The 144,179-nt window shown below is 41.4% G+C and overlaps 2 protein-coding genes across 2 annotated transcripts; one reads left to right on the top strand and one right to left on the bottom strand.

Moving 5' to 3' along the window:
- The first annotated feature begins 42,225 nt into the window (after positions 1-42,225).
- On the top strand, positions 42,226-123,146 carry STAB2 (stabilin 2). Its single transcript, XM_054282014.1, has 67 exons — positions 42,226-42,342; positions 44,532-44,665; positions 45,807-45,922; positions 50,479-50,564; positions 51,401-51,470; positions 53,209-53,304; positions 54,260-54,385; positions 55,830-56,026; positions 56,769-56,902; positions 61,631-61,764; positions 63,298-63,380; positions 64,025-64,174; positions 65,086-65,229; positions 66,032-66,094; positions 66,212-66,331; positions 66,928-66,981; positions 67,677-67,757; positions 68,672-68,821; positions 73,500-73,586; positions 74,088-74,199; positions 75,443-75,623; positions 76,590-76,683; positions 76,856-77,014; positions 77,388-77,483; positions 77,995-78,090; positions 79,073-79,120; positions 81,344-81,480; positions 81,835-81,949; positions 82,788-82,865; positions 82,999-83,091; positions 83,212-83,319; positions 86,229-86,360; positions 87,406-87,531; positions 88,116-88,172; positions 88,977-89,072; positions 90,171-90,366; positions 91,070-91,165; positions 92,488-92,533; positions 93,575-93,651; positions 95,669-95,794; positions 97,099-97,172; positions 98,528-98,599; positions 100,510-100,629; positions 101,043-101,090; positions 102,795-102,878; positions 102,965-103,111; positions 103,920-104,045; positions 104,355-104,414; positions 104,814-104,990; positions 105,070-105,159; positions 106,318-106,464; positions 107,521-107,577; positions 108,572-108,695; positions 109,657-109,806; positions 111,564-111,668; positions 112,007-112,114; positions 113,066-113,259; positions 114,951-115,092; positions 116,267-116,400; positions 117,073-117,238; positions 117,471-117,577; positions 118,550-118,669; positions 119,426-119,584; positions 120,422-120,529; positions 121,205-121,333; positions 122,378-122,497; positions 123,096-123,146. The coding sequence occupies exons 1-67, from the start codon at positions 42,259-42,261 to the stop codon at positions 123,144-123,146; spliced, it is 7,497 nt and encodes a 2,498-aa protein (XP_054137989.1). The 5' UTR covers positions 42,226-42,258.
- A 1,515-nt stretch (positions 123,147-124,661) lies between these two features.
- Positions 124,662-143,919, bottom strand: NT5DC3 (5'-nucleotidase domain containing 3). The gene is made up of 14 exons (XM_054281861.1): positions 143,730-143,919; positions 140,733-140,917; positions 137,803-137,877; positions 137,275-137,330; positions 135,016-135,106; positions 133,808-133,945; positions 132,491-132,551; positions 132,156-132,258; positions 131,915-132,016; positions 130,856-130,937; positions 130,432-130,518; positions 129,111-129,251; positions 128,690-128,754; positions 124,662-127,615 (listed from the first exon to the last, which is right to left on the bottom strand). Exons 1-14 carry the CDS (start codon positions 143,917-143,919, stop codon positions 127,354-127,356), a joined length of 1,638 nt encoding a protein of 545 aa, XP_054137836.1. The 3' UTR covers positions 124,662-127,353.
- Between the last annotated feature and the right edge of the window lie 260 nt (positions 143,920-144,179).

Below are 144,179 nucleotides of genomic sequence, written 5' to 3'. Positions count from 1 at the left end.
ACTAAAATCCAACCAGCTCAAAACCAACATGAATGCTCAAGACATTTTTGTGAAAAGGGGAAAAAATCCCAAACCACAAAACCAATTGACTTCCCAACTGCAACTTTGTTTCCATTAAATTTCAGCCTGAATGAACTTCAATATCATGATTCGAAATTTTCTGTTAATAACAGTTGGGTGAGTTCCATGCAGAATCCCCAATTCAGTTCTCAATGCCCATGGCAGCAGTTTCCCTCTAACCACAGGGGTTTCTTCACTCCACTCCTTGCAGCTCAGAACTTTGCAGCAATGAGTGGCAGTAGATACCAAGCAGGTCCTCCAAAAAAAACCAGCTTGTCCTGCCTCTCAACTTAGGACATATTGCAAAAACTAAAATTCCTAAAAAAATATCTCCTGAACTGGCAACAGGAATAACCTATTGTCTTCAACAAATCTTGACTTTTTTCCAGGACTTGTACAAACTGCTGTGGCAGAAAACTATCAATAATGTTTGCTCTGCAGGAGCAGAGTGAGGTTAGTCACAGCCTTTTAAGAGGCTCCAGGAACAAGTGGTTTTGCTGTCAGCATTTGCCATCATATTGACAAAACGGGCAGGGTAATGACTCAAGGATTATTTATGTGAAAGCCAGAGGCAGCAGCACTGTAAGTCAAGGAGAGAGGGAAAGCTCACAGAGCCTGACTGAGAAGGGACACACCTTCTGTCAGCAGGCTCAGGGACTGGGCTGGAGATCCAGAACTCAGGCTCCCACCTGAGCTCAGACATTTCCCAACAGCTTGGAAGGGTGACAGCACTGCCAAATAGGTCATGTTGCAGTGAGACCAGTCCTCCTCTCTGCAAGGCTTTCTTATCTGACAGGTTTACTCAGGTTCCTTTGTACTTCTACAGCCACTCTGATGCTGGATTCTACATTTCGGCTTTTTCTTAATTGTAGTTTTAATTTTTTAATGGTGAACCATTTAATTGTTGAACATGGTGTAATCCATTTTATAGAGGTCTTTCTGTCATACATTGGAAGGGAACCCCAGATTCTAACCCCCCTTTCTATTGCATTTAATACAATGAAATAAGGACCACTGGCAGTAAAATTAGCAAACACACAGGACATAATCCTGGGGGGTTTAACCACTTACCTTCTTAATAGCATTTGGAAGATACCAGAATTGTTTTCAAATGTGATACACCTTTCCCAGTTCTGAAACTTGCAAGCCATGCTGGTAATCAGGGCTAATTCCTACAACAATTGGGCTCATACCTGTCCTGTGCCCTCTTTCTCACTGACAGGGTCAAAATTCAGCCCCTGTGCCACATAGTGACTCCTCTGATATGGGCTCAGGAGGGTGGTACTGAAATATGCTGTGGAATGCTCTACTCCTGCAAATGCTTTGAAAGGAAAGTAAATTAGCAACTTTACATTCCTCTTCTTCCTGGCAAGGAGCAGGCAAAAGCAGCAAATTAATAATAAATTAATTGAACTAACATTATTATTTTAGTCCTTTCATAACTAATCAATGTCTGCCTGGTTTCTTCCAGAGCTAGTGGGTTTCTATCAAGGTATTTTACTGACTTTAAATTGATAAACATACAACAGAAAGCAGATATTATGTATGCATGCTGCAGCATTTTGTACCCTTCATGCTGCCTGCACTGTTGCTGGCTGTGAGTTCATTAAAGAAGGTAAATTAGTCACAGCTTATTCCCTTTTTTATTGTACTACATGGCAATATACTTCTATCAGCCAGGAGACAACCTTCCTGCACCATTTTATTTGAGTTCTTTGGGGTCTGGGTGCCTAACTCTCAGTGACATCTTTGTCAATATTAGTTTATGTCGCCTGTTTCAGCAAACATAGCCACAGAATCACAGAATGGGTAAGGTTTGAAAGGACCACAGTGTGTCATCTGGTCCAACCTTCCTACTCAAGCAGGGTCACGGCACAGAACTGCATCCAACCTGTTTTTCAATATCTCCAGTGCCTCAAAAAATTTAAAATAACAAATGGAAATACTACAATCCATTAAAAGCAGTTAACTTTTCAGCAGGAACCCTGTAAAGAAAACCCAATTGTGGCAGTAAAATTTGATACAACTTTTGCTTCCTTTACTTTTTTATCAATGCTAAATGTACAGCTGTTGATGGATACTACCATGTATAATTCAGGTGAAGAGCCATCAATAATATGGTGGATACCAATGGAAAGCATCAGTTCCATCATGCTGTACTGATCCAACCAGCTAAAAGTCACACCAGGGAGGGAGGATATGATCTCTCTAAGAATCCCAATTTCCCTACTCTCAGACCTTCCATATATTTGTTCACATTCCAGTTACCACATGTATCTACTCACTCCTTCTACCCTCACAGCCAACTACTTTGCAAGAGGAAATTATTAGGGCTCTAAGGCTACAGGAGTAACTTTGCTCAAATTTAAGCCAGTGCTTTGACCAGAGCAGTTTCTGCATGGCATATTCATGCTGGAACAGATCCATTTGAAACACTAGAATATTTGGGATGAAAATAACATCCCTTTTGTGGTGGGCCAGCACCAAAGCCTCATAGCAAAATCTTCCAAGGGAACATAAAATTGCATCCTAAATTCACGGGAAACCTCTGTGAAGACTCCTCTGAATACTGATGCAAAAAGCGCTGTAGCAGAATTTTGTTAGGAAATTATTCCATCTCCATATTTGACACTAATGTTTCTTTTATATGCTTCTTCTCCTTTTGACTTTGGAGACTTCACAGTCTAGCACACATGGATAAAAGTAAAGATTCTTTATGTTGTAGTTGTATCAAGCCTTTAACATCACACAAATTGAAAATATCTGTGGCAAGCCCAGAAATCTTGAAAGATAAATTTCAGGGCAGTGATATATTTAATTTCTCTGTGACTGTACTGTCTGAAATTTTATATACCTGTAGTTTATATGTAAACTATACATATAAATAGTCCAAGAACATTTGAAGTTTTACTGAAACTCACTACAGCCAAAATCCAGAACTGTCTTCCATTGCATGGAGGCCTCACAGTGTCTCTGCATATGCTGAAAAGATGCAGTGACAGCTGGCAAGGTCATTGTAAATGAGGGAAAAAGAGAGTCCTGTCTCCATTACCAAACAGCAGTAACTAATCACTGTCACATCATGATGTGGTTCAAGACTGTCCACAGGTTTATTGTGGCCATTAACCTATTCAAATATTCGACTTGAGGAGAAAAAAAGTCTGGGGCCCAGTCTGGATCCTTAGATCTTCTGTAGTAATTTCAACAAAGCTACTGTAAAACATCATCACATCAGATTACCTCTGTACAAAACAAATACAGTGAGGCAAATTAGAGCTTAAATATGCAGTATATTACTGTATAGAGGCCCCACAAAGGATTTTTTTAAGCAGTGAGCAATGCAAAATAGCTTTTTCAGCTTGTGCTGAAACAGGGAAAGTCACCACACAGTGTCTGAGGCTCTGCAGCTCACATCCCACCCACAGCAATCTGCTCATGCCACCACCATCAGGGGGATAGTACTTTATGGCCACCTCCCTACAGTGCAAATAATTACCCCAGAACAGAGAAAGGGCAAAACACACTGCAGGAAGGAAGGAGAGGAATTGCTTGTTTCCTCCCTTTTTGGAGTTAAGGACCTTTGTCATGTGTTTACATTATCCTGACAATGGGGGGTTGATTCCCACACTGATTTCTTGCGGGCTGTCAACATTGTTGAGAGTTATACATAAGCAGTGAATAGATTCTCTATCCACCACTGTTTATTTTAAGTGAGTCTCATGAAATCAAAAATTATTTAAATTAAATCCATTCAGGTGTTTTATTGGTTTGGTTTTGGCTGAGTGTTTTTCCCTGAAGGAAATGAACTTCATGTATGTAAGACAAAACAATATTCCCATGGGCATATGCCTGCACTGCATGAGGCATACACTCTTCACACACTGCATGCAGCCACTCCCCTACCTAGAATAAAACCATACCTGGGAAATGGACAGCAGGACAACTCATGGGCAAACATCACACAAACCTTTAGATACAGAAAAGTTCCTAGCACTGTTTAATCAACACTCTGTAGGGGTCAGACAGTGGGAAGTCTCTGTACCTTTGCAGTATGTGGCAAAACAGAGTGCATCCTCAAGGGTAACTCAGGAAAAGAGGAAAGTCATGGCACAAGACTGATTTTCAGAAATTATGCCTTAACATTCCTGTGGGCAGAGCCTTCTGTGTGACCTTTGGAGATGGCACCTGGTTTGCCTGATAACCCAGCTGTACTGAGTGCAGATGCACCCCCAGTGTAGGGACGTGCACCCCCAACCACTGAGCTCAGGTACTCGGTGGGGCCAGGAGGGGCAGCCTGGGAATCAGCACACAGCATCCTCTCAGTGGGGCTTATTCCAGCAGTCTGTGCTCCCACAACATCACCAAACCACCTAACATGCATCCAGGTGATCCATGTTCGCATGTCCTTCACAAGGACTTTCAGCTCCTCAAGAGGCAACCAAGACAACCTACCCAAGGAGCCTGGGTGCCTCAGTTTGCCCTTCCAGAACCTCCACAGCTGAACAAGCCGTGATCCTGGCTCTGGACCTCAGACCTGTATGTCAACCTGCCAAAAACTGGCTTTGTGATGCACCTCACAGTGGAAACTAGAGGAAAAAAATACTTTAGATGCTTTATAAGTGTATGATCACTTTAAAAGCTCAGTCTCACTGCAAATTTTTATGGTATCTTCTGTAAAAAAGAGGTCTCAGATGGCCTTCCAAGGTGATGCTCTAGAAATTATTAAAATAATGATCTTTTGCAATAACCAAAGCAGCTATATCAGGGACAAATGAAGTCCTTGCGCTCTTTGTAAGATGACATCTTAGAAAAGTATTCAGCATAGAAGAAATTTTCAGGAAAATACTCATGAAAATCTGAGCAATATTCTCTTCTAAACTGAGCAAGGCAAAGAAATAGAGGCAAGTAATTTATCAGTGTATGAACCCAAACTCTCCTGCCTGATATGCAGGGTATTGCAGACACTTAACACATCTGCCACTCTATGGCTTCATTTTATTTAGCGCTCTGGAAGTACAAATGCTTGCCCACTAGTGGAACCACATAGTTTCCAAAAGCTGTCTTCCATTGAGAGGACAATTGTTTTCTATAGAGATGAGAAACAAATACCCATGACCCACGTCACCTTGCCCCAGCAGGCTTTTGCTGCGGCTTCCTCTGTGCAAATACAACAAAGTCTGGCAGCAGTCAATCCTGCCAGCCCACACTGAGCCACCACAGAGTGCAGAGCTATTTACCCTTCCTATTAATCTGTCAGTGTTCTAGTCAAACACGTAAAACAATATGGTGTGTGCATATCTCGACTGGTCATTGCTAAGTTACTGAGGAGCAACATGAATGAGTGGAAAACCATGCAACAAACTATAACACTAGATTTTTAAGGTATGGAATATTGGAATTTTCAATTGTCAGCACGGAGGAAGCAGCCATGGTGTTCGTAGCACGGGGACAATAATGCACAAGGCAGAAACTATAGCCAGTCTGCCTCTTTCAGCTTACAATAAATGGGACCTGTTTGTTTTGCTCAGATGCAGATTTAATCCCAACTCTTTCATAGGCTCCATGCTCTGTGCAGTCAGGAAACAATTAGGAAACTTGGGATCCTGTCCCTCAGTTTACTTCACACAATCAGACTGCTGCCACAGTGCAGAAACCAAAGACTGCAGTTACCAGGGATGTGGCAGGGCTAGATTTTGAAGCATTTTAAAGTCAAAATACTGTTAAAGCAGAAACCCTGTTAGAGTAATTGAATGGAAAAGCTGTGTAGTGGATAACACCGTGGCATCCACTCCAGCACTTCTCTCTCAGATATATTCAGCTCACTGGTACCAATTCTTGCCCAGGAGAGCACCTTTAAGAACAAGTCAATAAAAGCTGTCAGGCTGCTGAGCCAAACACCCTCCTTGCCCTTCTCAAATAATAATCTTATTTGATGATGCTTCAAGGCCCTGTTAGAGCTGAAAATTCAGACTGCCCTGCTATCTCTTTAATCTGTTTCCTAGCCACGAACAAAAGGAAGAGTGTGCATATGAGAAAGCAGAAATAGAGGATATAGGTCAAAGAGTATATTCTGAGTGTCAGGAAGACTTTATCTCAAAGAGAATAGTCTTTCCACAGTCAGCAAACTCCTAAGAGCCAAACAGAATGGCAAAAAAGCATGACTACAGACATTGCAAAACTAAATGACAGTACAAATAATAGTACTGAGCTATTTTCAAAAACCTTGACTCATTCCTTGCTTTATGGTCAAGAAAGTTCTACTTTGGCACTGCTGGAAGAGAAGATAAACTTTGCTTACAAGCATAAGCACATATATAAATATACATGTCAGAAGGTATTTGTAGAGATAACAAATTAAACCAAGCTATTTATAATGAACAAAGGCACATTTCAGATTCACTGCTGCAACCATTTCCATAGTTTTATACTTCTAGCTAGTCCCATCCACTTCAGTAATTATTTATATATGAAGGTATTCAGATGGATAATCCCAAAAGGTCTTGGCCTCATGGTTTCACTCTTCATTGGTAATAACAGAACTATACAAAGCTGTAAAGAATTCCTGGATAAGGCTGCAGACCACTGATTTACAAAGTGATAAATTGCAATAATTAATTATGCTGTAATTGTCCTAGCCAATACCCCTTTGAATATGAGTTTCATTGTCTGATCAGCTTCAAGTTGACCAAAATAGGCCATAGTATACATCTCTTTGGACTTCTGAAAGATGAACAATCCAGAGATGTCCAAAAAAGTGTCTGGAACAGATCCAAAGGCAAAGAAAATATCTTAATCTCAGTCCATGCTCAAGCAACAACTAACAAAGCATACAGAAAGCAGATCTAACCCCACACAATCAAGCTCTCAGTTCTTGCAGGCAAAATATGACCCTTCTAGTAAACCACTGCTAGTCACACTGAACTTATTTAACCCCATCATAACAAAGGGCAGGTAAGCACATCAGCATTTCCAGAGGAATTAGGGAACCACAGTTCTGCCATTAACACAATTAAGGTGCTAAAATCCCAGACTGCCCACAGCACTGGAATATCTTTCAACTTACAAGGAAAATACCAATTATTCACAACACTGTTGTGGCAAAGCCCACACAAACTGGGAGCAGCAATAGCTCCTGTGTCCCATCTGCTGCTGTGTGCTAAGGCTGATGATGTTATCACCAGCACACCAAGACAGAATCAAGTTTTCACAAAATATCCCAAACCTTGTCCTAAAGAAAAAATCATGGTTATGCTTTAGGCAAAGATAACAGATTGCTGTTTAACTCAGGGTAATTAATTCTAAGGTAAGCACACCTAACTCCCACCAGGGCAGGAACACATGGATGTACATTTGATTTGAAATTCCCAGATGCAATACACTTACTGCTCTGGTTAGACTCGTTGAAAGGGGTAAAAGCTCACAGAATCAGTGTAATATGACCCTACACAGCCATTTCATTGAAGTTTTAAATGAACCAAAGCTGCCCAAGGCCAACAGAAAAATTTATTGTCCTTTGATTCAACTCTACAGTTAAGGTCCATCTAAGGAGCAAAAAAAACCATTTATGCCTGTCATCTCAATACAATAGATAACTGCTAGAAAAGGAGTTTTGCACTAGGAAACAATATTTTGAACTATTTTAAACTGTAGACTTAATAGAACAAGCCAGACCTCTACGAGATTATATTGCAGATCTAAAATTTTCATACTACATTCTTCTTGTGCAAATATCTTCAAGGTGCTTAGATATTGCCAAAAATCTTCAGACCATCTTAAAAAAAAAAATTAAAAAAAAGAGGAAAAAAAAAGTTCTCCATTTTTACTAAAGCATATTTAATTTTTTTAGGGAACAGAGAAGATTATTTCATTTATTAAGATAAAGTAGATCATATTTTTCAATTCAGAGTTTAGTACAGTTGCTTCCATCTTACTCCAATTTTTAGAAAAGTTGCACAGAGGAGTTGCAGATATCAAGCTAGTGATCTAAAAATGCCAAACATTAGTTTACTTCTGAGGGTCACTCAGAAATGCAACTCTCTATAAAGCAATACCAAAACCAATACCAAAATATGTGTACCAGTTCAATAAGTTATCCTTGAATCCAGAGACTCCACTGTGAAACAAGAGGTGATAGTTCAAGGCACCAAGGAGTGTCATGAGATGGACTGGTGACCATGCTCTTATCTCCCCACCTTTGATTAATACCCTCTACAAAATATCAGATCAATTTCCAAATAAAACATGCAGCAGTCTTTTCTGCTTCAAACGTACCATATTTCAATCTACTAAGTTGCATGCAGTTACACTTATAATTGAAAAAAGGTAGGAAGAGGTAGGATGAAGTTTGGGGGCAATTGAGGAGTTTTTTCTTTCCTTTTTTGAACAAAGTTGTTAACAACAGAAACAATCAAGACGATGAATGTTGGGTTTTTATAACTTTGTCAAAATAAAAGGTTTTGGTAAATTTAAGACTGCAGGAATCATAATGAATTGAATCCCAAAAGAAAAAGTAGGGACAGAAAAGAACACTGTGAAGGACATAGAGAATCGTAATAAGTTCTTTTAGTTTTTTCTAATGAAGAAAATTCTGCTTCATATAAAATTTTAATTTTTTGAAACACTGAACCACTTTAGCTGTTCTGAAGTGATAAGAGGTTTCTCTCGAGGCAGAGCTCTCCTGGATGCTAATAAGGACCTCTGTTACAGGTTTTTAAAAAACATAGCTACCTATTCTGACATGAACTTTACTCGGGGTGTTCACTCAAGAAGTACTGGGGACTTGGCTCACAATACATCTACTGGAATGAGCAATCTTGGGGACAAGAGATGTTCCCTTTATCAACCTGAGAGTCAGTTAAGCCAGGGACCCTTTTTTATGTCCTCCTAATGATATTTTGTTAGTTTATCCCAACATTGAAGAGGAAGATAAATGTCTTTTTACAGTCTAAAGCAGTCATATTTAGCTAGTGCCTAGTACCTAGACAAAAAAGTCTGGAGTGTACTACTGAGCCTTTGGCTAAGTGGCACATGTAAGGATGTCCCTTGGACTTCAGGGCAGACCCTGGCTTCACAGGTCACAGGGGCTTGGTAGTTATTTCAAGGACATGCTTCAGAAAGAACAGCAGGCTCTTGGTTCCTGCCGGACCATCCCAGAGCAGTACTGAAAACCTGCCAGATCACTAGGCTGAACCTTCCATTTCTCTTTTCATCTCATTTCTCTGTTTCCCAAGCTCAGCACCTCTGAGTTCTGGCACTAGCAATCAATAATATTTCTGTGGCTTTTTTAAACTCCACAGTCTCACATGAGTTTAAAAAACCACCATTGTACCAATTGTGACATGCACTGCAACTTGTCTTGCCTTGCTATTTTTTTTTTTTGTTTGTGTCTTTTACAGCTCCCTCTTTGAAAACTACAGGTGTTTGCAGGCATAATGCTCCCAGTGCTGTAGAAAAGAGTTTATTGTGAGGAGCCTTTTCTTTGCCACTTGTCCTGAACCTGTTCGCAAAGTGCGACATGCGTTCTACCGATCACCATAAAAATCAAGGAACAAGAAGTCCTCTGTAAGCCTGCCCAGCAGCACCACTATGACATTGGTTGAGACAGCTTTGTGACCCTGCATTGTTTTTCATTCATTCACAAGCTTCTTTCTTTGCTTTTCTTTTTTTTCCCTTATAAAAAAAGAGAAGGGTGAAGCCTTTATAGGCATTTTTATCTACTGTAAAAAAAAGTGCATGTGTGCTGGCGTAATAGATTAAAAAAAACAACAACACAATGTGACAGCTACTTTAGAGAGCACTGTGTGGAGTTACAGTAGTTATAGTTTCCAAAAGCACCTGCAAACAAGTGCAGATACCATAGCAAAGTGCCCTTAGGATTTCTTTTTTCTTTTTCCTTACATGCTCCTTCTTTTTCTTTATTTTAAAGTTCCCTCTTGCTATTCTAAGCCTGCAGTCAGCAATGAATTTATGTGACAGCTATGAAGCAAGTATTAAAATTGTGAATAGTGGCTAACAGTGCTCGAGCCCTCGGTGTTTAGCATCTTCACACAGCAGTGAATGCGGGCTGGGGCTGCTGAAAGGGAGGGGAGCAAGGGGGGAGGCAGGTGGAGGGCCTGGCTTCTCTCTCTTGTTTATCTGTACACCAGTGTCTGAGGGGGGTCACACGATGGAAGAAGCAGGATGCGAGCTCCAGGGTACACGATGGAAGGAGCAGGATGCGAGCTCCAGGGCTCCTTCTCCTGCTGATGGCCCTGCATGCTGAAGGAGAAAGGGCAAGACATGGGCACCAAGAGAGACTGGGGATGTTTCTGGCTGTTTGTCTGTTGAAGAAGAGTGTGCAGTCAAGGAGAGGAAGTGACAGGGACAGGGATTGGAAGGCATCAGTTTTTGCTTCCATCTAAACACGCTTGAGCAGACTAAAGGAGTTGTGGCCACAGGTACAGTACAGGAGAGGACAGCAAATGGAGAGTGGGCCCTGGGCGCTCTCCACATGGGGAAGGTGGGAGCAAATGGGTCATCTCCAGCCTTTTTTATACACACACAAATATAAACAAGATTAAGGGGGCCAAAGAGGAAGACAGAGGTGTCCAGTGAGGCAGTGAGGGATGGTGGGCCTCAGTGGTCAGGCTGGGGCAGAGAGGTCTCATAGTCTCCTCACCCCTTTGCTAAATGGCAAAGGGCAGGAGGAAGAGGGCTACAAGGGAGATGAGGCTGAAGGGTCATGGAGAGTAGGGAAATGGTGGCCCTCCCTACTTCCAGCAGGATTTCAGCAGGAGAGGAAGCAGAGCTGGAGCTGGGTGGGTGTGATGAAGGCTCACTCTCTCCCCAGAAGCTGCGGAAGGCTGCCATGCAGCCGGGTCAGGGGCTGGGCCGGGGGGAGGCCGCGTCTTATTAGCGGGGAAACCTCAAGACCGAAGTTGAAGGCGAAGAAGATAAAAGGAGCAATATGATCAATATGGTTGCATTGTTGAGCCCCGCTTACCTCGGCGGGAGACCATCTGCTCCCTGTCAATGCATCACCTGCTTGTCTGGCCTGTTGGCCGGGCAACGCGGGCGGGGGGATTAAGGGGGCCGGGGGCCCAGCCAGGGGCTGCTCCCCCGTGCTGGGGCAGGCACCGGGGGAGGCTCGCCCACCGTAGCTGGGAGGCCTTGCGGGCTCTGCTATTTCCACGGGAGGACGTAAAACAAATGCAGTGTTTTGAGCTAGCGGCGGGGCGGTTTCAGGAAGGCCCTTGCTGCCCCTGGAAGTCAGCGTTTTGCTGCACACGCTGGGTTTAGGGATGCATGAATGAGCCCGCCACAATGGACAGCCAGGGAAGAAAGGGCAGCCGAGGGGTCCCCACAAAGCCAGGCACTTCACGGCCACAGCCACAGAACCAAAACAACGCACGGCGCTCTCCAATTCCCTCAACCCCCGAAGAAAATCTTCTGGAAGAAGATACTGAAATAGCAGGAATATTTTGTTATTTTAATACCACCACAAATTCATTGCATTTACATAGGGAGGAAAAGAACGAAAAACCCTCTGATGTGCAGCAACGAATGCAAATGAAGTGTTGAGTCTCTGCATCAGATCAAAAATTATTTGATTTTTTTTGATAATTTTGGACATGTTTGATGTTAAACGCCACTTAATAAGCAGATAAATTACAATTCCCTGGACCCCAGACTGAGCAGTACCAAAGCACTTAACCAATCCCTCAGAAACTCTTAGAGGAGATAACATCTTGCAGGTGTGGTACCCTTGGCTTTGGCAGGTGTGTGAGGGTGGGGCTTCCTCCTGCTCCTGCCTGCACTGGCCACTGGGGCATCTCTGCTCTTGCTGCCTGAGCACACTGTTCTGTGCTCTGTACAACTGCACTGACTGGGGGCAGGTTATGTATCCATACACAGAGATTCATGTACATATAGATGGCCATGCTTGCATCTACACACTCATCATCCTCTCACAAGACCTTGCATCTGCTTTTTTGTTGGCACCATTGCCAAAGCAGTGCCTGCTCTCCGTGTTTTACAGCTGCATCACAGCCAGCCCCAATGCTCACTGTGGTCAGGCATTTGGTTTCAAACCTCACCTGTGAAGCAGCTTCTCCCAAGAGCAGGCTGAGGTTCCTCCCCCATTGGAATCACTGAATATCCACGTGGAGTTACACTTCTAAGTCAACAACAGTGTTTTAGAACAATGTCACATTCTAATGCCTCATATACAAATGGGCAAAACCCTTGGCAAATCTTGGCAGTCTGCTGAGTTTCTCATTAGCCATTTTTTTAACATTTCTAGCCCCAGATAGAAGGTCCAGACAGTGATGAGGGGTTTACAAACAGGAGTGCAAGAGAAGCCAAGTTAAACTCTCAGCCCTGCAGAGTTTTCATCACTACAAATCACTCCTCAGGGAGCAGATTTCTCAGACGAAAACCTAGAAACAACATTCATTACAAAAAACTGTATTTGGATTATGTCAGGCTTTCCAAAGCTATAACCAAGCAGATATAAGCAACAATTAGACCTCACTGCTTGCATGAATCAATAAGAAGAAACCAGACTCCTAAAGATGGGATATTTTTTTCTCAGAATATTATTATTCTTTTAACTACCATATAGTTCAGAGCAATCCTCACAGGAGGAGTACAGAGTATTTGAATTCTGGATTTAACTTGCATTTGAAAGCGTATACTTCTAGGCCAACAAAATGTTGCTGCATTAATTATAAATAAATGTGGATGAAATTGAAAGAATCACTAACAGGAAAATTAAAATCAATATATGGATAACTAATACTGAGAAACAAAGGTCAAGCACACATCTCATGATGTTGTCTAAAGTAAAATTTTTTTGGGTCTCCTTAGCCAAACTATTGAGGAAGTTGTTTGTATCTCCAGTGCTAGCTCATTTTCCCATTTTTTTCCCAGAAAGAGTATTCCAATTAATTAATTGTTTACAATTCAAAATGCAAAGCATCAGAACAAGAAAACCAAAGAAACACTGTGGTTTATATGAATAAAGGGTTTCTGTTATTCCTTTGCTGTCTTATGACAGATTCAGTAAGGCATTTAGACTCCTTCATCTAGTAGGATATAATATCCTAAACATCTTTTCCAGTCTAAACCTTGGAATTCAGAACATCAAGACCTAGCCTACACAAGAGAAACAAAGTGAACGTTTCTGTGGAAGAGTTAATAGACCCTGGCACCTTCAGGAAAACCAGCATTTTGTGGAATGAAAGTGACATGCACTAGACAACATAAAGATTCACTGTTTAAACCATAAATCACAAAATTCCCAAATCAAAGCTGGAAGGGACCTTCTTAGATCACCTGGTTAAGCAGGTTGCTCAGCAATGTGTCCAGATGGGGCTGAGTATCTCTACAGACAGAAACTCCATATCCTCTCCCCAAAAACAACAACAACAACATGGTACCTCCTTGTGTTCAGATGCAATTTCATGTGCTTCAGTTTGTACACATTGTCTCTTGTCCTGTCACCAGCAGGACATCCTGCTGATAGCACCAGCTACAAAACAGGAATTATCCCACATTTCCTTCTGAAAATGTAGAAACTTATTCACCTTTATCAGGAGCTTCATTGTTTATACTGAATTAGAATTCAGGGGCCCATGTGATGCCAGTTCTTCTTTGGATACTATTATCAGCAAATCTCTGAAAAGATGGACAACTGATCCAAAAATTTTTGTATTACCTAAAGCAGTATACCTTAAAGAAAAGGAAAAGATACTGAAATGGCCAGCAGAAACAGATGCAGGTCACATCACTAAAATCTCCTAGTTTCTCCAGCCAGATGTGTACAGGTTGTCACCCATATGAATTAATGATAATTTGCTTTGAGCTAGTATTTTCAGCAAAGAAAAGATTGGGTACTGACCTAGAACAATGAGCAGCATCAGGAGTAGATAAATTGTAGCTGGGGATGGATAAATCATTTGTCTTCATTGAATAAAATGAAGGGAACAGAAGGTGTTTTTGAAAAGTAGTGAAAATACATGAAATAGGGATGTTGCAGAAAACAAAGTAAAACTAGGAAATAAAATCAGGATATTAAATATGAAGAAATTTGGAGAAATTACTCCAGCATGATGGTGCTGTTGTCTATGGGATGCAAAAGGAACACTTAAGCAAGTACACTGGATGCGGCAGACATTCAGGAAGTTACAGAAATTAATCTGCAAGTGAAGGCCTGGTGAAAGTTTCAGCAGTGTAGACTGGAAAGAGTGGCCTATCTCCCTGAAACACAGCAGAGAGCCACCTCAGACAGATTCAGATAACAGCACCAAGGGGAAGGACAAATGAAAAACACAGTAAAGCCTGAAGAGAGGTTTTGGCAGGGTATTTTGTCAAACCTCTCTAGCCACGGAGAGTAAGACTCCTCCACTTAAGAAATAGTGCTGAGCACTGGATCTGACCAGAAGCAACCTGTGCTATCACCATGGGCAGAAAGTTTATCTCTAAATTGGGGTTCCTTTTCATCAGAGGAAAAGAAAGCCTTTCTTGTGAAGGTCATGTAGTCATACAGGTTTGCAGGTTTCATTTGGGATTGCCTACAGATATCACCATTTTATGTAATATTTTTTTTCTGACTCCCATCATCCAAAAGCCATATTCTATGCATGCAATGCCAAGTAAAAAATTTTAGTGAGATCTCTAGAGATAATGAGGGACTAGCAACAGTATATCCTTCATTCCTCTATTAATTGGAGCCTGAATGAGCACAGATTTCAAAAAGTCCTTAAAATATGTGAGGATCATGGATGCTGTATACCATGTTGTAGTGGTCAGTATCTAGAGAGGAGAAATTTTTCTCCTATCCATATTCAATATGGATATTCAGTTTTTCTCCTATCCATATTCATACTCCATATCCAGTATTGGTTTCTGCCACCCATTAAGTCTATTTAGGGTTTCCAAGCAAACCCTCAGGGATATATTGGGCCATTTTACATCTTTAGTTGGTTTCCAGCAGAAATCAATGACACATAGGTTGGACTCTTGTTTGCTTTACTGTGGAATTTACCAGAATGGGTTCACTGTGTTCACATATAGATGAAAACTGAGCAACATCTAAAAGCCAAAATATGGTACAGGCAGTAGTTCTGAAACTACAGGTCACAATAATTTATTTTTTTTTTAATCCCACTGATCACAGCTACAGTCTTTGCAACTCTGTGTGGGATAGGCTATCCTTATTCTCAAAACTGATTCCATCCCCTCCGGTACCATGTCTTGGAAGTTTGTTGCTTAAAAGTTCCATACAATTATCTATAAGATCACTAATAACTCCATAAAATTCAGCTTTTTTTTTCCCCACCACCACAATACAAAACCACTGTGGTGTTTATTCTTATTTGCACTCAAAGGATCCACCTGTAAGTAATAGATAGAGCATGTAATAACAAAGGATTTTTTTAAAAGGTTCGTTTCTGAAAATTAAGCACTGGAAACATAACAGCTTGTTCATGTACAAGCCAACCTACTGTTCCTTGTGATACAACTGTGCTGTCACCTTCTTAATGCCTTTACTCTGTGGTCAAGGATTTGCTAGAATTAATTTTTGGTGGGGGGAAGGAAAAAGAGAACTAATTTTATGCAAGTGATGGTTCAAATTGTACTAGGATATGGAAAGGGGAGCCGGGAACTTATTCCCCTTTTTGCAAAATTACCTCTGGCTGACAAGCAGAAAGCAGAACAACCTTGTGTCCCCAAGTGACTTTAGTCTGATGCACCAGTGCTGCCTCTGCTCTGACCGAGCCATGAGCTCTGACTGAGGCAATGCAAACTGAGACCATGTGAAACTCCTTCACATGTGAAAATCTGCCAGCACAGGTAAATAAAAATATTTTGACCAAGTTAAGTCATGAGGAAAAATGACTTTGAAAGATGTTGAGGCAGATAATGAGGTGGTAATGAATGCAGAGCTGGAATTCCACTCCAGCACACCGGGGGTGGGTACGGGCGGGATGCGGAGCTGGGTCTCTGCTCTCCTGCCATGCATCACTGAGGCCATACACAGCACGGCCTCAAGCTGATTATTGCTGCTCTCCAAGAGGTTGTCAAAATATGTAAACTGTCAGCAGGAGACACACTTTTAATAAAACTGCCTATTCTCCAGTGATATTTTTCAGTTATGAAAAGAGCAGCCTTTCATATAACATGTGCATGTGAGCAAGAGAGCATGTAAAACAGTGCAGCAGCATTCCCAGAAATCAGCATTTTCATTACAAGCAGGCAAATTGGATGTTCATGTAGACTAACATGCTCCATGCTGTCTGTTACTTGACAATGAGATGATTTATTCTGAACTGACAAATACACTGTATTTGCTATGTGGGTCTGATGTTTCATGCTGTCAGCCAGTCCCTCAGTTTTCTCAACACACATGTCTTAACTCATTTTTTTGGGTGAGAACATACAAGCCAAATTTCTTGTGTGCATGTGTGAGAGAGAATGGATGAGACTGCAATATCAGTATTAATGTATCCAATCGTAACACTCAATGTTCCCCAGAACTCTGTAGATTCACTTCATCTCCTCTCTTTCTCTAGAAGAGGTGTAAATAGAGCCCTACTAGTCTGCAATGCCTGTGATGCCTGTGAAAATAATCTCTAGAGATGCAAGGATAGAGCTGATACAAGCATGTCTTGTATGGCCTATGTGCCATTTCAAAACCAACAAAAATATTTTTAACAAATGAAAATTTCAGATTATTTCTCTGAGAATTAGGACTTCTACATTTCTCAGTGGCTTTAAGGATGACAGTCACTGCTTGGGGTGGAGGAGCAGGATCTAAAGAGAGGTTATGGATGCCCAGTGAGAAAGGGGATGATGTCTGCCTCCTTTTAAGCAAAGATCAAGTTCCATTTGCAGAGAAGGGATATAAATGGAGGTGAGTGCATGGGAGAAATTGCAATCAGGAGTCTGACACACCAGTTCTGCATGGGTATGGTAAAGGAAGCTAGAAGCTCTTTTTGTAAGTCTCTTGAATTTCAGCACTTCAGTTCCAGAGCCTGGCATGGGTTGTAGTGACTTGTGTGTACAGTCATTTCGTCCAGGATAGCAAATATACAGTGACCTTTACAAATAAACAGATTTTCTCCCTTTATGGTATGTCTTGTTAAAAGCATCTTAGAGACAGGTAAATACAGAAGAGTTATTTTGTTACTGCAATCTGTTAACATGGCCTCTTTTTATGGTTTTCTCCTACCTCCCATGGTCACAGATTCAATAACAGTGTCCACACTTCCTTGACTAACCTCCATTTTTTTTATCCCCTGATAAAATGATCTTATTTGAAAACTGGCTTTCCCTTGCACTGATCATTGCTAGTGGGAAAAATAACAGTGGCCTTTCCAAGAAAGACAAAGTGAAAATGGAAAACATGACTGACTGCCCATTGCACCTTTCACAAATGTAAGATATTTGAACTTGCAGGTCTGGTTTCTTAGCATAGTTTATCTAGGGTTTAATTTTAGAGTCTTTGTTTCTACCATTAACTTGTTCTTCTTATTACTTTACTCTTCATTTGTGCATCATTCTGCTCTAAAGTATCCTCCACCTCTCCTGCATTTGCCCACTGCATGGGTTATTTTTCTTCCCTGCTTTGCTACCAATGCCATAGACCTAACAAAACCCCATCTACATTTTCTTTACTATAAGATTTAAAATCATGTAAAGAAATCAGCTGACAGCAAGGGAGATTTTTTATTTAAAGGGAAGAATTTTTCTGAAGTGGCACTGCCAAAAACAAATACCAAAAAAAAAAAAAAAGGAAAAAAAAAAAGAATGGCCATATTTTTCTATGCCTCTTCTCTTCTTATTACTATTACTACAAAAAATAAACTCTTGTAATCTCTGTTACCAAAGAGGGCAAGGAGCAAGGAGTGCATCTTAGCTCTTTGGCATCAATGATCAATACAAAACTGGTGATGGGCAAACCTACACTAATATTTGTCTTCCTAAATAATTTCTTTGTATTTAAATTCATCATTTGCTAAAATCTGTAGGTTGGATTTGTTTTTTTTACTGTCCATGACAATGCCTTGAGCAACCTTCTGTCAGAGTGCCCTGAGATTAGTAACTCCTCACAAGCAGCCATAGATGAGTATTGTGCTTGATTCCTCAGATAATGGAAAAGTTTGTAAACATGGCAAAGGAAAGACAAATCTCATTACATTGTCACAAGCAGGAAATTCGAACATGGAAACACCCAGGAGCCAGGCAGGCACCCATGGCAATGGTTTCCTCTCTTTGATGAGCCAGCAAACAGCAGGAAAAAAAGACTCAGCTATCTTTCAGTGCTTTTCTTCATGGAGAAATATGAATGTTAATCAGGAGGCTGAGAGACAAATCAATAGACAATGTCTATCAGAACCCTAATTAGCACACATAACCCAGTAATTCTCTCTTTATAAGAGACTCTGCTTACCACATTGTTTTGGGAATCATGCAGCAAGGAAGGAGATTCAATAAGTATTTCCAATATTCTTTCAATCAGAATATTGGAAAGAATATCTGCCTTTCCTAATGGCCTTAGTTTCAGCTCTTTCTTGATGTTCTGACTGCAAATCCAACACAATCATGTTTCAGGGAACTGTTGATCCTTTAATATAAATTTTACCCTGAAAAGGGCAGTTCTTGGATTGGCAAAGTCTAGCTATGCTGCTCGGCATTATTTCTGAATTGCTCAACTTTGTGAGGGGTTCAGCTCTGAGATACAGTCACAAAGTAACCCTCAAAAATTATTTGTCTCTCACAATGATGAAAGGTACAACCTCAGTTCACTCAAAAATGCTTAATCTTTCATTCTGGTTTCTGATACAGTTTTGGTGTTACATTCCTCAACAAATTTTCACATCAAGTCTGCCATGCCAGATTTAACTGAAACTACTAAAACATGCCAGAATATGGAGCTAACTAGCACCTACAGAAATAATGAGACTTTTTGTGCATCTCTCTTTTACAAGTCCACACTGCTCACAAACACCAAAAAAAAATAGTGCCCCATTTAAGGCTTCACATACTTTGGAGAATTTCACCACTGGCAGAGCATTTATTTGCTATTCTCTTCATTGCTTTTCTTTCTGGCACATTGTGGTGTTTGGGAACATACTAGGTCTGAAGAAGCTCTGCATTACTCAGTCTGAATCCTAACGCTAAAGCACACAATATTTATAACATCTACCTTTTTATTTTTTCCCATAAAACTGCATCCTCAAGGGACTCCAAAATACCAGAACACCCATCTATTTTCCTCCTACAGTAATGGGAGGTAGAGCTAGAGGCTATCCTTCTGTACATGCAATTCTTAAGCCAGAGAGGGAATCATCTCTAGGAAACTTCATTGTGAACATGCAGTTTAAGTTCAGTGACTGACAGTGGGGCTGCCTTCACCCTGCAGGCAGTGCTTGCAGGTCACCACGGAGTTTGATGCTAACGTGCCACTTCAGGCACTGAAACCACCCAGGTTTCAGCAGCACAAAGCACAATACAAGCTCCAAAGTTCACAAGGAATCTGGATAAATGATCATTTCTTCTGTCGTGCTGAGAGCACACTGCTACAGCTACATGGCAATAGTAACACTGCAGCAGGTTGAGAGGCAGCTCCACTGTGTGTCCAGATGAGCATTCACACTGCTGCATCACAGTTTAGCCACACTAAATATCATAGGAGCATGGTTTCTAGTTCACCTTTTTTTTTTAAAAAAAAAGCAAAACCAAACAAAATTACAAGTGTTTTTAAAAAGCTTTCCTAAAATGGTCTGTTCCCCTTTCAGTGGCACTCTTCTGCAAGCCTAAGTGTCATTCTTCAATTAAAAGCTGTATGATAACATATATCCCTGCAGGAGATTGCTGAAGGTGATTCAATTGCAGTGTTTCTTAACTCTTAAACATCTTTTTCACAATGTTTATGTTCTCAGCATAATTTGATGTGGCATTTTAAAACAGCTTACACAAAATTAGGAACAGAAGTATAAATCCCAGAGGCACAATTATCTGACAAGCTGCATCTTCAACACAGTATCATGTTCAATTTCTCCAATTATATTTTATGGGAAAGAGATAGCACAAAGCAGATAACTTCCTTTCATCACTGTCTCACATCATTCTGAGAGGAAGACTCCACAAAGCTTTGTTTACTGGGACCACATCACAAGTTGAAGGTCAAAAAATATAGCCTCAAGCCGATATATAGTCATATAATCATTGAGGTTGGAAAAGACCTTTAGGATCATCAACTCAAACCATAAACTTGCCAAGTATGCAAAGTCCAAAAATGCCAAGCACTGCCAATTTCATCAATAAATCATGTCCCTAAGCTCCACCATCTACATATTTTTAACATACTTCCAGGGATAGTGACTCCTCCACTTCCCTGGGCAGCCTGTTCCAAAGAAGACAAGCTTTTCAATGAAGAAATTTTTTCTGGTATCCAATCTAAACCTGATACTTATCCACCCACATCTGCCTTTTAAAGAGATCTTTTTCCATGGATTTCAGGCCTGTCTTCATGCTCCAACATATTCCTGACACGCTGCCATGCTCCATTTGGCTCTTCTTGGTATCCAGTGCCCCATACACCTGAGTGCTCTCCATTCCCTGCTCCTGGTTCACCAAGTTTCACCAGCCCAGCTTAATAATACATTATCTGTATTATTCTGATTGCTTTCTAACTTTAAGCCATATTAGACTTTTAAATCAGGGCCATATTCTGCACTCAGCAGGCTCTACATTGTCCCAGTGGCCATAGAGTGGAACACAAGTGAAGACATCTTTTCCCTAACTACATCAAAACTCAAAAGTCAGCCAAGTTAAGCCAGCCATATTATATGTTCAGTTCACAAGCAATTACTCTCTTTTCTGAAGAGCTGCTCATTATAAGAATGTGCATACTCAGGTGAATCTTAGTAACAGTGCAACGTTCTGGCAAGTGACGTGAAAAGGCAAACAGCACTTTTAAAATAATTTTTAAGTTAATTTGGTACATCTCACTGAAAGTATAATCTCAGCATCAGCAGATGATAAAATTTGTAGTTAATTTAAAAACTTCATCTTTTAATGTGTATTAATTACTGAAAAACAGGACAGAAATATGTTTAAGAGTGCTTTGCTAATGATCTAGGACTATGGGGTTTTTAATGCTTCAATATATAATTTTAATTTTGCACAAAATGAGCATATAGATGGGTTTAGACACATTTTTTTCTAAAAAAATAGATATATATTTTAAATTATTTAGTTCTAGTCAACTTCTCAGAATGCTGCTGTGAAAAACAAACATGTTTCATCTAAACAATGGGCTACCACATTTATATCTAATCCTGCTCTTGTCTGTGCTAACATAAATCAGGACAATAACTAAAGCCAATAGGATGACATGGGGTCAAACCAGTTTGAAATCTGAATGAAGACCACACACTTTTCATCCCTTGGAAACACTCATACCATTTTGCTGTTGCTTCTCTTAACTAGGCTTTGCTTTCTGGTTTTTACATACCAAGCATAAGACCAAGACACAGACATTCATGGATTTAAATTGAAATGAAACAAAAGTAAATTCGATTACATGCTTCTCCCCAAGGTTAAGTTGGACAAACTATAAACTTTCTGATGCTATTTCCTTTAAAGATATACAGGATTATTTAAAAAACACACTTTTTATGTAGTTTACAAATTGAAAATTGTTATTATATAAGCTCCTGATCTGGTTATTTTTCACTGCATGGTGAGCCTAGAAAGCTATCTCAGCCTGACCAAGGAATCAAGGAAACAGATCCATCAGCATCTGACAGCAAAATGAGGCATCCACTGACTCAACAGAAGGGGCACCACCCAAAAACTCACAGAATTCAGTGAATTGATGGTGATTTGGACCTGGGGCGGGTAAGAAAAGAAAAGGATGATTCCAGCAATAGTTCCTCATCCAGAAAGGTAACAGAATCACAAGACATGGAAAACAGCTCTTTATCCTGCACTCACTGACATCTAAGAAGCACTGGATAATATTGTAATTTGATGTCCAAGGCAATACGTTAATATTACACCATTAAATGTATTTCACATTTTAATGTACATTTTGCTGCAATGGCATTTTCTTCCTTTTTTTTTTCTGCATACTTTGTCCTTTGATATATAAACTCAGGTGAAAAATGTTAAAGGAAAAAAATCAGTTATGCTGAATTCAGTGTGCTTTCCCTGTATCATTCAAATTACCACAGATTTTTATTTTTTCTTGGTATTTTTTCTGAGGTTTTTCTAATTAGCTCTAGGCTTTGTTTCAAATTTTCTCCCCTTTTGTTTTAAATATCAGAGCTCATATCTTAGTCTGTTTGCAGCACACAGACTTGGATGGGAGTTTATCACGCCCTTCAACTGCTCATAGCTCCTTTTAAACACTACCTTTGTCCTCTTCATTTTGAGATAAAAATCCTTAAAATCAAAGGCTACTAGTTAGAAGAGCCTACATTTGAAGTGCCTTGAAGTCTTTGGTTCTCCCTTTCATTTCTGCGGGCCTTGGATCAGCCTGTACAGTCTCCTTTGTTCATTGATAAGCACAAAGAAGAGATTCTCTTTTATTTATCAGAACTGCAGCCACTCGGATAAAAAAAGACATTTTTTTTATGAGGGATGTTATGGAGTTATTTAATGATCCTATAAGCTAAAAGCTCATTACATGTCTCCTTTCAGATCCCTGCTAAGGATCTGAGTGAGACTGGGCTTTGCACAGAGACAGGGCTGGTTTAACTAAGCTGAACCCATGTCTGCTGAGGACTCAGACTCGTCTGAGCGTGCGGGCAGAGCGAAGCCAAGCACGAGCCTGAGGTGCCTTGCCAAAGCCAAGGGGTAAATCAGGAGCTGGGCTTGCCCTGTGCAGGAATCCGAGCTGTCACCGCCACATGGAGCCGGGATTGACTTATTAAGAGTTTGATGAGAAGCACTTGGTATTCCAGGGGGAAGGCGGCCTTCGCCTGCGCGTTGGGAATGGAGGAGTTATGGCGTTTCTATGGGTCCTGCGAGCCTTTCATTTCATTCAGCTCTCCGCTGCTGCACAGCGTGAACTGACTGAGCCCCACAAGAGGTTAACGAGCACAACAGCCATCATTTGTGAGGAGTGGGAAAGAGCCATGTGCTGCACCAGCTTCTTTTCAAGGCTCCTGATTTTTTTTTGTCTTCACACTGGCACAAGGGCAAGCACCCAGCATAGCTTGTCTTGGGGAGCTTGGCAGCATTCTCCTCTCCTGGCAAACCTGACGAAGCCAAATAAAGTAATCTGTGCATTGTCTATTCCTTCACTTGGGTGACTTTTAAGCTGAGGGAAAAAGGAACAGGGGGGTGATAAAACTTTTGGATTGGGAGCCCCGTTACTAATACCACAGGTATCTTCCTTGGGACAAATTAACTGAAATATTTTTTTTAAATGGCACTTATTAAGTAGAAATTATTTTTTGAGATTATTACATCTCTCCCTCCACCATCCTCCTCCCGTCTTTTCTGAAGCCATCGTTGCATAGATTAATTCTATTCAGCCCTCACATTAGCAGATGTGAATGAGGGAATCTGACTGAGACTGTCAAGGCAAAGAAAGCCATGAAAGAGGAGAGAGAAGAAACATTACACAACTATAATGGCAGCCACAATGGAAATATGCTGGCGTGAAAGCAATTAATGCAATTGGTGCTCTAAGTTCACGGCTTACTCCAAAACCAAGCAGCCTCTGGAAGCTCGGAGCTCATCGCAATGTAGGGGACAAACCCTGAGCAGCTGAGCAAAGCACAAGTAAAAAGCTTTGCTGTGCATGCAAAGCTGCTCTAAGAAAGGGCTTCAGCGTGGAGCTTCTCTGCCATGAGCTGCTGCTCCATGCTGGAGCCCCAGTTGGGACCAGAAGGCAGCCAGGGTATCACACTGCAAGGCTTTGCCTTGCTGATGTGCACGAATCCTTACAACCACACCATGGGCTGTGAGAGCCACGCTGGGCAGCCTTCCTCCCCACTGCCAACCCGAGGATCCAAACCCTACCTTTTCTCAATGGAACAAAAAGCCAAAATCCTGAAAAGGTTTGCAAGTCAATAGCCATATAGGGAGAAAGAAGGGGAAGTCCATCTGGAATGTTTTCTTTTGATAATTTTGAGTGTGCCAAAGCAGAAGAAGAAAAATTTCATCTAGAAAATGTTGAAATACATTTTTTCCTGAAAACAGTCTTTTCTGTAACTAGGTACCATCTCACAGGAAAAGAGAACATTTTCTGGAGGTGTCTAGCTAGCTAGCTGTTACATGTACATCCATCCCCAGCTGATTCCAGATGTCCCTCATGGCATGTTTGAGTCACTCAGGACCAGTGGTACAGGACCAGTGGTACAGCTTTGCCACTTTGGCAGAAGTGCCACTTTCCCACAGCTCACTCTCTCTAATGACTCATGACAGCAGAAGCAATCTTTGAACCTAAAAGTGAAGTGTTACAGAGCCTGCAACACCTTACTACTTTACATAACAACAGGTCTGAAACAGGATTAAAAGCCACAAACTAATTTGCATTTTTTTACCTTCCAGGATTAATACAAAAAGGATGAAGGAAGACAAGGGAGAGAAGTTTTCCTCTCTGAGGTGTTACAGTGTAAGGAGAGATAGGAAGAGAGACCTTCTGCTGGTCTCAGTGGTCAGACACATGATCATCTCAATCACTCCCCATCTCCTGGACCTTGAGGGCAAAGATTGGGCATGTGGGGAAGGAGTTGCTAAGGCTCCCTCTGAGCATTATCAAAGATTCCTCCCACACATCTCCTCCATTTCCATTAGCACCCAGAGAGGACAATGATTTTTGTCCTTTCAGACAATTTCATTTAGTGTATTCTGCACAGCCTCAAATTTTAGGGCATAGTAGCAGCAGCCTTCGATTGTCATTGGATCTCCCCTCCAGTAGGAACACATGTATAATTGCTCAAGAGGAACAAACATAACTTGTCCCTGCTCTCTTTCCTCAAATCAGGATTTACATTCAAAACAATTTAACAATCTTAATTACAGATTAACTACATTAAAAAATCTTCTGTTTTCTTTTTCTTTTACTTACAAAGGACTCTTTATTTCCTAACATTATATTTGCATGTCTTATCTGAGAGGTTTCTAGCTTTCTCCACAAGTTGTTCCATCTCATTTGCATCTTATTTCCCTTTAATGTAGCCATAAAAGAATGGTATATATTTGTTATTCTATTTATAACTTATCTCCTTGTAGAGATAGAAATGATCCCTCAAAATGCAAAGGAGATCCATCAGCACATTTTTCCTTCCTTCCTCCCTTTCTTTTTAGAATCATCTCTTTCCTTTGTAGTTTTAAATAAGGCTTCTTTTCTTCCCTTTTGTGAATTCTAGGGGAGCTATCAGTCACTGCTGTAGGTCACAAATATTTTACATATTATGGTGATAAATCACTGTCAGGAGGTAGTCACTGTAGAGTAAACCAGGGCCCTGCCCCACAATAATGCAACAATACATTCAAGTGGACCTGCAGTGTCTCACTTCACCTGAAAATCCTAAAATCCACAGTTATTTTCCAGAAGATTCCCCAGAAAGTTTTTCCTCCCTTTTATTTCCCAGGGCACATTTGCTTTGAATTCTGCGGGATCCCCAGTGCTCCAGGTCAGTCACTGTGAGAACATGGGGTAGGGACATCTTGGGGCACTTGGCTGTGTTGACATTCCAAGTCTGGCCCAAGAAACAATCAGTGAACCAGAGGGAAAGGGAGGGAGGGAGCAGGAGGCAGTAGGTGACATGGAAAGTCTGGCCATAAAGAAAAAGGGCTGAACAAAAGTTTTACTGTTACAGAAAAGAAATGAATTTAGAGTCAGTGCAAACATACAGCACTATCAACAAACTCAGCTTGTTAGGAGGTTTGCTGAAGGCCAAAAAAATAAATCAGGTATCAAGTGTCATACACCAACTTTCAAATCAGAATGTGATTGGAATTAGCTCACATCTCAAATTTTAATTTCAAAAGGACAAAATTCCACATACATTATCCAGTCACCTTATTGCTCCACATCATATGCTGTCCCTAAGGCAGTACTTGAGCTATACAAAAGAGCATATTTTCTTTGCTTCTTTCTGTTCAAAACAGAGTAGACAACATAAACAAGATGTTATAAGCCTACTATGCTAATTAGGTTATTATTAGAATGCACAACTTCTAACTATTTGACAAAAAAAAAAAAAAAAAGCAGGGAAAAGGAGGAGAGCAGCAGCAAGCAGCAGTGTTTGCCAGCTCCCCATTATGACAGGGTGTAAATAGAGGTTAGGCTCATGCCTCTGTCTGCAAGGGGGTCACATCAAACTGCTTTCACCCCACAGGCAAGGTGAAAACAAGACCACACAGACAAAGAGGAATTGAGCTTCAGCTGGCATGACTGGAACCAATGCCAGTCAAAGAGTTCATTGAACAGTTCAATCATTTATCTTGACAGGATATGATTCTTTTCAGGCTCCTTCTAGCACTCAGGCACAGCCAGCTCCTTAAAACCTGACACAGGATTTAATAGCTCTAATGATCCAAATGAATATTTAGTCTAGAAAATTAACTTTTGATAACAGTGGCTGATATACCCTCTTATGGCATATTGTGTTTATCAAATGTTACGGTAATTTATCACTGGGGAAAACAGAATGTTAGCTTTTGTGGACAGACTTTCTAAATGAAAGTTTAGAGAGGGATTTACAGAGGTCCATACCACACAGGATGCCAGAGGATGAATTTCATGTCCTTGAAACCAAAACACCTCTGTCACTTGAGAGGAAGCAAGAGTGCTGGTGGACCTCCCGTCCAGCAGGGTCTAAACCATTTTATGCATTCTTCCTGCTAAGTCTGACTTCCAAACCAGTCTCTGAAAGTTTTCACATTCTCATTAATTGTATTATTAACATGTTTTGCTATCTCCACACAGGAAAATCATTACTTTAATAAGGAAGGTTCAGCCAAGACTGAAATTAGACAGTAGCACTTCCCAGTTTTCCTGTAGCTTTGGTCTGGATGAGGAATTTCCCGGTTTCATGAGAGTCTTGCTGCAAGATGGACCATAAAGGGATAAAAGCATCTAAGTTTGCAACAAGACTTCTTCCCAGATCCATCCCAAGCTGCATCACACCGCTGTGCAGCTTGTGTGTATTTTCTGTATTTTTGTGGTTTTTTCTCTGTTGATTTTCAGAGAAATGGACACAATATTAATAATTGTTGGGGTCCTGCCTATGACACATTTAGGCCAACTGACTAGAGTGAACAACTTACTCTCCCTTTTTAAATTGCTCCTTTTCTTACAACTAGCTGTCTCTTTTCTAGCTGTTCTTGGGTCGATTTTGGAAATATCTCCTTAAGTCACAAATCAGCTTTTCTCTACTTGTTCTGAAAACATTTCAGTTGCAAGCAGAGATTATTTCTCTACTCTGCTGCCACATTTTGGGGCTGCAATGAATATCCAGACTACCTCATGAATTCAGCTTTGGCACCATTAGCATCTCTCTCATAACAACCCGAAACCAGGTGGTTTAAGTGAAAGGTGCTATCCTGTCCAGTCAGAATTCAAACACACACCTCAGCCGAAATTTACAAAAGGGCTAAAACTGCAAAGCACAACTAGGGAAGAAATTACAGACCAGTCCTCACAATCCAGCCTAAACCCTCTGGCACAGCACTAAGTCCCACTAATGACTACTCACAAAACTGTAGCATCTGCTTTTGAAAGATACCTAAAAATCTTCCTTCAGTGCTTGGAGAATGCAGCTCACTCCAGCAGATAGTTATCTGGACTAATTGCCTCAACTATAAAAAATATGCAATATTTTTCTCTTCTGAAAGTATTAAGCTTTGTTTTGCTCCTTTCCTCCACTACTACCTAGTGCTTTTGACACCAGTTACCTCCTGGGTTTATTTAATTAAACAGTCTTAACCTTTTTAATCTCTTACGTAAAGACAAATTTTCCAAGAGCTACATTTTGAAATTATGACATTTTCATTAATTGGTTGTGGTAATTATTTTCTTGTATCTATAAAAGTTAAACCTATGTTATTTTCTATGTGTTAGTTCCAGAATTCATAATTGCCAATGCTCATATTAGGAAGCGAAATATTTGGACTGATCATTTTAGACTAGCAACATCAATATGAATTTTTTCCTGAAAAAAACCTTAATTATGCTTTATATTACTAAAAGAAAAAGTATTTTAGTAAAATGATTCTGATTTCCATAAATGTTACATGGGATTTAGGTAAAGAAGTGTTTTACATACATCCAGGCACTTTCTAAACATTGACACAGCAAAGAGAAAAAAACCCCAAACCCCTTCTAAAGTCAGCAATAAGCAGAATGAAAGAGATTTCTTTTGTGAAGGGCTCTCCATGACCAGGAGCCTGAGACAAAATATCCTGGAGCACCTATCACATGCAAGGCAATTACAGAAAAGCAATCTAGAGTGCTTGCTGACAAATAATAATTTAGGAAATTGAAAATAAAATACACCCTACCTGGTATCATAAAACTGTAGCTTCACCAGGGGATTTTCATGATGTTATTAAGTTTGAGAGACAAGCTCAAGTGGTTTAAATAATTGAAAGAAGAAAATACAACTTCCACAACATCATGTCTCAAAGTACACTTCTTTCTATCCAATATATAGGGCAGCCTCACTCCAAATACATTTGAAATTTTCTATTTCATGTTCTGCAGATGATGTTTGCAGCTCTGTGCAAGTATCTAATTTCCAACCAAAGACAATACACTGAGTGCAGCATGAGGTTATAGCAACAAGCCAGTCAGAAAACAAGTTATTCAAAGACTGTTCAAAATAATCCTGTAATTCCATCTATTGCACCACCTTTGCTTTCAAAGGACAGAGCAATAAACTGTTCACTGGACAGTTCTCATGAAACCAACATTATATAGTTTAGATATTCTTACCCAATTTGAAACAAAAATAATAAATATTTCACTTTACAATATCACTGCCATACTTCTGCATGAGTCCCAAATAACCAAACTCTTCTCATTTCTCTGCCTCAAAGAGTAAAAGAAGGTGCATATATCTGCATATATATGCATATATCTGCAGCAACACCTGGCTTTTGGATAAAGAAACAATAGACAAAATGAAAAGTTTTTTATGGCAACTTGATAATACAGCTAAGCATCTTGGTCAAGAAACTGGAACAATAGATTTTCTTATGCAGTACTTGCAAGAATAAAAGTACATGGTTAAATATTTGTGAATTCTCTGTCAGATAACCTGCTCTTCCAAGGAGTGTAGATTCCCAGAACTCCACCAGAGCTACAGCCTTGTATATGACCCAGCCATTCAGACTTCCCCAGCAGAACAGCCCTTTACAAAAACCTCTGATAGGAACCAAGTGGTTATGGAGAGAAACTCCTCAAGTGATTTGGCAGCCAACTGAAATATAGGTAATGAGAGAAGAGTGATTTTCACACTAGAGAGAAAATACTGGCTGGGAAGTGAGATACATTCAGATGTTATGCTGAAATCATAGTTGAAAATTGAGCTGTTAATGAGGCAACAAAACATAGCATGCTATGAAAGTGCTCAGAGAGGTTGATTGTAAGGCTAACTGACTGGGGAGATGCAAGAGCATTTCACAAGAAGCCAGGGGGATGAGCAGCAAATGAAATCCTGCATTAATCCACACATGCATGGAAAAAATAACCATGACCCAAGAACTGTCCTTAAACCAGTATTCACACTCCATCAATAAAATATGGCACCCTTGTGCCTCCCTCTCTGTACTATCAGCTCCATTTTAAAGAGTAGACAGAAAAGCATACATAATGCTGAGATTTTTAAGGTGAATTGAGAATGAAGAAAAAAAAATACTGTTATGTAGCAAGAGAAATCTATGAGGCACAAACGTCTTGATTGCTGTAGGCAGCTTAGATCTTCCCATTTCCAAAGCTACAGAGATGAACCAGAAGAGGTTTTGTCTCAGAGAAACCTCATATCAGAGATCCAGGGAGATTCACATGTGAGAGGAAACTACATCAACTATAGCACTTGTAGCTGGAAAAAAAACTAATGGGGCAGAGTTTGGAGGGATGGTACAATTTCCAGAGTCATAGGGCATTAGCTATTTCTCACACCTCAGCAGCTGACAAAAGGTTTGAAATAAAAGAGATGAGTTTTTCACATAGAATGCAACTACACTGTGGAAGTCAGGGCCACAAGATGCCATGGAGGTAAAAGAAAGGATATAAATCAGATAAAAATAACTTTTTAGAGGCAGAATCCTGAAAAAGTACTTTAAGAGCATTATTCTGCATTGGCCTGTTTCTTATACTCTTTTGCTTGACCTCCAGTACTGAGCACTCTCAAGAAGAGAACATCAAATGAGTCTTTGATTTTACAAGGCATGTTGCTGTGTTCTTGCACTCCAGCATATCTCAAGGGTTAAATTCAGAATAACGTGCTCACTCAGGAGTTTTGCCAAGAACACCAATTTGGGCATTTTGCCTCTTAAGCACTGTGACAGGAATTAGTTAAATCCAACTTTGTAATGGACACAGTGTTTAAAAGCTTCACTGCTGTTCCCAGTGCTGCCATCCTTGGAGGCAAGACTGCCATCAGCACTGTCTCTTTTCACCCTAGACTTTGCTCTTGAGATATTAACACTGAATGAAGACTTCACCCTCACTCTTCTACCATATTCTCTCTTGCTAATTATCAGCAACTTAGGAAACTTTGCTCAATAATAGCATTCAAGTTTTAATGTGATCAACCCCTCAATAGGAAGGCTGCATTTCCTTGATCCTGAATTATTGCAACCCAGTACAATTTACGGCTGCTCTACAATTCTAATTTTGCAGAAATTCTGCATCTACAACAGCTCAAATGCTGAAAATATATAAAGGCAAATCATATACAGGGAAAATGAAAAATTGATAATATACTCCACTGAGTGGTTAGACTTTCCAGAAAGAATCAGCTTTTAGAACCAGAGTCAGATGCTATTTACTCACCTAAATAATTATTTAGGATATTTTCAAAGGAGCTCAGCACTCAGTCTGTTGAAATCTTTTGAAAACCTGGTCATAATAGCCACAATGAGAACTGAGTTCTTTTGGAAAACTGAGAGTGCCAAGCCAGTGAGAGCTGGATCTCAGACAGAAAACTTGCTTCATAACGCCTCTTGAAATACTCAGCAGTGGTTGACGGGAAGAGGTGAGTATCTACTCCACCCTCTGATTGCAGACTACATCAGACAAACAACAAGTTGTGACTTTTCTGTTATATTGATTTCCCAACAAAAATCCTGGATTGCAAAAAAACCTTTTATGAAGGAAGGCATTGATTCAAGGAATGAGCTTGACTTCCCCTCAGAACACTGGTTCCATGCACTGCAGTTCTTGGGACCTCCAGGCAGCCACTGCTGGGATTCACAAGTAAGAAAGAGGGAGATTTGCATCTTAAATATTGTGATTCTGTAGATGTTTTCCTGATGGGTACTTTAAAAGGAGATACCTGTGCTCGTCCTACACCCAGCCCTCAGTACCCACACTAACCCTGCAGCTCTTGATGCTTTCAGGTTTCTGGTTCCTTGGAGTCCTTATACCCACAGGATGTGTTTCAGTTTTCTAGGACTGTTTTAGAGGCCTCCTGGTATCCCATGCGGCTGCCAGATACTACTCCAGGAAGCTACAGTACCAAAGACAACTAAAGCAGCACTAGATGCCAGTGTTTAGGCACTTGAATTGCTCCTCAACAAAGTTTTACACAAGCCACTGCATCTTTGAGGAGTCCAGTGTGCCAGGCAGATGCTTTATCCAGCAACTGAGGCAAAACCATGAACATTCATAGTTTTCATTCAGTAAAATTCTTTCAACCAATACTTTCTACAAGGAAAAGAGTTTACTTCTTATGCATGCTAGCTAAACACTGCATAGGAAGTCTGTGAAACAATTTACTGACTTGTACTTCTCAACCACAAACTTCTAAAAAAGTGAAGATGCACCTACCTGCAATTACACAATAATAAAGAGAGAAGTTGCATTAGCAGAAATGGCTGAAAGCTCTTTCAACTCTTATTTACAAAGAAACAACTTTATTTTTGTCGTTTTTTTAAAGGTAATTCTTTTAAAAATATCTTACTGTAGAATAAGGAAAACCAAGAAAATCCTATTTATGATTTCTGCACACATCATAATACCTCTATTCATTTTATCCCTTTTTAGTTTTCTACCTACTCCACACAGACATTTATCACTTCCTAATGTTCTAATATCTGCCATTTTCATTCTTCAGATCTTCCCAGATCTTTCTATATTTTTCATGGAAACTGGAGTCAGAAGAAGAATGAAGAGAATATCTGTCATTAAAATATTCAGACTATATTTTTAATGATTTGCTTGGTTTTCTGCTAGGAAGTAGAGGTTGTTTCTCCCCAAGAGATCAATAAAGTAATTTTCCTGATTCCTGAAGTTTTTTATATAACTTCACAGCTCTGGGTCAAAATTGAAAAAAAAAAAAAAACCAAACAAACAATAACTTGAAGTTTAAATTGCACTGTCCTACAATGCCATTCCTTATCCATAAAAACCTGTGGGCAGCCAGCCAGCATTTGTCATGCATGGACATTTACAGGGACTTTTGGGGTTCTGGTAGGTTCAGTGTCATTGATGATGATGGGCAAAAAGAGGATGCTACAAAGTTGTGAATGTGAAATGATATTAAATTATGGTAAAGCCTTTTCACTGCTTTAACATTGCTCATATTAAATGATATTAAAATACACTCTGCAATCACAGAAAGACAGAGATACTGCTGGATGAGAGTCTTAGAAGAATATCTGGCAGGACCAGGAAGAGATGCATTTGAAAATACCAGTGTTGGTACTGGGCCCAAAGATGTAAATTATCCCTCCTTAGAGCTTCACATCATAAGTCTTGTTTCTGTAGCTAATAACCTGGGTGGATTTGAAATAACTGCATTGAAACTTTAGTTACAGACGTGTTTGGTTTCTTCTTTTTTTTTTTTTTTAATATTTCAGTCGATAACATTTCCAAAACTTTTTAAAAAACCCAACCAACAAAACAAGAACCACATAAAAGCCACAGAAATTATAAAAAAAAAATTTTAAAAATTTGAAAATAATGCAAGCACTCAAAAATAAAGTAGAAAGTTTCTATTTTATAACCCCTACATAACCTTTTTGTTTTTTACTTTATTCTTCTCTTCAGAGGACTATTTAATGATATTGTCTAACTACTAAAGTGAATAACAGCCTTGGGGAGGACATTTAGCTCTGGACTCTAGTTCTTAGCTCTAAATACTTGACTTTTTCATCAAAGCTTTTAAAATTTTGGCTTTTTTTTTTTATTGGATATATCTTATCTGTTTTGTAGGTGAGGACTTTGCACAGTCCTTTCAAAGAGCCTCCTGTAAAGAGCCTTGCCACACATAGGTGACCCTTTGAAGAGGTCTTCTGTATGTTTTCAGCCTAATCTCATTGCCACTAACACTGCCTTTACATTTTTCTGTTTATTTAGACTTTCCATTGTGTTTACCACAAAATATAGTCCTTTTACCATAGCTTTTGTACAGCTGGAAAAAATCCTTGTGTGTTTACTTTGTCACCATAAAAAGCCAACCAACCAACCAACAAACCATACCAAACAGCAAACTTTGTAACAAAGTTTACTCTTTGACAGTGCAGAATCTTTTGGATGAATCTTCAGCAGATGCTCCCATGTATTTGAAATCATTCAAACTTCTTACTCATGGTGTATATATAACTTTGTGTGAGTCAGGGGAATGTGAACAGTTCCCTGGCTGCTCATTTTCTGAGATGCAGCATTTGTTTGTGCAGGTATCTGATTACATCCTCTCTCCTCTGCCGCGTGTACTTTGTACTCTTTGCAACAGATGACTGTTTCCAAATATTTATATAAAAACATGCATCATTTTGATATTGACATAATTATATTCCTATATCTTTATTCTATATGATTTCTATTTATTTTGCAGATGTATTATATATTTTTATATTTTTTTAATATTTATATTTTATTTATTTGTGGTAATTTTATACCTTTAAATATTTATTTAATATATATTTATGTATTTGTATTTTATGTTTTAATATATTTTTATGACAATAACTGTATTTTAAATATTTCTTTTTATGTTCTATATTTTTCTTTCTCTGATTTATTTTCTATATGCTTACTACACATCATATATCTTATATATCTTAATCCCTGTTTCTTTTCTATGTTTCTTTATCCCCACATGCTCTCAGACCAATTTTAGGAAACCACCCCAATCTTACAAGCGTATTCCTGTCACCCTGACTTTTTAAGATTTTCTAAGCCTTCTGATGTTTACATTCTTATAACAAACTTCCTCACGCACTTTCTGTAAATAACTTATTGCTTTGCATTATTTTATGAAAAAAGAGAAACTTGACGAACTGTTCGTTTGTCCGGTGTCATTGGAGAGGTGGCACCGTCACCCTCCAATCCACTGTCACTTTTGAAAATCTACAAATATTAGAGTCAAATAATAAACTTCCCTTTTCACGTTAAGGACAGCAGTGTATGTTATTCACGTCCTGCATTCCCGCTCTGTTCCCTTGGCTGGGCTCGGGGGAATCCTTGGAGCCGCTTCCCGGCTCCGGAGCGGTGCCTTGGGCTCTGCTGCCCTCCGGTGGCCCCACGGAGGGTCCCGCACACGGTCATGATGCTCCTGGTCCCCTCCAACCCAGAGCATTCCATGGCCCTGTGCACAGAGAGGATGCTGGTGGAGGGAATTTTGAGTTTTGCCCGCCAGGAGCCTCGGGGGTCACCTTTGGAGGCACTGACGCACAAACTATTGAGAGGCAGAAAGGAGAGAAGACGCAGCCAAGGCAGAAGGGAGAGTGGCTTGTCCACATCTTTAAATAACAGGGCCGAAACCAGAGTCTGAGCTTCCTTCTCCCCATTCTAGCTCTGCTTCCTATGGCAGCAGTTCAGAACCTCTGCTGGCCTGCAGCCCCCTACCCCACCACACTTGGCTCTTGCCAGCAAGGCCAGATGTTCCTGTGGCTCCTCCCAGCAATGCCAGATGTTCCTGTGGCTCTTCCCAGCAATGCCAGATGTCCCTGTCCCAGGAACACCACTCTTGGCTCTTCCCAGCAATGCCAGATGTCCCAGCCTTGGCTTAGGGATTCCCATTCTGCATCCCCACATTGAGCTACCCACATCCCATCACAGAGCCCTGTAACTTCATGTAAGCCATGGCAACTTTACACATCATGAGGAGGAAGACGACGAAAAATAACATTGTGTTGTTATTCTATTTGTGGGAATCGTGTCGCATTGTTTTCTGCACAATTTTCTATCTCAGTCAGATTTGGGGATGGCTTTTCCTAGACAAGATAATTGGCTGAAGTCAATCCACTATAGCCGCAAACAAGCAAATTTGGATAATGCTATAAAGGCTGCATTTAAAAGGAAGAAAAAAAAAAAAGCTGAGTAAGGGATGATTGCTCCATATCAGTATCTGCAATTCAGTTCTATTTGTAGTGAATTATTAACTATATTAATCCAGCTTTAAGTCTGACTAGACAAAACAGAAATTTTACTGTGAGAGCATACAAGTTCTACACAGGCCAAAATTACAGCAAGCTCTCTGCATTATCTAGTGTGAGGAAGGAAATCATCAGGTTTACATTACAGTAAACATTTATTACATTGCAGTAAAAACAGTCTCTGCTCCCTCCTCAGCTCCACAGAATCCCTTAACTTAGGGAGCCCTGGGTTTCCCAAACATCCCCAGTCCTACCACAGCTACCTGCTAAGATCTGAAATGTATGTGCCACTCTCTTTTTCACTTCTCTACCATAGGGTTAGAAAAATCAATGTAACATTTACAGCACCAGAAATCCATGCTGTACATCTCTCTACCCATCCCAAATCCTGGAATCTCAGGGTTTTCCTGATATGTTTCCTTTACATACTGCAACCTTAGCAGAACTGCGGTAAAAGACGTACAAAAAAAACCCACACCATTCTTCCTGCAGGTTTATAAACTGCAAAATAGGTTTGCTTGAGAAATGCCATAAAGATCCATTTGAGCCAACTTTGAAAGGAAATTATTGGTTCCTAGCTTCCAATATTCTTTGATCACATCTTAAAGCAGAATCTCCTTACATGCTGGCATTACACAGTTGAGTTAATTCAAACTACAAATTTATTTTCGTGTATTTACCCAGCAGTTCAGAATTGCAATTAATTTTATTTCAAATCTCTGAAAGGAATACATGCTATATTTAAACTCCATTAAACATGAAATTTAATGATTCTGAAGTGTGTAATACCACCAAGAAAAGCCACAGTATTCAAAGAAAATCAAGATTTTTGTACCTTCTTCTCCATTGATCACACATTGGCTGGCAGCAACATGGGATCAGTCTATGCATGGTCTACCAAGAATGACAAGGCAGTAGACGGAAAATAGAGACAGGGACACAAAAATGATTTTAATATTCCTGTAAGCCACCAGCACTTCCAGATCCAGGTTACCAAGTCCTTTCTCCTGCCCCATGGCATTGCTGCCCAAGAACCCTGCAGATTCATTCCCTTGTACATCTGTCTCACAGCTGTACGTGGAGAATGCTCCCAAGAAATTTGGGATTTATCAATAACTCCTGTATCCTATGGAACCTACACAACCTGGGACTTTAGCCATTCCTTGAGAATGACTTCCACTTTTTTACGCAGCATGCACTTACAAATACCATGAAACGGTAGCAGAGGTACCTGTGAGCAGCCCCTGATTTTGTGGTATTTCAATTTCTCCCTCTACATCTGTCTCACAGCTGTACATGGAGAACACTTCCAAGAAATTGGGTTCTTATCCATAACTCCTGTATCCTAGAGAGTCTACACGACCTGGGATTTTAGCCATTCCTTGAAAATGATTTCCACTTTTTAAGGCAACTTGCAATCACAAATAACATGAAAGGGTAGCAGAGGTACCCAAGAGCAGCCCCTGATTTTGTGGTAGTTCAATTTCTCCTTGTACATTTGTCTCACAGCTCTACACGGAGAAAGTTTCCAAGAAACTGGGGATTTATCAATAATTCCTGTATCCTACAGAACCTACACAATCTGGGACTTCAGCCATTCCTTGAGAATGTCTTCCACTTTTATAAGCAACTCAATTTTAGTTCAATTTCTCCTTGTACATCTGTCTCATAGGTGTATGTGGAGAATGCTTCCAAGAAATTGGGGATTTATCAATAACTCTTGTATCCTACAGATACAGGAGTTATTGATAAAGTTATTGACAGGAGTTATTGACAGGTCCCTACACTACCTGGGACTTCAGCCATTCCTTGAGAATGACTTCCACTTTTTTAAGCAACCTGTAATCACAAACAACACGAAAGGGTAGCAGAGGTATCTGTGAGCAGCCCTTTATTTTGTGGCTGTTCAATTTCAGAGCATGACACTGATTCTAAGCTCAGCATTACATCTCCCCAGCCCAAGCCAGCCCTGAAAATTTGTGGTAAATATCAAAGTCCAAGTTAGCACTGCACACACCACTCTCCTCATGGCTCCCTAGCAAAGCCCACTCGCCACAGCTTCAGCTAGAATGCCTTTTGTTTACAATTTCACCAGCTGAAAGACTCTTTTGAAAACACAAAAAAAAAAAAAAAAAAAAAAAAAAAAAAACAAAACAACAGAAGGGAAAGAAAGAAAGCTGAAGAGGCCACGATGAGGATCTAATCTATGGCTAAGACCACCCCTTGCCTGGCAGTCTGCATTGCCATCAGCTGTATGCATGGTGAGCACATTGGGGTTTAGATCAGCTGTCGGTGCCTTCTCCCTCATTAGCATGGATAAAGGGCAGCCTGGGCCGGGTGTGCAGCATTCCTCAGCATGCCAGCTGCAGCTCCATCCCAGGGCATCCTCTGGGCCTGGAGAATTAATTAGTTCTGATAGTCACCCTGCTTCAAAATGATGGCTGTCATAACCCTGCAGATAAAATTACACACCCCTGGCATTTTCCACATTGCCCATTCAGGCTCTCCGTGGGCCACCGTGGGCTTCCTCAGATGGATGGCACTGGAAAGATTTAACTTGCCAAACCCTTTATTTTTTTTATATCTCTTTGTTATGTTCCAATTAAGTCTGTGTTAATCAAAGGCAGTATTTCCCAAATATTCCCCCCTCCTTTCCCCAAGCCTCCTCCTAGGCAACTTGATGGTTTGTACCCCCCTTCCTCCCACCTACAATTAGCATTCAGACGTTTCTCTTGGCAGAGCCAAAGCCTCCCTCCCCCTAGGAAGCTTTCTTCTTATGAACACATTTTATATTTCCCTACCCCTCTGCAAGGTGCTTTAGCCAGTTTCCAAACAAAGAGCAAAGTGACTTCCCTCAGACATGTGGAGCCTCCAACTGTATTCAAACACCCCTGTGACAGTTTTCCTGCTGTGACTGGCTCTAAAACAGAAGCCACATACAGTAAAACAACAATAATTCATTGATTTTCTTCTGCTTACTTCCAAATTACCAAGTAAGGGTATCAAATTTAGCTCAATACTGCCCTCACCCTTGACAGTCTGTAAGATCTCACTAAATAGGCTGTTCTACCCCTGGGAGAGGAGCTGAGCTGCTGGTGGGGTATAACATACCAGGAAAGCAATACCAGCTTTTATCATGTGGAGTTCACAAATGTTCAGGCTGCAATAAGTGCTTTCTTTCAAAGTAGTTTTGTCTCTTTCTTATTTCTTCATCTGAAACGATGCTTTGGCAACATGATTGTGAAATGGCTGAGCTATGTATGAGTCCCTGAGACCTCATCATGTGAAGCTCAGTCACCTCTGGTTGAGTGAGCTTCATGTTCTGAAAGTTAAGGAGAACAAAATATAATGCAAGCTATGCGGTCAATATTCAATTAAAATTTTTTAAAATGCAGGAAGTTGAGTAGCCATTAAAACTGTGTAGAACAAAGCGAGCACTGCAACTATCATGTCTGCATCTCTGCTGATTTTGATTTACTTTTGAACTGACCTCACAAACCTAGTTCTGAGAAAGAGCAACTACCTCATGGTGATGCTGAAAATAAGCACAAATATTATTTTCAAAAACATCTACATAAATGAGCCATCACGTTTTGTCTGGGTGGTTGATATTTACAGCACAGAAACAGAAGCAGTAACTTGGGAAGAGGCAGTAGGTGGATGAAGAAAGTAAAAGGACAACTAGCTCATAATTATCTAAAGTAGGAGCATCCAGTCCATGAATGCAATAGCAAAGCAGAGCAAAACTATGACACACAAAAGGAAATACCCCAGCACATGGTATTTGCAGTATTGAAGTACACACAATGACTCTTAATAATCTGTTTCACCAGGCTGCTTGCAACCTGAAAGTTTCCAGAGGTACAAGGGTGACTAGAATCTGAGACACAGGGCAATCTGAGGAGGGAGGCTTGGCTGGGCTCCCCATGCCAAACTGATCCTGGATTTCAGGAAGCCACTCCCTGGCAGAACCCCTGCCACCCTGCACAGGCTGCTGCAAGCACTGAGGTGACCCCTTCCTGCTGGGGAAGGTGAAACAGCAAAGCTTTATAAATATGATTGTCTGGCAAAAGATTTTGAGAATATGGAAACTAGAAGTGAGATTGAAATTAAAGCAAGCTTTGAGATCCCTTAGTTACTAAACAACTGGAAAACAATGGTGTGGCTGCTGAAGGTAATCCCCTTTTGATGAAACAACACCCTCTGCTTGCAGACAGGTCCAAGGGTCAGAGCAGACCCTACTAGCTTGGCAGACGGGGTTCAAAGAGTACTTTTTAGGGTTTAAAATGTAACACAGTATGGTGGTGTAATGATTCTTATAGGCTGTATGTAAATGCTATAGGATTTGCATTTTGTATTCAATTGGCTAGTGAGAATTAGAACATTCAACACAGAAGATTTATTATGTTGTAACGGGAACCTCACTCTCTGATCCTCTTTTACTCTTTACCTCTTTTACTCTCTCATCCTCTTTACCATGCTCTTGCCTTCTCTCTCTCTTTACTTCTCTTGGGTCTGCTCTGAGCTGAGGCTGGCAGCTCCCAGCAGGGCCCTGCCCCCAGGCCCTTTGCAATAAACCCCAAATTCTACAACCTGGCTCCAGAGATCTCTCATCTCCATCCATCCCAACCATCCTACCCCAACGCTCCTACACCTTCCCACCCCCAGGGCCCCGCCCTGTGTGCCAGGTGGCCTTTTAGTCTGAATTTCTGCCCAAAATGGGGCAGGAGCCAGCCAGGCAGGGTTGTAGAGTTGTTCAGAGCCTGGCAGGATCTCCATGAAGGAGAAAAATGCCCAAATGCCCATCAGCAACAGGAGGAAAGGGTGGCTGGTCCCTCTGGAACCAGGACAGCAGCCACCATAGCAGTTAGTGAGGAGGCCATGGCCTAATGAGAGGGGAGAGGAAGGAAAGGGAAAAAGAGTTTACTTCACACAAATGCCTATACAAGAGGCAAGAGCAGATAACAAGAGAGCTGATGCTGTTAGTTTTTATCTCAGCCTACAGGGCAGGAAAGGGACGTGCTTGATTTACAGCTCCTTTCACCACTGTGGCAACAGGCGAGAGACACAGCTGACCCCAGGCTGCTGAAGGAGCTGTCAGCTCCTGCCATTATCCCCACAGGGACACAAAAACCAGGCTGAGTGCTTTGCCCAGGTGGTGCTGACCCTGCCCAGACAGCCACTCTGCACAAGTGGGAGGGTGAATTGCACTCCCAAACTCCCCACAAAGAATGGAACCTGGCCATGGCCTACCACCACCGCCCTGAAGAGGAGATCCTCCAGGATTCTGCTTTTGGAATAAAACCTGAGCCATCCCTTCCACCAGGGGAGGGACCTGAAAGATTTAACTTGCCAAACCTTTTTTTTTGTTATATCTCTAGATTGTACATTGTGTGCAAAGCCAAAGTAAGGTGAAACCTTGACCTCAGAAAGAAGAAACAGCCCTTCTAAGGAACCTGCCTACTCTCAGCATGTCCATCACAACCCTGGCTGCTATCATGGCTGCATAAACAAGGAATGATTTACTTTGCTCATCATACAGAGAAAGGAACAGGATTTGATGAGTGTACAGGAAACACCTTGCCCTGCCATCCCAGCAATTTTTCAGAGTTCTTTTAGAGCATGTAATAAAAGTAGATGGGTTTGTACATTATGTTGTATGTTTATCACCACTCAGTTCTTCAGGAAAACCACAGATTTAAAGATAGGGTGTTACACAGCTTTGTATTAAGGCACCTTCTAATGACAGAAAAAAATTCTAAGGTTGGGACCAGGACCAGGCAAAGCTGACAAACTGGAGGGAGCCACATTATTGGGTATTTCAGACATGAGAGAACCTGCACAAGGCTGACCAGAGCAGTGGCAAAGAGCAGCACTGGAAATGAGCTGAAAAACTCTAAGAAGAAAGAATAAGTCTTGCTTTTGGCAAATCAAAATACTCAAAATATCTGAATATTCATCTCTCCCAACCACACTCAAGTAATACAGCTGAATCATTTTTCTTCTGCTTAGCTCCAGAAAATCAGTCAAAATGATTTAACAAAAATACCAAAAAGGGAGAAGAATATGCCCATTTTATGTAGCTAACCAAATCTGGAAGAGGTTCTTTTGGCCTCCTGAGATAAAATCTGTAGTACTTCTCCCAGAACCACATTGGGGTGACCTATCCTTATGTTATTAGGGCTGATAAGCCAACTTCCAGAGATCCTTTGCTCTCCCTTAGATCAGTTAAATAACTGTAATAATGAGAAGCTCAGTAGCTATTCCTGCCCCTTATCCTTGCTCACCTAAAATCATCCTCTGTCATAACAGTTCAGTGTCCTTGGGTTTGTACTGTCAGCAGCTCCAGAGAGAGGAATAAATGATGGGAGCCCTGTCAGGATATCCTGTCATTCAGTGAGGGAGGCTTTATTCAGCTTTCCAGTGAAAGCTTTCAGCAAATTCCCTGAATTCTGGAATCTCTCCTGCCTAGGCAAGCTCTGCATGCCTTATCCTTCACTCATTTACCTTGGGGAAGACAGAAGCCCTGTTAAAAGTATTTGCCTGAGAATGCAGAAAAAACAGCACCTCTAACAATCATTTCATGTCAAAATTTGAATTTTCATCCTTGGACGGCTCTGAAAGAAAAAAGTCCAATTCACAATGGAAAAAAATCCAGGGTTTTTATTCTTTTTTGCTTTTTTGGTTGCAATGAAACTCTGTTTGACATCACAAGTCCACGACGAGGTAAGAAGCAGCTTTTTACATAATGGATTATTATTTGTCTGTATTACTCTGTGTTATAGAGAGAACAGTTATCAGATACTGTATCTTATGGCAGAAAAACCCACTTTAACAGTCACTGGTGGATATGACAATGAATTATAACCTGAGAGATCTGTAATTCAGTAATTCCTCTGAAATAACAGAAATGCATCTGTTTTTTCTGTATGAGAATTTGGCTAAAATGATATAGCATGAATACACTGAAAAAGTCTCTAAAACTGGCACATGTGGTAAAAGTCTGTAAATGATGCATTTATCAAAAGAAATTGATTTGGATTCCTGGTAAGTCAGAAGATGAAAGCAGAAATTTTTCTATAGCAAAAATTATAAATTTTTATAATTCTAGCTAAAAGGAGGAAAAGCTATTTTAAACAGGTAAGGGATAAAAATCAAATTAATTGAGCTATGTAAAGTAAAAACACAAAGTTATAAACATAATTAAAGGGTTTGTAGACGTTTGGGGAAGTGGTGCATTTGTCATGTACAAATACTGTGAATCTGTGAAATTTCACAACATCTGTTTTCATCACCCTTGAAGAGAGGCAGAACAGATTTAGAAAAGGAAATAAAAAGATAGAGAGGAATTGGAAGGGAGAAGACACTCAGGTGTTTTGTTGCTATTGTTGTTGCTTGGTTGCAGTTTTTAAATGGAAACATACTGAAATGTACAAAAAGTACTGGGAAATATGTTTTTCTTAAAAAAAACAAACAAAAAACCAAAAATTCCCAAAACCTAAACAGTCACTAAAAGAAGAGACACTAAAAAGTCAACTTGCTTCCATTTTCTCTAAAAACAAAAATGGAAAATGAGGAATTGGGAGAAAGTAGAAATAATGTTCCCATTCCAAAACAAATAGTGTTTTACAGCTGGTGATAGAGAAAGGGCAGAAGTTATTTTTATTTAAATTTTTCCTTTTCAAAACACCCAATTAATTTTATTGTTCCAATAATGAAATTTTGTGGAGTGCCTTTTTGATGACAACCAAATTTCTTTTCAAGCTGTATTCACTTTATACCCGCATCTGGGAAAAGGTCACATGCTTACTTCAAAGACACCTGAAAAGCATCTACACAACAAAAAGATTTCAAACATTTCAATGTTACCCAGGTCAGGTTTCAACAGTGCACTTCTGAAAACTAAAATTTGACAACTAAATAGATGCTGAAATGTGGTTTTATGTGGGAGGTGGCAATCACATATAGTGGCTCTGAGGTTATGGAGTTAAATCTCCTTATCAGTGTCTGTGATACATCCTCACACACTTTGCTGCTGAAATGCCCAGCTGTAAAACTGAGCGAGAGCTTCATCCAGAACCACCATGGGACTTGTGGAATTCCTGCCCAAGATGCCTGGGTACCCTCCCAGAGCTGCTGTGAGGTTCTGCAGAGGCTGCAGCATCCCATGAGTGCCCAGAAGGTCTGGGCTGCACAGGGTTATGCTGTTGGTTTTTAAAAATCATACTCTGAATTAGGTCATTTTTCACCATTTGTGAATGGGGAACTTACTTCTACAAATACCAACAAGAAAGAAGATAAAGGCAACATTAGATGCAGTTCAGCAAAGACTTACTGCTTTAAAATATACACATAAAAACAGGTTAAAACAAAACAAAACAAAAAATATGGGGCTGCTCTTCTCTGAGTGCTGTAGTGGGATCAGGCCCAAAATCTCCACCAGATCTGAATGCAAAGCAAGGTATCAGTCTTTGACACCAGTCTGAAAATACCAGCCACAGCACTTTAGATCAGTAAGGTGGTGCTGATTTAATTTTGCATCCTCCACACCTTGTTTAATTTTGCCTTTGAGTGGGGAAGGCACTTGTCAGCAGCTTTGGAACTAACACTCCCTAGGTTGATGCTGTCTCTGTAATTTGGCTTTTAAGTCTGACAAACTTAGCATTTGTTGATAAAGCACTGCTAGGAAAAATATTACACTTAGAAGGGTTTATCCTGCAGTGGTTGTACATACTTTGTGCAGACAAAGCTCGAATATGTGGTCTATTTCCTAGTTTAGCTCCAAAACAAGGAGCTCCTGCTGAACAGAAAAGAGCTTTGAGTGAGCACAAAGCTGAGTTAAACTTGTCATTTTTCAGCAATGTCACTTGGGGTAGTGTTTTCCCTTCTTGTTAATTATTCTGCTCCTATTGCAGGTGAAGAAGCAATGTGACCAAAAGCTGCTGATTAGAATGAGAACCAAATGTGTGCCTTGCTCTTTAAACCTTGACACCCAGTGCCCTGCTGGTTACACCAAAATTACCAATGGGACAGGGACACCAGACTGCAGGTATCTCCTCTGCCAGAGCTTTTCTCATGAATACTGTTTTTAATATTAATTAATATTAATATTTCTAATATTGCATTTATTTTTATTGATATTTTTCTTTATTTTTATTTATTTATATTGATATTTTAATTCTTCTAATATTGTATTTATTTTATCATATTACTATTCATTAATATAATACTTATTAATAGTAGTAATAATAATTAATAAGAATTTTTCTAATAGTGTATCTATATTGTTATAAATATTAATATTATACTTTATGTTAGTTTTCTAATATGAATATTAATGTTTTTCTAATATTATAAGATAATATTAATATTGTATAGTATTGTAAAACAATATTAATATTGTTTCTAATATTACAGAATATTAATACACATCAAAACTTGTCTAGTCCATGCAATTTTCTTATGAACATTTACCATTGGCTTCACCAACACCAGAACTCACGCTGCATTCAGGGTGTTTGATGCTTGAAGTTAAACAGCAAGTGATTTAAGACGAAAAATAAACATTGCTATTGATGGTCTAATAGATTTTCTCTTGAATAGAATCATAGTCTCTGCTATATTTATTCTGCATACTTGATATGAATGATACAAAAATATATTATAAATTTATATACTATATTCAGATAGTAATCTTATATATCATATAAATAAAGTATTGTTCACACTTCTAGATCAAGGAGTTGTGGGGATGAAGGGTAAGAAGAGATATGTCAAAACCAATTTGATATCTTGCCATTCCAATTGGGGAAAAGAAGCAGTATTTTGGAGAAAATATAGCTACTTTAGAGAAAATATAACAATTTTGAGCTTACTTAGAATTTAAAGAACCTTGATATTAAACAATTTTTAAAATACAGTTTCAAATAAAAAATTAGAGAAATGGGCTGTATTTAGGCTGGGGGTGGGAAGATAAATACACTGTTCAAAAGAAACAGCTCCAAGGATCTTTTTAGACCTTGACATCCACTGCATGTTTTAATGAAGAAGAAAAAAGGTAGATCAATGCAACCAAGCTTAAAGTTCTCTTGTCTGCCACTGAAAGGAGAAGAACTTCAAATTTTCATTTCCCCCTCCACAGGAGGCTTTCAAGTATTTTAAAACAGCTCTAACTTTTTTTTCCCCCACAGGTATTACCTGGAAACTAAAACACATACACTTTCTTTTTCGGGCTGTCGGCACCGTTGTGTGAAGGAATTTGAGCAACCTGAGTGCTGCCAGGGACACTGGGGCCCAGACTGCATGGGTGAGTTGTTTTGGGCTTTGGGGTTTTATTTTCGTACAGAATTTGAACAGAAATAAAGCAGCAACTTTTCTTCTTTTCACAAACTATTGCTGCGAAAAGTTTGTTCCTCTGAGCTCGTTATAAAATAAATAAATAGCAGTTTTCAGCTAAAATTTCAGCTAAAATTCAGATTTTCATTTACAAAGAAAACTTCAGAGAAAAATGAAAAAGAGCCTCAGAAAAAAGAGCCTAGAAAAAAAGAGCCTCAGAGCACCTCCTAGATTTTGAGATTTTCAAAACAAATCATTGCAGTCAATACCTGCAAAATTATTGCGTTCAGGAGGGCCACCACAAAGGATTTTAAAACTTAAGATTTTACAACCACAAATTAAATGTTTCATTTTAGGTCAAAACCACCTTCATCTGCATCTGAAATATTTCCAAATCAGTTTAATTCTTGATTTTGTGATGCAGGGAGGATCTTTCCTTTTAGCTCAACCCGAAACTATTTCATTAACTGCATGTGAATACTGAACCAAGGGAATCAAGAGTGCCTCCCCTCCTTCTGCCCCTTTTCTCAGGAAAAGCTTTTCAGCATCTCCACAAATACATCAAATCTCAGGCTACCAAGATGGGCATCCAGACCCACAGGGGAAGTTTCCCTGCCCAGTTTCCTCCTTTAGTTAATGGCCTCAAGGTCTGTTTCAATGGCTGTGAAGTCCTTTGTCCACAAAACAGATTTAAAAAAAAAAAAATTATAATTTTAGCCCATGCTGTTATTTAAACACCAGAGATTTATGTACTAAAGGCAAATACCAGATAAATGGATAAGTCACAACATTGATTTATCTACTAGAGGAAAGCAGCTTCAAGGGAAAAGCCAGGCAAAGAGCTGAGTGCACAGTGTGTGGTTATGTCTCCTGAAGAGAGTCACTTGTGGGGTGGTTTAACCTCCCCACCTCCAAATGCAGCCCAGGAGCTCATCCTGCCATGATCAGGGTGCTCTGGGCAGCCACACAGAATTTCTGGAGGGACATCAGTATTTCTGGAGGGATATCAGAGCCCCTGCCCCCGAGCCAGAGCCCTGCCTGCACCACTGTGTGGAGGAGGCTGCCAAGGCAAGGAAGCCCTCTCTTCCTCTGGACAAACTTCCTGACCCCAAAAAGCAAAGAATCAAGGTCTCAGCATTGTTTCTGCCTTCATTGGGAGGGGAAAAAATAGTTATCTCTACGTTATCACAACCTCTGTAATAGAATATGGCACAAGTTGAAATATTTGGAGGAAAGACGGTCTTTCCTGAGGCTGGGCAAAAATCCCTGACTAGGGGTTTGCTTTACATTTATCATCTGATGGCAAGGACAAAATTAGGTCTTAGACAGCACTCTGACTTCCTTAAATGATAGCACATGCTGAAACACACAGTGTGAATGAAAGATCTTTTGTCCCCTTCCCTCCCCATGAAGCACACCAAGCCATCCAACTTCCCACCAATCCCTCTGCAAAAGGCCATAAAATCTAAAAGAGAAAAGCAGTGGATCAGAAAAGATCCAGGGGGAAAGAGCACAGCCTTTCAACACTATCATCCAGCCACAGGTACTACAGCTGGAGGAGTTCAGGTGCACCAGGAGCTGCTCCCTACCCCTGCACAGATTCCCATTCTGGGCAAATATTTCCATGGCTCCTAATAAAAGCCTGAAAGATGTATGATATGACCAACTGAGCAGAAAAGATTATAAGAAAAAAGGGGAAGGAAATGTTCAATGAAAAAATAAAGGCCAAGAGGAAATATACTAAATTTAATGCTATCAAATTATATGGTAAAAATACTTATTTTCAAGCACTACTCAGTGCTTCGGCCTCACAGGGAGTCAGGTGAAGAGTAGTTTTTAAGAGGCTCTATTTGATAACACTTGGAAAATGCTGAATTTAAGTCCATGAAGGGGAAATTGCTGACAGATTTAGGTTCTTTTGGGCTAGATTCACAGATTTGGCCTTCACTGACAGCTGTTAAGAGATCAGCAAGAGCATCTCTTCCTTACTGCTTTTCAGAAAGCATCCTCAATAAAAGCAAAGGTATGGCCTCTCCCCAGGGTGGCAGCCCTGCTCCAGTGTCCCAGCACTGCCTCCTGTGGCCCTGCTGGCTGCATTAAACTCTTTATCTGCCTGGCCAAACTTGTTCAACAATCTGGTAATTTACCCCACTGCTGATAAAGCTGTCCCTTGGTGCTGGTATCAAAACAAGAGATAAGATGCAGTGAAGACAAGGAGTGAATGAATGCCAAGGGTAGAAATAAACCTGCTTTGTCAACAACTTTAAAGTAACTTTTCATAGGAATTATACCATGAACTCTGAGTTTTCTCTATCCTTGCACATTCAATAAAAGCATCAATGCAAATATATTTTTTTTCTATTCTGTGCAACTATTAAACAGCTGGCATGAATCTTTAAGATTTAGCTGTCATATGGTAGCCAGAAAACAACATTCACTAAAAGCCACTTTAAAAACTAAATGATATGTATTTATTACTTTCCTTAATTTGTAATTATTTAATCTAAATTCTTAAAACATGTTATTATTTCAGCATGTATGAAATAAACAGCACTTTAATTTTCATCTTTAAATTTATTGTTTTTTCAAAAGAAGCTTAGGCAGATGCAGTAGACCTCAGACTACATTAAGGAATAAATGAAGAAATATTAACAACTGGTGTAAAGCCAAAGCTTTCAGTGGAATTAAGTGTACACATATACACATCCACTTATTTGCTCATCACTCTGTCCAAATAAATTCATTCTTACTGAAACTTCCACATTACCTAAATACTCTAAATCAGGATTAATTTAGGCAGGGGGAGCATAAATCCAGTGTTGTCCATCCCCACCCACACAGAACAAACTCTGAGACTCTTTATAAGTAATAAATCCTCGAGTAAGGTACAGCAGAGTACCTGTGATGCCAGTAGGAGTTTGATACATTTAGACATCACCTGCAACAAAATTATGGTACTTGATGGGATATCTAAACACAGGAAGGAAAGGCTTATGGAAGAGTGTTAATACATCATTTCCAAGGAGGTGCAGGACAATTGTGAAAAATAAGGGTATCCCTATAGGAGAGAAAACCTGACAGAAAGATGTGACTAAAAACCACTGTAATAGACATTTCCTGTAGGCAATCTTTCAGTAAAGATTTGAATCTCGAAACCTTTCAGACAAAATAATTACACTCTTTTAATTATAAGTATAGTATTTTTTTTTCTTATTCATCCTGCTGGCTGGGGTTTTTGTTCAGACTCTCTCACTTTCTGTACTGCTGCCTGTAACCATAGTTTTAGCACCAGAGGCACTGAAGAGCATAAAACACCTTTGGCACACAAGTCTGATTAGTGACCACAGCCCCTTGGACAGGATTTGGTTGTGAGATACCTAGATATTTCAATTTCCAAGATCATTTGAATCAATTATCACAGTCTTATGAAGGTAGCAGGGAAAAGGAAAAATTTCCAATGCAAAGAAAAAAATTTCCCACCAAAAAAAAATTTTTGGTGAGGGGAAAAAAAGGCTTATTAAACCCTACTTTAGCAACAGATAAAATCCTGAGAGCAAATTATCAATCCATCAGAGTTACATCAACACACAGGAGTGTTCAGGCAAGCTCCACTTGCGCCAGAAAAAACAACAGCTTAGCCACAAACAGGTGTGGCAGAGGTGGACCAGCAGGAACAAAACCATGTGCTACTTTAGAATAAAAGATTTTTTTTTCTTCAATCCTTTGACCACAGTTGTGGGGATCCCAGTTGTTGGTTTCTCTGGGTCGGGATTGAAGGCACTTGAGATGGCATTTAATGTCCAGACTCAGCTGTTTATCATTTCTTATCAGTAAAACAGTCTCACAACCATGAGTTCTGCAGCAAGGCACAAAATGGCCCACAATCTCTTGTTACAAGGTCTTTTAAGACTAAACTATCCAATTAAGAACTGACACCTGGATTATTTTCCCTTTTAACCCAGTAACTGATCCCAAAGAGCTCCCAATGTGGACTTTCCTGCCCAATTACAAAATGCCACCCAAACCCATGAAGGAGAAGGAAGAAGAAGCATGAAGAAGAATCCCAGGATGACCCCCTGTGCCCTCCATCTTGCTTCCATCCACAGCATACTAAAAATCCCAAATCCTAAATTTCTCACCAAGTGATGCACCTACACTACTCTCTATAATCTATTTCACACTTTTGTGGATTCCAGTCTATCTTGAAGTGTAGGAAACGTTTTCCATGAATGAGGGTCAGAGTCAGTGCTCCCTTGGGAGTCAGGGCACCCCAGAGCAGACAGAGAAATATTTCCTGTGGGTTTCCACACACAGTCACCAGCCTTAGTTCCCAGACAAGAGACAGTGGTGGTCTCTGCTGATGCTAAGATTCCAGTGAGGAGATGCAGGCAGCTGCAAAACAGCAGCTGTGCTCCAGAGTCCCTGTTTAGCCCAAAACCCTGCAGCTGCCAAGGCTGTCACCTGTGTGCAAGGGGAGCACAAGGGTCACAGCAAGGTGGCTGATGGCTCAAACATTGTCATTTCCAGCATGTCCAGGGGGAGCTGCATCACCCTGCAATGGGAGAGGACACTGCTCGCAGGGCATGGCTGGGAATGGAACGTGCACTTGTCAGGTGAGTCCTCTCTTTTGAATGAAAACCAAATCAACAATAGCATGTAAGCTGTCCTAAGGAGTAATGTATGCCCTACTCTATACAAACGTTAAGGGAAAATGTTCCAGAAACAGCAGTGATGATCAGCTTGGAGTTCATTTTTTGCTTGGATTGCATTAATTTTCACATTATTATTTCTCCAGACTTAAACATATTCAGGTGGAATTATTAAGAAATTCTTTAACCTTGCCTTCCTGAGACAGATGTTCTGAGTTCCTCTGTTTTTTAAATTGTGCTCTGTTCCTGTTTTTTAAATTTTAAACTTGCGACTTTTTTTCCCTAAATAGAAAGTACTTGTACATGGGCCTATACTGCCCGTACATTGCTCCTTTGCTGACAGTGCAAGGTGTAATAGTGCTTAACCTCAGGCAAATAGATTTTTAATAAAAAAATCAAATTAATCTTTTTTACCTCCCCCTCTACTGGTTAATCCTTACTTCACATGAAAAATGCTCTTCTGGGGACATATGAAAAAGAGACAGAGGTAGAAGCAGCCAGAAAATACAACCCAACAATTGTAAGCCTGATTTGTACGTTAGGCTTGATTATTGTACTTTATTGTTACCTTGATATTTAGAACACCTGATTTGAAGATCTACAAATTATTTTTTTTAAATATGCGAGGGCAAGATTGTTCAAAAGACAATGTTTTCCAGATTGTGGTCGCTACTGATTGAAACTGTCATGGGGGTTTTTTTGGCAGCAAAAGATGCTGTTTTCAACCTGCTAAGCATATATCTGTCTGTACAGAGACAGAAGAGAAACTTAAGTTTTGATTTCCGTTGTGTAATTCACAGAAAGGATTTGGTGGGACAGCCTGTGAAAAATGTGCTGAAGACAATTTATTTGGTCCTGACTGCACATCAGGTAAATTTGAACTCGCTTTATTTGATTAGGGAAAAGAAGGGGGTGAAAGCTGTATTCAGCCTCTAAGAAATCACAGTGAAATTGGTGGAGGGCCCAAAGAGTTCCCAGTAAGAGCTGCTGTCTGCCTCAGAGAACACAATGGGGAAAGGAAAGAGAGCTCTTTGCTCTATTTTGTGCCAGGGAGATCCACAGTTCTGTCAAAAGTGTGATAAAGGATGTGTTTACTTTAGTTTTGGGGTTTGGGTGGTTGATGAATTCACTGATTAGCCACACATCTATCAGAAGTGGAAGTCTGAAGGAGCCATTAAGGCCATGTACACTTTCTAAAATGCTTATGTATCACAAGTGCATATATGCACATAACATTTTCCACTTTTGCTTGCTTCTTAATGGTCTCTGCTATTTCACCTTCCTGACCCCTGCTGAAAATCATGCTGAAAAACCAGAAAACTGCCTGAAAAAATTTAAATAGTCTTATTCTTAAGTTGTAATAGTTGCTTATCTCAAAGTAAAAACTCCTTTTCTTCCCTGAAGATCTACATAATGTTATTTTTGAGGAGTCTCAAAGGGTCTCAATTAAAATAATCCGTGTCGGTCTTTCTACACTAATCCTACACCACTGATGGCTCAAAGGCTCTTTTTCTACCAGCTGTCCACTGGATGCCAGTGTTGATACACTGTAATGTAACTGAGCCAGCATTTTCATGAAAATAAGGTACTTGAATGCATTTAATATCATAAATGCAATTATTTTTCAAGAAGTTACTGGAGGATTCAATTACATATTAATTTAAGCAATATTTTAAACTTCAGCTGTCAGAAATTTGAGCTCCTCCAGGTGTTCTAAAATTAATAAAACATAAACAATGTTCATTTGTGGCTGCTTTTCAGTAATACTTTAGACATTCCTGGTTTTCATATTATGACTATTAACATAGGTAGAAAGTTGTTAATTAATTAGTGCAGGTGATTTCCATGAACACAAGCTTTGTTTTTAAGGGGAAGAGGATGTGCTACATCACTGCAGCTTAAACCTGAAGTCAGCAATACAATTCTGTTCCTCTTTTGGACTTTCCCAAGTGTAACTCTAAATGTCCTTTTTAAAAAGCATCATTGCCATAATTCAAGCAGTTATAAAGCTTTTTCAGAATACTCAAGGCTTCAAAAATTATTTTTCAAGGGTCTCTTAGTTGCCTGCACTGTGAATGCATCATCTTGTGTGCATATTGTCAGTGTGTTTATAACCAGAATATAACCAGAAATGAGATACTACAGGAAGCAAGAAGTCTGAGACTTCTACAGTGATAAATTATGCTTTTAACTAAATAAATTCTGTTTAGGGAGGAGAAAAAAAAGTCTTAAATCTCATCTCTTCTTGGGGTTTGTGAGAGATACAGAGTTGAACAAAACCAAGCAATAGGTTACTGATACCAAAGAGGTCTATGCTACACATTATATCCAATTTTGGCTTCAGATTGTTTGCCAAATTTTTACAAGTTTTATGGCAATAGCAACAAGTCAGTTTGGTGTTTACAGTGTGTGTTCTGCACATTTTCAGACTTGGGGCTGAAAAAAATTCATGTGCTATTTATGATGTATGCAACTGCAAGCACTGATCACCTCAACTATAAATTCAGGCCCTCAGGTCAGAGCTGCTAGCCAGGACACCTTGCTATGAGCAACGATGGCTTTCCAAGCACCATCCTTGTTCAAAAAGCAATTCCATTTCTCCCTGTAGTTTGTGACTGCGTTCATGGAGTGTGCAACAGTGGGATTGCAGGGGACGGGAGCTGCACTTGCTTGTCTGGATACAAAGGGCTCCTCTGTGACCAGCGTAAGTACATTTCTACAGGAGATGTGTTCAACAGCTGTGATACAGGTGGGACTGGTGAGCATGAATTGGTCTCAGGTTAGTCATGCAAGAGCAACCAAACATGGGCTGAACCTTATCAGTTTCTCTGGGTCTGGATTGAAGGCACTTGAGATGTTTATTATTCGGACTCAGATGTTTATTATTTCTTATCAGTAAAACTGCCTCACTACCATGAGTTTGGCAGCAAGGCACAAAATGGCCAACAATATTTTGTTACAAGGTCTTTTAAGACTAAACTAAGCAATTAAGAACTGACACCTAGATTATTTTCCCTTTTAACCCAATAACTGATCCCAAAGAGCCCCAATGCAGACTTTTCTGCAATGCGGACTTTTCCGTCCGATTAAAAAATGCCACCCAAACCCATGGAGAAGAAGGAAGAAGAAGCATGAAGAAGAAACCCAGGTTCTTGTTCTAGGTGGTCTTGGGTTGCCATGATAATGAGGGGCAGGAGTCAGCATGAGAGGACTAGCACAGGGGACGAGATTGGTCAATGGATGTTCAAGGCCTTAGGCCTTTGTTTGGGTCGTATGTTGGTCTAAGTCATTGGAGGCTGATGGTGGTGATTAATATGCTGTATAATATAATGTTAGTTCATAGGTGCTTCTGTGAGAAGAGGAGCCCTGTGCCCTCCATCTTGCTTCCATCCACAACATACTAAAAATCCCAAAACCTAAATTTCTCACCAGTTGATACAGCTACACTACTCTCTATAATCTATTTCACACTTTTGTGGATTCTGGTCTATCTTGAAGTCTAGGAAACTTTCTCCATGAATGAGGGTCAAAGTCAGTGCTCCCCGGGGACTCAGGGCACCCCAGAGCAGAGAAGTACTCCTGGTGCCCCGGGTTTCCACAGAACCCCAAATCCTGAGAGCATGCAGGCACAGCTTAACCTGTCCCCCTGTGTCCCCCAGCCGTGGCAGAGTGTGAGGCGCTGCAGTGCCCTGCCCACTCCAGGTGTGCTGCCTCAGGGGAGGATGGAAAACAGCTGGAATGCACCTGCCTGCCCGGCTTCCATGGGGACGGTACCCAATGTCAACGTGAGTAATGCCCATGTCTGCCCCAGTTCTTTAAATACACCACCAGTAGTGTTATAGCTCAGATATGGAGTGTGCTTTTGAGCCACATCTCACCATCTAATTTTTCTTTTGGGTTCATATCCCAAAGCACAAACTAGATTCCTTCAGGAAGAAGCAAAATCCTAAAATGTGCTTCAGAAGCCCATCCATCCAATTGCTAACTAGTTACAGTCCATGCAGACGAAATGCAATCAGACTAAACTAGTCAATCCCCTTGAAACACATAAGGTGGGTACTGGGTCATCAGTGCTTACAAATCCACTGCTGTCACATCCCTCTGCTTGGTACAGCTCAGCCTCAGAGTTTTTTTCCCTAACAGCAACCAAGGCTTATATTTATTCTGCATCCATCATGTGACAGCTCAGCTCCATCAGCAAGCACAAGCCCTACAGGCAAGTAAAGTTCATTTTGGCCTTCCTGTTTTTCATGAAACAAAGCTGATAGCATCCCAGCTACAGGTAAATTCTTACCTGTGTCTTTATAGACTCAACTTGCCATTCACTGCCCAAATTAACTGTATAAGAGTCCAGATTTTCTTTTCCCTACTCACTTTATGTCTTAATGGTACCAGTCCTTCTTTCTAGACTAATTGCAACAAAGAATATTGTTTAATCTGATGCTGGCAGCACAATTTAGAAGAGGTTGGCTCAGATCAGTCTCAGCTGAAGGGAAATCAAGGGAGAAAAGAGGAGAAAACAGTGAGAAGCAGCACTTTTTAGGTGTCTCCAGGGCATGCCATCTTCTAGATACAACATTTGCTTAACTGTAACCTAATGTAGACACAAAGGTGTGAGAAGATGCTCTCCAAGCACTGCTTGATCTGGAAAAAGAACAAGCAATGCTATTGCCTCAAAAAAAAATGGTTCATGAAAATAACTAGTGAGGTTCTAGTGCCATCCTGAAAGCAGAAGAGCTTGGAAGACTAAAGTACCTGCTGGACAGCTTTCCATAGAGCTGAACCGATGATATTATATCATTTAACTACCGGAAAGAAAACAGTGAAGGCCTATTGTACTAAGAAATATTTTCCAACTGATCTAACATGTGCTTGAAGCTTGCACAGACCTCATACCTCCCACCTGACCTTCTCTAGTTAAAACCCACCAGAGAACAAGGAAATAGTTGTGATATTTTAATGAGCACGTTACATGCTTTAATCTGTTTATAACTCGATCTGCCAAGTTAAGAGATCATTTCTGCTCAAAAGCAAACAGTTGGTTGCTATGTTAGCATAAACAAATTCCTCCCTCCCATCTCCACGTGGCCACAGCACTTCAGACTTGGCTGTTGTGAAAAGTTTAGTCTGCCCAGGCTTTGTTTGGCATGGAGGTGCTCTGGTAAACCCTTGTCTTCACATTTAGAACTGTGGGCAATGACTCATTTACTTTTCTCCTTTTTTCACAAGCTATCAACCCATGCTCCAGCAAGGTCTGTGATCCTAATGCCGACTGCCTTTACCTGGGGCCAAACCAGCATAAATGCACCTGTGGAGAAGGTTACACAGGGGATGGTGAAATCTGCCTGCCCATAGACCCCTGCCAGGCAGCACATGGGGGCTGCCCTCCACAGTCCAGCACCTGCATCTACGATGGGCCAGGAAAGGTCAGTGTGACTGTCCAAGAAGGAATAATGCTTCCTCTCCAAAAAGAAGCCATGGGGGTATGGAAACAGCTCCCAAGGAATTAAAATGCTGCTCTTAACTTTACCCTAAACCCTGCTGTTGACCAGGAGGGAGTCCTTTTAGGTCCTCTCTGAAAATAGAGATGGCAATAGTGTTGTTTTTTCTGGGACTATTTTGACCCTGATTTGCCCCCCCAAAATGGAGGCAACTGAAATAAATCTTCTCCCAGTTAAATTTTGTCTTTCTGACACACGGGACTCATAAAACCAGCAGGGTCCTTATACTGGTAATACATAAACATGTCTAAATTTGGGTTGTTTAGGAAAGAAGCAATCTGAGTCTTTGAAAACAATCAATGAACAGCACTTTACAAAGACTACTTATTATTCATGGTGTTGGGAACTGCCTCCAACTTTTGTGTGTAAAACTTCCACCATCAAAAAAGCAAGGCTTCAAAAGGCCTGGTTTGCTTGGACACCCTGAAGAGCCAAAAAGGGACTTGATCATTCAGGGGTCTTTAGCAGTTCATGGCCATGTCTCAGTGAAGTGCACATGGCTGAAACACAGGCTGGTGTGTACAAATATAAGCTTTATATTTGTCTCAGAACACACCAGGTAATTAGCTAAGACACTGTGTTCAAGCTCTAGTTTCAGAAATTATGCTGAAATCCACAATTTGTGCACTGCTAATTTTCTCTCCCCTCTCTCATCCTTCTGATTCAGTCCCACTGTGAATGCAAGGAGCATTATACCAACTTTGTACCTGGGAAAGGCTGCAGCATGATGGACAGCTGTGAAACAAACAACACCTGCCACAAAAAAGCCAAATGCTTAACACTTGCACCAGGACAGATCACGTGAGCCTTTTTGCTTTTGAAACTTTCCCATAGTTTCTCCCTCCTTCCCCAGTAAATAGGCTGCTAAAACAAATCCTGTAGATGGACACCTCCTGAAGTTATCTTTAATGGCTTCTTTATCAAGGACAGATCACAAGATTTAATGGGGTTAGGGCCATTAACACAGTGATAGATTTCAGCAGGCCATTTGCTGATACCTATTAAGTTTTATTTTTAAAGCACTCAGAGGTCATTTCTACACTAGTAAATAAAAGGGGCCAAAACCTCTTTTCTCCTCCTCAGGGCAAGCAGCATTGTCTGTCTCACAGCTAAAGTCTCTTCCAAAACAGAGTAACTTTCTCTTGGCAGCAGTCCCTGGCACATGCTTTCCCTGGGCACTGCCAGGGAGAATGCTCCTTGGTGTGGGCCAGAAACACACCAGGCAGCATGCTGAAAATTAATCAGCATTAATTATGGGCTAGCACTGGAGCCCTGCCCCTTGTGAGTGCACTAATTCAGACACAACCAGGGAATCTGCCCCCCCCCGGGCTGTGAAAGCAACACCAACCCCAGCAGATTCCTAAAAACCTCGAGTCCAGCAAGGGGGAAACTGCAAAAGCTCTGGCAGACTTGGCTTTTGCTGTGCATGGATGTTAGGAAAAAGGCACAGGTGGCACTAAACTCTACAAAGCTCTCTTAAAACACAGAATTTGGTTTATATGTTTCTATAGCCTGATGGCAGGCACTGGGTCAAAGTGCCTGAAATAACAGGTTTTGGGAGCTGAGAGCTTGAACATGAAGGACAATAAAGGCTATTTATTGTAAGTTAGGAACAAATTATCACCTAGATCCATGTACAGACAGCATTCTCTCAGGAGAATATTCTCATTGCCAGCCCTTGTCTCATCATGCAGCTTTCCCTGGCAGGGTAAAACCAGCATCACTTCTGCATCAGATATTGTGCATTTCAAAGAAATTTATCTACAATATCCCCTCTCTCTCTTCTACAGCAAAACATGCTACTCAAACTGCTCATTACAGACTCACACAACACTTAGTATAGAGTACTACCATACTGCACAACAGCAGCTGATATTTTGAAATAAAATTCCAAATCAGGAGGGTTTTTTTTCCCCTAATTAGTCACTGTTTCACCATTGTAAAACAATTTTTGAAAGCTGAGAAAGTTTTGAGAATCTTAGAATGGGAAAATTAAAAATTTATTACTGAATAGAACAATAAAAATTCTCTGCACATCATCTATTTAAAGATGTTTAATGGCAAAAAAAGGAACAGAAGAATAGAGTGGGATTGAAATAGAACTTGAGCTAAGGAAAATGCTTTTATGAAAGAGGAACTTTAAAAAGAAAAACATTAATTTGTAACTGTGGGCACAAAAAATATGATCTGATAAGTGACAGACTGCATTTTGGCTGCATCTCAGATTTTAAGTGTATTTTGGGAGGGCTTTTTTGGTTGTTTTTGTTTGTTTGTTTTCTAAAACACAGAGCTATAACAGAGGCCACAAAACTGCATTGTTTCCTTTCTATTTCTGTTTTGGTTTGCTTTTTTGAAGCATACAGTTGTGCTATTATTATTCCTCACACAGACAGTTCTACTTTCTCCAGAACTAAATTATTAGTACAGGAATAAATCTCTCATACAGGCAAAGATTTAAAAACCCCAAACATTTGATTTGTGACTATAACACAGCAAACTCCTCAAAAATCACAATTGCCTTTGTCTTATGTTCCCATGCAGATTTTTCCTGAATGAGTGCTGACCCTTTCTCTGTTGTAGCTTCAGCACAGTGATCACATTCAGCCTTGCCCAGGAGCTATGAAGCTCCAACCAGTGCAGAATTACACTGCATATTAGATCAAAGCCTCTCTGGTTCCCAAGGAGAGCTGCTCTACTGCCAGTTAAACTCCATTATTTTCTCTTAATGCCACTCTTATTTTTCCTCTAGGTCTTCAATGTGAAATTAGTAGCTTCATAAACCAAAACTCTATCATATTATAGAGGGTTTTGGTAAAATGGAGACAGAAAGCTGAGCTTTCCTCTTCCAGAGAAATAGAGTTTTTTCTTCCCTGAATAAGCTGAAGTGGTGACAGTTCCCATCTTTTCCAGTCCTGCTGGCCCTTCCCCATGCCCAGCCACAGAGCCACAGAAAGTCAATTTCTCCATCAGAAAGAGGGAGGAAGCACACAGGCTGAAGTTTTCAATCCCATGCAATAGTTGCTAATCTGTAATTGCTCAATGCTTTCCTTTGGCACACAAATCCAAACAATATCACTTGGATACCCACTCAGTTATGAGCAGTATTGTCCTCGGGAGAGAAGTTTCAAACCATGCAGGCATTTCTGCAATGCACTGTGCCCCCAGAAATGATAGCCAAAAAGTCATTATTTTTAAACACCTGCTTCTTTATGAACATTGGATGAAAAAGAGAGGAGAGCTTTATTTTGAAACCTGGATCTGATTTGTGCCATATTTCAAGGGTAGTTCCTTTTTTCTACTTTGCTATTTCTCAGCTCCTTTGAAGCCTCAGTTGTTTTCCTCTCTGTTCAGAAGGGGAAGGGAGCTACCTACAGCAATTCAGCAATATTTGCCCCACCAGAAACAATGGATCAGCTCCCAAGGAGCAGCTGCTCCTCTCTCCCAGCTGTAAACCCTTCATCCAGGCTCCACAGTCATGCTCTCTCTGCTCAAGAGATCCCCTTAAAAAGAAGTGGATTCACCCTCAGAATAGCATCCTAAAAATTTAGGTTGCTTTCAGATTGCCATTTTTACCCAGGAACAAAGTCAAAGCTTGACACTCTTGGCCAAAATCTCAATGCTCCTCTGAGCCTGTATGCAGCTCCCCAGATTGCAGGGACTTGGGACTTCCCAATAACATTGCTCTCACTGGAGAAACAGCTGCAGCAGAGACCATGCATGGGGAAAAGGAGAGGGTCTGGCATCTGGCTGGTGCTGCTGTGGGGTGTTAGGGGCAGGGGTGAGGTTTTAACAACCAGCACATGCAAATGAGCAATTATAGAAAGGGCATCATAGTAATGTTCCTTCTCCAGTGATGCCGGTAGGAAAAAACATCCAGAGAGATTAACCATTGTGGTTAGAGCTGATATGAATATTGAACATGCTGCAGACTTAATTGGGAAGGGCACTGTTAATCCAGTGTCTGTCTGTCCATCTCATGGGCACTGTGACCAGAGTCTGCTTTAGACACCCAGAGTACTGGGCCAGGCACAGCCCACTGGCACCCCCACAGGCTGGAGTCCCCAGAAAACACACAGGGTGTTACATATAAAATGCTATTTCCAGAAGAGATAGCAACACAACATCTAAAAAATGTGTTTTTTAAGATGGTGTGTTGGAGCAGCAGCAACACATACATCAGCAGCAGCAACACATACATCTAAAAAAACACAAGATTTTGTGCTGCAGCAGAAGAAAAAAAAAACCAAAAAACTAAAAAACATTAAAAGTACAAGTGTTACTGCCCAAAATGGTGGCATTTTAAAGGACAGAGTAAAAAAAACACCACTTTATTGTGTTAAAAGCAAAAAAACTTTTTCTACAAAACCAATTGCAAGGATTGATGAGCTGCTATTTTACAGTGGATATTTTTGCCCCCAACAAGGAGGAGAGAATGATGCATCTGACTCCATCTCATCAGAAGGCTAATTAATTAATTTATTATACTATATTATTGTATACTATATTACATTACATCTAAACAGAATCTGCCAGGCACTCAACTCTGCACACAACTGCACAAAATCTTGTGACTGTCAGCCCACAGTCCCTACACATATACATATTTGGCCCTAACAGGCCAAGGAAACAAAACACTATCACTTTGGGTAAACAATCTCCACGTTGCATTCTACTTTTGCACAAACACGGGCACAGCAAATGAGATATGAATTGTTTTTTCCTCTCTCTGAGGCTCAGAGAATGTGAATCTCAGAAATATTCTTGGGAAGAATTGCACCTTGCTTTTCTCTGTGAAGAGAAATGTGGCTACACTATCACCTCCCTTAACTGCCATTAATCTTACCAAATCCCATGAGTGAGCTCTTCACAAAACAGACTCTCTGCTGCAAGAGCCACACCTGACACATTTATTCCCTGCTCTCTCATCCACAAACAGAACAGGTGTTCATATCTTATTGCAAAAGTTCCATACCTTCCTGGTGATTTCTCATGGGCATGTCCTCGCAGCACTGACTCCTCCTTCTTTATAGCACAGCCAACAAAACTCCAGCTCTCTTAACCCACTCTTTTATTCCACTCATCATTATTGGGCACAGCTGTGGCCTGTTCCTAATCTTTGGTGATTAGCACAGCTGCAACTCCTCAGGGGTAGTTAGTGCAACTGCAACTCCTCGGGGTGTGAGCTACAACTCCTCTGTACCATCTTTATTTTCTTATATTCTATCCCCCTACGGGTAGGTTCAGTAGATTTCTGGGCTCCAGCAGCCACAATACTTTTGGAAACAGAGGCTGCACATTGCCTCTATTCAAATGTCCTGCAGGACAGACACTGCTGCCTCTATTCCAAGGTCCTGCAAGGCAGACACTGCTGTCTCCTGCCCACTAACACACTTCACAGCTTGCAAAAGCAGAGAATTAACCCCAGTGCACCAGTGTTTCCTGGAAATGCCTTCAGAGGAGGAGCAGGTGACACCTGGTGCCAGTTTATTGAGAGGCACAGCTAAAATCCCAATCCCAATCCCTCCCCAGGTGCACGTGCCAGGAGGGCTCTGTGGGGAATGGGTTCGTGTGCCACGGGAACATCGTGGAGCGCCTCCAGGAGCTGAATGCACAAGTGGGAGGACAGTGGCAGGGCAAGCTGACATCCAGCCTCCTGCTCATGGGTGAGTGCCCTGGTTTGGTAAAAAGTGAGTTTTTTGGGAGGCTGTGGAGGTTCAGAGAATAAGTGAACAACAAGCAGAGCGCAGGGGGCTGATCCTGCCTGTCTGACCCCCACAGCATGCCAGCACACATGCTGCCCCACTGCAAAGCCCCTCAGACCACCTGAAGCTGCTCTGCTCCTCACACCATGAATGCAGAGTGCAAGAATATTGCAGAAGTGCTAAACCTGTTCCACAACCACTCACACATCATTTAACATCACCAGTGGATTTCACCCCACAGTAACAAGTGGGATTACCCCACTTCTGCCTCCACTGTTTTGGACAAATGAGATTTGGCCTATAATGACACACACTAGTCTGCCAAAAACACTGGCATTCCCAGTTACCTGGTGGACTGAACAACCTAACAGCCTTCATCATCTTCTCTATGGCCAAAATTTTGAGGTATGGACAAACACTGCTAGAATTGAGCTGGATCTTGGACTTTAACTTGTAAATGTGGGGGGGGGGAAATCCTTCTCTTTAATATAATTTGCTCAGTCCCACAGAGCCCAGCAATCAAACTAAAGATCATTAATTCCTGAACCGAAGGAATAAGGATCCCCCATAGCTGGCCAAGATCAAAACCTGGTAGAGCTTTTCATGCTCAGTGCTGATGATCAATATCCATTGGCTCAGCACTGAGAGTTCAGGTGCAGTTTCTCTGTGCATTTCTCCTCACAAGTCTGAAAAGTGCCCAGCCTGATGAATTAACAACAACCCAGATGTCATGCGCTTTGGTTAAGTTTTGGACATAAATGTGCCATGACCCACTTGCCAGAAGCTACAAAGACACACTGACCATTAACCAAATTAACTTAAAATATAATAACTTCACACTGGTGTCTTTCAAAAGCTAAGAATTTATAGATGTTTTGTAGGACAGCATATTAATTTTGAGATACATTCTCTGTACAATACACCTGTAGCAACTGTAAAGATTTTTTCAGTTCTGATTTTATACCTCTAGAAAAAAATATTTCTGATATTCTAGAATATCAGAAATATTTAATGCTTCAGCTGCAGAACCAGTGGTCTCTCTTGCTGCTGCCCTGGATACAGAAATAGCCTCTGAGTAGTAAATGAATCCTAATTAACTTTCAGTGCATCTAGTTTTGATTATCTGATATTTGCAGTACCAGCAGGTTATCAGCTGCATATTTCTCACCCCATAGAGAGTGAATTGATTTAAATGTTCCCCAAAGAAGCTGCTGGTTCTGTGTCCTTGCTCTGGCCTGCATGCCACAGAATCCAGGCTGCCAGAAGCATCCTGAATGTTTTGCCTCATTTTGTGTCAAATGTGCAGCAGCACCTGTATTTCACATCCCCGTCTGTTTCTCACCTTTTAATGGCTTGTACTTTAGAACCTTAAATTAATATTTAATAATCAGATACTATTATTGCTTATTCTCCCTTCACAGCTTTGCACAGTCCCTTTGGCAAATGAGGTTTTCAATAGGCATTTAAACTTTTTTTATTCCCTCTTCTCATAAGAAAATACCTATGAATGGCAGCTGAGCACTCTGGGACCATTTACTGTGCTTGTACCAACAAACAAGGGACTCAGAGGCACAAATGTAAGTAAACAAGAGGAAAGGTTTCACATTTGGGGGATTTGGTTTCTGCAGAAATCTCATCTGTGTTGTGTTTTGATTCAGCAGATACAAATGATTTCCTCTAGGACACTTCCAGTCACATTTAAATCTAGGGCCTCAGGCTGCATTTTTCCCACTTTAAAGAAAAACAAAATAATTTGGTGAGTTAGGGTGGAACACTGTCACAGCCCAAGCTAAGTTTTGGATTTTCTTACATGACCATGCTCAAAGTCTTTTCACTCAGCTGAGCCAGGGGTTGGATTAAGATCTGAATTGTCAGCAGCAAGGCCTGCAGGCCACCTTTTACATAAGGGGGATAAAAAACATAATGGTTTTAGTGAAAAACCAAAAAAGAGACTGACATTTAAGTAGCACCCTCCACTGACATCAGGACAGTTCTGGAGGCAGCTGCTACTCATGAAGGGACATAAGGGTAAAATGTGAGCTGAACCAAAACCAAGAGAGCCTCCACTTTTTTCAGACCCCATCACCTCACTTTATGATAAAATATGTAATTTCAGAATGTAACAACTGAAGAGAGCAAAAAAGCATTCACCGTGATTTTTTTTTTTTTTTTTTAGATAAAGCCTGCATTGAAATAAATTTCTGTTCCTCTGCTTTTCTAGGTAAAGGATCTTCTGAAAAATAAACAGAAAGCCCAGTACTTCCTTAAACTCCATATTATTGCAGGTCAACTGAACATCACTAGCTTCACTAATGCTAATGTAATATATACCTTGACTGGCAAGTCAGGAGAGATGTCAAAGGGAGAAAAGGTAAGTGGCTTTTCAGCCTCCCACAGCAGGGATACTGCTCTCTGTTCCCTTCACAAGGAGCAGGAAAGATCTTTCTGCAGGGAGACATCAGGGTGAAGATAAATGGAATTAGGAAAAACCACAGCCATGGCCACATAATACAAGGAGTTCAAATCAAACTTGAAACCTCCCTGGCATCAAAGCTCCCACTAAAACCAGCAAAAAAAAAAGTTACCTTTAGTCATGCATCAGTGCTGAGTGACTTGGCAGTACTTCTTATCAATCTTATCAATTCTTATCAATAATTCTCATATTAATAAATAAGTACTTAATTACTTAATTACTTAATAAATAGGTAATTCTTATCAATCAAGTACTTCTCATGTTTTGCAGTAGATCAGTGGCATCTGAGCAGAAATATCTATTTTGTATGTTCAATGAGTACACTCAGTTTATAACAGGAAAATATCCTTGCTGTCTGAGCCCTGTTTGTTTCCTGAAGGCTTCAGTACAGTGCAGAATCAGCAACATTTTGTTGTTTTGAATATACATTGAACATAAGGAAATGGGTTCGAGCCCCACAAGATAATAGGAGCAGACCTTTCCAGTGCAACAATATTTTAAATCATTTCCTGACAGATTTTTATTACAAGCAGTCACCACAACACTTTCAGGTACACTGAATTCTCCTCAGGGCCTGCCTCTGTTTCTGTTCTGAATTTTGCTGTCCTGAAGCAAAATAATATGATCCTTATCCAAAGGATTTTTTTCCATTTCCTTGATAAGCATTGGAAGAAATCTTAACCTCCCCAGATTTAAATTTTTTAGGTGTTGGCAACAAGAAGGGGTCTTAGAGTACATTCAACCTGTGTACACACTCTGCTGTCATTTCCTAATAAAGAATTCACCATCCATTGCCTGGTTTCTTTCAGGATAATCAATTAAGGATTAGAATCCAAGGAGGAAGGGGGAAAGGAAAAATTTTGCAGGGGGATATTATTGCTTCCAATGGAATTTTGCACATTATTGACAAAGCCATGGACAACGTGGAGCCAACATTTGAGAGCAGCAAAGAGGTGAGCCATAAGTTACAGACATGCAATGTCAAAATTTCTCTTTAAATAGCTTCACGTGCTGTGGAGATGAAGGAGGGTGACTGACAAATATTAAACAAACTCTACTGAGCCCTTGCACATCAGCCACAGAAGCAATATTCAAAGTGAAAGGTAAGGACACAGTTTCCACAGAAAACAGACCCAATTCACCCTTCTGCCAAGCTGGACCACGGAGGGTTTGGATGTTCTCACCGCATCTGGTTGGTTCCTTGGAAAATTTGCAGTCGTGATCAGTGAATTTCACTGAATGCCAGAATCACACACTAAAAGGAGGAACATCTGTACAGATAACAGATTTCTCCCCCCAAAGGCTAATATTAAAAAAAAAAATAAATTGTGATTTTAAATGCTTTGGGGTTTTGGTGCCCAGCTTATCATGCTTCCTTAAAAGTTCCCTTCCTTATGTTGTATTTTTCAAATATTTTACTCCTCTACCTTTTTTGTGCTGAGGATGAAGAGATAAAAACTCTTGCCCCATACACATAGAGCTGTGTTTTCTGTGACCACCCAGTATTTCAGGAAAATGACAAAATCTAACTATAAAATGACAAAAAATGACAAAATCTAACTATATGCTATAGCATAGAACCAGGAAAAAAGTGCTTCCATCTCAATCATTTCCAAGCACTACCAGGCCCCCAAATGAGATGTATTCAACCTGTAACAACTGAGATTCACACAGTAATTCAAGAAATGTCTCATAAGAGCTGGCACTTATTTCATATTCCCAACTAAAACAAATCTTACTTTTATCCTATTTCAGAAAACTATTATGTCATTACTTCAGGCTAATGGAAGATGCAGCCAATTTACATATTTGATAGAGGTAAGGATCCATTAAAGCAATTACATAAGGCTACTTTCAGATGTTCTTGATATGTAATTTCCCTTTTATTTTTAAATATTGATATGTAATTTCCCTTTTATTTTTAAACCAAAACAGAAAACTGGCCTAGGAGTGGATTTGCAGCAGGACAACCAGGCTTACACAGTCTTTGTTCCAAGCAACAAGGCTCTGAGTAACATGAAAGCTGAGGTTCTGGATTACCTGCTTTCTGCAGAGGTACAGTGTTTCCATAAGCCAAATCTTTCTCAGATAGCAGAGATAAGAGATTCATAAATGCATTGCCCAGTGTTGATCTGAATTAGCTCCTATCAAGTTTGAAAGCCGTCTCTAACAGTTAAAGATCAAAACACCTAGAGAGGAAGAGGATCTGGAGTCTCTCATCACATATAGGGATGATGTTCCTCTACACCAGGCCTCCAGTCCTCTGATTTTGCCCAGACATCACAGGCTGGACAGACCCTTGGCACAGCCCCAAAACCTCTCCTGAAATGCATCACCCTTGGTGGGAACAGACAATGGATGGGAGGCACTGCTGGTGGGGTCCCAGAGGTGGATATTGGTATCCCATCCCCTGGACACCTCCTGCCTGTGCCAAAACAGATCCATGCCATGGAAGGCCCATGGCAAAATAAAATGTGGTGTAGGGATGAGGGTGTGGAATGCCAGGGTGCCTGCCACAAGCTGAACACTGACCCAGAGGTTTCTGGTGCACCAGCCAGTGATGCTGTTCTGACCCCCATGTCCACTCCACAAGCCAGACTGGGTTTCTGAGGCTCATTTTGGGTTAAACAGTCTCTTCTGTGCCCTGGCAGGGTTCCTGGAAGCTGCTGGAGCTGGTCAGATATCACATTGTCTCCAACACTGAGGTGAGCACAGCTGCTCTGCCAGCCCAGGGTGCAGGGACAGGAGCCACTGGCAGGGGCATTGTCAGGATTCCTGCATGAGTAGCAGGGGAAAAACTTTCTGCCATTAAAATTGAGCTACCTCTGAGCCTATTCTGCTAAAATCAGTCCTCTGTTTTTCAGAAAGAGCTGGTTTTTGCATTTTCTAAGCAAGCCCCTTGGTTTTCTTGGGGGGAAGTTCATCCCCACCCCAATCTCTGTTGTGGAGAAGGAAGGAAAGAAGTGTCTGTATCCTTAAAGAAAGGCTCAATTTCTATAATCTGAGGTGGTCACTCCCAGCACAGAGAGTGGGAACATGAGAACCACGTGTGCCTTCATGGCACCAGCACCACCACAATGATCTGTGGATGCAAACAGCCCTCTATACAAAAATAGCCCTCTATTTTTAGAGAAAAGTATAAAATTTGATTAGACTGGTTGTTATAATTGGAAGGAAAATTAATATTCTTTTGAGCAATAAGGTCCTCACCTGCAGGAACCAGGAAGCTCAGCCATGATTTAATGGCACTCACTTTCTTACACAAGCTGGTTTGTCAATTGATAATAATTGTCACATTGATAATAATTTCCTCTCCCCAAAGAAAGTCTTTCTTGTGAAATCTGGGTTTGAAAAGAGTAATGCTATTACACTTGTCTCAACCAATTTACATTTATTTCAGCTAGAGGTTGCCAGCCTTGTCTCCATAGAGCACATCAGGACCATGGCAGAGCAGCTCATTCACTTTAACAGAACCAGCACTGTAAGTCACAGCCCTGCCCTGGGAGCAGCTCACTCTGATTGAGGCAACTTTGCATGCAGGGGCAATGAAAAGGGACAGGGGAGGCATTAGCAGAGGAATTTTCAACTTCTCATTCCCACCTACCATTAATATTAATTTTATAAAGGATGCAGAGCAAATGATTGGTATACAAGGACAGCCTACAGGGGTTTTGGTCCTTATCCACAGTCCAGGAATGATTCTCATTCATGCTCTGCCTTATTTAAAAAAAAAATCTATTTAAAATCATTCTGTTACATATTTTAGTAATTTTAAACATTTATCAGTGCACAGAAAAATATTCTTTTTCTCTCTGTAATATTATAGTCTCTGATCCCGATATTCCTAGTGAACACATTTTTAATTGTATTAATTCATCAGTACTTGTGCAAAACCAAGCTGATCTGTTAGGTTAGCTCCCTCCTCTTCTGGAGTAGAGATGCACTATAAAAATTCTTGTAAGGGCAGAGCAGCTGCAGGAGTAAATGCAGAAAAATATTTTTTATACTTCTCTCCTGTGAATTTGGACAGATCCCAGACTCCCTCTCACTTTCCCCCTCCTCTGTCAGAGAGAACACCAAGGCATGCTTAAACCCACTGAAATCAGTGCCTGAAGTCATCAGCAATTTTCCCATTTTGGCCAGTCTCTTATTGCCCAGTTACACAGGCTGACAGGGCAGATTCATAGAAAAACTTTGGATACCTCTGTTGAAAACCAGTATTCAAGAAAACACACAATGTATGTGAACTTCTTGCATAAACAAGCATAATAATAAATAGATAGCAAATTCAGAAGAAGCATGACTAGAAAGTAATTTCAAACATTTAAAATTAAATCATCAGAAACTGAGGAGCTAAAAACACATTATTATCAATAATAATTTATTGTTTCATAGGGACAAATCTTGGCGAGTGGAGAAAAAGTGGAAGAAACAGATATTGTTGCAAAAAATGGTCGCATTTATATCCTTGAGGGCATTCTCATCCCACCCACAATTGTTCCAATCCTACCGCACTGGTGTGAGGAGACAAGTCAGCTCACAAAGGTAAGAGAATCACAATGAATCTGTGTCTCCAACTCCCCCAAAGAAAGCATTCCAGCTTCCTCTTCACTTTGCTAACTTTCTCTGATATCATCCATTTGAAAGAGGTATTTTTTGGAAATAAATAAATCAATGGCCACCAGCCTAGCAGTACTGCAAACAGGGAGCTCATATGAACACATCCTATACCAAATTTAAAAAATCTAGTTGTTTCATTAACCCTTTGAAATACCCTGTGTTTCTTTCCTCCAGTTCCTGAATCCCATCTGTGCACACAAGTACATGGGAATTTACAAAGTGTCATGTTCTCAGGGAAAACTACTCCTTGTTTCTCGGGGAAACTACTCCAGACCAATATTTTAATTTATAATAAATTGCAAGGAAAGGAAACAGCAAGTTAAAATATTAGCATAATAATTTTATATTTATATATTAGAAACATGTCATTTTCAGCAGCCACCATTTCTCCTAGCCCTGCTTTCCTCCAGAAACAAAACTTCTCCCATTTAAAAGGGCGGGTTCTGACAAACTTTGCTCACTTGGGTAACACAGTGCAGGCCTTTACTTGGTAACACTGAGATGCTGTTTCTGGTAAGAGGGCTGAATGTCAGACCAAACTTTGCCTTGGAGTAAGCACAGCCCCTTGAGCTGCCTCTGGACCAGGTTCAAGCCCACATCTGGGCCAGTGACAAAAGGAAAACATTTAATGTCCTAAGCTTGCAACAGTCCAGAGCCACAGCCTGCAAAGGGGTTCCCAGCAGAGCTGGACAGCATCAAAATGTAATGGAGAAAACACTGGCAGTAAAATCTGTTACCTCTGGCAGAAACTACGAAGTGCTGTATGTGCAATATAATCATAAGCCAGGCAGAGCTCCAAGCAGCAATCTCTGATGCAAAAAGCAATCCATACCCAGAACACTCCAGTAATCTGAATTCCTTACCAAAAAACCTACCTAAAAATTATGTCCAACCTCAATCTATCCTAAAGTAATTGACAAAAATTTATTTAAAGACAAAACGAATGCTGTCGGTCACAAAAATTATTCCCCAAACATTATATATTATATATTCCCAAAAATTATAAATTAAATAATATATAATTATTTAATAATTATATTTTATTAAATTTAGGTTAGGAACTTTTGTCAGCCTTGAAAGCTTCCTGCATAGTTTAAAATACGGTTATAAATTCCAAGATTTAAGCAGAGCACTGCTGGCTAGGAAAACACAAAGGAGCAATGGCTTTTGCAATTTTCACTCTGACCAAGCATTCCCATCACTCTCAAAAACGGAGTAACAGCACCTAATAAACACTGATAGTTTTAAAGAGTTAAAAGACACAAACCCTGTAGGAACTGGTAGATCTACACATTTAGAAGAACTTTGCATCCCTAAAGATGAAACCTTTGGGCTGATGCATACCTATCCATGTAACCATTCCAGGGGGAGGAAGGGACTGAGTAGGTGACACCAAGTGGCACTGAGCATCAAGGAGAGCAACATCAACAGAGGGAAACATTGCCCACAACAATCAGCCTGATTTTTAGGTTCTAGAGGGGTAAAGGCTCACTTACAGGAATTTTCAGAAGCACAAAGGCAAGACCCTATTATGTCAGCTTCAGACATGACTGTGCAGCTTGTAAAAGAGCTTTTATAATACCTTGAAAGCATAGTAGTGGTATTGGTACCTCAGCTAATTCCTGCACAAATGCTTTTGTAATTCTGATCCTTTATTCCTTCAAGTCCTGTACAATATGAGGGACTACTAAATCCAAACCAGTACCTGATTCTTTCCCCACAGCCTCAGTGATAAATCTATGGGAAAAGTGACATAATTCAGGTTTCTGGTCTCCTGTTCAATGGCTACAAAACAGTCATGTAACACAATGGATGCTGCTCTAGGATTTGTGCTAACTTGATTGAAAAACAAAATATTGACAGTCACAAGGACAACAGCTTTGACAAACTCCATATCCACACTCGGAAAGGTTCAGCCTCTCTGAGGTTATTGCTTGTAGAGAATTCCCCTTTAAATCTGCCAATGGAGTTTATATCTCCTCAGTAATGCAATTGCCAGACTCTGTCACCACCCCATGGTGATAAATTAGTTAGTCAGGAAAAGCAACCAAAGGGTGAAGACAAAAAAAATAAATCTATGTACCGCTGGATCATAATGGAGTACAAGATCTACCACGGGGAAGCAACAAATATTTTTCTCTTTGCCACCTATACACAGGACAAATTTCTGTTCACAGTGCCTGCATTCTAGACTCAATTAATCTGTGTTTTTCCAGGAAAAAATAATATATTTTCATATAAGTTAAATGTGTAGACTTCACTAGACTCTCAGACAATATTATTTAACTGATTATACTGAGTCTAGGACACCAGTGCATTCACGTCCTTGTTTTCTTCTGCTGAGGAAGCTTCCTTTCATTAAAAGAGGGGAGTGGGGGAAGGAAAAATGGGGAAAGGAAGGAGAAGGTAGAAGTGAACAACAATTCTTCAAAAATCAGAGCCAGCAGATACAGCCAGGGTGCTGTGCTTTGGTTCGAGATCCATGCTGGAACACTTAGAAACGTAAAACCTCATAAAACAGAGGTACTTAAAGTTTACAGGGCATGGCATCCATAAGGATGCATGTCAGCAGTTGGGATAGCACCTTTTTATCCCAAGAGCATCCTGAGATATTTCCCCAGCAGACTCACCAGCTGTACAAAAGGCACAGGGGGAAGGCATGCCCATATTTTGGTTATTGTTCTGCCAATATAGAGAGCAAAAGAACCACATATGAAAACAGGAGACTGCATAAAAAATACAAATGTAGATGGTACTTTCATCTCTTTTTGGTAATGACTGAATCATTTGACAATTCCAGCATTATTTTTTTTTTGCTGTTGCAAAATTCCCTGTATCCTTCATAGGAGCTCTTGTTTCTCAGGTGAAGCAAGTCTTATTTCAGCAGAGGGGGATGTTAGGAATGAGAATCACTATGACAATGCTTTGGGAGTTAATAAACTGGGTATGTTTAAAATAGACCTCACATCTGTTAAAAGTTTCCTTTTGATTAAGCATCCTCCCTGAAGTAACAGTCTGCAGACACAGGTTCAGGAAGGAGTGAAGATCTCCCATCTGCTTTGTATCTAAGAGATGCAAATTTAGCTGCGTATTTCTCCACAAAAAATATTTCGCTACAAAATTCAAGTCTGTCTTCCACAGGAATGTTATTCCCCATTTTATAAAAATCCACTAATAGTAGTCCTGTAAATCAGTAGTCAGAAATAACGAAAAGGAAATTCATATAGTGAAAAACACATAACTTAATAACATTTTTAAATGCAATACCAGCAAGGTGCTTTCTGTAAATTATCCAGGTAAATTATGCTGTGATATTAAGACTGTATCACAGAACTCTAAATAGCTTAGAAATACTAATGCTTCCCTTTTGTGCATGTTCCAGCCTTTCTCAAAAAAGAGGTGCATTATTGAATGCCCAACCTTTCAGAAAATGGGCTGTGCTAGGGCCTGCAAATAACAGCAAAGCTATAGAATTACAGCTCCTTAAGGTGAAATGCATGTAAAAGTTTTCCAAAGTATTCTCTTATACATGGAGAACTTTCCTTTGGAGTTGAGAGGTGTTTGGACATGTCCATGTAGCTTCCATGCACTTCAACACCACGCTGAGAGGAGCTGGTGTACATCTCAGAGGTAAACAGCAGGGAAAATCCAGAATAGCTGTCAGATGTTATTGACAACAGCTCACTCATACTTTGCCATGCAGGAGTTTTCAAATAAAGCTCCAAGCCCAGGTGTATTAATTTTCCCATACAGCCTTCACCCATGAAGAACAGGACAACTCATCCTCTCCTGCTCCCAGGATTTCCCATGATATTGGATAACAATGAGTGGGGAACAGTCAGGAGAGTCACACCCCAACTACTGCTTGGGAAGCCCAGTTCTGGAGAAATCATCAGCCCTAAGAGACCCTCACACCCTTCTGGGGCTCCTAAAAAGGCTTCTGCACTTTTGGGAAGCACTACTAAGCACCACTTAGTGACAGGCAGAGAGGTCTAAAAGCTGCAAGTTTTGTAAGCCTTTTGCCGATTCCTAGTTCTCTTGAATCACACAGGCAAATCAGTCCTTTAAAATACACTTTATAAATAAACAGACAAAGAAGACACTGCACAAATAAAACAACATAAAACTGAAAAGGCCGTGGTGGCTAAATCCCACCCTGGTACAGAGGGGAGGGAGGAAGATCAAGGCAGCATGTCTGGCTGTCACAGCACCTCCCTGGGGTGAAACATCCTGAGGTTCCTGATCCCAGATTCCAAGGAAACTGCCTGCATCCAAATTCCACTGCACCCCCACTGGCAAATATGAGACTGCACACACTATGGGCAGATACCCACTGTTCATAAGTGGGGACAGGATGGGGATTGCTAACACTGAGTCTGAAAAGAACAAGGACTATATCTGGTGGTCTGTGTATCCCCTTGGTGAACTGTCAACACCACTCCTGGTTTTTAACAGAGCTGGTTGTGGTTCAACACAAGGCTTTTCAGTGACTGTTATCCATGCAGGCATTTCTCAGAGGGTTGAAACACAACAAAGATTTGGTCTTTGTGCACTGCCTCTGCCCTAAAGCACTGGAAAATAGGATATTTTCTTTGTTTTGCAGGAACCAAAGTGTTGCAAAGGCTTCTTTGGCCCTAACTGCAGACCATGCCCAGGAGGTTTCTCCAAGCCCTGCTCAGGGAATGGGCAGGTAAGCAGAGCATCCAGCAGCACCCTGAACTCCAGGGTGGGGGAAGGATGAGCTGTGTCCCAAAAGCCCCATGAGCATTTCTGCACAACAGGAATGTTGGACTCCACATGGGCTGCCCCCTTCCTCTGTGTCCAGTGCTGGAAAGGGAATCTGTCACCTCTCAGATGCCCAAATTGCAGATTTCTGGGGTTCCAACACACAGCACACAGGCAAGGCTGAGTAGCCCATTCTCATAACTTTAATTTGCACACCACAGTGTAATGACCCCCCCCCCCCCCCCCCAGCTCATTATTCTCACAGAAAAACTGCAAAGAAAGGTAGAATACATAGCAGCAAGGAGAAAGCATAGAGAAAGTTTTTCTTTGAAACACCTGTCTCAGCAAAGCTGGAGTTCTTCCTGAGAGTCTGTCAGAGGCACAAAATATGGACAGGCATGTAGTCTCTTTTCTAGGGTAAAGAATTGTTTGAATAAATAATCATCACCTCCCTTCCACGTCACAGTGCATGGATGGCTTGGATGGAAATGGCACTTGTGTTTGCTCTGAGGCATTTCAAGGCTTGAGCTGCCAGTTCTGCTCAGACCCTGGCAAATTTGGACCTCAGTGTGACAAAGGTAAGTGCAGCTCCACAGCCTCAGCACAAGAGTGTGAGCAACAGCCCCAGTAGAGACTTTTGGACCCTCCTGGTGTTTAGGCAGGAGTTACCTGGCTGCTAAACAGTCCCTGTGGAAAATGAGCAAGATGTTCCTGGGGTATTTTCATTTCTATTTCAAAGGGATGAATTGTAAGGCCAGGGTCTGTGTAGATACTCTAAATTTTTTAGATACTCTAAATTTTTTAGATACTCTTATTTTTTAATACTCTAATTTTTTTTTGCAGGGGGTATAGCTTATTTTATACTAATTCATTGGTTTTTTTAAATTGTCTCCCTCACACAAGTAATTAAAAAGAAAATTTTTGCTATTTGTTCCCATCTGCTATTGCCCACGACAGAACAGATTCTGCCTGCAATGCCAAACATATGTAATCTCAGAACAACTAGATCTATAAACAGGCTGTGTTTAGACCACTTAACTACCCTTACTGAATAATTTCTGATCTATTTTATAGCTTACAGTTCTGCACTGACAGATTTAATCCTACTGATCTAAACCATAATACATTTGAGAGTCTACAGCATATACAACATCAAACATTCATACACTCCTCACTTACAAAACCATTTTTAGTCTTTTTTGTTATGAAACAGCCTGCCATTCATGAAGCAAAGCTCCCTTGAAAGTTCAGAGGTACATGGGCAAAAGCTGAGACACAAATTCCATGAGGAATTGTGGTAGTGCCTCAACTCCAGTCCCTCAAAGCAACAAGTGTTTGCTTGACTAGTGACTGACATTCATTGGAATGCACAAAGCTTTCCTGCTGTGTCCCTTGGGCACATTGCTGTGCCTCCAGCAGCACTAATCCACTCAGTCCTAGCAATGTGCTGGGGAGGGTCCTGGAGGATCTGTGGGCTCAATGTTTAAAGGCTTACCCTGTCACTGAAAGCACGGCAAAAGTCATGCAATGAGTAACTTTAATAGTCTAGGACATGGCATTTTGCACCTACTTCTCTGAAGCACTTTGAAGTTCATTGATAAAAGCAGTGTAAAGATACAACAGGTTTTAAAACATAAAACACACCTGAAAGGACGTGGCTATGATTAACAAAAGTCCCCCATCAGAGTGAGATAAAATGCAAAAGCTGAGAGTCTTGAAAAAAATAGGAAAAGCTGATTCATAATAAGTGGGAGTGCAAAAATGGGAGTGCAAATGCCTTTTTCCACTGTGGAATTGCACACTGTGGTTTATCTCTGGCAGAGTGCCCCTGCATCAATGGGAAGTGTGATAACCGAGCAGACAGCGACGGGAGCTGCCTGCCTGGATCCTGCATAGCTGGATACACAGGGAAGCTCTGTGAGCAGCAGATTGCTCCCTGTGAGCCCTCCCTGCAGCTCTGCCATGCACATGCAGAGTGCCAGCTCAGTGATGGCTCAGTGAGGTAAGCCAGCAGCCTGCATCCATTAATATTCACTGTGATGCAGCTCTTTCCTGTTTGCCTGGGCAAAAGCAGTCCCTGGCAGCAGGGCACAGACAGCTGCCACTGCAACAGCAAACAAGCAAAACCATGCACCACATCAGCCTTGAATTGCAGGAAAATAATTACAACTTCTTAATACCCTGTACCTTGTATATTTAACACAGAGTTGCATACAGATCTGATCCTTGATTAAAAGCCTCCCTTCCTACTAACATACACAGAGGTTTTAGGAAGCTCTTATTTCTAACCACCCCTTAGGGATTTAGGAGTTTAAGCCTTGAAATTCCCAACAGTTTGAGGAGGGATATCTCACTCTGGTCAGACCAGGTAAGTTTTGCACAGCACCACAGACTTCAGCACAGGCTCCCCAGTCCTGCCCACAAAACTCTGTTACTGCTTCAGCTGCCCTGCACTTCCTCAAGCTCACCCTCACACGCAGCAGGTTTGCCTCTTGCTGCAGTGTATCCATAATGAGTACAACAAGCACAAGGGGGGATGCTGCAGATCCTGAGTGCTTAAATAATTCCCTCCAATTTAGATTAATACTGGGGAGGGACCCAGGGAAACAGGAGGGCTCATTGTCTCACACACAGCCATCTTCTGTGTAACTGAGAGAGTAAAAGCAAAGCCAGCCCATAAATATTTCAGAGCTGTTAGCTCAACTTTGCAATGATAACATCAGCTCAGAATTAATCCCACTCCCTGTCTCATACGCAGAGAATAGATCCCTGATTTGATTCAATTAACCCAGTCAATATTTTGGAAAAAAAACCCCCATAATGTACACACTTGAGCTACTTGCATCACGAATCCAAGGTTACCAATTTTTAGCTGCCTATAAATAGCATGTTGCAGTGGAAAACAATTACTTTGCTTTGGAGCTGCCCTGTCACGTGTAACGCCTCCTTCCTCCTCTTGTCTCTGTAGCTGTGTTTGCAAACCTGGCTACGAGGGAGATGGCTTCAGCTGCACCAAAGCTGACCCCTGTGCTGTTTTAAACCCTGGTGGCTGCAATATCAATGTAAGTACATTATTTTCCCACAATAAGGCAAGCAAAGAGAAAGGTTTGGCCAGAAACTTATACATGAGAGTCACGGTTTTCATTGGAGCTCCAGGCTCTTTCTCCAGAGCTCGGACAAGCCTGATGGCTACAGGCAGCTGTCCTGAACGGCTGCCTCCGCATCTCCCCCTAGGCTGAGTGTGTTCAGACAGGCCCACAGGAGCACAGATGTGTTTGCCAGGCAGGATGGACAGGAGATGGGAGGGACTGCTCAGCCATCAACCTCTGCCTGCTGCCCAGCACGGCACGGTGCCACCAGAATGCCACCTGCATCTACATTGGGCCGGGGCAGGTAGGTGCTCACAGTCAATGCCACCTGCATTGCATGTCCTCAACCATGGGCTTCCTACCCTGCTTTCTTCCCCAAATCCTGCTCTCCCTCACAGGCATGATGTTATTTCCACATGGTGCTCTCTATCCAAAACAGTCTCCTAAAATTCCAGTCCCGGTGTTCCCTCCTTTCCCTTGCTCTTTCAGCAACCACATTTTTAGAAAGTGCATTAGTGGATGTCAGGTATGAAGGTCTTCTGCAGATATTAGTCAGTGTCATTCCACTGGAGTCAATGCCAAGCTATGGAAACACAGAGGAACTAATTCACCATGTCTAGAATATAAACTCTATTTTAATCATTTTAATGAATTGCTGTGTTTTATTGAAATGACAGAATGACTGTAAGTGTAAGGATGGATTTCAGGGGAATGGAATTGAATGCACACCCATAAACCCGTGCCTGGAACAAAATGGAAAATGCCATCATCTGGTGAGTAATTAATCATTCCCTGAACAAAGTGTTCAGATTCATATCACACCTCGCCTCCTGTGAGCACACCATAGAATTTATTTGCCATTTCAAGCCTGCAATTCCCTTTGGAGAAAGCACTTTCCAAGCAGTTCTACAAGCACCAAAAACTGTGTGAACCACATCAGTATAGTACATGAGCTGAGGATAAACTGCAAGGGCTGCTCCCATATCTGCCAGTACAGAAGGATTATCTTGAGCCTGGAATAAATAAATGCTGGTTTTCTACCAGCAATTGCAACTTGGATCCACTATCCTGTTGGGATATTTACCCAAGTCAGTCTCTACCCAGGCATCTATCAGCTTTATCAGTAGCTGCATGTGTTCTGCTGTGTCCTGTAGTTCCATCCTCAGAGCTAAAGTGAGGAGCTCTGGGGAGCAGAGGATGGATCTACCATAGTCAGGTTAAAGAACAGGGCTTCAAACATGTTGGGAGTGATTGTTTGACAAATTCTCTCTTTCTGGTTCAAAGGCAACCTGTCAGTTTGAGTCCTCCCGTGGCTGGCAGTGCGTGTGCCCAAAGGGCTACGAGGGGGACGGCAGGAGCTGCTATGGAAACGCTGCAGATGTAAGTGCTGGGGTCAGCACTGGGCACAGCACCTGCTGCACAGGGCCCACCCTGCATCTTAACCAGGGAGAACAGCAAAAACCTTTACAAACAGTCAGAAAAATATGATGCCCACCACTGATCTCTGCAAAGGATGGTCCAGCGGGAACACTCACCTGATTCATAAATTATTTGTTGTGTTTAAAAATGTGGTTTGGGGCCTAAGGGAGCAGAGTCTATTTCTGTGTTCAAACAAATTGAAAATTTGAAATTGAAAACAAATTAGAAAACACCAATCCCAGAGTCCAGTGCTAAGCACCAACCTCCCAGCTGGGAGCACCAAGCCGTCAATTCTCCCAAAGTTTTGCCCTGCAGTCTCTCTCAGTGGAAATGATCAGTTTATCATGTTGAAACAAACTGTGCTGACCCACAGGCAGATAAAACCAAAGCAAGTCAATTGGTGAAATAAATATGCATTTAACAGCACAGGAAAAATGAAAGTGTCCTCAGTCTCAGCTCCTGGCAATAATCTCACATGGCTCTCAGCACTACCTGCCACCACTGCTTATACAATCATCTATCTCTGTTCTAAGTACCCTGGCAGAATAAGGGCTGGGTGATGTACAAATATAAGATGCTGTACAAATATCAGCTAAAACAACATATATTTCAATCAATTTTGCATGGATTTAAGGGAAGAATTAAGTTTAAAGTTACAGGAAATTAATGCTTAGCCTGGGGTCAGTACACAATACCTACCAAGGTCAGGTACACACCTAAGCAACCCATGGCCTGATTTTCAAGAATTGATAATTCACCTTTTCCATTACCAGAAAGTATTAAAAAAACCCAAAAAACCATTAATTCCATCCCTTTTCACACATCCTCCTCCTACATGTCACATCAGCCAGGCCAGACATGGTGGGTTGCCCCACAGTCAAGAGCACTTTAGTACAGCTAATTATAACTAACAAACTCATTTATCTCTCCTCTCTCTCATCAGGAGCTATCCACTCTATCAGAAGCAGCTGCTTTTAACCAGTGGGTTAATGTAAGTACACTTCATGGTTAATTTCTGCAGTACGTTCAAGTTTGCAGAAATACATGAATCTTGTGGAGTTTAGAAATGGGAGCCTCACAGCAATATTTCCATCACGGAGAGAAAGCTGAAAATCTGCAGAGACATCAGGGTGCCTTTCCCTGAATGTCTCCAGGGATGAGTCATCCACCATACTCCTAAGCAACCTCTTCAGTGCTTCATCACCCTCATTGTTAAAAAAAAAATTATTTCTAAGATCAAACCTAAATCAACCCTTTTTCAGTTTGTAACCATTGTACCTTATTCTTTTGCAAAAGGTCCTACTAAAAAGTCTGCCCCACCTTTCTTACAAGATCCCTGTAAGTGCTGAAAGGCCACAAAATGTCTCCCTGGAGTCTTCTTTTCTCCAGGCTGAACAACCTCAGTGAGGAAAGATTAACTTGATCGGCTCCAGATTATGGAGGAAGCACCAAAGTAGGTTTCAAACGCCAAAGTTCCGGATACACTAAAAATCTACTCTCTATTATCACATGCTATCATTTATTACTGGAGCAGCAGTAACATTAAGGTCCTACCCCACTGTGATTGGAACTGTATGAATAAAGAGCAAAACTGGCTGCCCCCACAAGAACTTAAACCCTAAATGTAAGAAGTGTTCAGCAAATACCTGGTGAACAAGAAAGGACAGTGATGTGCAAATGAATATCCTCACAAGTCACAGCACATCAGCTGCTTTAAGGCTTTTCACAGGTAGATGGCTTGGGGATCATTAAAGTACATAACTGCAAGGAACACCTCAGGGGGCTTCTTAAGAGAGCTCCACATGGTTAATTCAGGTTAGTTTTCTGCCTGGCCCTGAGCTCAGATTGTGGCACTGGACACTGAATAGAGAAACTAAAGAATTTAAAAAATGGGCACAATAAGAAATGCTGTTCTCCTGCTAATATGCTCTTTAGATAATGGGGGAACAAAACAGAGGGAAGATTGTGTATAATCTGTTTCAACAATTGATGTGGAAATTTCTGCTACACTTCAGAGAAATGCTATCACTTCAAATAAACACTGGTAACTACAAACATGAGCAAAATAGGGAGGCATATCCATTTGGGGGTTTTTTAACTTGGTACTTGAGCAGGAATGTGATGTTTGCCACTTTTCATAACCAAATTCTTTTCTTGCTGCTCAGGAAGTATGAGAAGGGGAGGTTTGTTACTCTTTCTATATTTAAATATTTTGAAGGTGATAGGATGATGGCTAGGAAGAAAGATGATCTTAACAGGGACAAAATTCCCAGCTATTTAAGGGAGCTGATTTCCCTTGATTCAAAACCCAATATGGGTAATGTAGGACTATCCAAAACAGCTTCCATACCAGCTGCAAAGAGGTAGATCCCAAGCTCATATTGCTCCTTCAAATTTTGCAGTATCAAAAATGGCAAGCTGTGGAGCCTGTGAAAAGCTTGGAGAACCCCATCTTCAGCAAGATCACACATAAATATTTAGCTTTCCGTATTTCACTCCAAAAAAAAATTCCACACAACTGAAAAAATCCTCTCCAGTTGAAACTCTTTCCATCTTTAAGGCAGATAAAAACATGGAAGATAAATTAATTCATGCATGCTACAGATCTCACAATCACCATCTAAAATTAGAGCTGTCAGCAGCAAGCTCCACTGCAGTGCTAGTGGACACAGATAACTTGGATATCTGGGAAAAAATCCAGCCATGTGAAATAGTCTTATTCTAAAAGGCAGCACTGTGTCATGAGAGTTTCTTATATCATGGTTCATAGTCCTTCCATCTATTGAACAGCATGGAGTGCTCTGGAAGAGCAAATTACTTGAATTTATTAGTAACCACTAGCTCTATCACCTCCATTTATCACCACTATTAAAAAAAAAAAAACAAACTCAAGTGCATCATTCAAAACCTATGAGACAGGCTAACTTTTGTGGAGATCAAGTTATGGATGTCATCATAAAAACCAATTCTGACCTGGACGTTATTTCTGCCCTTTCAATGCTGGCAATCTATTCTGCAAGAAGTAGACACTCGTTTTCCATTTTTGTGCAGCTGCAAGTGCTATTGTTCAAGTCATTGCTCAGTATAATAGCTTTTCCTTTTCCAGGCTGGTCACAAAGCACGTCACACACTCCACCTTGCTTCAAATGTCACCAGCTACTATTTATAGCCCATCCTTGGAATGAATTATTTCACCCTCTTTACTTCCATGCAGGAAGCCAAGATAAACTCGGTGTTGTCCACCAGCTCAAACCTGACTGTCCTTGTGCCTTCTCTGCAAGCCATTGAGAACATGGATGAGGATGAGAAAGCCTTCTGGATGTCAAAAAGTAACATTCCAACTCTCCTTAAGTACGTTCGTGGTTTGGGGGTTTGGCTTTTTAAATTAACTGTTTTTATGCTAAACAAGCCTTTGGTAAGCCACTAGAGCAAGACAAGTATTTTGATTTTAAAGGAAGGGCGTAGGACTCTCCTTCTAGTTCCAGTGGCATATAAATCTCTGTAGCAAGGTCACTGGAAAAAAAGGCATTACTTATATTATGTTTAAAGGTTGAACTAAGATAAAAACATGGCTGAACAAGGTATTGTAGAAGGAATTTCTGCTTAAAACTACCATTTGAGACACACTAAGCATGTTTATCTGAAATAAGACAAAGACAAAAGAGAGAAAATACAAAACCTTCAAATCCAGTTAATTTCCTTTAGGTATCATGTACTGACAGGAGCTTACAGCTTTGCTGATTTCCAGAATTTATCGTCCTCTGACATGCTGCCAACATCCCTGCAGAGCAAATTCCTACACTTGTCTAAAGAAAATGGGGTGAGATGACCTGCAAACCACTGTGCTATCATACACCAAACCCTGGCCATCACTGCCACTGACTTTCTTGTACTACAAAAACCACACATTATGTATTTTTTTTAAATACATTACATCCAGTTTAGAGCCACTGTCCCTTATTATTTTGCAAAAGGTCCTGCTAAAAAGTCTGCCCCACTTTTCTTACAACTCCCTAAGTTGTAAGTGCTGAAAGGCCATTAAAGACATTAAAGGCGTAGTTAAATTATATGGGGCCCTCTGGGAGAAACATTACCTTGTTTTTCTCCACCACTTTACATCACTGAAATTTGTCCACAATATTAATTATTCCTAATGCCCCAGTGGCTGCTGCAAACACTGGACAGCTGTAACCAAGCAGAATGGCAGTCCTTGCCTGGAGCAGCCTGTGTGAGCCAAATTATCACAAAGAGCATCAAGGAAACCAAATAACTTAATTTAAGGAACAGGGGAGGTAGGAGGAAGCAGTGATCACACACACCTCCACATATGCAACTTGATAGTCCTCAACCACCTGAGGGTATTTTTAATGGGGGTATTTAAATAAGTTACAGCCCTTCTCCCTTAGCCTGTTATCAGGTAAATTCCATGTTCTGAGGAGGATTTCCTGGAAATACACAAGTCACACTTAAGCACTTCCAAGTCCCCTCCCCTGTGCGTAGTTCCCTGAGAGTAACCCAGCCTCTGGTGTGGGTTATTGGTGCCATGGCACATCCCCATGGCAAGCATTTGGGGAGGTGTGGAAATGCACAGGATGGGCTGCTGGGAAGCACCACCCCAACAAGGCCAAGGCAAAGCCTCTCTCCTGTCCCTTGTGCAGAACCTGACCCTCGAGGGCGCTCACTTTGTGGCCAGCGACATCGCATCCACCAACGGGGTCATTCACGTCATCGATAAGGTATCCAATATATTGATCAGGGTTTTTCTGCACCACAAAACTGTTAACCCCTGTGGAGAGCACTGTGCACAGAGCAGCACTGTGCCCTGCATGCGATGCTTGCAGGTGATGTGGGGTGTGTGCTCCCCTGCAGGTGCTGACCCCGTTGCGCAGCGCCATCCTGCCAAGGCTGCTGGCCCGCCTGGAGCAAATGCCCGACTACTCCCTCTTCAGGGGCTACATTATTGTAAGCTTTCACACCATGCTCACAGTGTTTCAGAGCAGAGGAAGCTCTCTGCTTGGTTTGCATTTCAGACTACCAGTGGTCATTCTGATTTATTTATTTTTTTGATGTGTTTCACAACAGCAATACAACCTGGCTAACGAAATAGAAGCAGCAAACGCATACACAATCTTTGCCCCAAGTAATGATGCCATAGAAAGTTACCTGAAGGATAAGAAATCTGCTACTCTGGTATGTATTATTAACAAGGCTTGTCCTAACAGCTCACTATTTCATCTTTGTTTCAAGTGGATGGGTTATGAGGACACAGATATAGGGACATTTGTTTCCCAGGAATCCAGCAAGTTAGGCTTTGTCTGTAACACTAAAGAAGTTGAAATAGGATGGATTTACCTATATTTTCCTGAGTAGCTGGAAGAGCCTAGCTATTTGTTCTGTGTTTTGGCCTTCTCTAGGTTAAAAACAAGGTGACAATTTCCAAGACTCCCCAAACACCCCAGTTTCTCTCACCAACACATCCTACTTCTGCTTCCCCCTCCTAGTTAGGGAGAGCTCTGCGAGTCTCCCTCTTCAGAACAAGATGTAGAAGCCTTGGAAAACCCACACTAAATTTTGATGTATAGAGAGTAACTTCATCATTTTACAGTGAAATATGAATCTACTCTACCAATCAGGCATAGAAAACTTTTCCATTAAAGACAATTAAAAGTAGTCTTTATTGACTGAGGATGCCCTTAAAGATTATAGATATAGATATATAAAAATATAGATAGATAGATAGATAGATAGATAGAAAGAAACAAACAAAAATTACTCTGAACACTCACCACAGTTTATTCCTCTACAGGTTATTCAGGGATTCCCAAAGGAATATGTATGGAAAGACCATAAAACACTCATGAATATGCAACACTTCATGTCCAATGAACCCGTGAAGTTCAGAGTCCTAAAAATCATCTGGCTTTTACCTGAAAAAAAGCCTTGTCAGTAGACTTTTTTTTGGGTGGGGGGATTTTGAAAGAGGTTTTTTTTCATGTAAAGAAAGTCAGTACAGGAGTGACCAGAAAAAATGGTGAAATGAGTTTTTAGGTGAACAAACTCCAGTCCCCTGACACCACTAATACCCCATCATTAATAATGCCATGAAATACTGCGAGTCTTTCTTAGAACTATCCAGATGCTGGCCTTGTCACTCCTGCAGGAATGCTGCAGCAACACTCTCTGTACAAATATGTACCCTGACATATTTACAAGTTCAAACCCTCTTCTTGGCCTTGTTGGTTTCCTCCCAACATAAGCTATCCTTTTTCTGCCTTATCCCAGCAGCTTTCTTCATACTGTCTCCAATTTGAAACAGCTTTATAGACTGCACATATCAAGAGCCACACACCTTGCAGAGGAACCTTCACCCATGATTTACCCAGTGGCTTTAATTCATCCTTTTCCAAAAACATTTATCCACACTCTGTCCCTACTTGCATGGTCTCCATTTTACAGTCAGGAAGCTGAGGAGCACAGGGCTCAAATGACTCATCCCAAACCATTTACCAACAACAGCAAAGCCACGGCAAATGTCCCACATTCACAAGTGATCAAGCTCCATCTGCTAAAACGCCTTTTGGACACTCTTTTAGTTGTTTCTTGTCACATCATCATTTCCACATCACTACAAGAAGAACTTCTAGTAAACTTTGAGAGGCACATTCCTTTGAGACATCAATCCCAGTAAATATGCATTACACACACATGAAGAAAAATAATTTTCATTTCCACTACTCACCAATGTTTCTTCAGTCTTTCTTCCATCCTCCCAACCTTGCCTGATGTGGCAATCTGAGAAATTTCTCTGATGAGAAAAGATAAAAATCAAAAAACATCCATAAGGTTAAGTCTGCCTGAGGCTTAATCTCTTTGTGAAACACTTGGGAGAACTGTGCTGCAGAGTGAAGAGTTTGGCACAGGGAGAAGATCCCATTTTTTTTGGACCTGATGGGGCAGGATGTCCTAATTTTGCTGGTGATTAAAGACACAAATCAAGATGGATCAGTGTTAGCTTTTCCTCCAAGTCATCAAAGTCAGGAGTTTAAATAGGGCTGGACACTGATGGAGATTAGCTCCATCTTAATTCCCACTTTCTCATCTGCAGATATTTTTTGCCAAATCAGTGGAACAAGGCCAGCCCTAAGAGATGTCAAGGCCACTCTTTTACTCTGTGGGCACAGCCAGGCAACATCACAAGTCTCACATCCTGAAGATGCTTCATGCTTTCCTACACTTTTGAAGGAGCAGGAGCAGCATGGACATTCAGAATAAGGGGACAGTGAGAAACAGGATTTCCCAAAATCACATTTTTATTACAAAGACAAAGTTGCAGCAGCACTGTCTGTTGACTAGGCAGCTCCTAAACTCCCCAAACACCCCAGTTTCTCTCACATTGGTCAATCTCTCACCAACCCATCTTGCTTCTGCTTCCCCCTCCTAATCAGGGAGAGCTCTGGGATTCCCCTGCTTCAGAACAAGATGTAGAAGCCTTGGGAAACCCACACTAAATTTTGATGTATAGAGAGTAACTTCATAATTTTACAAAATATGGATATATTCTACCTGCCAGGCATAGAAAACTTTTAAATTAAAGACAATTAAAAGTAGTCTTTAATGACTGAAGATGCCCTTAAAGATTATATCTGTAGATATAAAAATACATAGATAACTCTAAACACTCTCCACAGTTTATTCCCCTATAGGTTATTCAGGGATCCCCAAAGGAATAAGGAACAGGTATAGAAAGACCATAAAAACACTCATGAATATGCAACACTTCACATCAAATGATCCCATGAAGCTGAGAGTCCTAAAAATCACCTGACTTTTCCCTGAATTCATCAGCCAGCCCTATGCTCAGAAACTCACTACAGGCTCAAGCAAACCTTGCTCCTCCCAGTTCTGTATCATTTCATCCTCCAGGGTCAACATCTTCATTGTGGCAAGAATGCAGGCTGACCACAGGAGGAAATATGAAATAACCTACTCGCTGGAGAAGTTTATCTTTAAATTCAGGCATTAAGCTCTTTGGAAAATGCTATCCCTAGGAGGTTTTCCATCTTTATTAGCTAACTCTGAATGCAATTGTGCGTTGGCAGGATGAAGGCCAAATCCGCTACCACGTTGTGCTGGATGAGAAGCTCCTGAAGAACGACCTGCACAATGGCATGCACAGGGAGACCATGCTGGGCTTCTCCTACCAGGTTGGGTTCTTCCTCCACAACAGCCAGGTACTGCTGTCTGCATTTGCTGGGAGAAACAGCTTTCCTGCTTTTTTACAAATCCATCTTCAGCTTTAAACTGACATGGAGTCAAAAGGAGCTCTGCATCCCTCATTAGCTTCTGTGACTCAGCAGCACAAAAGTTGTCCCCTAAATGCAAGGCCTGTCCCAGACCTGCTTAATTCAAAGTCAGCCTTGAAGGTGTCTTTGATTGAATTTGATTTCTTTTGTGCGGTTCACATTTAAAATTGAATTTTAGGATCTGTCTCTAGCAACTTCAAGCCTGAATTCCAGAGCAGTCATTAATCTGACTTCCAAGGGCTATTAGAAACCTGCCCTCAATTATAAAACTTCAAATAAAACTTTTTTTATAAAATTAGTTTTATTATTTCTATTTTCTGTGGATTCACTCCACTTTCAATCCTAAGAACTCAAAGTTCTGTGCAACAAATATGAATTGACTTTCAATACCACTCATGGAAAAATCAGGCACAGCAAGATTAAGAGAAAAGGCCAGGAAGGGAGCTTGGTCCTTCTTCTCTGTCCCAGAAGTCCCTGTGGGCATAGGCAAAGGAAGACAAAGCTTCCACAGATATTTCAGCCCTGCTCTTTGCTCTGCCCACAGCTGAGCCTTGAAAAAGCATCTACAGTGGGATTTGCTGGTGAGGGCACAATGGGAGTGTGGGGTAGCACTGAGATGATGGAAGCCCTCCTTGAAAGAGCAGCCTCTGGCAGGGTTTCCTTGAAGCCCCACATGCCCCAGAAACAGCAAACCCATCTTTTGGCACACCTTAGGCTCCTTCTCCATAGCCTTTGCTCCCCTTGGGAAAAGCTGCTCTGCCAAATCCTGTTGCTCAGAAGTTTCAACAGGCTGCAAGTCATCCCTTGCCCTCCAGCTGGAATACTGAGTGAGCGCCCGAGGCTAACTCCCTTTGTTGGTTTTCCTTAGGTGATCCCTGTGCATTTCTCTTTCTTCCATCTCCTAAATGCTCAGGTTGCCACAGAGCCATGGGACACGTCTGCTGCTCTCTAACTGGTTGCATGTCTCTTGCAGCTGTACATAAATGATGCTCCTATAAGCTATGCAAATGTTGCCACAGACAGAGGAATTATTCATGGACTGGGAAAGGTGCTGGAAATCCAGAAGAACAGATGTGATATCAATAATACTGTGATCATTGTAAGTGATAGAAGTTCATAGAGAACCTTAAATTCCTCAGGGAGACCTACAGCCAAACAAAGCTCAAAAGTATAGGATATGTGATACTACTTCCCAGCAAGGAAGTAGTACCACATTTTCCACAAAGGATATTCCTACCAGAGTTCTTAGCATCTCTTAAGACAACTTTGGTCCTGAAATCAGTGTTCTGACAGCCTGGATAAACGTAGTCAGAGTAGCTCAATAATAAGAAATTCCTGAGCTGTAATACTCAGATAATATTAGTAATTCTAATACATCTTCATAGCCAGACCACTTATTTATAAAGTGGGAAGCATCACTTTAGAAGAGCAAATAAAAAATAACCAAATGTTCTTTCCTTCTCCCCCCGTGGGGGTGGATGTCCCCACAGAGCCACTCACAGGGATATTCCTCCTGGCTGAGCAGAACAGCTTCCCTCACCCTCTTTACCAAAGGGGTTACCCTGATAATGTACCTCAAGCACTAGATTTAGAAATGTGGCTAGAAATCATTATTTTTCTATGAAACAGCCTGGCTGCAGCTCTGTACAGTCTGTTAACCACCTCTCATTTGTGTTCCATAAGGAGAAGTGCAGAATTTGTTCACACCCATCAAGCTGTCCCCCAGGAACAAAAGAAATTGTAAGTATTTTTTCATTAATGCTAGGGTCATATCAAAACTGACTATATATGCATTCAATACTATTTTTAATGTAATTGTCTCAGTTTCACCAAAATACACAGTAGTTATCTCAGCCTGCTACATACATTGCTTATAGTCAAGACACTCAATCCACCCTGACCTCAGGTATTCTCCATTGGGATTACATGAGTACATTTTCCTTTATTATTTATTTTTTTAAATTAATTATGCCACTAATGATATTCCAAAGCAGCTTTAGTCCCATCCACCTCAAAGTACTTGACTGGCAAAACCAAATTTAACTCCTCATGGGTAAAAAAAATAATCAAGCTCATTAACATTTCCTTTACAATGAACAGCTAGATGGATTCTTGTCTCAATCTCCTCACAAGTGTATATTGAGATCAAAGTATTCCTTCAGCAAACAATCTTTCCCCAGTTGTGTTCAGACCTAGAAGATAATTTTACAACAGCTGTTTTTGAACAACTTCATAACTTGGTTTTCTAAGAAGAATTAGATCAGAAAATGTGAAAAATGAAAAAAAAAAATTATAAAACTTTTGAATAGAATCTGTTCAGTTCTGAGCAAAGGCAATTTTAGCAATCTTTAAAACTCCACAGGACACTGAGTTAAACTGATCATATGTTCATTTCTATTTCTAAAAGTATTTCCTTCATTTTAGTTGTGAATGTGTGAGTCAGTGCACAGCATGCATAAAGTTAATGTCCCATTGATTAACACATTTGAAAGTAGCTGATCAATATTACTCAGAAGTGCATCTGTTTCTCCAATCTTTGCTCAGGCAGGGGTGAAGAAGTACTGCATCCTCACAGAAAACCGCATGAGACAGTACACCATCCAGATTGGCTGCAAGCCCAAGTGTGCCAAAACCATCATTGTGAGTTCACTGCTTCTGTCGTGGTAAAAACCAGGAACCCCCTTCCCTAACCTTCATCCTCCTCATCATCCCCACTGAGCACACACAGCGTGCCAAGGCAGCTCCTGACTGGATATCTACTGACCTTTATTCTGGACACAGCAGAGATTGGAAGGTTAAAGACTGATGAGAGCTGCAGCACACAAATTTCTGCATGTCCAGTGGTGCAGAGGAAGCACAGGCTTGGGAAGGGTGAACCTCTGCTTGCCACTAGCAATTCTCCACCTCTCCCTGAAGAGATGAAGGGCACCTGGGTCCCACCAAGGACTGGCAGTGTCAGCCTGTGTCCTGGCACATTGAGGAATGTGCTCACAGACCAGCAGAGCTGATGTGCTGCTAAAAATCACAGAACCAAAGACTAGTTTGGGTTGGAAGGGACCTTAAAGTCCATCTAGTCCCAACATCCTCTCCTCGACCAGGTTTCTCACAGCCCCCCACAAATTTGCCTTGAACTTCCAGGCACGGGACCACCCACAACTTCTCTGGGAAACCTGTTCCAGTGCCTCACCACCGTAAATAACTTCTTCCTAATACCCAATATAAACCCACCCTTCTTGTAGTGCACTAAATAGTTATTTAGTTATTTGCACTGGGTGTTTGGTAATTTGCACTTTCCACATGTTTGTACCCTATCACCACATGGTTTTCCCCTTTCCCCCCCACCAAGTGTCATTGTTGGGGATCTCTCCTGGGTTGCCCCTTCCCTCACCCCTCCTCACTTGTATCCCCTTGGCTGTGTCCTATTCCTCTGTCCCACATTCCCTCAGGTTTAAAAGTCTCCTGCAAAAAGGGGATGGCTGCTTTTCCACCTGGGCCCCTTTTCCATCTGGTGGGTCTCCTGGAAATAAATTAGGACTTTTATCCCCACATGGAGAAGAGCACTTCTCACCTTTTGCCTTTCATCCATGTAAGATCATGTGGGCCAGCCAGATTGGACCCAAACAGCCCATCCAGGCACGGAATCTTACACACCCACCCTCTTTCCCTATCCCTAAAAGCCCCTGTAAGAATCCAGCTCTCCCTGCTTGCCCCCTCAGCCCAGCGTTTGTGCCTTTGCAGAGCAGGGAGTGCTGCGCGGGTTTCTTTGGCGCGCAGTGCCAGCCGTGCCCGGGGAAAGCCGGGAGCGCCTGCTTTGGGAACGGCGTGTGCCTGGACGGCATCAACGGCACAGGCACCTGCCAGTGCCAGGAGGGCTTCGAGGGCACGGCCTGCGAGAGCTGCAGCCAGGGCAGATACGGCCGAGGCTGTGACCAAGGTACTCAGCACCCCAAACACACCCCAAACCTTCCCCTTCTGTCCTCTAACCACGTTCGGTCCAGGTTCCAGGAAGGGACAGCACTTCCCAATAGGCCAGACTGAAAAACATCTTTTCTTTTCCCATTATGGGGTTTTCTTCCTAATCTCTAGGCTGGAGACAGGGCTTTCTAATCTGTCACATCACAGAATTAGGAAAGAATCCAGCAAGAACCATCCACAGGTCCAAGTCTTCCCCTCTTATCTTCTAACCATGTTCAAGTCCAGTTTCCAGAAAGGTACTGCACTTCCTAATAAGCTAAGCTTAAAAACATCATTAACCCCTTTTCTTTCCCCATTACGGAGTTTTCTTTCTAATCCCTAGGCTGGAGACAGGGCTTTCTACTCTGTCACACCACCGAAAAAAATCCAGCAAGAACCATTCTCTGTAGCACTGCTATTTTTCACCAATTCTTTCCCATTAAAATACAGTTTCAGACCCTCTATTTGGGAATAGAGGCAACCTAAGCACAGATTGAATTTAGAGTTATTGTTAAATAATTAGAAACCAAAGGGCACAAGACAGTGCCTTTCTCCAAAGAGCCTAGAGCAGAAGGTGCCATCAGCAGGTGATGTCTGGGCCACCCCTGCTGTCCTTCCTGCCCCTTGCTGCCCACATTGCCACACTTTCAGGGACAGTGGGTTTGTCCCCATCTCTCCCACAGTGTGCACTTGTGTCCATGGGAAATGCAGCAGCGGGATCGACGGCGATGGCTCCTGTGAATGTGACGTTGGCTGGAGAGGAGTGACCTGTGACACTGGTGAGTGCCCTGCCTCTTTCCTTCTGAGCTAAAAGGTGAGCATTTCAGAAAATGACAGAGCTACAGCCACAATCAGATCCCAGGGCAGCTTCCCAAATGTGGGTCACATTCCCGTGCTATGGCAATTAATTACTAGAGAGCTGGTTGAGACACCACTCATGACACTGAAACGCTTATTTAGTTAATTCTCTACCTGTGTCACCCTCTCTCTGCCCCCCAAAAATATCCCATTTATTAAAGCTATGTTTTCCAGAGCAGGATTACCCAGCACATTTTGACCCTCAGATCAAAAACCTCTCAAGTGCTTCTGAAAGTTGATTTAGCTACACAACACCAGATATTAAGTTATGTTCTTGTTAATGCAATAAATTATTAGCAAATAAATAATTTTGTGCTGGCTTAATACATATATCCAATCATATCCAATTAAATTACATTCTATTTATACATAATTAAAATGCACTCTGTATCTAAAACTCTAGCTATAATAGTTTGAAATTTAAAAATGTTACAAGCACATTTACAATAGCATTCAAGATCAGTTTTAAATTTCCCCAGGGAAAAAATGAGTAATAAGTACAGTATTGTAAGAGGGTTGCTATACATGCTCTGAGAAAACTTTCAGCTCCTTTAGAAAATCTACCCTTATATAATTCCAATGTTATACAAGACTCACCAGAGTAAATACAGGTAAATAACAGGTGAAATGTTGTCCTGGCAATATGGCAACTCTTCCTTGCAAATTAATTTAAGTGGTATCCACTGATCTATACAGACTCTACAGGTAGAGTCTCATTGTATTTGTTGGGAAGCTCTGACAAAGGCAGGAATGATGAATCTATGTTTTCAGAAGGCTAATTTATTACTTTATGATATTATATTGTACTAAAAATACTATACTAAAGAATACAGAAGGAATACTTACTAAATGCTAAAAAGATAATAAAAACTCATGACCTTGACACAGCTCAGCCCTGATTGGCCAGAGAGTTGAAAGAACTCACAGTAAAATATAATAAAACAATTACTTGTAAGTAAATAATCTTTAAACACATTCTAAAAAAGCAAAACACAAGGAACACAAATGAAATTAAAATTTTTATTTTTCTCAGAAGCTTCTCAGCTTCCCAAGAGAAAAATCCTAAGCAACAGAATTTTTCCAAAAAATGTGAATGACACAGAATCTCTATCAAGACTGAGAGCAGTTGTCTGGCACAGAACTCAGCCTCCAGCTCTATGGTGGGAAGAAAAGACTCTGAATCTAGAAGGATGCTGACCCAAAAGGTTCTGATCCCTTCTTCATTTTTTTTTTCCACTTGCAGAAATCAAAGATGATGCGTGTAACGCCTCGTGCCACACCAGTGCTAAGTATGTATGAAATGTACTCATTTAGGGGAGAAGGGAGAAAAAAGGCACCTCTTGCAAGGCAAAAATCAAGTCCACCTTCCTCATGACTTCTTATCTCTGAGATATGCTGCTGAGGAGCAATGTAAATCTAATGTATGTGGTGATGAGGCCAGACAGTTCAAACATCTCTTCATACCCAAATATACAAATAACACAAAAATGCTCTCACCAGTCCAGCATCAATATTGGGACACGAACTAGTTTTCAGAGGAGCAAGTGAGCCCCACTGAGCCATTTCCTGAAGTGCATCTGTCCCCTCACCACTGACCAGGCAGCAAGATTTACACTAGTCAAGACATCTCAAAAAAACCCAAGGAGAACTGGTTGGGCAGACTCCTCATTTTCAGCCACAGCTCTTCTCTAGGAGCTGAGAAACCAGAGGGGCAAAGGCCCTCTTTCCCAGATGTGGGTCATTCTCTCCCCTGTCTGTGACCTTCAGTTCACAGCAGCAATATTTTACCAGAATTCTTTGGCAAAACTGCACTCTCAGATTGGCTCATGGGGACCCCACACATTCTGGAATCAAGACTGTGTTTCTGACAAAAGCAGATTGTTCCTCTCTTGTGTATTTTTCATCCACTGACATACAACTGTAGGTCTGAGGATAGATGCAGGCATGGCAGGAGTAGGGGGCAATGATGAATTGTGCTGGCTGTATCCCCCATAAATTGGGTACACACAGACAAAAATTGTGCACAGATTTTTGTACAAATACAAATTCTCTAGTTCTGCACAAAAAAAAAAAAATTAGGATATTCAGACACCAAAGCATGGAATTCTAATACCTGAAATAATACATGCAAAACACATTTGAAAAGCTTGGTCCAGCTAGGTCCATTTTTATGGTTTTAGCTACCTCTTACTGCATGGTTAAATGCCTTGTTATTTCTATACAACATTACCTTCAGAAGCGCCCACAAAAACAAGGGCTGTACAAAAGACCTGCCCAATTTTTTTCCCCCCTCACTGTTAAATGATGCCTCTCTCCTTTTATTTCTTTAGCTGCCTCCTCCTATCAAATGGCACTGCCTATTGCAAGTGTGCAGCTGGCTTTGAGGGGAACGGGACATTCTGCACAGGCAAGTGAACTTTGTTTCTTCCCTTTGAAAAATAATTTAAAAAAATAAAAAAACCAAAGAATGCTTGAAGCACTCTCTGGTCACAGTAGAGCTGGTGAGAGATGAGCAGTTCCCTATGCACCAGTTAAAAAACAGGAATTGTTGCCAGCTCCCTCCACACAAACAGCAGCCCAACAGGTGCAGATTCACAGCAAACAAAGGGCTCCAAACCTCCAAGTTGTGAGGCATTGTGCTCAGGGAGAGCAGAGAAAAGGGAACATGCTGTGCACAGCCCCAGCCCCATTGTTTGCAGAGTAATGAAACCTGGTTTGTGACTTTTACTCCCTTTCCCAACAAAGCCCAGCAAAGAGAGGCCAATTCAGGGCACAATAACACTTCCAGCTATTGGAAGCTGTGTAGCTCAACCATTTCCTCAGCTTTCTGAACTTGCTCAGATTTCTGGTGCGGCAAAATCCCTTTCTTTAGACTAGAGAGTTTTAAGAGACCCTCAGAAAGGGATAATAGCACTTTATGCTAGATGTTCCTTCAAAAATCTGGGTTATCCAAAACAGACTGCTTCCAGCTACACTAATCATAATTAATTATAATTTTTCTTAATTCTTAACTGATTAAAGTACTAATGTTTTTCAGACAGAAGCCTATTTTTCTACTTATTCACAATGGCTGGCAGTGTCCTAATCCCAGATTTTGCCACTCTTACTCTGCCTGTTTTAATTTTCTCTTCTGGCACAAAACAGGCAAATCCATTTTAATCTGCTGGGAGTCAATTCCCCACGTGGAGGAAGAGCTGGGTGACACAGGTCACCCATAGTTACTCTAGCAGCAGAAAAACAAACTCCCTGGCCTGAAATTGATGGAAGAGCCATTTAAGGTCATTTGAAGCAAAACTTAAGGCAATTTTCAGGCTGATTTGAGTCACACTGAGGATCGGACAAGGCTCCCTTCCTGCTCTCAAGTTGTGAGGATCTAGCTCATCCAGAGCTGGAGGAACAGTATGAGAATCCATCTGAATAAGAACCCACACTTGCTGTCACAGCAGGGCTAGGCGGCATCATACTCTAGGCCTCCTGCAAGAGAAGTTATGTGATCTGTGTGCAGAAAATGTCAAGCTCAGGGAATACTAAAATGGCTATTTAAACTAGAGATGAACATGGACTCTTTTTTTTTTTTTTTGTGTTTTGTTGAAATGGGCAGAATTGGAAGATGGAAAGTTATTGAAAGTCAGTCCTGGATGAATCCTAACATTCCAGACCATTTCAGCTTTCCCTTTGAAAATAATCATGGTATTAAGTAACTGGGACTAATGAAATATGTGGACTCCTAATTCAGAAAGACTCATTCAAAAAATGTTAGTAAATCTGTGGGGGTACCAGTCATCAGCTTTTCTGGGTCTGTATTGAAGGCACTTGAGACAGTAATTTGTGTTTGGAGTCAAGTGTTTATTATTTCTTATCAGTAAAACAGTCTCACTACTGTGAGTTTGGCAGCTTTTCATTAGAAGGCACAAAATGGCCAACAATCTCTTGTTCCAAGGTCTTTTAAGACTAAACTATCCAATTAAGAACTGATACCTGGATTATTTTCCCTTTTAACCCAATAACTGATCCCACAGAGCTGCAATGCAGACTTTTCTGCCCAATTACAAAATGCCACCCCAACCCATGAAGAAGAAGGAAGAAGCATGAAGAAGAAACCCAGGATGACACCCTGTGCCCTCCATTTTGCTTCCATCCACAACACACTAAAAATCCCAAAACCTGAATTTCTCACCAAACGATACACCTACACTGCTCTCTATAACCTATTTCACACTTTTGTGGATTCCAGTCTATCTTGAAGTCTGGGAAACTTTCTCCATGAATGAGGGTCAAAGTCAGGGCACCCCAGAACAGACAGAGAAATATTCCCAGTATCCTGGGTTTCCACATAAATCCTTTAAAAATGAAGACAGATAATCATGAGGAGCAACAAGCCATTCCAGCACATTGGCCTAATCTCTGCTGCTGTCCCTGTTCAGCGATTGATGCTTGTGGGAGCAACAACGGGGGCTGCTCCTCCAAGGCAGAGTGCAGGAGAACAACCCCGGGGAGCAGAGCCTGTGTCTGCAGCGCCGGCCACACCGGGGATGGCATCGTCTGCCTCGGTAAGCACAGCCCTGCCCTGCCTCTGCATCTCACTGCAAAGTCACACTGTTATAAATGAGGACCTCAACTAGGCCAGTATTCAAGCAGCAACCAATTTATTCATTAATATGGTAAAGTATGAGCAATACAGCGCTGGGTACAGTGGGGCAAGTTTTCCCTCCAACTGCACACCGATAGTTGAGACTTACAGGTATTTATAGGGGTACTCTTCAGCTTTCTGAGCAGTTTCTAGTCCCAATTTTTACATCACAATTCTATACATTAATGTGAGTTAGTTTTACTTAGAATGCACCCCAAAAGGAGTATCCCCAGATGGTGGTGGTCCAGTTTCCAAAAGAAGAAAGATGAATCCCATCTGGTGAAGTCCAGCTCCCCACATGTGTGACCACCTTTTAATTACAAGGACTGTAACTTTCATAACAGTGATGTCCAGCTTCCCCTGGTCCAACTATAAAGCCTTGAGTTGATGTTCATCTTCCTTTCTCAAGCTGCTTTTCTCTGTTTTATTAAGGCATGAGATAAGCATGTTTCCTTTATGTATATTCCAAAGCTATAGTTTCAAGGATACAAGCAATATTCTAAAATTATACAAAAGGTTATTACTGCAGAACTCTTAAAGGCTTAACTACCAGCAAAGAGCAACAGCCTTAAAGCTTTAATTCCAACGCTCCTAAATCAACTGAGGTTAATTGCAAACAAAAGATAGGTTCCAAGGTTTTCTTCCATGCTTTACTTTCCTCAGTTATTATTAGAATTTGCATCTGTCTGACTGTCGGTCTCCACACATATTGCAATCACAAATACACACATTACCTGTATGTATCTGACACGAAACACAGCTTTGTATTTCACGAGGGAGAGAGGTTTCCTCTAGAGGGATGTTCCTCCTCCCACTCTGAGCCACAAGTGCAGCTTGCTGACACTACATCCCCTTTTCCTGCCACAGGGCTGGTACTACTTGGCACACCATGCACCTTCAGCAGCACGGTGTGGCACCAAAAATTATCAAACACCTGTCCCAAGCAAGGAGAACCCCATCTCCAGCAGCTTGATACACACACACTCCTCTGACCATCACAAACAGACTTTTAGATACCACACCTCCCCTGGTTTGGCTGCAGAAATGCTGCTAGCCTCCATCAAGACAACTGAAGACCTAGACTAAGACCAAGACCTAGACCAAGACACTGAGGGACTGAATTTTGTCATAAATCTGCATTCCTAGTATGCTTTTCTTTAAATTTACTCTCCTTGGGTTTTCAGAATTACTCTCTCTTTATTACACTGTTTCTGTTTTATAAAGAAATCAACCCTTGCCTGGTGAACAATGGTGGATGTGATAGAAATGCAGAATGCACTCAGACTGGACCCAATCAAGTGAGTACTTTGTTAGTGAAGAAAAATAGGCCTAGTCAAGTGTTTATTGTTGGGCAAAGAAAGATTTCCCCGTGTCAACTTTGTTTTTAAGTAGAAAACTGAATTTCATAACAATTGTGAAAAGTGTATGCTTCCCTCAAAAAGGCATTTGAGGGGGAGTGCAGATAAACATGAAAAAAATCTATTTCAGTGAAAGAAATCCAAAACTCAAGAGGAAAGGAGTGTTTTGCTATTTCAAGTGGTTGTTTTTCTCCTTTGGGAGGTTTTGATGTGAAAAGCTGTAAGTTGGAAAGTATTGATAGATAATGTTTATTTTATTGTTATAGAAACTGTCCATGGAAAAAAATTGCATTTTGGACTGGCCCTTCTCCCTGCACTGTTCAAATGTATCCACAAGGAAACAAAATGGCCCAAACCATAGCTCTTGCATGAAGGTTACAACATTCTGGAGCCCACTCACTCTTCTGCTGATCTCTAGAAGTAGTAGCTACAACCTGTTTATTTATTCTTCCTTACCTTGAGAACATAATTAACATCACAGCAATAACAACCTCCACTACAAAACCCCAGCACTGCAAGGCAAAATTACAGGATATAAATGCATCTACTTTCTTCAGGGCTCTCATTCATCCAGGAAATACATAAACCCTACCATTAGACTACCTGCCAGTTTTATTTCTACCTCCCAGTTTTATTTCTGCTGCAGAAATCTCACTGAATTTTCAAATTCCTACATATTAAATGTAGATTCTAATTTCAGAACAATTATCAGTGAATTGGAGAATATAATTAATTTCTTTGCAATTATTTTTTATCATCATGATAACTGCAAATGTAAAATATAGCAACCAGGACAAAGTGTCAGCTATTTCCACTGCATGGGAAGTTGCCAGTAACACACAATTCCAGGTGTGTTTTGAAGCTACTTTTCATCACTTAAAAAAAAAAAAAAAAAACACAGGGGAAGGAAAGGAATGAGAGGGGAATACCAACCTATGCAAAAAAAACCCATGAGGGAAATAAATTAAGGGTTTAGCCTGCTTTTTCAGCAAGACAATAACATGCAGATGTCAGAGGGGTCATTTCAAATGAACAGGACAGCAGAGAAGACAGACAAAAAAAAGCAGATAAAGCCTAATGAAAAATATTACTTCCCAATCTCAGTCTATGGTTACTCATACTGGCCAGGAAACGGTTCTGGGAGACATAATGTACTTTTAGCTTAATAAATTCCACATCATATCACAATGAAATTATCTGGAAAAAAAGTAACCTGTATATTTGTGTGCTGGAAAAAAAAAAAAAAAAATCAAGCATTTTTCCATGTATGCCTGTTTTCTGATTTTGCTTTGTAGGCAGTATGCAATTGCCTGAAGGGATATTCTGGAGATGGCAAAACCTGCACCTATATCAGTCTGTGTTCACAAGTGAGTATCCATTTAAGGAGACAATTTCAGGTCTCATTATAATCATTATAATTACACTTTGGGTGTTGTATGCATTCTAACCTAAGTTAGGTGTGCTAAGAATCTATTTACATTAGCTTGGCTAATCTTTGAGTATTCTTGGTTCAGTACATGTGTTTAGTGCTGTCATTATGGGAGAAACTAAAGATGCAGGAAGGGCTTTTTCTCAACTGCAGCCTGGACATAAGCATAAGTGAGGGCCTGGACTATCTATTATTTTTAATACTTTTTAATGGCCTATCATTGAGTTTTAAGTACCTCAGCTCAAATCCAATGCAGAGAGACAGACCCTGGTCTGTAGTGCCAAAACCTAAGTCAGCAAATTATTTGTCATTGAGAATTCCTATGAAAATCCAACAAAACCATTTCCTTCCACAACACCCAACCCTGGACAAGCCATGGCACCACCCATTCTGTGCCTCACTTGTCACTGCAGGCTGAAAATCAGCCACATTTGTTCAGCACAAGCCACACATTGGCAGTCAGTGTGGCTCTCTGCACCAGCTGTAGCCTCTTGGCAAGCTGCAGAAGGGACAGATCCACTCCTCTGTGTGCATTAATCCTCTCTGCGCTGAGCACAGCAACAACAATTCTCACCCTCCCAGCCTGGCCTCTCAGCTGGCATTCTGTGACCTTGGAAGGTTGGAGGGATGAAAGAGCAAGGGCAAAAACACAACCTGGAGGAAGAGAGCTTAAAGCCAATTCTCCCTATGATTTTGATTTCTCTTGCTTTTTTCCTGTGCTGTGTTGCAACAGCTTTGCTTCCACTGGACTAATTATGCCAGGCTAACTATGAGTTAAAAATAAAGATCATCTTGAGGAGCATCAATGTCATACCAGAGGCTAGCCTGGCTTCACAATGACCAAACCTCTGTGCAAAAAAGCTTCACAGGTAGCCAAGGGTCTGCCTAAGCCAAATCCACAGGAAATCCACCCAAACCCACTCCTTACAGCCAGGTGTCTCTCTGACCTGTCAGGCCCCACTGGCAGCTCCCAAAGGAGTTTCTGCTCCCTCTCATGGCCCATGAGAAAGGATCCCTGAGAGGATCAGCAACAAAAAGGACACCATGAAACAAGTACAAGAAGAAAAAAAACCAAGAAAGCTTTTCAATTTCCCCCAATTTGATCTCAAACCCAGGATACAAATTTATTTGCAAGCTGAGGTGGTAACAGGAAAACATCTACTTGTGACTGAGCAGAGCTCTGAGCCCCAACATGTTGCTCCTGGGTGAGGAATATCTTGGTTTAGTACAGAGAGCTCTCTGGAGGCAGATGCATCCTCTGCTCCAAGCCCATGCTGGACTCAAGTGCAGACAGGAGATGTTTTAGAAACAAGAACAAGGCAAGTCCCTGTTACAGCTGACCTGGGCCATCAGACAGTCCTGTGCTATGCTCCTCCATAAAATCAGGCTCCTGGCACCATCCTAGTGATTTACAGTGTGTAAATAGTTCCCCTTAATAATAATATAAAATATTTTATAGATTCATTTATAGATTCATTTATATAAATATAAAAAAATAATAAAAATAGTCAGCACTGCATTGGCAGAGAAGCTGAGACTCATCCCTAGGTTGCAGAGTGAGTCTTGCAAATATTTTTCTTCCTCACAGCATCATGAACTAAACACATTAAGGAGGGAACCAAACTAAGTCCTCTGCATAAAAGGAGACTTAGTTTTTATAAATCCCAAATGGTTTTTAGTGTTTGGGAGAAAATATACCCCATCAGATGTTCCAGCAAGATGTGGTTTCAGAAAGGTGTTATGATTAAACATTTCTAAATTATATAAATGGGGGAGAAGGGTAAATTGCAATTGTTTTACACACCTGGCAATGAAGGAATGATATATTTTAAACTTTGCCCTTACAAGAATAATGGAGGCTGCAGTGAATTTGCCATCTGCAATGACACTGAGCTGACAGACAGGACCTGCACCTGCAAACCCAACTACATTGGGGATGGATTTAAGTGCCAAGGCAACATCTTCCAGGTAAAGTGCTTCACATGTTTGCTGTCCCCTATTTTCCTTCCCATAGTTACTCAATACAATGGTTGAAACACATCACTTTTTTCCTTAAACAAAGCTGTACCCCAGAATTTGAAGTTGTCCCAATCCAAGAAACCAGGAATAGGAGTAGGATGCTGCAAGATAACTTTAACTGCCAAATCAAACAAAAACCCTAATGGGCAATCATTGTGACTGCAGTATTAGGGAGTTTTAGGTTTCAAAGAAGCCTGCTGTGTGGCAGAGTAAGGTAAGAACAGAACAGAAGCAATACAGATATGCAGCACTTATTCCAAACCTGAAGTTCCCTTTCTTGTCTGAGTGCTGCATTTGTTTGCACTCCACAGACGTTGCCTCACATTTGCAGCATTGTTACAGAGTCTTGTTCTTAATTGCAGGAACTTCTCAGGAACTCCAACACATCTAGGTTTTATTTTCACTTAGAGGTAAGCAAAGGTTGAGTGGTTGGGGTTTGTCGGGTTTTTGGGGGGGGATTCTCGTCCTTTTTTTTTCCTCCAAAATTGTAGAGCAGAGAGAAGCAGACAAGAATCTGGTGTGCACCAACTTCCTTTAATGTAATTGGGACTGGATTTGGATTGTCAGTCACTAATACTTTAGTTTATATTAGAGATGTGCTAATATAAACTATTAACTGTCACTAAAACAATATTAATGACCTATAAATGGTCAAGACCAAGGTGCCAGAGAAAGGTAAGGCCTCCAGATGTCACCACAGACCCCCAGCCAGGTAATAACTAGCATTGATTGCAGAAAGCTGATCAATTGCTTTGTTATTCTATCTTATACCATACTTATTTAAGAAGCTCATCACCCTTACAGACAGTCCTATACAGACAGATCCAACTGGTGAATCAATCCAAACACCATCACCAGTGGCCAATTAAGAAATCGCCCTTTGGTAAACAAATTTCCATTACACATTCCACATATGCACAACAACAGGTGCAGCAAGTGGAGATAAGAATTGTTTCTCCTTCTTTTCTCTGATCTTCTCACAGCCTTCCCCAGGAAAAGGCCTGGGGAAGTCATGCCTGCTGCTCTCTGTGGAGAGAGCTGTGGCTACATCGAGACTGGGCATAAAACAAGCTTTCAGCAATTCACAGTCTGAGATCTGCCAGCACATCTCTTGTGAATTCTGAAGCAGGAGTATACCCCTTCATTTACTGCTGTCATCTTATTGCAGGGGTTCCATACTGTTGTCTCCTTATCACAAAAGTTTCATACTTCCTTGGTGTTTCTCATGGACAGCTCCTCAGAGCACTGACTCTTTCTTCTTCAGAAAACAGCCAACTGACTCCTGCGCCCTTCTCACCCAGCCACACCAGTCTTTTATAGCACTCTTCTTCTCATTGCTTACAGCTGTGGCCTGGTAAAGTCAGGCCCATTCCTAATCTTTGATAATTGGCCCAGCTGCAACTCCTTAGGGGTAAGATTACTTTCTACACTATCTTTATTTTCTTCTATTCTGTCCCCCTACAATTTACTACCCCCTTCTGCATCTCCAAAAGGCAACAATTTCAGTTGCCTCCCTGAAACATCACAGGGAGCTCTGTGTCTTGCAAGACAGCCAGCGTGCAGCCAGCTCTCACTGATTTTTGGAGACTGGTGACAGCAACTCTGTTTAATCTCTGCCTCAGGGCAGCACAGACCTGTATATTGGCCTGCTAACCTAAAGACCTATAATCCAGTTTCAGTTTTGCTACCATGGTAGACAGGTGGCTTCCTCTTGCTTTAAGAGAGCTCTCAATCAGGGATACAAGCATCATAAAGTCACCCCAGGACAGCTTATCAGTAGTCATTGCAAAGTGCCTGCAATAGCCCAGGTCCATTTGTCCTCCTAAGAGTAATTAATTTTATCTCCTCTGCAAAAACAAACAAGAGATGAGGGAATTAAGACATGGCTATAAGACAAAATCTTCTATTTAATACATGTGAGCAAAGGTGACAGACAAGGCTAGGAGTCTAGGCCAAACGAGGAATTTCTCTCACCCTTGCATTGCAGGGAAAGGAAATCAATATGGCAGCAATGGAGCTGCAGGCACCACCTTGCCCTGCACAGGGCAGTCCCTGTCACTGTGTGGCATCACATGCATTAACTCATTGCTGCCTTTTCCCCTTCCATTTGGCAGGCCTTGTCCATCAGAGATATCTCAGGCCCCGGCCCTTTCACCCTGTTTGTCCCTCACACAGACGTACTGAACAGCGACCCACGGGTGAGTCAAAGGGCTCAGCACAAATGAGCTTTTCTCCTCAGATGCCTTGCCCAGCTGCTCCTCAGCCCCTCCATTCCCCACTGCAGGTCAAGGACTGGACTGCCAAAGGAGTGCTGGCTCAGGTGCTCCGGTACCACATGGTGGCTTGTGCCAGCCTGCTGCACAAGGACCTGACAGCCATCACCAACATCACCTCTCTGCAGGGTGACCTCATACACATCAGCTACTCACAGGTAACCACACACAGAGAGACAGGCAACACAGCAGCAAAACAGCCCACTCTCATTCACCTTTTTAAAAGTTTCACTGGTTCCTGTGGAATTTTTCTTAACTTAGTGTCACCAAATGTGGTTGTGTTTGCACAGGTCTCAGGACAAGCGAAGAGACGAGAATCTTGACTCCATGTTTCAGAAGTCTGATCTATTATTTTATGATATATATTATATTAAAAGAAAATGATATATTAAAACTATACTAAAAAAATAAAGGATTTCATCAGAAGGCTAGCAAGGAATAGAAAGGAATAAAAACAAAAGCTCGTGACTCTCAGAGAGTCCAAGCCAGCTGACTGTGATTGGCCATTAATTAGAAACAACCAACATGGACCAATCAAAGATGCACCTGTTGCATTCCACAGCAGTAGATAATTATTGTTTTTCTTTTCCTCTGAGGCTTCTCAGCTTCTCGGGAGAAAAATCCTGGCAAAGGGATTTTTAAGAAAATATCATGGCAACAGTTCCCTTTCCTCCTCTGATGCACAAAACAAATAAATTACTTTCAGCTAAGATTGCCTGTTCAGCTGAAGAGTTCAGCACTTGTTTGGTATTCCAAGAGTTCTACAACCCTTGCTTTGACACAAGCAATTTTATCCTCAGATTCTGGCTTTATGAGCATGAGGAGAGTTTGAAAAAACAAACAAAGCTGAAAGTACTGTTTGCTGCAAAGAAAAGATGGTCTGGGCTCGTGATATCAAAGCAATTCAGCACCAGCCTCACTTTCCCACAAGGTTTCACAAAAAAAATGTTTTTGTTGCCTTTTCAGAACTCACTGGTTTTGAACAACAAAGCTGAAATTGTACTCAGTGATACTGTTGGCACAAATGGTGTGATCCATGTCATAAACCAAATCCTGGTCCCTTCACAGATGCAGGATTTCCCCCTCAAGAAGGTATGTGCAGCTTATCACCATTGCCAGCCCAGGGGGTTTCCACAGTTACCATCAGATATATAACTCATATAAGACAACAAAAAGTGACTCTAAAAAGACCTTATACAAACAAATGAACGTTATTTTTCAAGTTCACCAGAATTACAGATAAAGTAAGGATAGTATAAGAGGATTTCTGCAGAGAGGTTTTACAGCAACTTTGATTTTATAACAAAAAGTGACTTACAGGAAAAGCAAGCTCTTTTCTGCTGTTTTAATACCCAAATAATGCATTTCTTAGGTAAATTACTAACTTTTCTTTCTTTGTAGGAAAGTCTCAAGATGGTTGCAGCCAAGCATGGGTACATTCTGTTCAGCACTTTGCTAGAGGTAAGGACATGTGAGACAAAGGGAGCCATTGGGGAAAAGTTGTAAATTATTTTTAAGACAGAAACACAGAACATGTCATCATTGGCAGGATTTTGTTCAGGAGAACCAAAGGGCTCACCAGAAAGAATACAAGAACCCTGCTCAGCACCAGTCACACTCCCTCAGAGCTTGGGATGTCAAGCAGACCCACAGCCACCTTTCCCTTCCCCACTCAGCTCTGTCCTACTGCACATCAAATTCAACTCACACATCTGCTTTTTAAAGTCAAGTTATTTGCAGGCTGGTGACCAGGCAGCCCACAGAGCAGCACACCCCAGTTCCACCTGACATTCACCCACAGGCTCAGTGCCACTTTGGACATAGCATTAATCTTCCACCCCAATTGTTGCTGTGTTGCAGAAGAACAACCTGCTGGGGCTGATCAACGACCCCATTCACAAACCAGTCACGCTCTTCTGGCCCACTGACACAGCCATCCGTGGGCTGCCCCAGGAGCAGCAGGACTTCCTCTTCAAGAAGTCCAACACCAACAAGCTGGTGCAGTACCTCAAATTCCACATTGTCCGTGATGCTGCGGTAAGCCCTTGCCTTTTGGGAGTTTCCACAGGCAGAACGTGCAACCCCAGACATGTGCAGCTCCCCTTTTCTTTCCCAGGTGTTGGCCTACCAGCTCCCCAGCTCCAGCCCACTGAAGACCCTGCAGGGCTCCAACCTCACTGTGAGCTGTGGGGATAACGGGGAGATCGTAAGTGTTCGCTCTGCTGGCGCGTCTATTCCTCACTCCTGCTGCAGGATCAGCTCCTGCAGACCAAACTCAGCCCCCAGGGAGAGTCAGAGGCACCAAAACTCCCTTGGTCATCACCCCTCCATGCCAAGAGCCACAGCAACAAATTCAGCAAACTGCATGGTTTGCAGGACTTTTGGAGCTGCCATTTGCTCTGTTGTGAGATGCTATTTGTTCAAAACAGCTCTCAGTCACCTTGAAATTGAAATACCAGCACACTAACTTTTACAATAGTAGAGGTTTTCTTAGTGCAAAACCACTAAGATCAGCTTGGTTTTGAACCCCACGAATGCAGCATCTGCATGCAAACTCTGGTGTGTAAGCACTTCCAAGCTAAGGCTGCAGGCACACACATAGCCTGATAAACCAGAACAACGTCACATTTTTCTTTGCAAATGGCAAGCATCTAAGTCTAAATACACGTAAGATAAACCTGTGAACATAGGGCTGGCATATTGTCTCCTCTTCAGAAAAGAAAGATATCATAAAATCATAGAACAATTGGGGTTGGAAAGAACCCTGAAGACCATCTTGTTCCACCCCCCCATTATGAACAGTGACACCTTACACTAGACCAGGTTGCTCAGAGTCCCATTCAATCTGGCCGTGAACACTTCCAGGGATGGGGCATCCACAATCCCCTGGGCAACTTCTTCCAGTGCCTCACCAACCTCACAGTAAAGAATTTCTTCCCAAAATCCAGTCTAAACTCACCTTTTTTCAGTTTAAAGCCACTATCCCTTGTCTTATTACACATTTTAGCCCACACTAAAAATCCTTCTCCAATTCTCACATATCTCCACTTAGGGACTGGAAGGGTCTCCCAGCTGAACAGACCAAACTGTCTCAGCCCATCCTCACAGAGAGGTGCTCCAGCCCCTTGAATATCTCCATGACCCTCCTCTGGACTTGCTCCAACAGGTCCACATCCTTCCCGTGTTGGGAACTCCAACATCTGCCCACAGGAAGAGAGACCCCACAACCGGGTTTGAGCCCCTATAGCCATCAATTTTACTGACAGGATACTCTGACATTCCATTTGCCCCAAGAGCAAGGTGCAGGAGAGCAGAACCTCAGGCAGGAGGAGCAGCTCATGACCTGCCCTGTCCCCTCTCCCAGGGCTCCCTGTTCCTGAACGACGGGCAGTGCAAGGTGGTGCAGCGGCAGCTGGAGTTCGACGGTGGCGTCGCCTACGGGATCAACTGCCTGCTGGCAGAGCCCAGCCTGGGCGGCCGCTGCGACAGCTTCCTCACCGTGGAGATCATGGTCAGTGCCCCACAGCGTCCCCCAGCCTGGCAGAGACACCCCAATGTGCACCTCAGAGGGGAAACACTCCCTGCAGCTCCGGCACTCCTGTCAGGAAAGCCCCTCTGCTGCAGGCTGGCTGCATTCACTCAAGGATACAGGATGCAGCACAACACAAATCCTGTATCCACTCAAAGCAGCACACAGGACAAGTGGTCTCACTGAAGAGCATAAAAAAAACTTGCAAGCAAAAACTTGAGCAAAGACAAATCTTTCTGTCATGCTTTTAAATTAGTGGAAGTTCACACTAGAGATCACGTTTACAGAGTCCCCTATTAAAAAACAACAGCATTGCTACTCCGGCAGCACAGGGCATGAAGGACACAAGATATAGAACTGCCTACTCTGCGTCAGTCTCTGACATTTCTTGTTTTTAACACACCTGAACAGGCACTGTTAGCATGGAGGAAGTTTCCTCCATGAACTGTGATGGGTCTCACAAATGGGAAATGTTGAAAGTCACCTTCAAACAGTTTCAAGACCAAGTTTACTTCAGTTTAACTTGAAAGTATGAAAAAACTTCCTAGAAGTGAAAAAACCAGAACATGTATTTCAATATGAAACCAACAGTTCTGTATATCCCATCTGCTCAACTTGCCTTTTGTTTATGATGTCATTAAATGAAATTAAACAGATACCATTTCCTCACATCTCATAAGCAGTTCCTGAGAAGCAAACATTTCTCTGTACTCTAAATTAGACATCCAGGTCTAATACAGATGGCATCAATACTTGTTTGAAGAACATTCATTATCTCTTCCCTCCTTCTTTAAATCCAGACCAGTTTCCTCTTCCAGAACTTATATTAAGGTATCCAAACTATTTTCTTCCATTTTTGCAGCACTAAATTATTGCAACTACTTTGTTGTCACTCTCCTCTCTTGCTCCTCTACAGTTTTCTATTAATTTTTTAAGTGCAATAAACTTTGCCTTTTCTGCTCTCATAAAACTGACTTTTTGTCCAAGTCAAATAGCTTTTTGTAGCCATTATTTTAATATACTTTTTCTCTTTTTCAGGGGCATTGTGCTAGCTGTTTCAGTAACTCCAAATGCCCTCCAGGGACAAAACCAAAGGTAAAACATTCAAATCTCACACATAAGCAGACTAACATGCTCTTCTCTATACTTCACAGCAAACCAGAAAAGGTTTCTTAGAATAAATAAGAAGAGAACCTTTGACAGTGCTACCACATTACTAAGTTGCGAGAAACAACTGCTCACTTTGAAAATTTTAAAATGTTTATTAAACCTTAAAAATACAACAAAAGGACTACATAAGGAAAAATTCACAGTGCTGGGAACTGCCCCTCATGGATATCACGTGGCCAGTTCATCTACAAGAGGGATGCTCAGTGTTTTATACCCCTGGGGGTTGCATCAGCCAGCCCTGGCCCCTCCCAAAGTCTGTCAGTCAGCTCTTCTTTGCCATTTATCAGTGGAAACTGCTTTCTTGTCACTAGATTGGAGGTCAGGTATTGCCATGCTGCCCCCCTGAGCACCCCCAAGCTTTTCCATTCCCCCCTGCCCCATGCCAGGGACACCTGTGCAGCTTCTTTGTACCTGTCCTGGACAGCCCAGGCTGTGTGATGGCAACAATACAGGGGGAAAGGGAACTGTGGGGAGAACAGAGGGCATCCAAACTACAATAACATAACTGTACAGCACTAAAGCTTTTCTTAATATTCACACAATAGTTATCTTTAATTGCGAGAGCCAATCATCTCATCATCCATCTATAACAAGTGACAAAGCTGTCCATGGGCAAACACGTGGAGGTGTTGGGGAATGCCTGTTGGTCTCACAGTGGTGGTGGTGGGGAATGTTGGCCTCACACAGCACTCAGTGTAAAAGTGCTTCAGGTGACTCCAGAGCACCCCTGCGCTCCCAGGAACGCTGCTCAGCATGCCAGGAATCCGAGGGGGTGGGAATCTCCCACCCGCCCCCTTCACACATCACATTTTGATTCAATGCCCATCAGAAACTACAATTTAAAGAGGAAAAACCCAAACTCCATGCAGCAGCACTCATTCTGCCGTGTTCTCCCCCTCCTGTCTCCGTGCTGCCACAGGAAGGGATCCAGTGGTGCACCTACGAGTCCTACGGGCTGCGGAGGGACGGCTGCCGCAGGAACTGCTCCTTAGCCATCCACGTAGCCAAGTGCTGCAAGGGCTACTTCGGGCCAGACTGCCAAGGTAGGGTTCCCACCCACACGGCCATCCTGTGCCCTCCCCTTCCCCAGTGCAGCTGTGCAGCGCCCAGCAGGCAAAACTGGGAGAGCTGGGATAAGGGGCATGAGGAGAGACCTGCTGCAAAATGAGGCAGCTTGGTTGCAAGAGCTGAAGAGCACAAGGTGTTAAATGCTCCTTCAATTCATATTATCGCCTCACATTTAGAGCAAGTTTTAAACTCCACAGTGATAGCAGAGAGAGTACAGGCTGTTCTGCTGAGCAGGTCACCAGCTGAAAGTCCTTTAAACACAGGCTCGGGTTCACACAGCAATACCAGCACACAGCTGAGAACCAGTACATAATTGCTCAGCCACAGACAAGTGAATTCATCAGCAGAATAAGCTCAGAAATTTTAGTTCTGAACAGGTGGAGACCATTTGGGAGGCTCCATCTCAGCAGTTTGTTAGCAGACACTTCCAGACTGTTCTCCTTCACCTGCCAGGGGAGCAGTACTGCAGCCCCCATGAAGGCACACCGGGTCACCATCCAGGTCAGGATCTCTGCTGGCAGAGAGGTCCAGCCACACACAGCCCTGCCAGCTTGCTCTGTCTTGGTTTCACAGAGAGAGACATGCAGATCCCATGCATTTGGGGCCTTTGGGGTTACTCTGACAGCACATAGACCCACAGAGACACTCAAGAAAGGCTCGATTTGGGAAGTGCCACTCACAGATGGGTCTGAACAAGCAAGCATTGACAAGTCAGGGCTGGAAGGATCCTCAGCACCTTTCTGATAGGAGCTGTGGAAGTGTGTCAGGGAACTTAGAGCACAGGGCTCACAGTAGTCCCAAGTGTCACAGCCACTTTTACACACCTTAGGAGAGATGCATTTAGAAGCACTCCCCACTCGATGATTTTTACAGAACCAACAGTGACAATGAATAAACGTGCACATGAGCTCAAGAACCACTTTTCTTTTCTTTCAGTTTGCCCAGGGGGCCCAGAGACTCCCTGCAATGGCCATGGCTCCTGTGATGATGGGTACACGGGGACGGGAGAGTGCCGCTGCAGCGGCGGCTTCAACGGGACCGCGTGCGAGCTGTGCCTGCCCGGCCGATACGGCTTCACCTGCAGGGGTACGTCTGAGCTCCCCTCCCACTGCCAAACTAAACTGCTCTGACAGCAGGGAGCTTCTGAGCAAGCCAAGAAAGCTGCCCTCTAAATATCAGTATTTTTCCCAAGTGCCTCCTTACACCACGGCACGGCACAATATCTCAGAAAGGAGGAGGAGATAAGGGCAGGCAAAGGTTGCAGGGCTGTGCTGCACAGGACCTCCTACTCTTACACTGTACATCAGTTATAGAAAAGAAGCAGGAACTCCAGCAACAAGTGGTTTTAGCTACAGCACAGCTTTCTCCTCCATCCCCATAAAGCTTAAGAGAGCATGTTAGTAACATGGCTCCTCAAGGAATGCAGGAGGCCACATGTTACTTGGAAAAGGGACACCAAGGCGAGGGCTGTTTGTGAAGAGGGGACAGCCAAGCAGCTGCTCACAAAATGCGCCTCTCTCTCACTTCAAATGTAAACTAGGTGGCAGGAGGATCAATATTTCCCTTTAAACTTAAATGTTTCCCTGACATAAAGCCTTTCGGATAAGAAGTTACAACATTAATGCTTCCATCCTAACCCTGTGCACCTGTGCTGCTCCTGAGGCACATAGGATGGGGGGGTTATAGGCAAAACAACAGGCTTGGACACAGAGTCTCAGGATTATAACTACCTACAATTCATCCACTTTATAACACACTGTAGCATAAAACACATCAGCCATTACCTAGAAACCAAATTATGAAATTTAAGAGAAAAATTTTTAGCCCCTTCCTTTGGAGCAGATTTAAGCCAGACAAAAATTAACTAATCAAATTACATTTAAGAAGCCAGCAAGTGAAGCTCCTTTTCAGCAGGACAGGTATGCAAAAAATCGGTTGCACAAATCCCCATAATTTTCTTCTCTAAACAACAATATTTCAAGAGGAAGGGTGAGACCATAAGGGATGCTGCAGCATAACATTATAAAACAGAGAGCCATGAATCATTCTTTTGGAAGGGCTCAGCACATAAGTTATTGCAGGGCCCAAAGAGGAGAGGAAAAAACATCACCTATAAGTTAAACAGACCATTACACCTCAGGCTGGAGGGCAGAAGCAGAAATGCCTCACCTATAAAAGGAACTGAAGGAATCCAAAAGCTTTTAGTCACAAAAATATCTGAAACTTTAAAAAAAGAAATTACAGGTAACTTGTCTCCATTTTACAGAAAAGCTTACTAACCTCATATCTGGCTTCCTTGCTCAGCTGGGCCTCCTCCCACAGAGCAGCCAAGCACTTGTTTTTCTCTGGCCTCCCCACAATTAACAGGTGCTGCTCATTAGGACTGATTTGTCTGGGTCTTCAGTTCAGCTGTTAACTCTTTCCTGCCACAGCTCTTGCTGCAGTTTCCTACTCCACTGCAATGCGCAGGTCAATACTCATTTTCATTTTCAGAGGGATATTTAATAAATGCCAATCATAAAATCACAGGACCACAGGTTAACTCAGATTGGAAAGGGGTTTCAGAAAGTCTCTAGCCCAACTCCTTCTCAAAACTGGGTCAGTTCTGAGCTCATGTTGTTCAGGACTTTTCCTGCCAGGACTTGATAAACCTCCAAGGATGACAATTGCTCAACCACTCTGCAAAGTCTACTCCTCTGCTTGACTGCCCTCATGGTGAAATACCATGAAGTTAGACGCATCTAAATTATTTCTGCATAATACTGTATCTAAACTGGCATGATGATGTTTCTCTAGAGAAAGACTTTCCCCCTCTGCACATGATCTCTGTGTTTCTTTTCCAGCTTGTGAATGCAAGAACAATGGGCAGTGTGATGAAGGATACTCTGGGACAGGACGATGTTTCTGTGAAACAGGATGGACTGGCCGGCTCTGTGAAACCAAGCTAGGTCTGTGCCTGCTCTCACCAGTCTGTCTATGGAGATAGGGGTTGAAACTGCTTGCAGTTCAACAGAAGGCTTCCATAGATATGACAGAAAGGGTTTAAAAATGTCAGGAGCACTTAGGAACTCTGCTCCCTTCACCCCACTGTCTCCTCTTTTGTGATAAGGCAATATGAGTTCCTGCCTCCCCTTATGGAGAGGGTTTGGGATGTGGCAATCAAAAAATAAAATTCTTATAAATTTTCCAGTTAGCCAGACTGGTACTAAGGGTTCTCCTCCTGCATGAAAGGGGGGCATTGTGGTTCCAGAGCTGTTTGATTCCAGCTGTGCTGCCTTCCCTGCAGCTCTGCCCCCAGTGTGCTCCCCGAGCTGCTCGCCCAACGCCGTCTGCACGGAGAACAACACGTGCCAGTGCAAGCCCCTGTACGATGGGGATGGCATCACGTGCACAGGTGAGCTCCCACCCCACCCAGGGCCACAGGAAAGGTTCTTCCCTCTTGCACACACACAGCAATGCAGTCACTGCCCACCCTGAAAACTTCCACTCTGCAGTAGGTGAAACAAGTTTAGGATATAGGATGTTCAGGTTTTTCTAAATCAGACTTCTCCGGGCTTTACCAAGCAGGAGCAGCAAGTGCACTTCAGTCAGGTTTTGAAGACAGCAGGGTTTCCCTCAGAGGACTTACAGTGGGACGCAAAGATATATCAAAGGGCTTTTCCAACAAAAATGATCCTATGATTTTTTTTTATGCCCATAGGCAAGGCAGTTCCCTGGTGACACTGCTACAGAAACAGTTGTTCTTTGTCAGACAGGTGTCTTACATCCTCCAGAATTACCTGGCCAGAAATCTGAAGGTTGGTACCACATCTCCTGAATCAAGATCATCCTGACAAGACTGTCAGAGCCATAAGGGATAGACTCAGAGAGATTCAGTAACACCTCAGGAAATGGAAACAGATTTTTTTCCCCCCAACAAGTATTCCAGTATTTTTAGTATGAAAGGACTGGTGATTGTTGTCATTACACTGCAAGAGTTCTAATATCATTATATTGTAAAGGTTCCATATTGCCAGAGTTTCATACCTCCTTGATGTTTCTGTAGGCAGCTCCTCCAGGCACTGACTCTCCCTTGTCCTCACAGCAGCCAACTGACTCCAGTCCCCACCAATCCACTCTGTTATAACACTCTTAATTGGCTATAGGTGTGGCCTGTTAACATCAGGTCTGTTCCCAATCTTTAGTCATTAACCCAGCTGCAACTCTTTAGGGGATAAGATTACATTCTATACCACCTTCATTTACCCACACTATATTCCCCTACAAGTGATGGTTTGTCTTTATGAGGAACATCCTCTTTAAAAGCAGACTTTACTGATTTGGTTTTTTTTTTTTTTCCCTGCAGCTACAGAACTTTGCAAACAGAACAATGGTGGGTGCCACAAGGCTGCTGAATGCACACAGCACGGGGTGAAAGTCTTCTGCAGCTGCCAGAAGGGCTACAAGGGAGATGGCTTCACCTGCCTGCCCATAAACCCTTGTGCTGATGGCTTCAATGGAGGCTGCCACGAGCATGCCATTTGCATTGTCGCAGGACCTGTAAGTTGAATTATTTCAGCCCCCAGCAGGGAAGTCTGAGGAGTTTCTCCCTGGTGCCAGCAGAAATCTCCTCTGGCTGGATCACACCCTGTACCTCTCTAAATCTCTGTTTTCCAAAACAACCTTTACTTAGCTCCAACCTACTTTCCACATCTGTTTGGTATGTCTCTGTGGTATTGTGAGGTCCCCATGATCAGGTGAGAGATAAGAATTTGATTCCATGTTCTCAGAAGCCTGAATTATTATTTTATATTTAATTATATTGAAAGAATGCTATACTAAAACTATACTATAGAAAGAGAAAGGAGACATCAGAAGGCTAAACAAGAATGATAATGAAAGCTCGTGACTGACTCCTCAGAGTCTGACACAGCTGATTAAAAGCAATTTACATGGAACCAATCAAAGATGCACCTGTTGGTAAACATCTCCAGACCACACCCCCAAGCAATCAGATAATAATATTTTTCATTGTTTTCTGAGGCCTCTCAGCTTCCCAGGAGAAAATCCTGGGCAAAGAGGATTTTTCAGAAAATATCATGGTGACATGCCTCAGCTGAAGGCTGAGAAACATTTTAACATCTTTGCTCTGGGGAATGGGGTAACACAGAACCTGGGATGTTTTGCATACATAGTCTTTCTGTCCCAATCTTGGCTCTCCCTAACTGTCTATCCTTATTTGCAACACAAATTTATTGGATTAAAATTAAATACATTTTGGAAGCCAAACAAAGGGACAGCTGGGAGAAAAGTGTCACTTGTTGATTGTTTGAACTCAACTTGAAAAGCTCTGCAGCCACATTCCATGATGCACATAGTCAGTGTGGTTAGGGAAAACCTGTGCAGGTGACTTGATCCAGCATTTGTCCTGGTGCTTACAGGATCACTTCTCCATTCCATTTTTGTGTCTTGCCTGAGCTGCCTTCCTGATCTAGGCTGATCTAGAAAAATCTTGCTGATAATCTATTCCAGCTGTTAACCATTACAGTCCCTGGATATCACCAATTCCTGCTTGGCTTATAGCTCTCATTTATTACTAGCAGTGGGCTGTTAAATTCCATGCTTGCTTCCATGCCCAGATATTTAAATATAATTTTGATATGTTTGCCATCCATTTTTGTAAATTACGTGTCATGGAACCCTCCAGTGCATGTTATTAACTTTGTGGATGAAATTATGCTTTGGTGTTAATTCAGCAAAGCACCCAATACATGTGTAAACACTTGGCTCACTTGTTAGTAGCAACTTTTCTGTTTGTCCATTCCTGCTTAAATCAAGTGAAATTTCCCCAGCAGTCCAGAATGTGTTGTCATTATATTGCAAGAGTTCTATTACATTACATTCCAAGGGTTCCATATTGCTAGAGTTTCATACCTCCTTGATGTTTTCTGTAGGCAGCTCCTCCAGGCACGGACTCTTCCTTGTCCTCACAGCAGCCAACTAACTCCCGGTCCCACCAATCCACTCTTTTATAACACTCTTCTTATTGGCTACAGGTGTGTCCTGTTAACATCAGGCCTGCTCCTAATCTTCAGTAATTAACCCAGCTGCAACTCTTTAAGGGATAAGATTACATTCTATACCACCTTCATTTACCCACACTGTATCTCCCTACAAGAATGCTGCCTGAAACACGGGTGTCACATCAGTTAAATGCTTGTCTTGGCCTTTTCCCTTCTCTCCCTGAGCAGGGCAGACGCAGGTGTGAGTGCAAAAGCAGCTTCATTGGTGATGGGCTGAACTGCTCCGTGATGCAGCTGCCCCTGGACCGCTGCCTGCAGGAGAATGGGCAGTGCCACCCCGATGCTGCCTGTGCTGACCTGCACTTCCAAGGTGAGCAGGGGTGGGGGTGTTTGTGGGAAGGGATGAGAATCTTGACTCCATGCTACAGAAGGCTGATTCTCTATTTTATGTGACTGACCAGTCCTGGCACAGCTGGAGCTGTGATTGGCCATTAATTAGAAACAACCACATGAGACCAATCACAGATGCACCTGTTGCATTCCACAGCAGCAGATAATAATTGTTTACATTTAATTTCTGAGGCCTCTCAGCTTCTCATGAGAGAAATCCTAGCAAAGGTATTTTTCAGAAAACATATCTGTGACAAGGAGGACGCCCCCTGCACACCACCAGCCCTGTGCCCTGAGGCCAGTGACCAGGAGCTGTAAAATCACTCAGGCCTCTACTTAATATCCCCATGAAATGAGATTACAGCTAGAACATTGTGGGAATCCTCAAAATCAGAGGGTTTTGGGAAAGCTGCAAAAGGCAGGCCTCAGAGACAGCAGAACTCTGATTAGAGCTAAGCAGCAGCCATGAGATAGGTCAGCAGAAAAATTATGTAAGAAGTAGAAAAGTCATGACAAATAGAACAATGGTGTGTATTAATGCTTGTCTAGAATAACTCCCTAAGCTGCAGAAAAATACATCTAGCAAGGTATTAGGAAGTTCTAAACTTAATAATGGAGCTCTGTGCATTGTGTTTTAAGGCTTACAAGCAGGTATTGTATTTGAAATAAGCAAGCATTGTTTTAACTGAAGGTACGTGTGCTTATAGTGGTTGGATAGAACTGCTGTCAATATGCTTCTGCTTTGTGTGATTGGTCAAAAAACTTTTAAAGTAAGTTGTAACAATAAATTCTTAGAGTGCTGCCTGAGATGTGAGCTGATGGCATCTTCCCATTGTATAACCATGTAATGAGACTGATGCTGGACAATAAAACAGCTCAAAATGCGTTCCTAGCAGTCCCATCCTGTTTGTAATTTATACATAGCCCCCAGCCAGCAATAAATGGTTATAAAAGTTATATTTGATAGCAATTACATGTGAACATGAATTTATCATGAAGCCATATGTGAGGGCAGTCTAGGTAGGAACGCTACCCCTGAGGAATCAACTTGCTTTAATCACAATTCACAAAATCCACAAGTATTTGTATGGCACAGCTGACTGTGCACCATGGGAGCCCCTTCAGGAGGAGCTGGTCCTTGTCTCTCTTTGCAGACACCACGGTGGGGGTGTTCCACCTGAGGTCCCCCGTGGGGCAGTACAGGATGGCCTACGAGCAGGCCAGGGAGGCCTGTGCCAATGAGTCGGCCACCGTGGCTACCTACGAGCAGCTGCTGTACGCACAGAAGGTGAGGAGGCGCTCCCAGGGAGGACATCCCCAAACAGCACCGAGACACAGAGTAAATGGAGAGGGAGGAGCACGGGGGCTGCTCCCTTAAGCATCATTTTCCCTCCTTTCCTTCACCCATCAGGGTATGTTTGGCTGGGAGCAATTTTCAGACTGTTTATTGGTTTCACGCGTGCTTGCACAACGCTGAAATAATTTGCCAAGTTCTTAATTCTAGTGATGCTGGGGTGCGAGGTAGTCAGGTTTTCAGAGTATTTTCAAGGGGATTTTAATTATTAACACTTCTTAAATGTGCACTTCAGAGGTATGCTTTATTTATTTCTTTGAAGTAAGTCTCCAGGAATCTTTTCCTGAAATGCTGTTAACAGACCCGTTTCCATATTGCCTCCTTTGAGCACGTTATAGACAACACACGGCTGATGAGTCAGTGTGATGAGCATCCCAACTTGGGTTTGCAAAACTTGTTTTAGAAGAGTGGGTCAGACTGACTGTCTCTTTCTGGCTTCTTCCAACTCTGGAAGGAAGGAAGACACTGTTTAGAGGCACCTTTAGAAAAACATGAGGGCTGGTGCTGCCTGAGTGCCCCGGGGGCTCTGTTCATTCCATGTGCAGTTCCCCAGCCCCACCACCCGGCTTTTCCCCTGAGTTTTGCCTTGCGGCTGTGCTGATGCAGGCGAGGTACCACCTGTGCTCTGCTGGCTGGCTGGACGGTGGCAGGGTGGGCTACCCCACCGCCTTCTCCTCCCCAAACTGCGGCTCCGGGTACGTCGGCATCGTGGACTACGGGAGAAGAGTCAACCTGAGCGAAACCTGGGATGTTTTCTGCTACAGGGAGAAAGGTAAGAGGGGCCTTTGCCTCATCCCTCTGTGAAAATGAGAGCAGCAGCCCAGAGTTTGGTTCCTTCCATCAGCCACAGGCTGGTAGATAACACTGCAAGAGACTCTGCCTCTTTTTTAACTTTACTTGTAAGCAGCAGGTGAGGTTTTTTTCATTTTTCAGGCACAGGGCAGCCTGAAGCTTTATTGGAAAGGCTGTTTGCCCATACAGCTCTCTCTGTTTGTACCTTTCAGAGGTGAACTGCACCTGCAAGCCAGGCTACGTGGGGGATGGCATCTCCTGTAGTGGGAACTTGCTGCAAGTGCTGATGTCCTTCCCAACGCTGACAAACTTCCTCTCGGTAGGAACAAAGGCTGGGGCGGGAGTGGAGCAAAGCAGGCCCTGAGTGCTGTATCCAGGATTTGCTTTGCTAGCCCACCTATAATAAATCAGGCAACCCCCTTGTCTGGGAAGAATGATGCATCTGACTCCATGGATTCAGAAGGCTAATTAATTACTTTATTATACTATATTATTTTGTACTATATTACACTACATCTAAATTGAAATGGAACAAGAACTCAACTGAACAAGATCTCATGACTGTCTCCTGACCAACCATCAGGACGCAGCTTGCAGAGATTGGTCAAGAAAACAAAACACTCACACCAGAATCCAATTACCAAATTCCTTCAGGTAAATAATCTTCCAGCACATTCCACTCATTCACAAAACAACAGGAGCAGCAAATGAGATAAGAATTGTTTTGATTGTTCTCTTCTCTGCTTTGCTCATGTTCAGAGAATGTGAATCCCACACCCACCAAGACAGAGTGGTCTAAATCTGCACCTATCTGGTCTAAATGCAAACCAGAACTTAGTTACTACTTTTTTAACTACTTGCTCCAAAGAGGTTTCTGGGTTCTACAATCCAGTTGGAATTAAAAGCCTGGTGCAGCTTTAGCTTAGAGACTGCACAGCTTTTTAAGCATTACAAGAGGCACTGTGCTTTGGAATTTCATTGAACTGCTACTGGGAAAAGACAAAATGTTAAGAGTTCTTTTTTTGTCACTACTCAGAAAGGCACTATATGTATCAGCAGCCTCACAGACAACAGAGGCCCAATGTCTGCAAATCAGTTTAATATGTACTCATTAAATTAGCATCTGGAGCTGGGTTTTGGATACAAACTTCCTTTGGAAAGTCACTTCAGAGCTGCTTCATGGCTAATAACAGAGTTCCTTTGTTGTCATTTGTTCAGTGTCATCTTTTCTGCTCTCCACACGGGAGTGCACGATTGCTCTCTAGTAAAGCTGGATTTTCTTTCTGCTCAGGACATCATGGCTTACTCCAACACCTCCAGGAAGGGGAGAGAGTTCCTGCAGTACCTCACAGACCTGTCAGTGCACGCCACCCTCTTTGCTCCCAACGACAGTGGGTTAAAGGAAAATGAGGTCAGGGTTTTTCTCCTTTTTGCCTTCCTTGTTCTAATAACACTTCTTAAACAGCTATTATGTGTTTCTACATCCCATTGAAATGTAAGCTTAGAAAAATAATATTAGTATGATGTGACTTCTGCTTAACCCTAGAGAATTTCAACTGTGCTCACAAAAGACATTAATTCAGTGTTTCCATTTCCTTTCCATGGTTAGGGGTGCAAGGTTATTGAGTTTTCAAGTCACTACAGAGACTTTTCCATCAGGGACTTTAGTTACCCTGGTACGAAGGAGTCAGCCTGAGATGAAGTCTGTTCTGGCTCATTAGCATGGAGCACAGTTATTTGAAAAAAACAGCATACAGCTCTGGTATTTCCTACAAATACATTAAAGGAATACATTCCTAACTTCATTTCTATGCTTTTCCTTTTTTATTCTTTCTTTATTCCTTCAATCAAACATTGTTTCAAACAATTCATAAGGGTTTATTCATTGGTTCACATCTTCAAGCTGTTTGGAATATCTCTGAATCTCATCACTTCAGGTCATCCTACAGGGGAGTAAAATCCCTTGTCCTGCTGGAATTAAGGTCCTGCCACCAGAGGCCAGCAGGGACAGAATGTCCCACTGTTCCCATGCAGATTTCCCAATAACCTCTAATGCTGCAGCATTAATAGCAGAGGGGGAAAAAGGTCACAGGCACACAGCTTACTAGTAAATCCAAAGGATTAATGAGACCCATTAACACTCCTTGTATTCTGCCCTCATTTGCAGACCCTTTCTGGGAGAGACATTGAGTATCATTTATCTAATGCCAATATAATGTTTTATGAGGACTTGACCAATGGAACCACCCTTCTCACTCGTCTAGGGAAAAAGCTCCTCATTACAAGCACGGGGGGCCAGAAACATCAAGTCCCCACGGCTGACCAGGTACCTCTGTAATAAATTTCCCATCTTTGTGCTTTTCCTCTTCTTATTCTATACCCTGTAATCAGGTGACACACTGATCTGGAGGGCATTTTGATAAGGTTAGAGTGGGCAGCAATGAGATTGAGTTCAGAAGCTCTTTCCTCTCCAGACTGCAGGATAGCAGCTGTCAAACTGCAAATTTACCAGCTTGCAGATAGACATCTCTTACCTGGAAAAACTCAAAGGAAGCTGTTGAAGTGGCTTTCAGGAATGGAAAAACAGGGATATGGGCTCCATTTTGCTCTCCTTTCAGTTTGGTAGGATTATGGGAGATGGCTGTGTGATAGGTAAAGAGATGAAAGCAGCAACTCATTATTAGAAAAAGATGTTGGAATTTGTGAAGTTTCTTGGTAACTTTCTGGGCGAGGCAGGAGATGCCAACAGAGCCTTGCTCACAGCCAGCAAACTCGAGTGGCAAGTGGCATCCTCTGCAGTGAAAGTGGCTGCCTGGCACTCAGGAATGACTGCACTTCCAGGCAGAGCTTTGCAACTTCACAAAGATCACAAAAGTTAGAAAGAAAGAAAGAAAAAAAAAAAAAAAGACAGGAAAACATGGCAACAGGCAGGTAATGATGATGACTACTCCATGCACAGGAGAACTGTGACCAGCCAGGGGCCATCCCAGGCTGATGTCCAGGGAGGCAGCAGAGCAACTTTCCATGTTTTTTTTCCACATGTTGTTCCTCTCTGGTGAACTGAGTACTCAGCAGCTGAGGTGGGGAAACCACCTTAATGTCAATTTCAGTACCAAAGAGAGACGGGTCAAAGCTCAGCTCTCATTGCTTCTTTTCCTGGCAGAGCAAGATCCGGTATGTGGACAGAAGTGCTATTGTTGAGTGGGATATAATTGCTTCCAATGGGATAATACACATCATTTCAGAGCCTTTAAAGGCTCCATCAGAACCTGTAAGTGCATGGTGATTCAGGTTTTTGGGGTGGTGAGAGGTAACTGTCTTATTTTACCCTAAACTCATTGCTGACATTAGTATATTCCCAGTTTCCCTGACATATATGCAGGGAAACTTTTTCATCTTAAAAGGATGCTTCCAAAGAGAATTAGAAGTTGAAAATAAGGTACCAGTGATGCCAAAAATTTGTCTGAACAATTTCTTCCCACAGTTATAAATTTGTTTTCTGTATGTTAAATTATGGAGCACATGTACACAACAGAAATTTTTAAAAGCTCTATTTTAGTTCTTCCACTTTCAAGTTTTTAAGGCACCTTGTTTACTCTTGCCTTGACATTCATTCCTATCCAAAACAATGTTTTGAAAATAGGTATCTTTTGCCTGCATGAATTCCTGCAAATTCTCCCACTTACCCAGCTGTCTCCTTGGTCCACAAGGTTTCGTGATGGGCTTGGCAGTGCTGGGGGGAACAGCTGGATTCCATCATCTATTTCCACATAAACTTTTCTGTGATTCTATCAAAAGGCCACATTCAAATGTCTCTAGGGAACACCTAGCAGGAAATCCAAGCACAAGGACCAGAGCATATCTCAAAGGGACACTGCATGTTCTTGGGTGCTGTAAGGTGACCAGTGCCCACCCAGAGCTCACTCACCCTCTTGCCTTTTTCCAGGCTCCTCTCCATGCCAGTACTGGGACAGGAATATTCTTTGGCATCTGTCTAGTTACTGGAATTGTGGCTCTGATTGGATACTCTTACCTCAGGTTCAGGAAGAACAACATCAGCTTCCAGCACTTCAAGGTAGGTGGCAGGTGGGAACACGAAGCTGGGGAGGGGAGGCACAACTGCACTTCTCAGATTCATAACTTTCAGTTTCTCCATACATTTTGTTAAGCTAGAAACATTCCTGGCCACTTCACACTTGAGCTGTTCAGACTGAGACACAGAGAAAGGGGGAAGGCTCATATGCTTGCCTTGGACAGAAGTTCACATTTGCCCCAGACCCCTCCACCCAAATCTGTGCTCACACAGACACTTCCAACACCAAGGACTGGCCCAAAGCTGATTTAACTGCACCACAGCAGGGCAGAAGCCTTTGCCTGCCCAGAAACTCACCCTTGGGGAAGTGAGGAATTACAACCACTGAAGAGCACCTGTTCTCCTCCACTACTATAAATTTTGTTGTTCTGGAGGTTGAAACATTTCATAGAAAAAAGGCCAGATCTAACAGACAAACAAACTGAAATGCCTGTAGGATTGAAAAGTGCAGGTTTTTATACTGATGCACTTTGATGCTTGATTTCTCTTAAATAATTTTGTTAGCAACAGACAGATGAAAAACCAGTCAGCAACAACTAAGCTAGAGAGATGAGGGATGAGGAAAAAAATGTTACAAAACATACAAGAACATACCTGAAAGAAAGTCTACCTAGAAGCAAAGTCCATTCCTGTCCTAGTCCCTGCAGGTAACGTGAATCATCTTGCAGAAACAAAACCCAGTAGCCAAGAGCCAGAGGAAACACTTAGATTTTTAAATAGTTTCAAAGAGAGCCCTCAGGACTAACCAAGTACTTTTTACCCCAAGCACCATTTCAGGGCCACACTTCCTCTCCCATTTTTTGCTGAGGCTTAAAAATAAGAAGGGAGAGGAAAAAAAGATACCAATTTAAAGTGACCTGAGATAAGGCAACAACCAAAACCACAGTTCATGCCCAGAGACAGATTTAGACAATAAAGCTAGTTAAATCACAACAGTGCACCAGCTGGTAGAGAGGCTCAAGTGCCCCATTTAATGCACTGGGGGAAGAGGATGAAATTTAAGCAAGTTTGTGTGCTTTTGTGTAGTCCAAAGATGACACTGACACAACGCCACTGGACAAGCCACAGCCTTCAAATATTACCAACCCTTCCTATGAAAGTTCTTCAACACTGACCTCACCAGAACCTACTTATGATCTTTTCTCAGTAAGTATTCATTTTCATTTGAGATTGAGACTCTACCAATAATATAATGGTAGGAGGGAATGACTTTATAAAAGAGAAAGGTCTAGCTGGAACAGAAAAACAAATTCAAGAAACCAGCATTTGAATTTCTGTCTTCCCTGTCTCCCCCCTGTTTGAAATTGGGTTGCCTCACCTGTGGTAAAAATTGAAGCTGTGGTCAAAAGCTGCATCTCAAGGCCATGTTCAAAGACAGCTGAATTAAACTGGACTTCACATGACACTGGATGACAGTGACACATACATGAAAACTTAAAAAGCCTTCTAATTTTGTCTTCACGTCTGCTTGCTACAAATGCAGCTGAGAGCCACGCTAGCACTCCAAAGAATCTGAAACCCAGCAGGGAGGGGGCTGGGAATTCAGGGAAGGAAGGATTGCACCCTCATGTATGTGCAGAGTCTAAAATCAAAAGGCACCATTTTGCATTCAGTAAAAGGACTTGTTTGTTGCAGAAATGTCAGGTGCCAGCTCTGCCCTCTGCATGGACAAATTTGCCAAAATGTTACTTTTGTTTCTTAATGGAGTGTTCAAGTCTGATTTTCTTTTTATTCTATTTTTTAGGATTCAGATGACCAACAGCTTGTGATGAGTGGTCCTTATGATCAGAATTAGAAACTGAATTTGGCATTAGTCATCTAATGAACATATTTTTATTTACACTTACTGTGAAAAAAAAGAGCACCTACGTTACAGGGAATAAAATCTTGTTACAAATTAAAACCCAAATGAGCACATTTTTAAGATGCCTTCTATATAGCTCACAGAAATACCAATTTTGGAAGTGTTGGCTGAATCTGAGCAGTGCCAACTATAAGTGGCAAAAGCAAAACTGAGTCTCAACTAACCTACCCAGAACAGACACCTCTCTGGGAAAAGCAGCTGATTTTCACTCACCTGCTTTTTAGCTGCTTTTCTTTTCCTTTACAGACTTTAAAATGGCCAGAAGCACACAGGGCTGCTAACTTGGCAAATTTCCTAAATTTTCTAGTACTGCAGGCCTGTGCTTTCATTTTGGCTCAGTTACAATTAGAACAGGCAAGTGTGAAACAGAACACATGGTAAACTTCTATTTTTAAACTGAGAGGATTTTTTTGGCTGGTATACTTTCCTGTTAGATAGGCAGCAGCAGGAAACACAGCCATCCTGACTGTCCCCCTTGCCTCCTCCAGCTTCTCTGTCTTTGCTCAACCTTGGTTTGCTGTTTGCTTTACATGTCACCTCACTGTCCAAAGGGAAGCAGTAATTGAGGCAGCTTCAGTAAGAAATGCAGATGATGACTAGTTGGAACAGGAAAATAAATTCAAAAAACCAGTATTTGAGTTTCTGGATTTCCTCTCTCCCCCCTACTTGGAATTGGCTTGCCTCACCTGAGGTAAAATTGAAGCTGTGGTCAAAAGCTGCATCTCAAGGCCATCTTCAAAGACAGCTGAATTAAACTGGACTTCAAATGACACTGGATGACAGTGAATATGTCCAAATGAACCATTTTTGTGCGAAGTGGACTGTGAGGATGAACATCCCCTTGCCATGCAATGTCTCCATTCAGTTCTTCAGGCCTGAAGGTTCTTCACACACTGTGTTTTTACCAAGCACAGCAGCAACAGCTGCCACTGCCACCACACACCATGAGAGGCAGATCAAACCTGAGTTTGATTCAGTGTCACCTCTTTCCATCAAAACATTAAATACCATAATGAAAACATGGAAAAAAAAAAAACCACAAAACAGCAAGAAAATAAAGGTTTTCTTTCTGGCAGCAGTACCATCCCCCCAGTCTGTGGGGGCAGGAGGGAAGCTCAGGGAGGAATTCCCTCAGAAGAAGGCAGGGGGCAAATCCAGTGTTGTTGATGCAGCTATTATTAAGCACAAGGAAGGAAACAGAACATGTAAACACAAACTCATCTGGATGAAACAAACATACAGTCAATTTCCTCAACTGCTTCCCCCATCCCCCTACACAAGCCTGATAGTTTTCACAGACTAGAAAATTTGGAACACAAACACACTTAAACACACACATCTAGGAGAGTTTTCCCCACAGAATTTTGCAATCAATACAACTCATGTTCTTTCCTTCTCCCTTCTCCCCAGTCAATCAAAATATTAAGGCTCACAGAGATCAGAAGATAAAGTCCAAGCATTTATTTTTTGTAATAATCATTAAATATTTTTATCACCAAAAAAATAAAAGCTCCACAATTCATTAATCTCTTTTTTTTACTGACAGGTTATTCAGCTCTGTGTTTTTAATAGACCAGAACAAAAACATTTTCTTGCTTTGGTGTTCAAATTAACCATATTCCCAAAACTAGTACAGAGACATTGCCCATTAAACATGCCTAAAAATCTCTTTGAAATCAGTAGCATAAGGTTAAATTGAGCAATGCAGAGTGTGTCAAGGTGAAATCATTAAAAAAATGCAAGACATTTTTAAAAGTTACAAAGCAGCACTTTAGCACTGAAAAATAAATAATACATTTGAATATTCTCACTTAAATTTATATTATTTATAGTTGGGTTATTTTAAAGAAACATAACCCTTCAATAATTAACTCTTTTCATGCAACATTGTTTATTTCAACAAGTCATGCAATATAAACAATATTTTACTTCAGCTGGCTGTTGCAACATAGCGTGGTAGAGGAGTTTGATTTCTAACTTAAGAAAAAGGAAGGGTGAGACAAGAAAATCTTGAAACAAAACATGCATTATGTGTATAATATAACCATCCAAGCCAATTAAACTGCCCCTGCTTAACACAGGATGAATGTACAGTGGTTTGGGTGTGTCTTTTTTTTTAAAGAATGCATTGAAATCTCTGGAGCATGAGGTGCTCCACACACATAACACCAAGTTCAGCTGAAGCTGAGCATTAGGATAAAGAACTGAAGGCAAATCAGGATATTTCCATCTTCATATTTCATTATCAAGCTATCCTAAAAATTTCTTGCACAGCCCCACCAAGTCAGCTCCTGATGAGGTGCAGTCAAACTAACTTCCTGCAACATGTTACCTTTTTATTCTAGCAAAACCATCAGGACAGTCAGATCAACTTACTCATTTCAAGTATATTCATCTGTTTAAACATAGGGGTTTATCAATCACACACTTCTGTCAAGTTTGAAATAGGAGTATAGGAAAATCATAAAATCTAAACCCCCTCTGAGAACTTCATACTGATTTCAAGCATACAGGAAAACTACTTACAAAATTGTGCAGGCTAAATTACAGTACATTCTTTACTTTGCAAACATGCTTTTAAAAACATGAAATATACTGTATATGAAATTCAATCCAGGTACTTGCACATACAGACAGGTTAAAAAACAAACAAACCAAACCAGAAAACTTTTGGTCAACAAAAGTTTGTTTGCCTGCAATCATGATAGAAAGCAAGTGATATCCTAAAATGAATACCAAATGCTGTATGTTTTGTTAATCACATGCTTTTAAGAACCAAGCCTTTAATAACTAAAATTTGAAATTATTAATTATATTATGACTTCTAAAGTGGCTGGGGTGGGAAGCACCACTTTAAAAAACAAACATTTCCATTGGATTTAGAGAAAGGAAAAAATTCTAATTTAAAAACAACTATATAGCATTTCTATAAAGTGCCTCTTTGAGGAAATACATCAACAGATGTTTTCCTTGTGCAAAATAGACATTTTTCAGCTCAAATCTTTGAAACACATATGCTACCCAGAGTTTGTGTTCATGCATTACCTACAAAATCAGTAATTCAATAAAACTTCTAATCTATACCAAAACTATTTTTCTTTATTCAAAATGTGTACCACTCCTAATTTAGCTTTTAGGGCTTGAGCTAAAACCATGTCATCAGAAAACTCTGGGTTTCTCATTTCTTAATTCTTCCTCTAAGTTCTTTTCCCATTGTGCGTGTTTACTTCTGACTCTAGAAGTCCATTATGAAGGCTATATGAAATACATTCTCTCCTAGGGAACAGCAAAGCCACATTGCATACCACTGGAATAAGACACTGTTTAAAATCTTTAAAAGCAGCATTTAGGATCAAACTAAAGCTTGATAGAGAGATCTGTCCGCACTTTGAAATGCAAAACCTCTTGAAATTACTATTATTGGAGAGTGGATATTGAAGTGTTCTGAAACTCAAAAAAAAAAGTACCTAAAAGTTGAGAGAAGGAAGCTGAAGCAGCCCAAGCTACTGCCAGTTTCCATTTTAGGCTCAGGTCCACCTGCAGCCAAGCACAGACATGGCAAGAACAGAAACTGCACAGACAGGAGAGAGCCCAGGAGCCTGAGCCCAGCACAGCAGAGCCAGGGCACTCCAGCCCTGGGCCCCTCACAGGTAAGGCTCCATCTGTAGCAGCAAGGAAAGGTAAAAAGTGTGACCATCCCTCTCAGCCTCACCCTAAGCTGGTTACTAACCTGTATCACCTAATTACTAACACTGCAGTGAAGCTCTCCCATGCCACAATTCACTGCAGGCTCCAGCTGGAGTGCTGAAAAGGGGCAGAAGAGAGAGTCCTGGTATTTCTTGGTAAACCACAAGGCTGCAGATGTAAGTTTTCAATGAACAAGCTAAAACAACCACCTCAGAACAGCAGCAGTCCTCTCCCTCCTGGCCTACCACTAGTTTGGCAGTTCATCATCTCTTCTGTGTGTAAGAGGAGTTTTCACATGTCTGAGCAGGAGAGGAGAAAACCAAAGCTTATGAGAATAAGTATGAAATACATATAAACCAAGGTAACAGATTTAAGTGGCTTAAATAAAATTCAGGTACATTCAAGAAAACCAACAGATATTTGTCCATTTTAGAGAAGAGCCACCAAGAGTTTATTTGATCTGAACTGTCTCTTGTAGGAAAGGTATTCTGAATGTACCAGTGCACAGCTGGTCTGACCAGCCAGGAAGTTCATGCTGCAAAGGAGTCCTTCTTGGATAAAAGGTGTAATCTGGTTCATAGTTCAAGAGACAGCTCAGTGATGCCATGTAGATATCTGCAAACCTAGAGAGACGTCTCAGGAAGTAAGTTGGATTCTCATCAGTTCTGAATATGCTCCCAAAGTGTGAATTGAAGAAGTTCCTGTTCATCTCCCTGTCCCCCAGAAAGAGAAAACAAAGACAGAGAAGTGAACAGACCTGCACACATCTCTTCACCAGCTGGCATCCATAACCTGAAACAAGCAGATCCTAAAACCTGTTCTGTACATTATTCTCTTGCCATTGTTCTTCAAAACAATAAAATGTGCCAAAGAAGTTTTTCACCTCTTGCACATATACAACCCAGGTCTAGAAATCACAGTTGTGAAGTTTCACACATCTCCCACTAGAGATAAGTTGCTTCTGACATCAGAAACATGACATCTCAAGCCTTCTTTTCTAGGAACTGTGAAAGATTTCTGCCTTTATCTAAATATTAATGGCATTGAATGTTCCAAAGATAAAAGACTTCTTAAGAAAAGGCAAAGATTTGGTTAATGCACACAAAAAGCTTAAACACATCTTGGAATTAAGTTCTGGGCATTAGTCACTGCCACGTATCATTCCCATTTCATTTATTGTCACATTTCTGGAGAAGACTGCTGGTGGTACAGCTGGCCTTGAAAACTGTGCACTTCACACCCCCTGCATTTAGGGATTTCTCCTTCATAATAATCTATTATTAGTTCTAGGCTTATTGCCTAACTTTGTGATAAATCCCTGCTAAATCCAACCTAGAGCAGAGCTCAGTTTTTATGTACTCCAAGATGTACTACAAACAATCTGCAGAAATTACATCAAAATCTGGTAAAGTGACCTAAGCCTTGACAAAGAAATACAGGTTTTATTCATGCAGAAGCTGTGTAATCAACAGTGACAGCTGAACACAGAGAGGAACAGAAGAATCAAAGTGAGAGGGAAAGGGATTTGATGGGATGTTACCATTTCACACAGAAAAATAACATCTGTTCTAAAGATAGGGAACAGGCAAAAGGGTCCATATGTACAAAGTGTCAGAGGGGAGAAGAGACAGGTACAATATTGCTTCAAAATTATTTTATAATATGTGTAACTACCAGAGACTATAAATCAGGGATGGAAAGAAATTGCAAAGAAACCTGTGGAAGATATTGCATAGAATCCTTGGCTGCCAAAGCATACTGCAAATTCTTCATCCCCTGTGTCTTACCTCATTTCCTTTCTTTCCTTCTTCCATTCTTCTAAAATCATTTGGGAATCAGGATCACGGTGAACCTGAAATGTAAAGTATGGATAACCTGTAACTAAAGATAACTCTATAAATAAACCTTTCTATTAATAAACCCTTATCAGCTAACAGGACATGAGAAATAATTCAGAGATCAGTATACAGAACTTATCCACATGAATTTTAAACAACCAAAATCATTAATTGATCCAGGCTTACCAGTGGAGAAAGAGACAAGATGTTGTGAAAACTCCTATCAACTAACCACACAAATAATTACACTTCCAGTCCAACTCTTCCAGGAGACTGAAAGCATTTGCAAACATCAATGTCCAGCATTTAGAAACTTGGCTGGATCCCTCTGGCTCTCCCAGAGCTGATTACACACACACAGAGCACAAACCTGCATGTGTTCCAATAATCCTGTCAAGGTTTGCAGCCAGGTCATGGTTTGAATGTACTTCTCTGTGTTCATGATTTTAATCTCCGATCGTAGCTCTGGAATAATTGCACCAGTGCGCCAGCCGTGCTTCAGGGTCAAGTCCTGTTTACCAGCAATTACAAAATACAGGTATTAGTCTTAAGAAGAACTACTTAAAAAAAAAAAAAGAATCTGACTACTGTTTATCCCAAAGCAGCACCAATTTAATTGCTTTTTATGTACAAACAGAAGTATGAAACAGTGGGACTTAACTGTGCCAATGGACAATAGAATTTAATTTCAGATTAAGCATCAAATCCTACATTTTTTAGGGAGAGAGATGAAGAACACACAAGCACTTGCAAATAAACACTAATTCATTAGGTTTAAAACAAACAGCAGGAAATGCCTCTGTAGATGAGAGCTCTGCTGCTGCCAGCAGTACCTGGAGGAACTGTGTGCTGGGTTTGTGCTGGTTCCTCACACCCAGCTGACAGCAGGCTCCAACCAGGAGCCCCAGCAACTCAAGCTGCTCCTGACAGGTACAACACAAGGCAGCTGCCACCTGTGCTCTCCTCTCCACTGTGGCAGAGTGGAACAGAGCTGCACCCTCCTCTTGGCCCTCAGTCCTCTGAAGCACCCAGTGTTACTGTTCTTTTTAAAAGCAGACTGAGGAAAAAATTTTAACATCTGCTGCTGTTGAAACATCTTACAAAAGTTTGGAGTTGAAAAGTCACATCCAGGCATTCAAAAGGAATCAATCACAAAAGAGCCCAGTGGTGGTCACTTACCCTAAGGTAACAATTAACAGAGCATTTGTTCATAAGGTGACAAAAAAAAAAAAAAAGCCTGGAGAGGGGGGGATACAAATCAGAGCACGATCTTGGGAAGAACATTCATAATTAGTGACAGGAAGATGGACTCCTGCATTCAAAACAGAACTTCATTCAGCTGTCATCCAAATCAGGCATATCCTGTACATTTGGATATCTGTGTTTACTCTCTAGTACATCTGACATAATCAGTATCTGGATCAGAAATACAACCTCACACATTCCTGACCACAGTTAGTAAACAACTTAAATGCTACAAGTCAGGTGGAAAATATGGTTGGCATTTTACAGCACCAAGGTTACTTGCTGGAAAAAAAAAAAAGGCAATATGGCTTAACAACCAAATTTTGTTGTATTTTAAAATATCAAATGAAAGTGTGCTACATTGAATAACTGCAGAGGAAGAGAGCAAAACTAACAGAAAGCCTCTGTTAGTTTTTTCTCTGATTTTGGGAAAGCAAACTACTTACTGCCAAGTCACTGTATATGTGGTCACCAAAGTAGAGAACCTTAGAGCCCCTCCAGCCAGTAAGCTTCAAAAATTCATACAAGTTACCCTGCAGAAATAATGACATGGACATTGTAGCAGCATGTGACTTTCACCTTCACAGGCATGAAAAATAAACTTAGCACATCACTAAAAACACTTCATAGTACAAATCTTGTCCTCAGTTTATACACTATGAATCCGAAATTTTACAGGTGATTTCAGTGATAGTAGCACTTCAAGAGACAATGACATACAATACCAACTATGAATTTGTACAACTTCAGACATTAAATAACTCTCTTAAAGAATGCAACTGCATTTTAGAAACCTTTATATCCAAAGAAGCTTGGGATTCTAGGAAATAGGTACGAAATTTCAACATAGAGAGTCTGTTGAAAGCATACCTGTTTGTAAATCTGGCCTTTCTGCAGCTTGTGAATCTTGTCCCAGAGCAAGACTCCCCTTTCAGTCACCTTCCGAAATGGTCTAGGATAGACAATGCAATTGTTAGTTGCTGTAGAATCCTGACACTTCTTAGGCAATTAAAGTATTGGAATTAAAACATTAATTTCTCAAAAGGAAAAAATATCTCTAGCATCTGAATTTTGTAAGAGAAAAAGCAAAACTTCCAAACTTCCACTTTAACCAGTGAAAAGCAATGTAACTTTCCAGTATACTTATGACATTTATAAACAAATTTTGAGAACAACTGCTTAGAAGTAAGGCAGGGACCCCAGGCAGAAGGGAAGAAACAGCATGAGTTGTCTGCCAGTAAGGAGGAGAGAACACAAAAAAATAGATGTGCAGAACTCTTGCCCAATCCCTCAGTTTGCACACCTGGACAACTGAAGATGAGAGAGCACAGGACTGGGGTCAAGACATATAGCAAAATCTTTCAAAAATTAAATGTAAAAAGTAAATGGAAAATAATCCCATCTCCCTCTATCTCACTTTCAAATCATAAGCACACATAAAAGAACAGGTCCTTTTCCAAGGGCATACACATTAGAGATGTGTTTACTTAATCATAACTAGTCCAAATATTCCAGTCTGTCAGCCAGCCAGATGTCTTTTAAATACCATGTGTGAAGAAAAAAAAAAAACCAAACCCAGAAGCAATGGAAGACATTTCCAGATAAGGGTCTTATTTGAAAGGCATCAAGACTTCTCAGGCTTATAAGGAAAGAAGCACACTTCAACAACATGCAGATAAGTTAAAAATGGCTTCTGTGGCTCTAAGTCATTTCAGTACACCTGTGACAGCTCCTAGAACTTTCTTAGGCAAAAAAGTGTAAATATTTAGACTTCAGCATTGGGTGTTGCTGCATTTTGTAATGACTTTACCCAGGATTTCAAATATGATTTCATTTTACACTGCAGCCAAAGGAAAATATTTCCTAACACACTCTATAGCCTTATATGGAAGAGCTGCTTGAATTATTCTTTCCTGACTAAACACCCACCTTCGCTTATCATTGAAAAAGTTTGGTTTTTCAGCCTGGACAATGACCACATCAAAGAGATCCCTCCAGTCCTTGCCAACGATGAACTTCATGCCTTTGTCCCTAAAAAGGACACAGGAATATTAACAATTAACTGTAGCAAAGTGAAGTTGCCTGTGCAATAGAATGAATTATACCAGAGAACCTCATCTTCCCCATCTTTAAAAATGCATAATTAAACAGCAAACAACTGCTCACGTACACAAAGCTGCTGGGACTGTTTGTGATGAGAAACATCTTCTTGCCATGATCAGCCAGCTTTGCTAACACTGCACGAGTTTGTTCAGCATAGCAGATGTATTTCTCTGTGAGGATCGGGGAAAACACAGCATTAATTGAGAAAACTCCTGTGAAAAACTGAATGCATTCAACCAAGAGCTCAGAACACAAGGTTATACTTAAACACACCTTTGACAAGTGGGAATAAGTCTTTCAAACTTTAAAAATTTAGAATTTGTAACCTTTAAATATGGAAGACAGAAAACTCATATACTATCAGTAAAAAAAGCTTTAATAGATTATACCACCAGTACTTACCAATATCTGCTTCAATTGCTCTGTACATTATTCCTTTGATATGAACATCCCTGATTGAATCCTGAGAGGAAAGCAATGAGCAGTAAAGAACTTCATCTTTTCAAGTGTTCACTAAATAGCAATAGTAATTTGTTTTTAAAACAACTCATTTCCCAACACTTCCAATTTTACAGAAATGCCATGTAATGTTCAATATAATTATATATATGTGTATGTATATTTATATGATGTCACCACTAGACAAAGACTAAGCTTCTCTTCTGAGAAATAAACTTCATAATTTTGTGAAGTACAAAATTATATAGCAGAGGGGCTCTTTTACAAAACTGTGAAAGGGTGAAGTGAAAGCCCTCTGCAGAAGCAGAGTCATCACAGATTTCCAGTGACCTTTGGAGCAGAACACATTCCTTTCCCCTTACAAAAAAAAAAAAAAAAGTTGTACATCTGACAGATTTTAGATTACAATCACTCACAAATGCCCTGATTATTTACGTAAGAAATTTATGAACAGATGAAAGAAGTTAAATGTTAGAACAAAGTATTTATAAGGCACTCTGGAGGCATTTAACAGCTCTCCTGAGCCAGCTCTGCACCAGACAGCTTTGTTTAGAACAGTGGTAATGCCATTTTGCTGCTTACTCAGAGTATGGCCTCAAAATCCTCAAAAAATACCGCTATGCGGAATAGTATAGAAATTTCTCTACATGCCTCAGAGGAACCACAAGAATTGTCCTTCTCTATGTTACATAACCATGACATAAGATTATCTCCTCTGCAGGACACAAGCTGAGGAATCAAGAGGGTCAAATTACTCTAGACTAGGACTACAGCTTATCTGGAAGAGGAAGAGAGGTAAACAGGGAAAAGAAATAGTTCAAAAGTACGAGATAGCAAATCACTGCACACTAGCCAAAATGAAAGCTCCAAACTGGAATTCCCTATAGCCTCTTACACTCCCTATAACCCAGTAATTCCCTGATGGTGAGAAAAAAAGATATGTTGAACAACAATCAAAAGAACTTCTATCACCTTACAAGATCTTCTTCACTTCCCCTATTCACCCCTCAAACCCATAAAAAGAGCAAAAGTCCTAAAATGCCAGCTTTCAAACCAATTTCAGTCTATTCTTTTCCAAACTCCACCTTAATTTTACTTATATTTTTATGGCTGTATACCCATAATTACTCCATACAAAACCTGAAGTGAGGTATTTCACTGAGGCTAGCACAACAGGTGAAAGAGATGAAAGCTTCCTGAAGTGTTCACAGAAAAGACAAATATACAAGTTCATCCAAATCTTCAAAGCTTGACATCTACCTTGACATCTTTGTACAGATGAACAGGTTCGTAGTCTATGTTGTTTTTCAGAAAATATTCATTCACACAAGAAAGGAGTGTCATTTCTGGCAAGGAAAATATATCCATGAATTGCTTCATTGTATTTCCTTGGGAGCTCTACAGTGATGAGAAGAAAAGGAAAGAAAAAACAAAAGTCAGGCATTTCCCAGATTAGAACACTTTCATTTGTTCAGTATAAACACTTCAGCTTAGTAGCAGATATTCAGCTTTTGCCATCCCTCTTCACATGGCTAAAGACTCTTTTTCAACTAAGACCTTCAATAAAGATATCTCCAACAAAAGTGTTGTGATTAATTCTTCAAATAAATCCAAATCATTACTCTTAAGAGTGGTATTTTAATTCATAAAAATAAGATAGTGCTCAGCTAAAAGCCAAGAGAAGGCCTTCACTAGAAGTCTGCCCTTCTGCAAAGGCATCCCACTGGGAATGCCAGAGTGATATTCACAACTGCTGCAGAGACTGGATTCAGGAATTCTAATTTCAGTTCCTTAAAATAAGAACAAGTACTTGTACATACAAGTACAAGAACATTAAATGCTCCACATCACAAAGGAGGGCTTTTCATGTCAACATGAAATTAACATCTGGACATTAAAAGGGGTGAAATAAACTTGGCTTTTTAGCAAAAAGTCAGCTTCACCCTTCATTTGGGAAAGGGGAAGCAACCCATCAGAGGAAAAAATCAACTTTATTGGCAAAGTTTAGGATTTAACATGGAAGTTTCATCTTTCACTACTTATCTTTTGCCAAATCCTCTTTGACTCTGCCAGGTTGCATGCAGGAGTTGCCTCCATACATTTACTTGCTGCTGTACCAGCTAAGCCATCAGACCACCAGGAAAAAGTGAAGTACATGAACCAGATATGGTTCATTTGCCAGCCTTTATCAGAATCTGTGCACAACACTGAGCAAGTCACTTGATTTTTTGTGTTCCACCACTCTGTCTGTATGACTTGGTAAGGGAACAGTCAGAGAAAAAAATACAGCAAGCAAGACAGAGAAAAGTAATTTGTCACTTTAGATGGCAAAATGACATATAGCACTAAAGGCAATCATATATTGAGAAAATATAATTGCTACTTATATAATGAGAACAAAATTTAAACACCACCACCCTCATGCCAAAAAACCCTCACCCAATTTAAAGACCCATTTGAGGTTTTACCTTTCCATAAAAGTCACTCATTTGCTCTAAAGGGACATGGGAACCATCATACATTGCAATGACTTCTTCATCTGGGACAACACTGAGGCCTCTGGAAAAAAAATACTAGCTTTAGTTCAAAAGTCAGATTAAAATTTTCAAGTAAACACCAAACCCTGACAGACTAACACTTAGATCTGGATCTTATTAAAAGCCTAATAACATCACAGGAACATTTTTAAGTTAAAACAGCACCTTTCCTTACCAAACAAGTAACATTTTAACAGGCTCATGCACACAAAACACATTCCAATTATAAGTCCTTTCTACTTTCTTATGGGAAAAGAGCTTATAAGTGTCCATTAAGGCTATGCCTCAAGGGGATTTTTAAGAAGTAGTTAGAACTTCCAGTTTCTTAACACAAAGTAATTCCTCACGCTGCCTTTTCTTTTATACAGCACTGATGATATGATAGTGCTTAAATCAGATTATTCTGCAGCATGACCTTGAAGATTTAAGGAAGTGAAAAACATACACAACCTTTAACTAAATAAGAATTTCTTTTTAAATGTATGAACAGTTCAGTTTCCCAAAATTTAAAACTACTTGAAGGATGGTTGACAATTAAAACATTCAAATAAAACAACAAATGGGGAAGAAGGGGATAGCATTTCCCCAGAGTTTATCAACAATTAAGAGAGCACAGGCTTTAGTTTGGTTTTGAATGTTTACAGCATTAAGCATCTTGCACTAAAGCATCTAAAAGACTGCAGGCATTCAAGCATCCTCACCAGAGGCCACAGAAGTGTTGATATTTTACTCAGGATTAAAAAAAACCACTAATGCAAACCAGATCAGCTGGTCTCCTTTTTCCAAAAACCTACTTAATGATGTTTTGCAATCTTGTAAAACAGACAATTATTTCAATGGCTCCCTTTCTTGGTCTGACCAAGAAGAGTTGCCAGCATTAAAATAAAACTAAATTAATTCACAAGCTTAGTGCTTTCAGTGCTTAGAGTCCACACCAGCTTTGCAGTGGAAGGGAATGATACATGAACTTCCTCAGGGTTCCTGTGGTGGCAGAATCCTACATTAACCAGCTCTTTACTGCAGTTCTGTCTCCACACACCAACTGGGACACAACCCTGAGCTGCTGCTGGCAGAACTCCAGCATTCAAGTCAGTCTTGTGCACCAACAGGGCAGATAATACTTGGGGTTTGTAACATACAAAGTTCAGCATCATCCCCTCCACGGCAGCAAGCACAAAGAAATGCAACCAAAATATAAACCAGATTCCAGAATTGAGGAGGTACCTTCTGGTCTGCAGACAGCTATGCCAAGTGCTATTTGAATACTGCTAGAGAAAACACTTGTGCATCAGCAGATACTTAAGCACAAATCAACAGAGGACAATGTGAAAGCCACAGTGGAGAGATGGCTGCCTAGGCAAAGCTGTAAATTATTTTTACCACAAGTCTCACACTCCTGACACAGCTCACAGTGCAGCTGTATAACCACAGATCATCCTGACATCAGCCCTCATGGCCTTCAGCCTCTTTTTTCCTGCCCTCATCCCTGTACAGGTGTTTGAGGAAACAGCATGAAGCGTTGATGCAAACCATCATTTCCAGGTCACATCCCCTTCTGGACCCAAATTTGGGTGTTCTGTCCTCATGGTGGGTGGAGGAACACAACTAGGAGTGCAACAGGATAAACCTGGCTAAAAGTCTTTTTGTCCAATGACTTTAAGAAGGGTGGCCTGGCTTCTTATCTAATTTAAAGTCTGGTACCAAGTGTGGTGCAAGTTTGATTTGGTTGATGTGTCCAAACTTAAAAGCTCTATGCAAACACAGCAGGACCTCTCAAGTGTCTCCACAACCACACCAAAGTCACCCTATCAGGTACCCTGTGACAATTATTTACATAGAAAGCAGGAGCAGAGAAGTCATCAGGGTATTTTTAGATGTCTTTCAGCACAATTTAACAGCCGGAAACAAAGTGAGTCAGCACTATGTGACCAGCCAGCCTGCCAATTCTGCCAGGGCTGACCTGGGCAATCAGCTGGGCTGGAGCAGGCACTGGATGTGTACACATCTGTGTGTACTCACAGAGATGCAAAGAAAACCCCTTCCAGCAAGGCCACAATGCTCATTCATGGCTGTGGGCATCAGGGCACGGGTCCTGGTAAGAATCCAAGCTGTACACTAATAAATGGGGTTAAACGAAACAAAAAGTAAAAGCACACATCGTTATTAGAAAGAAAAAATAACTTTACCCACCTGTAAACTGTTCCCAGCTGAATGTAATGAAAAGCATCAATCTTCATTAATAATGCCTTGCAGAGAAAAAAGAAAATATTTTTTATCACTTCAACTATATGACATGAAATTACAAAAGTCAAAGCAATTTAATCTACAACCTTTCTGCCTCAAGAACACCTGAGCACTCTCCTTGCAACTTCCTTCACAGCTTCCAAAATACTTTCATCAATGATATTTTTACCTAGTTTTATCCTGTTGCACCCTAAGTTGTCTTTCCCCACCCACCATAAGGACAAAATGCCCAAAACATCTTCTACTTAAGGGCCATTTAAAAAAAAAATATTATTCTTATTGATGATGTTAAAAATAACAGTAATGACAATAATAGTAATAATAAAGAATAAAGATTGCTATTAAAGAGAAAAACATGAAACAAAATCCTTACACATCAATGCAGAGTGAAAAGTTGAAAGGCTTAGAAGCTCTCTGTTTTTTTTGCTATGTTCTCAGCACTACACAACTCATCACAAAGTTATTTATACATACCCGGTGCACATCATAGTGAAGCCCTCTGATGGCAAAATTGGGATCATAATCATATTTTCTTATTTCTGCGGGATACTAAGAAAAGAGAGCAATGATTTGATTTTAAAACCATAATGAAAACAATAAAAATTGTTTCTGAAGAATTTTAAAAGTCCAAGTTTTCTATGCTTCTCATTTGCTGTAATCATGTAGGATAATTTTTCATAGGCAGGTGAGATTTGCAGGAACATATGCCTGCAACACAAGTCAAACATTTTTCCAAAATCCAAGATCATTGTTTTAAATATAAGGTCATCCTGGCATCTAAAGTTGGACATCCAGGTAGTCTGTAGTGATTACCTTTGAACATTAGCTTCTTGTTCAAAAAGTTAATTTAATATATTATCAATACATTCTTCATACATTTAAAAAAAATTAATTTTAGAGATGTGCATTAACTGAATGTCTGTCATGTACTCTTCCCTCAGGTTCTTTATATATAGTGTAGGTAGCTCACCCCATTACAGGGTGTGAGCTGTAGTCTAACATTTTTCAGTACAAGCCCATTATCAGACAACTGTAATTTTGTCCTGCTTTAAACAGGTTGCCACAAAAAGAAATGTCAGGTGCATGTCTTGGCCTAAGGGCTTTGTTCGCTTGTTTTTAAGGGGTGAAATACTTCAGTAGTTTCAACAAGGCCTGAGAAAACCATAATTTATTTGATTAATACACTGAAAGGTAATCCTTCATTCTCCTCCCCCAGGTTACAGCAGCCTTAGAACCTGACATTGTTTTTCACCCTCTCTACAACAGTCTCCATACATATATGGATAATCTGCAAGCCTTCAGGGGAAAAAGTGCATTAGGCAGCTTCAACAGAGCCTCTAGCTACTTTATAAGACATAAACTGTCATTTCCCCCCAAAGTTCTTATCTTGCTGAAGAAGACTTGCTCTGCAACTGCTGTAGATTGCATTTATACTGAGTACAGGCATCTACAGTTAAAGGAAACAGTCCTATCATGCCTACACTAACACTTCCAGAAAATGTGGGGCAGGCTACTGATCTGAATGAAAAACAGCATCAAAAGCCTACAGACAGCTTGGAAGAGGTCTGGTCAGGGAACATAAAGCAGAGACACAAGGGAAATCATCAGGGAACGATACAGAACTGATCAACTAAAAACTCCCATGCACTGCACGTGCCCCAAAGCAACCACACCAAGCATGTGAAATGAAATTTATTTCTGACTTTATCAAATCTCTGCATGCTTGACTTGCTACTTTAATTTATTCTACTAGAAAGTTGTCTTTGCAGACACATGCCAGTACATATGAGTTTAGCCTGGCATATAAATTCAAGCTTCCTTGCAAACCAAACAAAGAAATTATAGAAATGGTACTGTTTGCTTACCCCACTTTTGGTAGGGACAAATATAACTGGACTGAAACAGCAGTCCTGATAAAAAAAAGGCACAAGGCCTGTGCATCAGGAAAGAAATGAACCCAGGAACAAGAGCTTACATAGAACACCTGCTGCCACCTCTGTGATTAGCATTAAATTGATGTTTATTCTCTTGGGCAATTCCTTGCTTCCTATACTGCATTTTGCAATTTTTCCTGTATTACCTCCCACTGTCACGAGCAAAATTGGCCATCTTTTGGGTTGACTGTGACAGTCATAATGGATACTGTCTAGAGGGTCTTTTTCTAATTGTAAAGACAAAAAAATATATTAACAGTATAAGCAGATAAATTTCAAAAGGAAATAATTTCAATAAGCTGCCTCAAAAAGTAATTACACCTTTGTTTAGTAGATCTCAGGAGATTTAACCAAGACAAACTGTAAAGCTATTACTACCCAAATCCATTCAAATAAAAAAGGCAGAACGCCATTAGAATTTTTGTCTACAAGAATTAATCTTGACTCCTACAGTAACATGGGTTTTTCCCATGAACCATGTAGCTTTAATAAAGTATATTTACACATCCCACAGAAACTGCTATCAACCACATGCCAAAATTGCAGGGGGATAAAGCTGTGTGTGCTTGTAGCACCCATGAAGTTTTGTTTGCTCCTCCAAGGATATTTATAGGTGTTTATAAATAGCTCCTAACCTTTAGATTCAAATACGAAAGTGGAATAACACCACGCATTCAGATTTAGGTTGCATAAAAATACACAAGCAGCTTTATTAACATACTCCATGGACTTTCTGTCTTTGCTTTAAACTGTAGGACTTGCAGGAAAGGAATTTTGCTTCTTTTAGTCCACAGATTTTTTTCAGTCTTTATACCAGGAATACCTTTGTTTTCCCCAGCCTGCCATCTCCTTCTTCTCCACTTCCTGACACATGGGAGCTTTTCCCATCCCCAAACTAGACAAGAAGCAGCTCCAAACTGCCTGGATGTCAAGTGGTCACTGCTTGGAGAGGCAGGAGGGCAGTGCTCCGACCTCAACACTTCCCTGTATCCCGGCTCTGGTCACTGCACACGCTGCCCCTCCAGCCAAGGCAGCCGAAATGCCAGGTACACACAGAGCCCTCAGTGCAATCAAAGCCCTGCTGTGAAGTCCAGCTAAAAATATTTCACAGGGAAATTAATCACTGCACTCACAGCAAGGGATCAAGCACAGTAACGGGAACTTTTAAGGTTCCTATTTATTAATGTGACTCCAATAAATGGCAATCAGGAAGAAACAACAAACTGCACACCCACATGAAAAGATAAGACAAATATAACTGTATTCCTTAACAGACTGTTCTCTGCTCAGAACTGCAGCTGAGACTAAAACAGGGCTTCTGTTGTGAATATGGAGCTGTTGTACAAAATGTGCTATAAGGGAGACAAGCTAGGACTGAGGCATGAAAAGATGATTCATGCCTCTCACTCAAAAATCATTTATTACACCCTTTATTCATAAGTGTACAGTTATTCCATTAATTTTACTTACCCGGTGCTCGTTAATAAGAAGATCTCGAGCAGCATTGAATATGAGCGTGTGCAGATGTTTAGAATAAAAGACCAAGGTGTAGTCATAATCAAACCCATAAATTTCAATGTCTGACAGGCTCATTTCATTGTTTGAAAAAATAGCATCTGGGTTCAGCATGTTACTCATAATTGAAGGAACCAACTCTGTGAACAGGGGAGAGGAAAAAAAGTTACACCAGCCTTGTACCTTTATTTAAATAAAGACATAGAAATCTATTAGCAATTGCTAAATATAGATAAATGATGAAAACTGTCAAACTAATTGACACTAAACAACTAATTGTAAACAATATGATGCTATTGAACAGGCTGTCCCTAACTTGTCGTGGAGATCCATAGGTTTTATTCCAAGTAAGCTTTTCTCTGCAGTCCAAGTTTGAAGAGAAGATGCATTTCGGCATCTTGCTTATCACAGGACACCAGACATAATTTTTGCTAACTCCATTAACACATTTATTATCGTTTTTGAATGTGAATTTGGAGTTGAAGAATATTATATTATCATTACTACTAGTCTAGGAGCCTTGTCTTCTGCTCCCATTACTCGGTCCAGCTCCTGCCCCTGAAGCAGAACTGACATTGCTCTAATTTGATATTGCTTTAATTTTTGCTTCACCATTTCAAGGTTATCATATTAATCAATTTCAGCTCACATGAATAAACGATATGTGACTGTGTACATAACTATTGCATACACATTGTTATACTTATTAACCTCCTAGAGAATCAGAAAACCAAACATATTCTGCTTATTTTCTACACAAACACACAGTGTTTGTGCAAACACTTCCATTTTAAGGGTATGTTTCTGTTGATATTTGATTGAAAAAGTATAGTGACTGAGAATTAAAACCATGATATAATAAGTAACTTTAGGGCCAACACCAATGTCAGCACTAAACATTGAGAGTGTTCATATTTCTTGTTTACAAAACTTGAAAGAGCAACATTAGGAGGTTAAACACTACTCTCCTGGCAGCATAAAACATGAGCATGTTTTCCTTCCTTATATACTGTCTTTATACTCCAGACTTCCCTACCAGCAGTAAAAAATGGGGAACATTAATCTTAAATCAGGGCTTGGAAAGGTGAGTTTAAAGGGAATAGGCTTTGTTTGGTTACTTCCCATATAGGTTTAAATGGAATTGACCCAGCTTCTCTCAAAACCCTCAGCTCTGAGGACAGATCCCTACAAGCTCCACCATTGAAAACATCTCAACAAGGCAGGTACTTCAGATGCAGACACTCAGGTCTTTTAATTTTTAAGAGAGGGAAAGAAGCAAATTCCCTGAGTTTAACTCCAAACTTCAAATACAGCCCAGCAATCAAATCAAATACAATTTGACATGCTACAATTAAGGCAAATATTCCTATGATATTCCTATTCCTCTATAGAAAGGGCCATGAAGCATTCAATTAACTTGAAGTCATTAGCACAAGTTAATTGTCATTTTTAATCAACTTCCAAAATCTACACCCATCTCCGTATTATAAAGTATTTTTTCAAATGTCAATTGTGCAGCTTGGTGAGTCAACACTCGTTTTAAAAATAAAGATATTTATGGAGCTATATATAGATAAAAAGATACTTAAGCTGCAAACTAGCCTGACTGGTGGCTGTCTGAAAACAGGCGGTATGAACAGTTGGCAGCTATTAGACATTCTGGCCAGCAGACAGCATCACAAATCCTATAAACCTTGGGTCAAAAAAACAGGAGAGCCTTCTAGCTTTGTCACCTCAACACCATAACTGAAATATCATATACTTGAAGCTATTGGGTGACTTAGCTGTAATATAATAGCCTGAAATATTCTAGAAGCAGTTGCCTCATCTTTCGCCAGCTCACACCCACTGAGCAACTTATTTTCTCACAACCTTACCCTATCTCGGCTCCCAAGTATTATTTGGGTGTGGTTTAGAACAAGAGAAAGTTAATTCCAAAAACAGGAAAAGAATAGATTCGAAATAAAACACACTTCCCTTCTTCCTATCCCTTATCTCACCCTCCAAAGCCCACAGACCTCTCATGATCGCTAGCATGGCTTTTAATTTCACTTCTGAAATACTGACGCTATTCTGCATTAACAAATGCTTTGCTTGCACCCAGTGCTGTGAAGTCCCAGCTCACATTCAAGACTCCTAAGTGCAGGAAAACACAATAATTTCTTTCTTTATAGGCAGAACAAACAAGCTAAAGCATTATCCATTGCCACTACAAGACATGCTCTTCCCCATGTCATTATAGAACACACTCTGCCTCTTTTTCTTTCAGCTCGCAGAAAACACCGCATTTCCAAGCAAGTATTATCTTGGTAGTTCTCTTCCCATCGGAGAAAGGGCAGAAGCGAGCATTTTGCTTGCTTTTTCCTTTAGCTTTTTGCCTGGCTGGGTTTAGACCAGGGCTTCCCAGGGTCATGTATGTACTGCGAGCATTTTATAATGCCTCGCAAAGCGCTTTGATGGAACCGTATGCAAAATTAAGAGTCACCCAAAACTTCACAGTATTTTAACTTTTTGGATAAGCAGTCTATTCCAGAATAGTTACGCTGTGTATATATATATAACAGCCATCAATGAGATGATCAGCTCCTCGATTTTCTTTCTACATTTGCCTTTCTACACTCAACACACCTCCAAAACCTGCCAATTTGCCTGGTCCAAAGGCGCTCCGAGAGCGGCGGCCCCGCACCGGCGACGGCGTGAGGGGCTCCGCGTTCCCTCCGACGGGAGGATGAAGGGACTGCCACCCCCACAGCCCGTGTCCCTGGTGTCCGGCCCCAGAACCGACCGAGGGAGGCTCTCCCCGCTCTACCGCCCCGGCCCCGGGCACACCAGGGCAGCCGGAGCCGCTCCTCGGCCCCCCGACCCTTCCCGCTCCCCCACAGGCTTCGCCCTTGCTCCGCTCCCAGCCGCCACCACGGCTCCGCTCCGGCCCGCTGAGGGGGCGCCGCTCACCCTTGGTGACCCTCTTGGCCTCCTTGTAGCGCGACCACAGGTAGCTCTTCATGTCGGGCGACGGCTGCTGCTGCTGCGGGGCCACGGTGCAGAGCGGAGCGGCGCCCGCGGCGGGCAGGACGCGGCCCCGCCGCCCGCCCGCTCCCGCCCTGCCCGCCGCCAGCAGCGCCCGCGCCGCCACCGCTGCCATGCTCCGCGCTCAGCCCCGCCGAGCCGCTCCACCGCCGCCGCCGGCTGAAGTCACTTCCTTGGGCCCCGCCCCGGGCTGAGAGGCGGGCCCGGGCCCGCAGGTAGCGGCGGGAGGCCGGGCTTGGCCGGGCTACGGCGCCCTGAAGCGTGCCTGAGGAGCGGAGCGCTGCCGGTGCGGCCCCGCGGGCTCAGCCGGTGTGGCCGGGCCCCGGCGCCCTGAAACGGTGCCTGAGGAGGGAGCGCAGGCGGTGCGGCCCCGCG

The sequence above is a fragment of the Melozone crissalis genome, unplaced genomic scaffold, assembly GCF_028551555.1.
Source record: "Melozone crissalis strain CALT ecotype California unplaced genomic scaffold, PUWL_Pcris_2 ptg000033l_1, whole genome shotgun sequence".
In the NCBI taxonomy this organism is placed as follows: domain Eukaryota; kingdom Metazoa; phylum Chordata; class Aves; order Passeriformes; family Passerellidae; genus Melozone; species Melozone crissalis.
The sequence above is the reverse complement of the archived record's forward strand: the minus strand, read 5'-3'. Positions and strand labels throughout refer to the sequence as shown.

Coding starts and splice junctions, on each gene's coding strand:
- STAB2 (XM_054282014.1), top strand. CDS start 42,259: ATGGAAAAAAATCCAGGGTTTTTATTCTTTTTTGCTTTTTTGGTTGCA. Junction 42,343..44,531: donor CATCACAAGTCCACGACGAG/GTAAGAAGCAGC, acceptor CTCCTATTGCAG/GTGAAGAAGCAATGTGACCA. Junction 115,093..116,266: donor TGCTGACCTGCACTTCCAAG/GTGAGCAGGGGT, acceptor CTCTCTTTGCAG/ACACCACGGTGGGGGTGTTC.
- NT5DC3 (XM_054281861.1), bottom strand. CDS start 143,919: ATGGCAGCGGTGGCGGCGCGGGCGCTGCTGGCGGCGGGCAGGGCGGGA. Junction 137,331..137,802: donor TTCACTATGATGTGCACCGG/GTATGTATAAAT, acceptor TTTCTCTGCAAG/GCATTATTAATGAAGATTGA. Junction 130,519..130,855: donor AAGGCCAGATTTACAAACAG/GTATGCTTTCAA, acceptor TTATTTCTGCAG/GGTAACTTGTATGAATTTTT.